At 34.8% G+C, this 144,179-nt stretch overlaps 5 protein-coding genes across 5 annotated transcripts in view; all 5 read right to left on the bottom strand.

Moving 5' to 3' along the window:
• The window catches only part of LOC142340699 (prolyl 3-hydroxylase OGFOD1-like), a 12,466-nt gene extending 8,476 nt beyond the window's left edge, over nucleotides 1-3,990 (bottom strand). Inside the window, exons 1-2 of the mRNA XM_075391395.1 lie at nucleotides 2,853-3,990; nucleotides 1,073-1,391 (exon numbers count right to left, since the gene is read on the bottom strand). Coding sequence (XP_075247510.1) covers nucleotides 1,073-1,391; nucleotides 2,853-3,480 — 947 coding nt within the window. The 5' untranslated portion in view covers nucleotides 3,481-3,990. The remainder of the gene's footprint in view (nucleotides 1-1,072; nucleotides 1,392-2,852) is intronic.
• Nucleotides 3,991-28,147: 24,157 nt separating this feature from the next.
• LOC142340700 (IQ domain-containing protein K-like) lies at nucleotides 28,148-41,065 on the bottom strand. Its single transcript, XM_075391396.1, has 4 exons — nucleotides 40,824-41,065; nucleotides 38,715-38,949; nucleotides 33,942-34,095; nucleotides 28,148-28,600 (listed from the first exon to the last, which is right to left on the bottom strand). Exons 1-4 carry the CDS (start codon nucleotides 41,059-41,061, stop codon nucleotides 28,430-28,432), a joined length of 798 nt encoding a protein of 265 aa, XP_075247511.1. The 5' UTR covers nucleotides 41,062-41,065; the 3' UTR covers nucleotides 28,148-28,429.
• Nucleotides 41,066-48,492: 7,427 nt separating this feature from the next.
• Nucleotides 48,493-101,674, bottom strand: LOC142341436 (kelch-like protein 12). The gene is made up of 10 exons (XM_075392374.1): nucleotides 101,513-101,674; nucleotides 101,168-101,452; nucleotides 90,919-91,115; nucleotides 86,514-86,639; nucleotides 86,216-86,311; nucleotides 85,363-85,772; nucleotides 80,358-80,540; nucleotides 55,712-55,924; nucleotides 50,254-50,428; nucleotides 48,493-48,655 (listed from the first exon to the last, which is right to left on the bottom strand). Exons 1-10 carry the CDS (start codon nucleotides 101,616-101,618, stop codon nucleotides 48,596-48,598), a joined length of 1,851 nt encoding a protein of 616 aa, XP_075248489.1. The 5' UTR covers nucleotides 101,619-101,674; the 3' UTR covers nucleotides 48,493-48,595.
• Nucleotides 101,675-104,160: 2,486 nt separating this feature from the next.
• Nucleotides 104,161-104,677, bottom strand: LOC142340651 (kelch-like protein 38). Its single transcript, XM_075391342.1, has 2 exons — nucleotides 104,511-104,677; nucleotides 104,161-104,450 (listed from the first exon to the last, which is right to left on the bottom strand). Exons 1-2 carry the CDS (start codon nucleotides 104,614-104,616, stop codon nucleotides 104,161-104,163), a joined length of 396 nt encoding a protein of 131 aa, XP_075247457.1. The 5' UTR covers nucleotides 104,617-104,677.
• A 2,276-nt stretch (nucleotides 104,678-106,953) lies between these two features.
• LOC142340701 (kelch-like protein 38) lies at nucleotides 106,954-107,679 on the bottom strand. The gene is made up of 2 exons (XM_075391397.1): nucleotides 107,513-107,679; nucleotides 106,954-107,452 (listed from the first exon to the last, which is right to left on the bottom strand). Exons 1-2 carry the CDS (start codon nucleotides 107,616-107,618, stop codon nucleotides 107,163-107,165), a joined length of 396 nt encoding a protein of 131 aa, XP_075247512.1. The 5' UTR covers nucleotides 107,619-107,679; the 3' UTR covers nucleotides 106,954-107,162.
• Nucleotides 107,680-144,179: the final 36,500 nt, after the last annotated feature.

Genomic DNA, 144,179 nt, shown 5'->3' on the forward strand with positions numbered 1-144,179 from the left:
TTCAATTTGTACAAGGACGTTTCAAATTTGTACAAGTACAAATACAAACAAAATATTTATTCAAGCAATCGAGAAGGACAAGCCAAAATAAGCACACAAACAACTCATTTTTTTGGTCAAATTTGTCAAAATTCAACGAAAAAATTTAATTGGTACCCAAAGTCCCTTATTTAATTTTTAATAGAAACTGTCTGCGAGCATTACACTTAAACTCAGTTACAAGTAAAAGCAACAGAACACTAAAATGGGCCAAAAACTGCCTGAAAACCGGGAAAAAAATGGGGAACATTCAAATTAGCGTAAAACTCTTTTTACTTACCAAAAACCTTTAAAACAACCTGAAAATTAAACTTGTGTAAAATAATCTTTAAGACAACATTTTAGACAAAGAGAAAACAGCTTGAAAAGCAGAGAAAACAGCTTAAAAAACAAAAAAATTTGCTTACTTAAAGAAAAATTATTTTGCACCTCTCGTTCCGTTTGAAAAGCAATGCATGATCAAGATAACCTGTATCTTTCTTTTCCGCTCAAATTTGTTTACCGGAACAAGTTTTCCAAACTTTATTCACTTCCTGGACGTATCCTTATAGCCCCCCCCCCACGGATTTTTGCACGCCCCACTTGTAGTGATACTTAATCAAGTTACTTTGCATGTCAATATACAAGCAATGCATGGATGAACGCTTAACTTTAACGCTTAACAAATTCTTGAAGTTTTTGACTACTAGAATTGCACTGAACGGTTGTAAAAGTGCTTTCATTTCTCTCAGTCATTAGGGTAGTACTGAAAAATAAGCAGGGCGTTGGAATTGAGGAAAAACTTTAAACTTAGGGGTGCAAAAATACCAGCTACATAGGGCTAGGGGAAACAGAAAAGATCCCCCTGAGCTTAACAGAAAAATAGGAAAACATAACGCCTCTTCGAGAGCTCCAATAAAATTCAAATTCAAAATTGCACAATTCAAAATTGTAAAATTTCTTTGAATTGTAAAAACAGAAGAGAAGGCCAATAATAGCCCCAGCTATAGCTTTGCAGCTATTACAATAAAATTTGACAAAACAGATAACTCACCTGAACCACTTTTCTTTAGTATTAAAAACAGCTTCAATCCATTCGGACGTGAAAAAATCATTGAGCTCCAAAATACTCTCATCTTCGAATGCTTGTCTAATCCGCAGAATTCGATCAATATCAGTCTGATCAACGTAAGAATCGTTCACCCACGGTACAAACTGATCTAAATCGAGATCTCTGCACATTTTGTGAGCAGACGGAACAGGATCTGTGATTTCATCACTTCGTTTGAAACTGTTTGCTGTATGGAACCATCCGGACAATGCCAGTCGAGGAGATCTATTGGTCAGAACTTCACTAACATCGTGATAGGAGCCTGAAAAATACGATCTCTACTTATCTTGACTTTTCCCAATGATAAAAAAATTGTTTTCATAAGTCAATGTGAATAAATGTTCATTTTGCTTATCGGTATGGGCTTTTATAAGTGAGAACTAGCTGTTGCATTTAAAACCCAACAAAAAAGAATATCAAACTGCTAAAGAAAATTTATAGAATCAAATAAAACCAGAAGTGTTTGTCACCCATGGAGCAGGTTTCTCTGACGCGCTTATTGGGGTTGAGGGGTAGGGGGTTGTACTTTGACATAAATTCAGATGTTTTGATATTTGCACAATTACAGTCTACTCATCCTTTTTATCCTTTTGGGTCTAATTTGGAGATGATTAAGTCAAACTGTATATAATTTGGTACCAAATCGGACAACTTTTAGCGATATATCAAATTTTCTGCGATGAACTACTCTCAAAAACCGCTGCCAAGATAATTCTTAAGCAAAACGGCGGCACCAAATTGGTCACTTTGTGCATTCTGTCATAACCTAAGCCTGTTGTGATTGGGTAAAAATAGCCCAAAATAATTATCAGTTCGTTGATTATGATATGCACGACGTTGAGTAGTTTTCTTTAGAGATTATCAGACTTTCAACTTTCAACAGTAAGTGTTACACCAGCCAAATTTCAGCTTAATTTAGCATGTTTTAGTCATATTCATCAGCTGTCGCCTAAAGTACACCTAATGAAGATCACAAATAAATGAACGCGCTATATGGTTCAATTGAGCTTTCATTTTTGAGCAGAATTATTCAGGTTTATACATTTTCCAAGTTTATTTCCTTTTTGTTTCCAAAAGCTTGGCGTAGGCTCATCTTTTCGGAATATGTTGCGCCACTGTATTAAACATAACCGACTGACGTCGGGCGAATTGCTCTCAAACGACCGGCGAGCGGTTAGCTTTGTCAGTAGTTAGCTGCATGGGGCCCTTACGGCCTGAAAGATGTGCAGGGGTGTTGATTAGGGGAGGGGGTGAGAAAGGGGGTGATGTGAAGGGGGGTGGGGTGTTGCGGGGGGGGGGGGCGAGGTGTGGGGGGCAACCTCTAAGAACTGCCCTTCACACCATAAGTTTAAGTCTCCAAATCAGTTTCTGTGAATCGCATACTCGCAGACTAGTGAGCTGAAGGGCTCTAAGAGAACTTATTGCCCGCTGGGCGCTACCTCTTCATCCCGTTTTTGAGGACGAAAAGTTAAATGGTCCAGACGAAAAATCGGTCAAGCGAAAAATCGCAGAAAGACCGACAGGCCTAAATTAATTGCTACAAACTTTGTTTGAGAGCAATTAATAATAAAAGCCAGGTGTAAATTTTGGATCACAAACTTATTTTTGGGGGTGCAAAAATATAGTGTACACAATGGCGGGGGGGGGGGTTACCAGAGAAAAATTGCAGAACTGAAAGAGCAATGACTAAAAAAGGCCAGTTTAAGAGAAAATGTCTGCCTACCTGGTACGACTTCGAACATGACAAAAGTATTGGAAGAGGGTGAAATAATTTTACAGGGCTCTTGTCGCGGTGTGAAATTTTCCCCAAAACAGCTGAACAATCTCAAATTGCCCCCGTCTTTCCAACCATTCCAGTCTTCATCAACCAAATAGTAAATAAACGCAATTTTCCTTCCTTCCAGTTTATCGTCGTGGCATAACAAATAATCAGTCTGGTTATAAATGGAGCCAGACACGTTAACTTCATCAGTAAGCTGGATGTCAAAAACTGAACAGATCCAAGACTTCAAATCAATTTTTAGAAATTGAACAAATAATTTCAAACTTTCAAGATCATCATCGTCATCATCATCATCATCATCATCAGCATCGTCGTCAATTAATCCGATATTTCCAAGATCGCAAGATTGTCTCAACTTGAAAAGGTCACACTCCTTAGGGTAAAATTTAAGCTGCAACAACTCATTTTTCAAGTTCATGTAAAACTGTTCATCAAGAAGTTTATGAAGCATGACATGACGAAACGGTTCATTCTGCAAAGTTACTGTACAGTCTGTATAATCAACGTTTCCAGAGACGCAGTGCTTGATTGCAGTGAGCCTTGAAAATAATTGATTGGTATCAGTCATCGTGTCACAATCGATCGTTTGGCCTCGGATCGATAAGTTCACAATTCTAGAACATTAAATTTGATTGTAACACAATTTCTAGGCCAATCTCAGACCTGATGCTATATTCAAAATAATTAACACATTCTCCTAATTTTCCATCAGTCAAATTTTCTAAAATAAACTATAATTACAAGATGTGAATTTTTTTGTAAGCGTAGAGCAGATGGCGCAGTGCGCGATACGCTTCCGCCTCCCACACTGCAGATTGAAAGAACGATTCCAGTCAGGACCCAAAATAGAGAATGCGAGCACGTTTTCAAGTTGAGTTTTCAATTGTTGGGTACTTTATTAATTAACTTAAATTGTTAAAATTGAGGGTAATGCATTGTTCATTTGAACAATGCGACCGTAACAATTTTGATACTTTATGACACATTTTGAACTCACTGCAGAGGCAGAAAGTCTTCGAAAATGTCAAGTATGCAAAAGCACTAATCAAGAATAATCCGAAACGAAATTATCTGAACCAAAAGAATGGGGTGAACTTCAGATAAAAGCCACAAAAGGCAAAATGCCTACGTACGGTTGAATCTACTTCCAATCTTCTGCATCGGTTTGTGTCACCTCCCCCAGTCAGCTTAGTGGGGGCACATTATTTGCAACCTCATCAGCATGAGCTATCTTTACATAATGAACAAACGGAAAAGATGAAATTTTATTTTTTTTTTTCATTAAATTCAGAAACTTACAAAATTTTAGAAAAAAGATAAAAAAAAGTACTTTATAAAACTATTTGAGACCAGTTGTGGACCGAAGTAGGAAAACCCTGAGAAAAATCAGTTATCACCATTAACAATAATTGAAATATAGTTCCTGCACAGACGATAGCATATCGTAAAGGAGCTGCAACAAATTGAACAATTTGAAAAACTAAAAAAAGTAGCTGAAAAACGGAGAAGAATAAACAAAAAACAGGCTCAAGCGTTTCCCGGAGATTTAAGCGGCGGTAGCATCTTTATGCTAAACTGTTATTTTGACTTAACCGATAAATTTTTCGGGAAGCAGGCGCGTCAAAAATATAACCGACACAATGTGGTGGCCTATCATCTGTGTCATCAAAGTGAAACAGTAACTATATTTTTGCCTCAAGTATGTGATAGAAAGCAAAAAAGAAACTAGTACTTTTGTTATTTGACGTCAGGAGTTGATATGACCAATTTTGGAATGTTAATAAAAACTGAGAAACAAGTTTGGCTTTTATCGGCGAGTATTTCAAGTTGCTGATAGTTAACTGCAAAATATTGACTTGAGAGGCACAGTTGACAAGGAGCAGGTCAGAATGCTTTCACAGCGAGGCAGGAGTTCCACGCGGTTCAATTTTGCGGCCACATTTTTTAGCATTTCATTTCAGCACCAACATCATCTTTTCATGTGTAGATAGTGCAAATTCACATTTATGCCGATGGGTAGTCAATTTATCAATAAATTAGAGATCTATCTTACTTCCTTTTGTTTTTATTGAGAAACAAACCATGGATGTTATGCGCAGGTTGAAATTAAATCAGCAGCAATGTTAAAACATCCAATTTTTTACAATCCTAATTCTAATGTTCGGGTCATTGACACTTATTGACACCATCGAAATTTTAAAAAACCTATTGGGAACTCTTTTAGATAACAAGCCGACTTTTGCTAAACAGGAGAACTAAGTTTGCAGAGTGTGATCCGCAACTACAAAATTTTCATTCTATTCAAAAGTTCTTATGTGAAAAACAACAAACATAACCGGCAGATTGCCGGAAAATAGCCGCCGTTGATTCCAATAAGCATGATTGGGATTGAAAGAATAGAAGATATTGAAGAAAAATTTTCTACAAAAACATTTTTTAAGTCCGATTTATTTTGATGGCATTTCGTGGTTGAACTTACTTCTGTTTCTTAGAGAGAGGCCACAGGTGCTACTATCAATACCAATAAGCATAAGAGATGGCAACTAAGACTTATAGGACCGACGTTCAAATAGCGGGCATCTAAAATTGGGCTTTATGGGTTTATCCCGTTTCTATTTCTGACTTCAATTTTTTATACTGACTCCGTTCATTTTGAATTGCTTTGCTGAGCAACTGATGTTCAAATTCACTTCTAGCAGAATGAGAGAAAAGAGAAACTAGCCCAGAGAAGTCAAAAAGATTTCATGCAAAAGTTCGAAAAAGCGCCAAAATGGTAAAGCGAAAAAAAATTTGACGAAGTAAAAAAACATAGCAGGACAAGTCCTGACGCACAATTCAAAGAATTTTCATTGACTAAACAGAAAACTAGACCTTGAACGGACTATGAATGGATTGAGAAAACCATTTAGAAAAAAATCCGATCCAAAAATCGAAAAAAACAGTAAAAATCAAAGTGAAATTGCCCCATGTGAACAAAAAAACACTAGCGAGAAAGCGAACTAACCGTTTTCTCACTCTACTTTAAAATTAGAGCAAAAAAATTTCACGCCGCAAAAGCACTCGCTTTTTTGCTCCACTTCCTGTTTCGGCGTGACCAAAATCACTACTCCAATTTGACTTCAAAAATCATGAAAATGTGTGAACAGATCTTAAAAAAAAAGACAGCGCCCCAATACAATTCAAATTCTTTGAATTGTAAAAAACAGGAGCGCTATAATAGCCAGTTGAGAAGATGAGGGCGGCTATTGAAAAGAACTTGTAACGTCTTCTTCCTAGCCTGGATTATTGCAATTCTATATACCATCAGTTGAATGAGAAAAAAATCGGAAAACTCAATTATTTCGCCAAATTTGCGCTGGGATTTAAAAGTATTTAATCAGCAAAATGTTAAATCGAAATAATCAAAAACTACACTGGTTACCTATAGAGCAACGGATTCTTCTCAGAACAAATTGAAGACGTCCAGGTTTATGGTTGATCAATCATATCTATATAGAGCATTTTTGCGAACGAATAAAACTTCTGCTCGACAATCTCATCAGAAATTATTTCCAGTCCTGTAAATCCCGAATTCTCAGATGCTATCAGAAAAAGTTAGACACCAAATGATACTTGGAGTTACCGGTCTACATTTGAAAAGCGAACACTTACGAAGGGGACATTTGTCCTTTCGTGCCTTTTGATATTAGACAACCACTTTGAGATTGGAAAGTGGTAAACCCTCAGCATCAATTTAAACAGTTTTCAGTTCGAAAATTCTCCGCCTGAAAAGGGAACAAGTTCTTATCAGTCTCATGTGCTTCTTTGTTTAATAATAACAGTCCCTAATCCAGAATCGTTTTCGATATTTTCTGTACCCTTTCGTACTTAATAGCTAGATGGCATTCAAAATTATCCAGGATACGTTGAATGGAAATTCACAGGCGCGAACGCAAATAGCATCCCTGTCAAATTCTCATCTCACTCATTCATTTTGGTTACTTTACTGCAGCGTCACAGAACTCCGGGATCTATTCTGTGTCGGCCCCCAATTGTTTTTTATGACCCCAGTTACAAATCATATGTTGTTATATAGCACGCTACTATGTGAGAAAATAGAACGTGCGCCTGGGGGTCATAAAAAATTTATGCTCACTAAGCTAGGGGGGGGGGGGGAACAGAATAGATCCGAACTCCGAACTCCGTTAACAAAAGACTGGAATTCAGCAGTTGTGCTAGCAGAGTTTAACCACAGCCTACAACTCAGAAGTAGTGGATAAAACAAGGATTCCAACCACCAGTAAAATTTGTCCCTTTCTCCTAACGCTAATCGCGCATGTCGAATCGGGCCAAATTTTACTGTTTGTTGGAATCCTTGTTTTATCCACTACTATATTCACCACTATAAATACATACTACACGCACAATTTTGTGTACAAAAATGTACATAGCTAGTATAATTTATGCAAATCATACACTAATATCCAAAAGTTCTCAAAGCTAGATTGAAGCCTAATTTCATATCTTATATGCCAAACTATACTGGAATAAATCAGGTTAATCATCTCACAAAGTTTTTTTTTCAATAGAATCGGATGGACTGAAAATAACTCAAAATTGCTTAGAACTGGATAATAAGAAACAAGTTTCTTTAAAATTTTGACTTTAACCAGGAGACGATTGATCTATGATGTTTAACTGAGTGATTCTATGTACCTGGTTACATTTTTGAGCCGAGTCTTGGGAGGTCTTGTTAAAAGGTTGACTCGCCTTTACCACGCTACGGCAGTACTGCTCGACCTTTCTTAATGGCAACTGTGGGGGAGGGTGCAACTACAGAATGCTTGAACACTTTTAATTTTAATTATTAGGCTGGCTGAAGTCTAATATTAAGCTGACTGAACAATATTAATGTATCATTTTACAGGTTTTTGTAGTGAAGTGAAACTCATGATGAATAGCCAAAAAGTGCCGTTGAGAATAAAGGTCCCCACGTGGAGAATTATTCTAGAACATTCTTTTTTCTTGAATATTCTGACATGATTTTTAACTTAAAATTAGTTATCATTTCCCAAGTAATTACATGTTTTAAAGTAAAATAATAATTAAATCCTTCTATTAAATTGAATGATTTGTATAATCTATTAAAAATTAAATAAAGATTTTAATAAATACTCACTTTACTAGCAAATTTTTAAGGTATCTTATATTCGAAATTTTCACTTGTTTTCATTCTGTTAGTGGTGGTGGCTTTCTTTGTCAATGGCGGCGGCCATTTTAGCATGACATGAACTTTTCATTCGATCTGCTAAGCAGTGTAATGCGATGTTAAACCAAGCTTGTTGACTTCTTATACTATTAGCGGTTGCTAAATATGAAAGAAAGCGAACAATAATAGCACAGTCAAAAACATTGATATCGGTGGAAACACAGTGATTAGTGTTTTTCTGTGTCTTCTTGAATATTATACTTATAAACATGCTCTCTGAATTGATTTCTAGTATGACCATATCCATATCTATGAAGATAAATACATAGTCTACATTTCCTATTTCTAAATCTATATAATGATATATGTTTATAAACATTACACATACTACATGTTAGATATTGATCAGGATCAGAATAATGATATCCCAAATGTTCTATCTAATCTTTCACTTTGACCATATTTTTACATACATAACAAGAATATTCTAATTCTTTACAATTATTACATTCTTTCCAAGGTTTATTTATGCATTTATTGCATTTTTTTCATTTTTCGAAAAATTATTTTTTGATTATTTGCCTAAAAAAATACATCATGTCTCAATCAACTAATACTAGTGTCATAAACTTCTGCGATGTCTGTAATCTATCCTTTGAATCAAAGAAGGCTTTATACAGGCATCAATCATACGATCTCAAACATAAGGAACTATTGGAGAAAATGTTTGAGTCTGAAGAAGAGGAAATCTCGGAGAGGGTGTATAATCCGGATGAAGATGATTATATTATTAAAACTAGGGCTAAAACTAAAACAGAAACTAAATCAGAAACTGAAAACAATATCTATTCTAAGATTAGGTTTATATGTAAAGAATGTCATGAAGAATTTAGAAGTAAAGTAGCTCTAACTACTCATTCATATAGTCACAATCGCATGTATCTAGAAAACACAGAAGACTTCGATATAAACTCAAGTCAGAACATGAGAGAATTTTATATTACTGATAAAGGTGGGAATTACATTGAAGATATAGATGAAGCAACTAATTACTCTTTAGAAGAAATTAAAAACTGTTACCAGTTTCGTAAAGTTAAGAGTTTTAAATATGAGATCACGGCTGAATGTGATTATAAGAAGAGAACCAAAGAAGAAGTTAAAACTACTAAAATTTTCTTCAATACTGATTATATTAATAATAATGCAATATATGAATATGGTGACTTCAATCGGTGGCTAGATTTCGAAAAGGAAATATATGAAGGTTATGGTTATGATTTTGAGTTTCTTGGCATAAGAAGTATTCAGTTAAACATTGAACCAACTAAAGCATCTATTGGTAGTTATATAGATTTACCTCCTGATCTCAAAAACTCTAAATCGATATTAAATATACGTAGTTATAAATACAATTGCTTACAACTAACTATAACTGCTTGGCTACATCCCGCCCCACACCATGCAACTCGAGAAAGTAAATATGTAGATAAACTAATTGAACCAAGACAACAACATGAAGATGATTTTGCTTATAAAATAGGAATACAGAAATTGTATAATATTAATATTTGGATATACACACCTTGTGGTAATGGTAAAATAGAATTGTTTAAACAAGTGGATGATTTTAAAAAAGATAGAAAAGATGTAAGAATACTAGTTCGGAGTAATGGTCAAATAGAACACTGTGCCCTAATGAAAAATATAGAAACCTTGTTAGAACGGCCAAATAAAAACAACATTAAATATTATTACTGTGATAGATGTACCTATTGGTTTAACTCACAAATATGATAAACACGAATGCAACAACTCATTCAAACCAGAGATTGTTTGTCCCAAGAAAAAACATATTCCTTTTATAAATGAACACAAACGTCAGAATATAAAAAATATTATAACTGCCGATATAGAATGTTGCATTGTTGAAGTCACAACTAATGATTGTAAATATGTAATAGCTGAACATATTCCAATAGCTGTGGGTTACACCTGGCAAGGTAACTTCAAGCACTACTTCGGTCTAGGCTGCATCAAAAGATTTGCTAGAGATCTATTAGAAATAGAAACTGAGAATAACTTCAAGCGCAACAAACAAATGATATTCACAGAAGAAGATAAATTATATCATGAAACTAATAACACTTGTCATATCTGCAGTAAAACATGTATTAATAAAGAAAGAGATCATTGTCATGAAACTGGTAAATATAGAGGACCAGCATGTAAAATATGTAATCTAAGATACAAACAACAAAACTTCATTCCAGTAATATTCCATAATGGCTCTGGCTATGACTTCAACCTATTATACAGTGAACTCTTTAAACAGAATAATGATAAAAAAAAGTAGATAACATACCACTAGCTGCTGGTAAATCTAAGATGGCTGAAGTCTAATATTAAGCTGACTGAACAATATTAATGTATCATTTTACAGGTTTTTGTAGTGAAGTGAAACTCATGATGATTTGCCAAAAAGTGCCGTTGAGAATAAAGGTCCCCACGTGGAGAATTATTCTAGAACATTCTTTTTTCTTGAATATTCTGAACTACTCATTCATATAGTCACAATCGCATGTATCTAGAAAACACAGAAGACTTCGATATAAACTCAAGTCAGAACATGAGAGAATTTTATATTACTGATAAAGGTGGGAATTACATTGAAGATATAGATGAAGCAACTAATTACTCTTTAGAAGAAATTAAAAACTGTTACCAGTTTCGTAAAGTTAAGAGTTTTAAATATAAGATCACGGCTGAATGTGATTATAAGAAGAGAACCAAAGAAGAAGTTAAAACTACTAAAATTTTCTTCAATACTGATTATATTAATAATAATGCAATATATGAATATGGTGACTTCAATCGGTGGCTAGATTTCGAAAAGGAAATATATGAAGGTTATGGTTATGATTTTGAGTTTCTTGGCATAAGAAGTATTCAGTTAAACATTGAACCAACTAAAGCATCTATTGGTAGTTATATAGATTTACCTCCTGATCTCAAAAACTCTAAATCGATATTAAATATACGTAGTTATAAATACAATTGCTTACAACTAACTATAACTGCTTGGCTACATCCCGCCCCACACCATGCAACTCGAGAAAGTAAATATGTAGATAAACTAATTGAACCAAGACAACATGAAGATGATTTTGCTTATAAAATAGGAATACAGAAATTGTATAATATTAATATTTGGATATACACACCTTGTGGTAATGGTAAAATAGAATTGTTTAAACAAGTGGATGATTTTAAAAAAGATAGAAAAGATGTAAGAATACTAGTTTGGAGTAATGGTCAAATAGAACACTGTGCCCTAATCAAAAATATAGAAACCTTGTTAGAACGGCCAAATAAAAACAACATTAAATATTATTATTGTGATAGATGTACCTATTGGTTTAACTCACAAATGTGATAAACACGAATGCAACAACTCATTCAAACCAGAGATTGTTTGTCCCAAGAAAAAACATATTACTTTTATAAATGAACACAAACGTCAGAATATAAAAAATATTATAACTGCCGATATAGAATGTTGCATTGTTGAAGTCACAACTAATGATTGTAAATATGTAATAGCTGAACATATTCCAATAGCTGTGGGTTACACCTGGCAAGGTAACTTCAAGCACTACTTCGGTCTAGGCTGCATCAAAAGATTTGCTAGAGATCTATTAGAAATAGAAACTGAGAATAACTTCAAGCGCAACAAACAAATGATATTCACAGAAGATAAATTATATCATGAAACTAATAACACTTGTCATATCTGCAGTAAAACATGTATTAATAAAGGAAGAGATCATTGTCATGAAACTGGTAAATATAGAGGACCAGCATGTAAAATATGTAATCTAAGATACAAACAACAAAACTTCATTCCAGTAATATTCCATAATGGCTCTGGCTATGACTTCAACCTATTATACAGTGAACTCTTTAAACAGAATAATGATAAAAAAAAGTAGATAACATACCACTAGCTGCTGGTAAATCTAAGATGGCTGAAGTCTAATATTAAGCTGACTGAACAATATTAATGTATCATTTTACAGGTTTTTAAAGTGAAGTGAAACTCATGATGAATAGCCAAAAAGTGCCGTTGAGAATAAAGGTCCCCACGTGGAGAATTATTCTAGAACATTCTTTTTTCTTGAATATTCTGACATGATTTTTAACTTAAAATTAGTTATCATTTCCCAAGTAATTACATGTTTTAAAGTAAAATAATAATTAAATCCTTCTATTAAATTGAATGATTTGTATAATCTATTAAAAATTAAATAAAGATTTTAATAAATACTCACTTTACTAGCAAATTTTTAAGGTATCTTATATTCGAAATTTTCACTTGTTTTCATTCTGTTAGTGGTGGTGGCTTTCTTTGTCAATGGCGGCGGCCATTTTAGCATGACATGAACTTTTCATTCGATCTGCTAAGCAGTGTAATGCGATGTTAAACCAAGCTTGTTGACTTCTTATACTATTAGCGGTTGCTAAATATGAAAGAAAGCGAACAATAATAGCACAGTCAAAAACATTGATATCGGTGGAAACACAGTGATTAGTGTTTTTCTGTGTCTTCTTGAATATTATACTTATAAACATGCTCTCTGAATTGATTTCTAGTATGACCATATCCATATCTATGAAGATAAATACATAGTCTACATTTCCTATTTCTAAATCTATATAATGATATATGTTTATAAACATTACACATACTACATGTTAGATATTGATCAGGATCAGAATAATGATATCCCAAATGTTCTATCTAATCTTTCACTTTGACCATATTTTTACATACATAACAAGAATATTCTAATTCTTTACAATTATTACATTCTTTCCAAGGTTTATTTATGCCTTTATTGCATTTTTTCATTTTCCGAAAAATTATTTTTTGATTATTTGCCTAAAAAAATACATCATGTCTCAATCAACTAATACTAGTGTCATAAACTTCTGCGATGTCTGTAATCTATCCTTTGAATCAAAGAAGGCTTTATACAGGCATCAATCATACGATCTCAAACATAAGGAACTATTGGAGAAAATGTTTGAGTCTGAAGAAGAGGAAATCTCGGAGAGGGTGTATAATCCGGATGAAGATGATTATATTATTAAAACTAGGGCTAAAACTAAAACAGAAACTAAATCAGAAACTGAAAACAATATCTATTCTCAGATTAGGTTTATATGTAAAGAACGTCATGAAGAATTTAGAAGTAAAGTAGCTCTAACTACTCATTCATATAGTCACAATCGCATGTATCTAGAAAACACAGAAGACTTCGATATAAACTCAAGTCAGAACATGAGAGAATTTTATATTACTGATAAAGGTGGGAATTACATTGAATATATAGATGAAGCAACTAATTACTCTTTAGAAGAAATTAAAAACTGTTACCAGTTTCGTAAAGTTAAGAGTTTTAAATATAAGATCACGGCTGAATGTGATTATAAGAAGAGAACCAAAGAAGAAGTTAAAACTACTAAAATTTTCTTCAATACTGATTATATTAATAATAATGCAATATATGAATATGGTGACTTCAATCGGTGGCTAGATTTCGAAAAGGAAATATATGAAGGTTATGGTTATGATTTTGAGTTTCTTGGCATAAGAAGTATTCAGTTAAACATTGATCCAACTAAAGCATCTATTGGTAGTTATATAGATTTACCTCCTGATCTCAAAAACTCTAAATCGATATTAAATATACGTAGTTATAAATACAATTGCTTACAACTAACTATAACTGCTTGGCTACATTCCGCCCCACACCATGCAACTCGAGAAAGTAAATATGTAGATAAACTAATTGAACCAAGACAACAACATGAAGACGATTTTGCTTATAAAATAGGAATACAGAAATTGTATAATATTAATATTAGGATATACACACCTTGTGGTAATGGTAAAATAGAATTGTTTAAACAAGTGGATGATTTTAAAGAAGATAGAAAAGATGTAAGAATACTAGTTTGGAGTAATGGTCAAATAGAACACCGTGCCCTAATGAAAAATATAGAAACCTTGTTAGAACGGCCAAATAAAAACAACATTAAATATTATTGTGATAGATGTACCTATTGGTTTAACTCTCAAATGCAAACACAAATGCAACAACTCATTCAAACCAGAGATTGTTTGTCCCAAGAAAAAACATATTACTTTTATAAATGAACACAAACGTCAGAATATAAAAAATATTATAACTGCCGATATAGAATGTTGCATTGTTGAAGTCACAACTAATGATTGTAAATATGTAATAGCTGAACATATTCCAATAGCTGTGGGTTACACCTGGCAAGGTAACTTCAAGCACTACTTCGGTCTAGGCTGCATCAAAAGATTTGCTAGAGATCTATTAGAAATAGAAACTGAGAATAACTTCAAGCGCAACAAACAAAAATGATATTCACAGAAGAAGATAAATTATATCATGAAACTAATAACACTTGTCATATCTGCAGTAAAACATGTATTAATAAAGGAAGAGATCATTGTCATGAAACTGGTAAATATAGAGGACCAGCATGTAAAATATGTAATCTAAGATACAAACAACAAAGTTCATTCCAGTAATATTCCATAATGGCTCTGGCTATGACTTCAACCTACTATACAGTGAACTCTTTAAACAGAATAATGATAAAAAAGTAGATAACATACCACTAGCTGCTGGTAAATCTAAGATGTTTAGCATTGGTTGTCTCAAATTCTTAGACAGTTATAACTTCTTAGCTATGCCTCTAGATCAAATGACAAAGATATACGGATGTAAAACTAAAACATTATATCCATATGAATACTTTGGTTTAGAGTCGTATAGTACCAAAGCTACCTACCAAGAGGCTATAGGTAATCTAAAAATAGAAGACTTCAAATCCTCACTACATAATAAATTACCAACACAAGAAGAAGTAGATAACTTTAATAATGACAACAGTCATAAAACTGGTAAAGATCTAACTATAGAGTATTTACAGAATGATGTGGAAATATTAGACTATTGCATGAATGAATATGTTAAACTAAGCATGAAAGAATTCAAGCTCAATCCCCTACACTGTAAGTCTCCCAGGTTATAGTTTTGATTGTTGGTTAATGTCAAGCGGTGTAACATTAGATACATTACAAGATAAACAAATGCTAGATGATTTTGTTGGAGCAAAGAGAGGTGGTATATGTGGAATAATGGGTGATAGATATATAGATAACAGTGATGGTAAGACCATATGGTACATAGACGCAAACAACCTATATGGTTATGTAATGATGCAAAAGTTACCTTATAAGGACTTCCAGTTTACTACTTCTACTCTAGATCAACGAACGGACTTCGTCCGTGGCAAGCCAAGCGGGTTCCTCGATACAATATTGAATACTCCAGATGATAGTGATCATGGTTACTATATAGTTTGTGATATTGATTATACTAATGAATGTAAAGAGAGAACAGAACAGTAAGCACTAATGCCTAATAAGAGAAAGATAAAAGATAATGAATTGGGATACCGACAAAGAGAGAAAAGTAAAGCAAGATCCGAGAAATTAATCTTAGACCAAAACAACAAAACAGAATATATGGTTCATTATAGGATGTTAAAGTTCTATGTTAAGATGGGAGTAAAAGTAACAAAAATACATAGAGTAATTAAATTTGAACAAGATTATATATGTAGAGATTATATACAAAACAATACAAATAAAAGAGCAACAGCTAAAACTGAAGCAGAAAAGGATGTAAGGAAATTAATGAATAACTCATTATATGGAAGAATGTGCATGAATCCTCTACACTTCTTTAAAAGCAAGTTCTTGCATGATGAAGAAAAGATAATGAAAAGTGTAAGTAAGCCAACATTTAAGAATATAACTAGATATAGAGATTATAGCCAAATAGAACATATAAAGAAAAAAATAGAATATGATTCTCCAGTATATGTAGGTGTTACTATCTTAGAATTAAGTAAATTACACATGTATGATGTATTCTATAATATTCTACAACCATCCCTCAAAGATCTAACACTTCACTATATGGATACGGACAGTTTCGTATTAAGTTATAGTGAAGGTAAAGTTAGTGATGAGCATATGGACTTAAGTAATCTAGACATACCTATAAAAACTAATAATAAAGTCCCGGTAAGTTTAAGCACGAGCTGGGAAGTAGGATTATTGAGGAATTTATAGCATTGTCCCCCAAAACATATAGCTTCAAAAATTATCCTAAAAACACTAAAGAAAAAGGAATAAAGAAGCATAATAATGCTAGGCACATAGATTATTATGATGCATTAATGAATAATATACAGAGAACAGTAGATGAATGTAGAATACAAAAAGTTGGCGATAACATGACAACAACAAAAATAAGTAAGATAAGTCTAAACACATTTGATGATAAAAGATTTTATGTAAATAATATTAAAAGCTATCCTCATGATGAGAATCTATATCTATTCAAAAGAGATTTAATAAAAATGATCCACCAAGCATCATTAGATGGAGACAAAGACCTACTGGTTAATAATATTCTAGAACTAACCATTAATGATGATAGAAAGTTAATTGAAGTTGCTATTATATTATATAACGAGCTTTGCTAATTTTTATAACAAATAATTATAGACCTAATTCATTCATTACATCCATATGGTTGGTAGTTAGTATATTATAAATCATTATCTGAGCCATATATTTTTCCATAGTGTCTCCCATGATTGTATTCTTATGTAGTGTAGCTCCAGTTATTATATTTTTATTATATTCTAGAAATTTTATTATCTTCCCAGCCCCATCTACATATTTAGAATAAGTTGAAATTATTAAATCATCATGATTTGGTTCCTTAATATGATCAATAAACTCATCTATAGTATTACAACGTCTCTTACAAGCTAAACATCTTTTTAGATTAAGAGAGAAGCTGTTTTCATTATCCATTTTTTACTCTTATTATAATTTTTCAATACATATAAAATGACTGAACTAGATAAACTTATAGAATTAAACAATCTACAAAAACAAAACAGAAGAAATAGATTAGAAGATAAATTAAAACAACAAGAATATTATGGTGAAATAGAAGAGTTATTTGATCCTCTAACCAAAATTATCAGTGAAACTGCTTCGCAGATAAACGCAAACAATGAACAGAATCTAGCATTAAGTGAACAAACATTAAGAGCAATAGATTGGCAAAATCAAGAGTTAGATAAACAAACTAAGATGATCGAGCAATCTGGTTCCCAGTTTAATGAAACTGCTTCCAAGATTGGTGAAACGTTAAAGGGGACCATAAAGGAAACTCAAGATATAGCACCACTTTCTGTTGATACAAAAACAGCCAAACTTTTTCATGACATGGGGGCTCAAACTAATCCTCAATTGAAATTAGAACTCGTAGATTTACCTAGTAGGAGATATAAAATGAATGCTGTTGATATAACTCTAGAGCAGGGTGCACTTTTAGTTAGGGATAATGTATATGAGTTTTCAGAAGGATTTACTGATTTTCTTACTAAAACAAATGTAACATAAGATGATAAGGTTGAGGAAGATGAAAACAAAATTAAAAGGTTTTTAAATGATATTAGATATGATTTAGGAAAAGGGGATAAGAAAAGCGCTAGATATAGAACAATAAAACGTATAATGAAGGTAAGAGATGATATATTTGGCAGGGGATTAAATGGCAACCCAAATAATTTAGTAGAAAGACTAGAATTATTAATACTAGAAACAAAAGCTGGTCATGATTTATTACATGATGAAATGCTAGATATATCTAAGCAACTATTATCTATGAATATTATTAATCAAGAACAATTAGATAATTTAATTTTCAACTATGGTAAATGAGCGAAGCTATCAGGGAACCTGCTTCGCAGATGACTATGTCCATAAATAAAACGTTAGAAAAACAACAAAGTTTAAAAGACAAAGAATAATACCACTATATAAAGATGAAACATGGTCAGCTGATTTAATTGATAAGTCATCTCTAAGTAAATACAATAATAATTATAAGTTTATATTAACAGTTATAGATATATTCACAAAATATGCATGGGCTATTCCATTAAAGAATAAATCTGGTTTATCTATAACTAATGGTTTTAAAATAGTATTAAGTGAACATCCACAAGGTGGCTCTGAACCTAGAAAACCAGAAAAGTTATGGGTAGATAGAGGTAGTGAGTTTTACAATAAAACATTTAAATCTTTACTTAAAGAATATGGAACCGGCAAAGCCGCTTCAGGGATAGAGCTATATTCTACTTATAGTGATTTAAAGGCTGTATTCATAGAGAGATTCAATAGAACATTATTACACATAATAAATAAACCTATGTTCATCAATGGCGATGGTAATTGGGTAAATATATTAAATGATGCTGTTGTAACATATAACAATAACATTCACTCAACAATTAATATGACACTAAGTGATGCTTCTAAAAATACTGATAAAGTTAAATACTATGTTAATTCTACCAAAGCAACACCTAAACTGAAAGTTGGTGATTATATTAGAAATGTAGATAAACGTAAAATCTTCTCTAAAGGTTACACTTCTAATTGGAACAGAGAATTGTTTAAAGTGAATGAAGTTCTAAAAACACATCCACCAACATATAAAATAGAAGATATTAATGGAGAGATAATAGAAGGCAAATATTATGAACAGGAACTATTGAAATCCGAGTTTGATTTTGAATCTAATAATAAGGTTTTGGAATCATTAAATATATTTCTTAAAATAAATAATGACAAGAAATAGATTCAATCAAGCTAAACATAAATCAACATCAACATCAACAAACAACTTAACACTAAGTAAGGCTCGTGGGTTATTCCTAGAGGATAATGATGATATTGATATGAAGGATACCTATAAAATTACAAATGTTCATCCTCCTAGAGATGAAAAAGATGTTGTTAATAAAGAGTATTGTGACAATAACTTATTATCCTCTTCTAATAAAATTGACATTTTAAGTAGAAACATAACTGAACTAAGAAAGGGCGACTTTGATAAAGTTACAACTAAAACATTACAACTAAAAGAAACACAAGTTAATGAAGAACTAATTAATGAGTTTATTGAATCAACAAATGAAGTCAGAAATACTGTTAAGTTTTGTAATAAAGTTGCTGCAGATACTATCTCTAAATATAATTAATTAAAGCAAGAATTTGATAATAATAAGTTTAATCAGAATATAACTAACATACACTTAGATGAAATGTTTACTAACGTTCTGAGAGAAATGAAAGAATACAATAAATCTCTTAGAGGTGTTATAGTACAATATATAATTGGTATACATTTACAAAGTAAGTTACTTGATAATAAAAAGAAAGACAGACTTGAGATGCATTATAGTTTTAATCAAGAAGATGTAATGAAAGAAATAGAAAGAATTTTTACTAATGAAAATAAGCAAAGCAATGACCAATTCAACAGCACCGAGTGAGAGATTACTATATCCAGATTTATCATCAGTATCAGAACAATTGATAAACGAAAAGATTCAAGCTAATAAAAAATTTAACAACAATATTAACATTATAAAAGATATTAGAAATGGTTATGAAACTGAAACTAATAACTATAATAAGAAGTTAAGTAGATATAAGAATTATATTAACATAGCTGAGATAACAGAAATAGTATTATCATCAATAGCAACAACTGCAACAACAACATCAGTTTCATTAACAGGTATAGGATTAGCTTATTCTATACCAACAGCTTTTGCTACAGCAACTCTTTGTGGTTCATTATCAAAAACAAATAATACTAAAATTAGAAATAAAATTATTAAGTATTCACAAATGTATATTTTAAGTAAACAGTTTAGTGATAAGTTTAATAAACTATATAGTAAATCAATGAATGATAATAAAATAGATAATGATGAGTATAATGAATTTGTTAAGTTATATGAGGACTATAAGAAGAATAAGAAAAACAAGCTGAGTATTTTTTTAGATTAAAGATATTAGTGCTTAGTAATACCAATGTTTTTAGTAATAATAATATTAGTATTAATATTTATCCGCGAAGCGGTTACACCGATCGATAAATATATAATCATAATCTTAGTTATAATCATCATCATAAACATAATATAATCATAATATAATCATAATCATAGTCATAAACATAATATAATCATAATTATAATCAAATAATTATCTTTTTGTACCTAAGTATAACCCTCTTCCTTTTTGTACTACTTCTATACCTTCACCTGTAGTTGCAAATTTAATTAAATCAGGTGTGGCTGATAAAGCAGCTCTAGGGTTTCTAGATGCAGCTGCACTTCCTATTTTACTTGCTATTTCTAATGCTCTTACTGGATTATTAGCTACTTTCTTTCCAAAGTTAACTGTAGCCCTACCAACACTTTAAGAAATCTTTAAGACCTTCTGCTTCTATTGTTGCATCAGATACTGTCATTGATTTATTCCTTCTACATAAAACACAATTACCTTTTAACATCTTAGTTCCTTTTGAAGTAATAGCTCCTCTTATATTAACAGTACCACTATAATGTCTACCTCCAACACAATATGAATTAGTTTTGAACTTATTTAAAAGACTCATTTCTATATATAAAAAATAATGGAAGTTAAAAAGTATAATCCCTTTGTTGTTATTAAGCCTAAGCCTACGGGTTCCACCCGCGAGCGAAGCTCGAAGACTGAGCCTAAGCCTAAGGTTAAGCACAAGCCCAAGGTTAAGCTTGAAGCTAGAGGCTTGGCTCTAGAGAATAAAAAGAAATTAGACATTATTTATGCTAAAGGTTTTGTTAATACTAATAAGAAATAGTTAGGTATTAACAATAGTAACAATTAGAGCTGACTAGCTATAAATATAAGTATATGGTTATGTACAAGTGTAAGTATAAAATTATAACAATAACTATATTATACTATAATTATAAATTATCGCTAGAGTTATATCTAAAATTATAATTATCGCTAGAGTTATATCTAAAATTATAATTATAGCTAGAGTTATATCTATGACTTAAATTATATCTATGACTTAAATTATATCTATGACTTAAATTATATCTATGATATTATGTCTACCATCTTATTACCATCACTATTCACACTAATAACCTTTCTAGTTAATACTAATGCATGACATATAACATCTGCAACTGCCGCACTAAATTTAAAATTAAGTTGTATTGGTTGTGGACCTATATGATCCCTTTGATATCTAGTATCGAATACATATATTCTATAATTACTTTTGAATGTTCTATGATTTATATATGGTTTTATATTATGTGGTAGCCCATTATAATCTTTATTAAAGCTAACAATCTCTTTAAAAGCCTCATTATAATTATTGGTTCCATAATTAATATTCATTCTATCCTCAGGATAAAACTCACTACCAATCTTACAAAAACATTCAGTAACATTCATTACATCAAATGTACTTGCATCATGAGTTTGTTCATTAACATTATTATTTTCAAAACCAACTATTATATATTGCGGTCTTTCCATACCACTTTCCATACCTAGATCAAACAAGAAGTTAGTAGCATTGGGTACATTCTTATAAAATGTCTTTCTTTCATAATAGCTAAAGTCTACATTATTCTTTACTTCAACCCTTTTGCACAATAATTCTATTATCATTACTAGGATCAATACTAGGTACACACCATGATATATCTCTAATTTCTATATTACCATCATTAGCAACTGCACCAGGATTAGCATTAACTCTATATAGAGCTCTATCATTATTATTTCTTTTTAATAATAGTTTAAATCCTAAACCATATATAATCTTTTCTAAATCATTTACGAAACCAAATAGATCACTCATCTTAATCATCATATACATATGACCTCGTTGTGCAGCAATATGGTCACCTTTAAAATGACTATCTCTATTGCCCTGATTTCTAACACAACCACTCTCATATCGTCAGTACTAGTTAATAACTTATACATCAATAGATTAGGATGACAATGATCTATATATTCAATAGTCCTACCACCACTAGTTTCAAGCTTAATTGAACTAAACAATGCCATCATACCATAATTAACTAATCTAATATTAGCATCATTAGCAAATACACCACCAGCATCATCTGATACAAAAAACTCTATCTCTAGATATGAATCATGTATATTTAAGTGATTCTCTTCTCTATTGAGTAGGATATTAATATTGGTATTAACCGTATTCATTGTTGCTAGATTATTAGGTTTATATTTTATAATCTTACTTTTATGTATATCATTATTATAACCATAAGTTGTATCCAAATTAAAAGCCATTTTTATTAGATAAAAAATGACAGACAACTTGATTTTATATGAACTACAAAATATACACGAAGCTTTAACTAAAACTAAAGAAGAGTATACACTTAACTTTAGAATGATAAAACCAACAGAAAAGTTTAACTTTAGTGAACCTATACTTAATACAACAAAATTAGGTTTAATTAGATTATCTGTTTATAATTCGGTGTTTAATGTGAATAGGAGAAATAATCCATTCTTATATGCTAGTACTGTTATAGAAGATGATGAAGCTTTACCTCGGGCTCATAGCTCTGACCCTAACCTTAACCCTATCTCTACCTCAAGCCCAAACATTACATCTATACCTAATTATAATTATAAAGGAATCCCGTTGCTATATTCTACTATTACACCGGGAGCATATGAGTTAACTGACATAGCAGAATTAATAAAAGAAGAAACTGAAGGTAATGTTATAATAGAACCTGATAAGAATACGATGAAATAATTAATGGAAATAAAACAAGGAGCACTCAGCTTTGATATAGAAAACTCACTAGCCTCATTACTAGGATTAAGAAAAATAATTTATAAAAAATGTAGATATAAATCTCAGAAAATTATTGATATTATGGGTTTTAGTACTATTAACATTCATTGTAATGTGATATCTGGAGCTAAAGATAATGGTAAAGATACAGACATACTATATACTTTTAATCTAACTGAACCACCAGGTTACTTGATAAATATTATACCAACTAATATCTTGTATCAAAATGTAACTAAAGATAGAATAGAATATATTGAATTTCATATTAAAGATGAGCAGGGAAGACCTATAGACTTTAATGGTGATGTATTGAGTTTTACTTTACATTTGATTTAGACTTATACTTGAACTTAGACTTAGACTTATCTGTGAAGCAGGTTCCCTGATACTTATACTTATCTGTGAAGCAAGTTCCCGATACTTATACTTATACTTAGAGTTGTACTTAGACTTACACTTATCTGCGAAGCAGGTTCCCTGATACTTAAACTTAAACTAAACTACAAAACTCTCCGATCCCAATTAATTCTTAGTTTACCATTAATATTTTTATTTTTAGTTATATCAATGACAATATAATTATAAGGCTCTTTCCATACCTTATTATATATATTTAGCAAAATCATTATCACTAAGCTCAACATTATTAAAGAAATCTTGATATATAGATATGCGGACTTTATCTCTCTTTTCAAATAAAATAAATAGATTACAGCTCTCTCTAACACTCTGCCTATCCAGAGAGAACAGGTTTTGATTAAGATATATCATATTACACTTATTATATCTACCTCTACAAAAGTATTCATTAATAACTGGTTCTTTGGCTCTAACATCATCAAATATCATTAGTTTCTTTAAGTCTTTGGGTAGTTTATCAGGAGATGGTAAATCTTTTATATCTTTAATAAATTCAACATCTGCTTTTGGGTTTATTCTTTCTATACCATGGTACTGATCACCAGTAGGTCCAATGATGTATAGCTTATCAAAGTATATACTAGCTAGAATTAGTTTTTTCAATAAGAATGTCTTACCACATTCACTAGGACCAGATATAATACATCTAAAGTTATCTGGGAATGCGGCTTCAGTAATTATATCATCATCATTTAGCCATGATTGTAGATCATCATTTATGTTTACAGATATCGGTGAAACCGCTTCACGGATATTATTAGGACTATTACTAATGCTATTACTATTGCTATTCCTATTAGATTTACCCCTTTGATATTTTTCATCAAATAGCTATATAAAATTATCATTATCATTATCATTATCAATGACATTATCCTTATCATTAACATTATCATTAACATTATCATTATCATTATTAGCAAAGCTACTTCGTAGATCATTAACATTATCATTAACATTATCCTTATCTTTATCACCACCTCTACTACAACTTAAACAAAAACACTCATTATATATTCCTGGATATTTACATTGATTAACTAGAATATTCAAAGCACTTTTAATTCTAAATCCTCTATCAATAAGATAGATCACATATAAACAATAAGCCCCACAATAAGAATCATCAACTTGTTGTATTCTCTCATTGGAGCCTAGATCAACATATTCTTCTAGGAATAATGGTGGGGTTTCTACACCAAAACTATCAAAGTAATATGTTGCACCACCTTCTCTTCTTTTAACTAAAACCCAATGTGTACCTTCAGTTGGATGTAGATTTACAATAATGTTAGAGTTAGATTCACTTACCATTTCTGGTTTATCATCTCTCATTACAATCTCAATTGGTGTTAGACTTATATCTTTACCTATATCTTTTATTCTGATATCACTCATAGCATTATTATCAATATTAAATTTATTATTGAATTCCTCAAAAGTTAGGATGAGCATTTTTATATAATAAGTTTATTAAATCTAAGTCTAATTATAAGTCTAAGTCTAAATCTAAATCAAATCTATATTTATATAAAAATGGAAACAGGTAGTGCAATTTTTATTTTTATTATTATTATTGGAATTTCTTATATAATATATGATTCAAGACCAAGTAAATATACAAAACTAGAAGAAAACTTTGGTGGATTTATGAATAGGAGTCTAGTTAGATTTGAATATGAAAAGTCGCCACTACATACTATTGTTTATGGTGGAACTGGAACGGGTAAAACATATTTTATTAGACAAAACTTAAAGTTATACTTAGACCATGATCAAGTTCAAGATTAAGTTCAAGATCAAGTTCAACATCAAGTTCAAGATCAAGATCAAGTTCAAGAGCAAGTTGAAGATGAAGTTCAAGATCAAGTTCAACATCAAGTTAAAGATCAAGATCAAGTTCAAGATCAAGAACAAAGGTCCATAGTTATAGTTTGTAACGATGACAGAGACTGGATAGATCCTGAGTCTAATGAGTTTTATAATGGGTTTAATAAATGTGATATAAATATGATCACAAAAAATAATATGCATAAATTTCAAAATTGTGTAATAGTACTTGATGATATGGGTGATAGGTTAAATAAGGATATAGGTTACTATTTTACTGGAGGTAGACATTATAATATTCAAATGATTGTAATGTGTCATAAACCAGCTCAAATAATTAATACAGCAAGAATGAGTTGTGATACTATTTATTTAACAACTTATAATGGACCTGACCTATTTAAAAACTTTAATGAGATTTATAAATGTGAACATGACTTCAATAAAATAATTAGTGAATTAAATAGTAACTATTATAATTGTACAGATGGAATGTCAGATGAACTTCGTTATGGTGTAATTAAATATAATAAAAAGGAAAATACTTTTATTATTATTAGTAGTAATAGAACAATGATATATGATTCAAGAGTTGGTTTCCTTGATTTAAAAGCTCTTAGTTTAAAAGATGATTTAGAAAGAGAAGATATAAATAAACTTATAGCATATATGAATCCACTAATGATTAATGCAACAGATAGAAATGTTATTAATCATGATAATTATCAGTTTTATTTTAATAAACTTCTTACTTTAAATAACATTAAAATTCAGAATGATGTTTTAACAAAAGAGATGATTAAAGGAAAGGGTATGAAAATTTTATCAAATATTGGTGGAATTATAGGCACAGGTTTATTTATATTTAATTGTTTTTATCCTGATTCAATATCAAGAAATGCTGGAACTGTAGCAATGGGAGCAAGCACAATGTTGAGTAGAGTAAATACATTAGTTAATGTTGGATATGGAGAAGAGTTGGAAGGTGAAACACGGACAAAGTCCGATTCCTCGATCTGCGAAGCAGGTTCCGTGATCCAAGAGGAATATATAGATCTGCGAAGCAGTTTGGTAAACCACGAACAAAGTTCGTATACTGATCAGTGTAACTGTGACTTCGTCAATGAAGAGATGGGAATTTTGAATAGAAAGGGAGGAAAGTTTTTGAAAAAACTATATGTAAATAGTGAAGAATTTAGAGAAGAGATTATAAATTTTGTTAGAGATAAAAAAGAATTAGACCATGAATTAATTCTAGATAAGAGGTGTAAAACTAATACACTCAATACTTTAGGAAATAAATATTTAGCAGAGTGTATCACATCTAAAGATAATACTAATGATTTAATTGAAATCATGGCTAAATATTATCCACAAAGTTTGTACACCGATTCTACAGCATAGCCAATATTATCTGCGAATTTGCAAAACAACTCCGTTGAGCAGTTTGGTAAACCACGAACAAAGTTCGTTGGAGAACCACGAGCAAAGCTCGTTCACTGATAATTTTATCTATTAAAAATGCTTTTACAATGTTTAGAGTGTAACTATAAATGTGGAAACATTGCTGTTTTAAAATATCATTATGAATCATTTCATAAAGATAAAACTGATGATTGTATGTGTGGTAATATAATATTAAGTGGTATTTGTGCTAATGATTTCTCCCCATGGGGTTGTTCTTTAAAAAATGAATCTAGTTCTAGTTCTAATTCTAGTTACCCTAGTTCTCATTCTAATTCTAATTCTAGTTCTAACCCTAGTTCTAGTTCTAACCCTAATTCTAACTCTAGTTCTAACCCTAGTTCTAGTTCTGGTTCTGGTTCTAACCCCAGTTCTAGCTCTAGTTCTGGTTCTGGTTCTATCTATGACTATAACTCTAACTCAGATCCTAACCCCAACCCTAACCCTAACCTTATCCCTAACCCTAACCCTAACCTTATCCCTAACCCTAACCTTAACCCCAGCTCAGAGTATTAACTAGACGTTGTAATAAGTGTAATTATAAAAAACCACTAAATAATTTTGATGAGGGTAAGTATACATTTAGAAGTTGTACTTCAGCTAAAGTTAATTGTCCATATTGTACTTCTGTTGTGATATGATGGGATACGGGCTCATGTAAAGAAACAACTTCCAGATATAGCATTGACTAGAGGATTTAGTAGAAATATAACTGATCGGTGTAACCGCTTCGCGGATAAAACAATTAATCCTAGTTGGCAAAGTCCTAGAGCTGTAAGTCCTTTAGTTATTAACCAAACAGAGGATCTGCGAATTTGCTAAACAACTCCGTTGAGCAGTTTCACTGATAGTTGTTCATGTAAATACTATAATTTTGTATCATTTCTTATTAATAATGGAATAAATATAGAAAAAATAAAAGAAAATATAAATTTATTGAAAAGTATAGATAATTTGAAATAAAAAGTATAAAAAAATAAAAATATATCAAAAAAGAGGGATTCACTCTTTAAGAGCGATAAAGAGCGATCTTTTCTACTGGGGATCACTCCGAATAAGAGTGAATCACTCTTACAGAGTGAAATGTAAATTTTGCTTTGATTTTTTGTTTTTATTTTTGATTTTAATTGATTTTTTTATTGAATTTAGAGCTAACATATAGTAGTGGATAAAACAAGGATTCCAATAAACAGTAAAATTTGGCCCGATTCGACATGCGCGATTAGCGTTAGGAGAAAGGGACAAATTTTACTGGTGGTTGGAATCCTTGTTTTATCCACTACTCTCAGAGCCCTAAACTATTGGCAATGTTAAATGGAAAAGCAGGGGTATAAATTCTGAAGGCATAGCCATCCTTCAATCGAGCTGCTCATACTGAGATACCAATATCAGTAAGACGCATGCTATAACATTAAGAATGTAGCAACAGAAAATGAGGTTGAAAACCTAAATTTGATCATATATATACAATTTACAACTTACAGCGGATTCAAACAATATATACAATCAGCTTTTCAATGCTCGAAATTCAGTTCTATATTCTATGAGAGATGAACTTCAATATAGAGACCCTCTCACAGTTAGCTAGAGACGGCTGTTTATAGAAATGTCAGGCCCCCCGCTATATCAATAAAAAGTGAGTCGAAGAATTACTTCACTAACGCCAATCCAATTCAAATTAGCATCACTTTAATCTGTTTATCTAATGATGTCATCTATTTTTCTTTTGGTGACTGTCGCTGCTGACTTCTAGCAGATGCTCTGCTCTCGCTCCTAGCCTCGTGTCTGGACCAGAAGTCGGAAACTTTGCTCCCAATATCCTCGCCCTCTTCACGCATCTGGCGCTGGTACTCTCTCAACTCCTGAATATGAGGCTGCTTTCTAACCTGTAAAATACACGGATCCAATACATCTTCGGAAAAAATTGGATAAGAAGAGTAGGTTTGATTTCTCAAACGATGTGCAAATTGCACGATACAATAGTACATACAGCGCTTGAGACATTCAATGGAACCGGAACCTCTGTCAGATGGGTGATGTCTCTTGATAAGAATATGAAAAAATAGAAAACAACCCACTCATTTAATAGTTTCGGTGAATCGCATATTTAGAGAAACCTGAAGTATTAGGCTCTCGGATATCAGTCCTTTGTGATTTAATTTCTGAATGAGATTAATTTAGTTTAAGTCACGCAAAAATCAAGTTAAGCGTAAAAAGTAACTGGAGAGAAGAAATCGAAGGAATGTTCTAGAACAAAGCGGCAAGCAAAAAATTTTGCGCAAAAAGGACCAGCAGGTCTAATATATACTGAACGTCAAAAGTTAGTTAGCACCCCCTATTTTCACGAAGTAGAATTCAAATTACGAGACAATATTACTCCAACTTAAAATCATCATTTTCAATACAGTTTTTGCACCATTGATTCCCTACACTAGTCCTTTCGCCTACCTATCAAATTCAGATAAAACGCAGCGTTCACTACCAGAAATCCCAATGTAAAGTTGATGAACTTCATTCAATTTTCACTGTAAAAAGAAAGTTGTCACAATATCACAATTTATTCACATCTTTTCTCTCAATTTTGACACCAGTGCAAACTTAGCCATAGTTGAACAAACATAAAAACATATCACATCTTGTGATAACTTTCTTTTTACAGTGAAAATTGAAAGAAGTTCATCAACTGTACATTGGGATTTCTGGTAGTGAACGTTGCGTTTTATCTGAATTTGATAGGTAGGCGAAACATCAAACAATATTATTGCAAACGCTCAATACAATCGCAGTTTCAACCAATCGTTTAATAGAAATAAATTTCATTCTTTTCAACGCAAACCTTTCAATCAAACCTATTACTACACCAGGGGAAATAATCATTTTTAATAATTCGTATAGTAACGCGAGATGTATTGCTTGTTTTATTTTTCAAACTCGATATCGATGTTTAGGGAAGGCACTTCATGGAAATGGAGAATCAGTCTCATTATTCTACTTATTTTATCTTCACGAACTCTATCTTCAAGTGAATTGGTGTACGACAATTTTCATGAGGTGCCACTTTTCGTGTTAAACAATAGAACACCGGGAACGGCTTTTAATTTAATTACAATTTCTTTTTCCCGTGTATTAAATATTTGTTTTGTCATAATAGTTAAGGCTTCTATCATGATTCAATGTGGAGATGTAGAACAAAACCCAGGGCCAGTTCTGAAATATGCTGAGTGTGTTAAAACAGTAGGCGCGTCTTTTAAGAATAATGTAAAGATTTTCTCCCTCAATTGTAGAAGTATTGTTGGTCAGAACTCTACCTTGAAGCAATTAATGGATGATTTGGGAAAAAACACAATTTTTGGCTTTACAGAAACATGGCTCAAAATGAAGGACGATATCCGTTTTCGGGATGTACGCAGTGAAAATTTTCAATGTTTCAGAAAAGATAGGAATCTTTCATTACATGACAAAACAAGTGGAGGTGGTCTGCTGCTCTATATACCTAGATCATTTAAACCTAAAGAACGTTCAGATCTTACCACCGTCTCGGAATCCCGTTTCGAAAGCATCTGGGTAGAATGTCAGTTCAATAAAAAAAAGTATTTGATAAATATTTCGTACTGCCCGACCAAACACCTTTCTGAAATGTTTCTGTCAGAACTGGCTCTGGGAATTGACTGTGCTGCAGCTGAGAACAAACGAATAATTTTAATGGGCGATTACAATATTGATTTTTTTCAAAAGAACGAAAAACGAACATTAGAAACGCTATTTATTCCGTATGGGTTGGTGTCATGTAACACAAATATAGGGACAAGACAGAGTGTCAATAAGACTGCACTGATTGATTATATCATCACGGAAAACTTCAAAAAATGTTTTGTTACAGAGAGCATCTTGAATAGTGATCATTACGGAACAGTTGCTATATTAGACGAAAAAATGATGATGAAACAAATGCCAATCAAAAAAACTTTTTTCGACAAAAAGAACTATTCCAAAGAAAATTTCCAGGAATATATTCGGAGTTCAGATTGGAGTCTTTTCTGGATATCACAAAATGCTAACGAAATGATGTTGCAATTTTGTATCATAGTCGAGCAAGCAATAAATGTGCATGCACCATTGAAATCCTGTTTTGTGGGGAATGACAAACCGAAAATTTTCCTGAATAGAAATAAGTTCCTATCTGGAAAAAATTTCAAATCAGAAAATGAAGCTTCCTTGTTAAAAGACTTTATTTCTTTGAACACAGAAAAAAGTCGCTGGAAATTTATACAAGAAGTTAGGAACAATGAAAAACAACGAATTGTAATAGACACTCTGCGTAACAGCTTCGTTGAGCTTATTACGAACGGAAAAGACATCGCAAACCTTTTGAACTTCAAGTTTTCAGTTTTGGGGGAATACTTTGGCGAAAGAAAAAAATTTGATAAAACATTGTTCTCAGCTGATACGGGAAATACAAATAGATTCTTCTTCAAATATGTTACTTTTAAAGAAGTCCATGATTTAATAAAATGTTTGAATGTGAACAAACCTTTGGGTCCTTCAAAAATTCCCGCACGGGCGTTGAAAGATGCCCAATCGGTCCTTGCGGAGCATCTCTGTTTTCTGATAAATGAGTTTATTTCTGAGTCTTCTTTTCCGACTGACCTCAAAAAAGCTTTGGTCTCACCTCTTTATAAAAAAGGAAACACAGAAGATCCCACTAACTATCGTCCAATATCAGTAACCGGCGCCTTGGCCAAAATTTTTGAGCAAGTTATAAGGAACCAAATAAATGACTATTTGATCTCAAATAAATTGCTGTCACCTAAACAATTTGGATATAGAAAAAAGTGTCCACAACAGATGCCATACTACAATGTACGGAATATGTAAGAACTGAAATGGATAAAAAAATACAGTTTGTGGAGCATTCCTCGATCTCTCAAAAGCATTTGACTCAATCTCACACGAAATACTAATAGAAAAATTGAAATGTTTAGGATTCGACGGAACATCTACACAATTGATTAGATCATATTTGAAAGACAGAACTCAAAAAGTAGTTTTCTCGGGAAATGAGTCCGACTGGATTTTACTTAACAGAGGAGTGCCACAAGGGACAGTATTAGGACCAATATTGTTCAACATTTATGTGAATGATCTTCATAGAGTTATTGATAGTGACAATTGTCAAGTAATCCAGTACGCCGATGACACTTTCCTCTATTCTTCTCATACTATATATAGCTAGAAGTTATTTGGAAAAAAATATTGAAAAACTATGTTATTACTTCCAATCACATCAATTAATGATGAACAATAAGAAGACTGAATATATCGTGTTTGCTCCATCAAAAAAAGCACGAACTCCGTCTCATCTCAAGGTTAACGATGTGAACATAGGAGAATCGTCGTCGGTAAGATATCTAGGAAAAATACTAGACAACAAATTAAACTTTAAAGAAGAGATCAAAAGAATATTCTCCAGAATGGCGTGCAGCATCAAAATCTTGAAAGATATAAGGAACTGTTTTCCTATAAAAACTAGAGTAACACTATTGAACGCGCTTGTTTTAAGTCATATTCAATACTCATCTTTTATGCTTGTTGGTATCAGAAAAAATCTCATGATAACATTAGAAAAACAATTTAATTGGGGAATAAAAGTGTGTTTCAAAAGAAAAAAGTTTGATCGCTCGACTGATTTAAAAATAAAAAACAGAATCATGCCTGTTGAATTCCTTCTCAAATATCGATGTATGGTATTTTTCATGAAATATGTTAGGAAACAATTACCAGCTTTTAGTAACAACAATGAATTGCAAACTTCCAATTGTAAGCAAAATGCGAGAACGGGAAAAATTTATCCGGCTATGAAAAGTAATTCGGAATTCCTCGATAAATCATTGATGCTGCAAGCCATGAAATTGTACAATGAAGTTCCATATGAACAAAGACAAAAACTTGATAAGGTTAAAAACATCAAAGGTTTTTTGAAAGAATTCTATTTCAAGGAATATCTGAAGGACCCAAAGGCAATACAGAGATTTGTTGAGGGACCTTTTTTAAGCTTTCATTGTTTTTAATTTCCTAATTATCCAATATATTTTTTTAAATGTTTTTAGTATTCCAAACGTTGTAAATAAAATATATTCTTATTGTTTTATGTATTTTAGAATTTGTACATTGCCATTTTGTTGACACTTTTAAGGTGTGTAACATTTTGGAATTCAATGTTTTCTTTTTTAGGACTAGTGTAGTGGATCAATGGTGAAAAAATTGTTTGAAAATGTGATTTTAAGTTGGAGTAATATTGTCTCGTAATTTGAATTCTACTTCGTGAAAAGAGGGGTTGATAACTTACTTTTGCTGTTCAGAATAATTGCTATAAATTTTGTACAAACATAAAAAAAGGTAAAAAGTTGAATCATTTATCTTTTTCTCATTCACTTTCAGTACATAAATAGAGGGAAATCAAATAGAGGGACCACTGGGCTACCAGGCCTTTCCTTTAGATTTGCTAGAACGATTTAATATTAATAAACATAACCGACTAACGTCGGGCGAATTGCTCTCAAACGACCGGCGAGCGGTTGGCTTGGTCAGTAGCTAGCCACGGGGGGGGGGGTTGCACCGGGGGCTGATGGGGGCAGCACTGGGTGGGGGGCAAAAGCGCGGTGGGGGGGTGGAGCCAATAGTGGGGGTCAACAAAGGGGGGGGGGTGTCAACCTCTAAGAACCGCCCCTCACACCATAAGTATAAGTATAAGTCTCCAAGACAGTTTGAGCTGAAACAGACCTGAAAGGCTCTAAGAGCAGATAATGCCCGCTGGGCGCTACCTGTTTATCCCGTTTTTGAGGACGAAAAGTCAAAAGCGTCAGACGAAAAATTGGTCAAGCGAAAAATCGCATAAAAAAAAGACCGACAGGACTAATATAATTGCTACAAACTTTGTTTGAGAGCAATTAACAAGCTTTACTTCGGAATGAGAGCAATCTAGATCACTCAAAAATGAAGAACGAAAGCGTGAAAAAGTCACTTGAGATGTGAAAGAATGTTCTAGAACAAAAGCGTAAAATGTCAAGCGAAAAATTTGCATAAAAAAGTCCAACACGTTTACAATAATTGCTATGAACTTCGTTCAAGAGCAATTAAAAAGTCAAGTTTTCCTCTTCCACAGACAAATAAAGTATGCAATAAAAGCGAGAGTAACAAACCCAACTTTGAGTTAAAATTAAAACGTACCTGAAACCCGCGGAAGAAAGACTGTATTCTGAGGGCTGCCTCTTGTTCTGTCCATAGAAGAGACCAGGGAAGGGGTTTCCTGGGGTGGGATTCGTTCATCTCTCTCACGAAGGAGATCTCGTCTAACGGGGTGTATTCGCGAGTGTCACTGTGACTACACAATGCAAAGGAAACTATCAATTGACTTTTGACAATTTGCCACTTTTCAAATACGACTTAATCAAGACTTGAGACGCGCCATGTCTAAAAATTGTTAAAACCCAAAACAAGATCACAGCTGATACATAACATAACTGAGCGAGGAGAGCTGAAGACGTGACACGGCCATCAATCAACCCAATGAAAGAAAGTCTCATCACAAAAGAGACTGCTCGATCTAAGAGGCAAACAACTTCAGCTTCCATAATTAATTTCTGAGTGGCGTGTTTTAAATAAATGGCAAAAGGGCAATAGACTTCTATGTCTTCATCCCCCCCCCCCCCCCCCCCCCGCTTAGTGAGCATAAATCTTTTATGACCCCCAGGCGCACATGCTATTTTCTTACATAGTAACGTGCTATATAACAACATATAATTTGCAACTGGGGGTAATAAAAAACACTGCGGGGGACAGAATAGATCCGCAGTTTCGCCAAAAGTTTAGATTTTCTATCATTTACAAGTTATGTCATAACTGAATAATGTAAGCCGTTATCCGCAACGAGAATTGCGAATATTGAATGTCTATATTGAATTGCGAATATTGAAATATTGAATTGCGAATTAGAATATTGATATTCAAGCGAATAACTTTCAAATAATACAGTTGACCTTTCTTCTATGGAAACATTGATCGATTTTGCACTTATGCAGACACAGCAAAAATAAACTTGACCTTTTTCATTCAAAAATACAGAAATTGCAATGTCTATGACAAACTCTAATAATATTCAACTAGAAAGCCAGGAGAATTTCAATCTAAATGAACAAACTGATACTTCATTAGTATCCCTAACTGAATGGGTTCAACTTAAAAAGGAAACTTCCTACAAATTATATCTTGACTTACATCAAAGATTACAAAAAAGGAAAAATTTATTGAAAATGTGCTCGTTACACTTATCAGCGACAACTGCAGGACAAAACATTGGAACAGTCATCTAATGAAGGGGAGGGCACACCCAACCATGAATCAAAATCTCGAAAAAACCTGGTTTTTTCTGAGAAGGTCAGCGATTTTGATTTAATCCCCCTCAAACAAGAACAATCAAATTTGGTTCTGGGTAGCAGCATCATTGGTAAGCTAGAAAGTGATGCAACAATTCCACTGGACACAGCTATCCATGCCTACCTACCGTGGGTCAACCACCAAGAGAAAATAAAAGTTGTAGAAAAATATGAATCCAAAAAACATAATTCTTCAAGACGGAACAAATACTGTTTAAAATTACAAAAAAGCTACAAAGAAATTTTAGATGACATGTTCAGCCATATTGAAGCCTGTAAAAATATGTTCAAGCCTGATGTGTTTGTAGTCATGGAGGTAATACCGTTCAAAGAAACTGACTACAATCGATCAAAAAACAAATTAATTGATGAAGTTAATGCTGCACTTAAAGAAAGATTGGTATCTCTTGGTAAAAATTTTGTTTTGCTCAAGATAAATGAATTATCACGCTCAATCCCCTCCTTCAACCCAAAGGTCAACCATTACAAATTCCTTGTATCATGACAATGTACATTTGAATTACAACCATGGCATTCCTTTCCTTAAAAATCATCTTCTAATGTTTCTACTTCAAACATCTACTGGCATTTGTGATACTGATAAATTCACCAACGGGAGCTATAAAATGAATAATAGATTTCCAAAATTCCAAGAGCAGTACTGGCCTAATACAATGGCAAACACTAATTCAAACTTGAATAATTATTACCGTTACCAAACATATTAGTAATGATAAATTTATAAAAAGCCGAATCAATTGTAATTTTCTGTTGTACTGAAAGAATTGGGTCTCAACTGTTTGACAAGCATAATGTTTTCTAACAAGATATGTTTAATAATTTTAGGATAAATGTTGTTGAGTTCTCAAGTTACTTCCTCTTTTCCCACATCACTTAACTCAATAGCAGTTCCTACTCGAATTTGGTCGGAGACCAATTCCAGGAGCAAGAACCAAGCTTTAATATGACTAAAATCTTCTCTTGTCTTAAGTAACTTATTTTTTTGCTTATACATTAAAAGTATCTGGCTATTACTTTTGAGGTCCGGAGATATTGAAACCAACCCTGGGCCAATTAAATCGATGACAGACATATTCCTTGATTGCGAAACTTATTCAGACAATTTAAAATTTCTTCAATTAAATGTACGGAGCATAACTAGAAAACAACTTCAGTTAAAAAGCCTAATGAATGATGTTGGGGCTAACTGCATCTATGGTCTATCTGAAAAATGGCTAGATACAAAGATTGACACTGATTTGGTAAACCCGAACAAAACAAACTGTCTTGTTTTTCGCAATGATCGGGTGAGTTCAAAAGGGGGAGGTGTATTGTTAATTGTTCCTAGGAAACTTAACCCAAAATTACGCGTTGATCTAGCTTTCAAAAGTACTCTTTTTGATACTCTGTGGGTCGAAATAACTTTAAAAAATTTTAAAAAATTACCTAATAAACATTTCTTATAACCCAAAAAAGCTTCTTTACGAAGAAATTCTCGAGCAGTCTGCTAGATCAATTGATAGAGAAATTAATGAGAACAAAACAATAATTATGATGGGAGACTATAATATCAATAGGAAAACAAAGAAAAGCAGAATTTGGAAACAATCATTCAACCGTATGATCTAAATGTAACTAATAAGCATCAAGCAATTAGAATTAAGGATGAATCGAACTCACTTATAGATTACAGTATTATTGATGGAAACGAACCCCTTCTTTATAGTGAAATTTTTGACTCACCAATACAAATAGATCATTTTGTTCAATTGATTATTCTTGCCACAAAACTTAGCAAGAACAAAGTAATTAAAAAACAAATTTATGATAAAACGAATCACAGCCCAAAAGATTTTAAACATTCGATCAAGCAAACAACCTGGGAAAATTTTTACTGCTCTACAGTTCGAAGTGAAATGCTACGCACATTTGAGCGAAATCTTGAACAGCAAATACTCCTTCATGCGCCAATCAAAACAATTTTTATAAGAAACAACTAATCACAGTTTTCCCTTGCCAAACGGTTCATTTCAAAAACACACTAAACAAAAATCTGCTGAGAGAGAAAAACCTCAATTCAGAATCTTTCCACGAGTTTTTCAAAATGAAAGCCGAAGTCTGCGCCGGCTATGAAAATGATTTTGAGAAATTTCATAATCAGTTAGTTGAAAGCTCAACTTCAGAGCGCAAGAAATGGAATTTGATTAATGAAGTAAGAAACTCCGTGAAAACTACAACTACGGTATACTCTATAAAAAACTCTTTCAATAAAATTATCACAGAAAAAACTAAAATAGCCAACTTACTTAATTTAAAATTCAGTAAATTAGGCGAAATTTTTGAAAGTAGAAACTATACTGTAGACCTGCCTATGGTGAGGCAAAAAACACCTTTTCTTTTAGATTTGTTACTAAGTTTGAATGTCTTAAAACGCTTCTTGCTCTTGGAAAATTCAAACCAATGGGTCTTTTTACCATTCCCTCATGGGCATTGCGAGACGCAGTTAGTGAACTAGCTGAGCCTATTTGTTTTCTATTGAATGAATTTATAAAAACAGAAACATTCCCTGCTGATCTCAAAAGAGCTGACATCACTCCACTTTTTTAAAAAAAGGAGACCTCGATGATCCTCTAAACTATCGACCAATTTCGTTAACACCAGCATTAGCAAAAGTTTTTGAATCTCTTATTAAACAACAAATTGATGAATATGTTCATAAGAATGCACTGCTCTTTTGTTCTCAGTCATGATCAATATTCTTCTGTATTACTTGCAACCATCAATCAAAATCTCATAACAACACTAGAAAAGCAGTTGAATTGTGCCATCAAAGCTTGTTTTCACGCACAAAAGTTTGACTCATCCTCAGATCTTAAAATGAACCTTGGTATACTACCTATTTCGCTGCTTTTTGATTACAGGGCTGCCACTTACTGTCATAGCATCATGAATAGAAAGAAGCCTGCCTTCTCAAGCTCAGCTTTCAAATTACCAACCGCAAGTTTTTATATACACGAGCGAACTCAAAAATTTTTACCCAGACAATTTTAAAATGCAATTTGCATGAAAAATGTATTATTAAAAAAGGTATTCTGCAGCACAATTCTTTCCCAAGAAATGATTTGTCAATGTCATACAGTCTTGCAAAGAAGAAATATAAGCAGTTTTTTTCTCAATGAATACAAGAAGGACCCGAAGAAAACCCAACATGGTTCAATTACTTGGAAACATTTTAAGCTCAATTAAATTTCTTTCTGTTTTGTATTAAATTTATGTCACTGTCGTCCCTCCCGCCAATACAAGTGACTTCTCTATTCGGTCGATATTTTAGTTATTATAAATTATTCGTTTCTCTGTTGTAATTATCAATATTCTACGCTGCCTATCTCTGTAAATTTTACTATGACTGAAACATTTACAGATATTAGGAGAAATACAGTGTTCCTTTTTTTATTGAACACTTTGAATGGTATGAAACCTGCGGCTTATCCAATAAATTTGCTCAGCTATTGATATAAGCAGCTGCAATAAAATTTAATTTATACTATAATGCGTGCGTTTTTCTAACTTTGGGTTGTTGTTGTAGAGATATTCCGTTAAGAAATCGCATCCATTGAACTTGAAATGCTTCCTTTCAAAACACTTCTGAGTGCCAGCTGTCTTCAGAAGTTCCAGCAGACCAGGAAGAAGAACTGGGAACACATAACTCTCCAGGTACTCTCTGGGAGAACAAGATTTGGCTGGTGGCAGTGGTCCACTTTCATCTGGCTCCGGAGAATCCGATGGTGGCAACTCGACCAGACCTAGGAATTCGATCAAATTATCGTTTAGTCCAGTACAGATATACCAATTATGCAACTACCGTTTGTATAAACAGATCATGCAAATTCGCTTGACAAGGGCAGCAAAAGAGCTTAATCAACTCATCAAGTCACTTCCCAGAGCTAGGAACTCGTAAATAATTCAGTATACGTTTGCAATGCTAAATCTGTTTCAACAGTATTTTGAGTCAACAGCCTGAAAACTGAAAACGTTCCGAGAACGGTGGTTGTAGGATACAGATACAGTTGGCGTAACAAAGCTAAAAGTTTCAACTTCAATTCAACATAATTGACTCACCTGCAGAGTTTCAAACGAAGGCCACAAAATTATTCAAATAATACTAAGAAAATTAGGATCGAAGACAGTGCACAAAAAGACTTTCTAGTAATTAAATCCAAAAAACGAACAGATAACTGAGAAAAATTGGACAAACAACTGCCATAATCGGGCAAGCATGTGTACACTTCTATAAAAAATAAAAATACCTCACGTTATAAAGAGGCAGTCAATGTATAAAATGTTAAAGATAAATTGCCATATGGACTGATTATTGAAAAACAAAATATCCGCTTAAGATCCAAAAATGAAGAAATTAAACTAAAAAACCAAATATGAACTTAAAAAATTGGGAAATATGTGCTCATTTAGAATTTAAAACGCGTTATTAGATTCTCAAAAAACACTGTGGTATCAATTTCAGAGATTCAAATATTAATACAGCTTCTAATAAAAACTATTTTTACAAAAAAAAACAATTATACGAAAAAATTGGGCCAATTGGACAAAAAACCGGCTAAAAATGGTTATCTTTATGCAGCATTCTGTCAAAAAACACTTTTCAAAACCGAAAAGTCATCCACTGATCGAAGCGCATGATCAAAAAACTTCTCTCGCTCAAAAAGTTAGTTCACACGGCAACTTTACTTTCATTATTAGGTCAAAACGCCGCCTGAACAAATAGTACTTCCGGTAAAAAAAATCTTAAGAAAACCAATACTCCTCTTCGAGTCATAAAAAGATAAGGCCAATAATAGTCCAGCTATTGCTAAGCGGCTATTAATAAAGGGTGTCAGGACAATTTACCCAATGCCATTATACCCAAAGCCATTATACCCAATGTACTTTGATATTTTCGTTCAATAATCCGACAGCAAATTAGCAGTCACTATTGCCCGTATGTTTGGCCGTATACTTAATGGCCGTGGCCATGCCTCAGCGGCCCGTGGGACTTGATATGAAACTATCACAACCGAACATGGGATTAAATTATCCACTTGTTAAATCATACGTTTAAGAGCTATTTTCTGATAATTAGTTTCGGATTATGGAACGAATATCAATGTGAATTGGGTATAATGGCATTGGGTAAATTGTCATGTTACCTTCATAAAGTACTCTCAATTAGCTCAATTAGGTAAATTGTTCTCACACCATTCAAACATAACCGACTAACGTCAAGCTAATTGCTCTCAAACGACAGTGAGCGTTGAGCGGTTGGCTTTGCCAGTAGTCAGCTGTCACTCAGGAATGCTAGCATTAGGAGGGGGGGGGGGGGGGGGGGGGAGGGGAGTGGGGGATAGGAACAATGAGGGGGTCAAACTTCAAATTGTCTCCTTAAAACAGTTTAGGTGAACCCGATACTTAAGACTAGTAAGGCTCTAAGAGAGCTGCTCTGCCCCTTAATACCCTCGGATTTCATCTGTTTATCCCGGTTTTGAAAATGGAAAGCTATATAGATCAGACGAAATATTGGAGAGACGAAAAGTCACACAAAAAAGAGCACAGGGCTAATATAATTGCTATGAAGTTCGTTTGAGAGCAATCAAAGCTATTAACATAACGAAGCAAAACGAACCTGCGAAAGCAGGATGACAACTGTTGGCATTGAAGTCGGTCAAGGCATTGCCATCAATCTCGTTGTGGGTGAATCTTCTACCATGAACAGCTGGGTGAACAAACTTGCTAGAAAACTGAATCACAGTGGGGTCCTCTTTAGATTTAGTCTTGTGCTCAATTGTAGGGTCCAACTTCTGAAATTCTTTGCAAACTACCTCCCATATATTTGGAGGCTCTTCTGTTACAATTATGGACATGACCAAACTGAAATCGGTTAAGGATGGTGTATAAACGGTTACGTGACCTTTTATTTAATGAGCCAAAATACGGTGCCAGGAAAAAATACCCAATGCCAAAATACCCAATGGGAAAAAATACCCAATATTTTATCCTAACGTTGAAACTACACGAACGATTATTTCGCATAATATCTAGCGAGTGCATTTGGCCATGCCTTGCGGGCCATGTCCATGCCTCAGCGACCCGTGGGACTTGATATGAAACAATCACTACTGAACATGGGATTAAACTATCTGCTTAATTGTGATAAAACATGCTGCTAGAACCGAGTGCTAATTTGTAATCGGATTATTGAACGAAAAGATCAACGGGAATAAATTGGGTATAACGGCATTGGCTATTTTGTCATTGCAACCCAAAAAACTTACATCGGGTTACGTGATCATTTATTCAATTCCATAATACCCAATTAATGCTCTCTGATCTATTCGTTCATTGTGCGATTTAAAATTAGAAGCCGAAATTAGAAACATGTTTTATACATTAAAGCTCAGTTTTATCATAAATTGATTAAATGTTGGGTTGTAATAATTTCGATGTCAGGACAAAATACCAAATGCTACAATGACCAATGTCACAACATGCCCAAAATCTTGTCATGTAACCAATAATTTCATGTCAAGTCCTCCGGACCTCTGAGGCATGGCCAAATGAACAAGTCTTATATTAAACATAACCGACTAACGTGGGGCGAATTGCTCTCAAACGAACGGCGAGCGGTTGGCTTCTTCAGTAGCTAGCCACGTTTAGTGAGGCTAGCTTTAGCTTGATTCGGCTCTGCAACTTTTAGTTTCTAGCCTTGTTAGTACATAAATCAAATAAAGAACTGATATTTTAAAAATTTGCAAAAAATTGCAAAATTAAAAAGAAAAGCTTCCATATTTCGCAGTGAAAATGTTCAAAACCATTTTTGTCTCTGGAGTTATGCGAAGTAATCCATATGCAGGACTTCAAAAACTTCGTTGGCCAGTAATGATCGTTAAACTCAGAAAAGGACAAAAAATATTCAAAAATTTTGAAAACACTCGCAAATTTTAACAAAATCTTGCTCAAAATTTAAGATATTAGAATCTTCAAAAAACCAGTTCATTGTCTCAAGAGACTATCCAGTATCACTATTTCAAGCTTTAAATAGTTTCACTGGCTCATAAAGATCCATAAACTTGGAACATGATAATTTTCCGAAAATTTGAAAAAACATTTATGAAAAAATTGCTAAAGCCGGAGTCATTAAAATATTGATAACCATTCCATTAACTCTATAAACTATGCAACAGCTTATCATCAAACCGTGGAGGAGGTTCCTAGGACCCTGTTGCCGGAAAAAATGATGAAAAACTCAAAAAGATTAAAAAAAGCTTTAAAAAAGATTTTAAAAATTGCTGAAATTAATATCTTGAAAAACATTCCATTACATAAGAAGCTATGCAGTAGTCTATTATCAAACAGTAGAGGAAGTTCTTGGCTCTTCAGGCTGGAACAAATTAAAAAATGACAAAAATCGAAAAACTAGAAAATTTCAAGTTTTACCAAAAAATTGCAAAAACTTGTGACAGTAAAATGTTTAAAAGTAATCCATGACCAAAAAAACTTTCCTGTAACTTATTATCAAACACTTGAGCAGGTTTTCTGAACCCTGCGGCCGAAAAAATTCAAATAATGACAGTAAATTTCAAAAATGAAAAAAATTGAAACTTTTGTCAAAAAAAATGCTTAAACTCGGGATGTTAAAATCTTGAAAAACAATGCATTACACTTAGAAATTATACAGTAACCTACTGTCAAACCGTAGGTGAGGTTCCTCGGCTCTTGAGGCTGGAAAAACCTAAAAACGGACAAAAACCTTTAGAAAAAATTTGAAAAATGCAAGTTTAATAAAAAAGTGTTTATATTTGTCATATTAAAAAATCGAAAGCTATTCCATGGCAAAAAAAAATTTATCAGTAACAAACTATCAAACCCTCAAAGACGTTTTCTGGCCCCTACGTCTGGAAAGACGCCAATAATGAAAAATAAATGTCAAAAATTGAGAAAATTTGCACATTTTATCAAAAAAGCTAAAATTCTTGATGCTAAATGTTGAAACCATTCCACTACCACTAGAAACTATGCAGTACCCTATTATAAAGCCCTCGAGGAGTTTGCTTGACACCTAGGGCTGAAAGAACTCAAAAAATGACAAAAACTGTCAAAAAGTTAGAAAAAATTGAAAATTAGTATAAAATTGCGGTTTTTATCGATCGGTTGTTCGTCAGTAGCCACGGTGGTGTGAGGGTGGGGGGTGCACTCTGGGCTGATGGAGAGTGAGGGGCGTGGGAAACAGTGGGCGGGGGGCAAAAGCGCGGTGGGAGGGGGGTGGGGGCAATAGTGGGGGTGTCTTCAATTTCTAAGAACCGCCCTTCATACCATTAGTATAAGTCTCCAAAACAGTTTGAGCTGAAATAGAGCTAATAAGCTCGTTTGAGAACAATTAAAAACACGGTTAATATACTTCGTAGGCTGCAAGTCTAACTGATCTTTCTAAAAATTTTAACTAATGCAAAACATTGCATATTTGGTGTCATACTTACATACTTAATCGTTTGATTTTTTATAACATTAATTAGTTTATTGCTGACATGGTTCTAATTTAAATCAACAGTCTACTAATTGAGTTTACCGTGTTTACTTCTGTTCTTTAAATTCATCAATTGCTTTCTTCTATTTTCGTTTACTCAGGCAATTTTGTTCAACTACCCTCGCATTGGGCGAGTCGAGAAGAATCAATTAATATATAAAGTCTCCTTTTCCATAGGGTGACATAACAGTTCAGCTTCAAAATTGAAGCAATCAAGGTGCGAGATTATTGCTCAATAGACAGGCTTCTCGGCTTCTATAGACAGTTTCAAAACAGCTGGCAAATTGCCAGAAAATAGCCGCAATAGATTCGTAGATCTGCAGTCTAAAAAAGAACAGTAAAAAAGACAGACCAATAAAATCGTCTTTTCATTGAAGGCTGATTTGATATATTTTGATTAAAAATCTGTATAAGTTATTGCTGCCTCTATTAGCTGATCCCAAATAATCTTCATTTAGAGTGACACACACCCATTTGACCTTCTATCTTTGAATTAAAGTAAATAAAAGTCAAATTCAAAGTGAGGAAGTCATTTTTGAGTGAGGTAAGTCAAGTGTGACCAAAAATTTAATCACGCGAATAAACAGGAAACTCGCTAAGAGCAAAAACTGACGTCACGCACGCACTTCAGTTGAAATTGCATGAACGAGTGAACAAAAAGCAGATTTGAAGTGGTTGTGACGTCATATGGTCGTAATAAAAGTAAGGACGACGAAAAAAAAAAACCAAGAGAAGGCAAATAATAGCCCCAGCTATCGCTGTGCTGCTATTAATAAAAAGTTTTTTTGTTTTGTTGCTTTTTACAGGGAGTTATCGAGGTTAAAAGTTTTGTGAATAGATGACATTCCGTTGTTTTATTCACATTTTCCGTAATTTTGACCAAATTTTCGAAAATTGTTAACGGTAATGATAGGGGAGGGGTTGCTGAATTGTTCGGTCCCAGTATTTGGCCAGAATTTAGGCTGGATTTTAAAAAAAAATTGAGAATTCGTCAAAAATGGAACCAAATATGCTTCTTTAGGCCACTTTCTTTAAATTTGCTGGAAGAAGAAACCTTAAAACCGCGGTCATATTCTTCATAAGCTCAAAGCTGGCCAGTTGTAAGCTGGGCAGTAGATGCTAAGAGAGCTAGTTGCACTCCCGCTGGCTTTAACAGTCTTTTTGGAATTAAAATTTTGCAGTTTTTGGCAAATTTAAACCAGATAATCATACAAAACGCATTTATTTTTTGATAAACTGTTAAATTTTGATTAAAATTGATCTAATTCGTAACCATTCTAACAGTTGAGTGTTTTTGTAGCCACGCAGCTATATGAGGGCTGATCTTGATCTCACCATCGATCCTTACAATAAAAAATAGATTTTACTGGGGGCGGCATTTTCAAAACTAATTCCGCACTTATAGTTTTTTATGTAAATAACTCACAAGAATTTCAAATCAGGGCTCACTGATTGACTGATACTATTTAAAAAATGTATTTACAGAAAAATACTATTTACAAAATACCATCGACCATTTATTATGCTTTGTAAAATTTCTTTGAATTGTAAAAACAGAGAGAAGGCCAATAATAGCCCCAGCTATCGCTGTGCGGCTATTAATAAAGTACCACGGGCAGGTCCACTGAGGCACAGCCATCGTGATTATAGATATATTGTTCACGCAAAATTCATGGCTATTTTCAATATACCTCAAATATAACCCTATCAGTTACCCGAGTCAATTACATCAGGAAAACGTCCTCGTCCATTATTTTTTTCTGATTCTTGAGGGCCGCGAAACAAAACTGAGCTCACTCCTTATTAGCGATGTAATGGCGCTGCTTTGTCACAAACATTCCGACGTCTACAAATTTAAATTTCGATAACCAAACCTTTTCTGGGCCAGCAATAAAAAGCGAATAGAAAGCAAAATGCTGTTTATCGAAGTCCAGCAAATTTTGCCCTCAATTTGGTTTTCCAATAAAATCTCAAGAGCCAGGGGCCTGTGATCAATTCTCTGAACATAAACAGGTAGTCGAAAAAAATAGGGAATCAACGTTTCGTTCAATTATAGGTCAATTTGGTAGCAAATTTTGCTGCTTGGTAGCAAATTTTGCTAAAATGGACACAAAAACAATAATTGCTTCAACAATTACGCAACAAAAACAGCTAGCAGATTGCCGGGTGACAGCTGCAAAAAGAATGTTGCAATCCTCTAGTTGAAAAAGACCATCAAGAGCACACAAAACAAGAAGTTATGTTAAAAATTATGTAACTACAATTCTACCTTATTTTTAGATCAAATTGAATGTCAAAAAATGTCTCTCAAGCAAAATAAATCTCGAAATTATCAAACGCCAAACGAACTGCTTTCAAACGACTGAAAGGTGCTCGAATTTAGTATTGAAGTCTGCTCCAGGTTCCGAGGAGGGAGCAGACTTAAGGGCTTCAAATGGCGTTATCATACAACACTAAGACTTAATCTACGGACAAGAAACCTTTTTCGGTATACTTTGGACTTGACTTTTAGTAATATTTATTTTTAGTAATAAAATGGCGCCGTTCATTAATTTCAGCAGCTTCATTGTATTGTGATTGTGAGAACATTTTAGATGACAAAAAAACCTCAAAAAGTCAACTCCAAACTTCGTTCGAGAGAGCCATGTATTCCCCTAAAATTTCTGACTTTGACAAGAGAACATATACATAATGTAATAACAAATCAGGTCTTGCACGCAAATTCATCGTCTCAGTGGTTGAAGCAGGAAAAACGATCTTGAACTGTTGTTGAGCGATCAAATGCTCCTAAAAAATCGAGAATACGACAATTAAAAAAAAACAACCGGAAGACCACGGAATCATTTCGAAGTCAAATTTGACTGTAGCAAAAAACTAAATAAGCATTTTAAATCACAAAAAGTTTCCATATGAAACCCGAAAAAGGGGAAAATAAGATCAGAAGCCCATTATTTGACAATATCTCGACAAGATCTTCATAAATCGACTCCAAAACATGTATTCTAAATTGTGTGTGATACAGTTTGATTCAGTTCAATAAATGTCTCACTATATGACAGCCAAAATTTTTTATCAAAATAAAAGACAGAAAGCCTGAACATAGCTGCAAATACTTCGTAAATCTTCAGTCTCAAAATTGCAATAAAAGAATTAGACTTAAATAAATTCCAAAAAGAAAAACACCAGAGATGAAGTTCCTGCTAGTATAGTTCATTGCCCATTGTAATAGTATAGCCCATTGAAGTGTCAACTCTGGGTAAGAAGCCCATAAAATAGTTCCAGATGAAAAAATTGTACAAAAACTAATTTGAAAAGTGCAAAAAACGGGAAAACTTCCAAGATAGATCAACAAGAGACCGCAAATTTGCTCAATTTAAAACCTAAACGGCGAGCGGTCCTAAACGACTTATTCTTCATTAGCTAGCTAAGGCTAAGGGAGGCTAGCTTTAGCTTACTTGAAGGTGCGTGCGGTGAGCGCTGGGGCGAGGGGGTTCACGGTCTCGGGGGGTGGGTCAAGCTCATTGGGTTACGGGTGGAACGATATGCAGGGGTGGAGATTGGGTGGTGGTGGTGGAGGGGGGGGGGGGGGGGGGGGGGGGGGACCGCCCATCATAGGAACCGCCCATCACACCATGAATTCATGTCTCCAAAACAGTTTCGTCGAAGTGCAAACTTAGAATTTAGTTAAGACGAAAGGCTTCGACTGTAGGAGCCCTTAATGCCCTCCTAAAATGATTGAGAATGCTCTCAAACGCATAACTGCTTATTTAAATGTGCAAAAACCATTTTGGTCAAAGTAGTTCAAAACATTAAAAAAACGCTCGCAAACACAAAGGCCTGCTTATAACAGAATTTTACCACAGCCAGAAATCGCTATATTAAAACAGAACTAAAAATTTGAAATACATATGTACAAATTTACATTACAAATTTATTCACAATTAACTATTTTGTAAGAGTTCAGATTTTCAATTTGTATTCACCTTCACAGCCATACTACATCTTTTTAGAATGAACAACTTGCAGGTTTTCCAGCACCGAAACCGCAGCTCCGATCAGAAGAAAAATCAGCAGCCCAACAATGAGAGCCAATCTTGGCCAGAAAATCCCGTCATATATTGTGATGTCTTTCTCCGCTATCTCTATCTTCTCTGGGTAGAAATATCAGAACTAGCGACACTGCTGCTACGACTAGACAAACTGCAACTGCAATAATAGCTTTGCCGGCTCTGATTAGGAACAAAGCTGCGAGAATTGACACAACCCAGAAAAATATTAGAAGAATGCACCAGTACCGAATCCACCGACACTGCCCGACTCTGTTGTCAAAAGTTCTTGTGACATGACTAATCTGAAATTCACGTTTGCTTATATTTTTTAAAATCGCAGTCACTCTATTTTCAAAACCAAATCCGGAAATTTTCCTTTCCCTCGTGAACAAAACATTAGTTTCCATTAACATCTTTGCACAAAACATTTCTGGTTTTTGCAGTGATGTGGGTTTGCATATACTAATAACGGGTGCGGGGGGGACTATTGCAAATTAAACATCGTTATACAAGTGTGCAAATATCAATATTGAGAGTTTAAAATTATTTCTTTTGAGCAAAAAAACAACTCAGATTCCGTTGTTGATTGACTATGTGCTAGGACAGTAGATCTACAGCCAGAAAACAGAAAGCAAAATTCGATTTGACTGTCCGGCGCGCTTCAATAACAAAACGTTGACCTCATCGAAAACGTTCTCCGGAAACTCAGTATTGAAAACGAATAAGAAAATAAATCTCTTAGAATATGTAATCTACTTCAATCTTACCTCAAGTTATAATGGCTACAAATACAAAAAATAGACACTAATATTAAGAACGTAGCTATCAGTCCTTCTTGAGAACTACAGAGCGTGCTCCAACTCGGTAGGATGTCAAATCGGAAACCTAAACCAACATTTAATTACCGAATCTATTGGTTTGGACCCCCAGCTTAGTGGCATAACAATTTTACGTCCCCTAACCAATCGCACGCGCTAATAGTCTCTCCATCCCCCAGTTACAAATCACGTGCCATTATATTACATAGTAAATCATCATGTAACAATATGACACGAGCGTCTGGGGGTTGCAAAATAAAATGCATCCACTGAGCTCGGGGGGGGGGGGGCACAAACGGATTTTTAACTACTGGGGGGGGGGGGGGAGGCAGAAAAAAAATCTGAACTATCAACACAACCCTTCTGTATAGGTTATGTGACTCTGATGATGTCACTGAGAAAGTCTGGTATTAATCGAGAATTGCGAAGCGGTTCGAGATTTTTTTCCAGAGTTTCGAAGTGACTTTAGCAGAGTCACGTAACCTTTTTGGAACACGCGTTGTGCAAGTTAACTCAAAAACAATTTACTTGCAAAAGTGATTACAATTTTTCCTTGAGAAATGAAAAAAACTTTGAGGATCTACATCCCCCCATCCAATTAGTGCTTATAGTTACACCCACACACTATATTTGCACTCTCATGCCAGCAAGCTAAACGCCATATCGGAGGTTAGGTTGTAGGTGATTTGGAAGCGGATAGATGCTGGGGGTGCAAATAATACGCATTTACTAATCTTGGGGGGGGGGGGGGGGTTGGTACAAACGGAAAAGATCCCAATTGACATGTGCTCATTTAGTGGGGCTCTATGTAACAACTGTACATTCAATTTCAAATGAAAAGAACGTTTTTACTTGTTTGAGTACTTTAAGATCTGGCACTGTATAATGGAATATATGGCAGCCTAAAGCCTGGCTCTGTTAAACTCTGGCATTCTAAAACTTAAAGGTGCGTGCTTCAAGTAATGGTTAAGTGACTCTGCTTGAAGTCACTGGGAACTTGTGGCGTTTATCATGAACCGCGAAGCGGTTCGAGATAAAAAGTCAGAATTTCGAAGTGACTTCTGCAGAGTCACTTAACCATGCTTAGAACACGAAATGTGCACGTTTTACAATGACGAAAGTCAACTTCCGGCTAAGTAGCAACTTCTGGCATTTTGACTACTGGCACTGCAGACTTTCGGCGTTTTAAAATGTGCACGTGAGTGTTTTAAGGTATATTGAAATTATTCCATTTAGAACTGCCAATACACTCTGTAATATGCATGAATGGAAGCAACCGAACCACTAGTTCTTTCAATTTTTTTCAACACAACAATTGCATAAATTTAGTTTCGAGTCATTAACAGTTGAAAGATCCTCATAACACATTAAGGATGTGAGAATTTCGAAACAAAGAAAAGCCGGGTCTCTCCAATTATAGCCCACCCGCTTAGTGGTCTGATAACCTATAGACCCCCCCCCCCCCCCCCCAAGAAAAAAACATGGTAATTATACCATAATGGGGGGTTATAATTTCATGGGTGCTATAATGGGAAAGACCCGAAAAGCCTTGCAGAATTTCTCTCCAAGTTTTGGAATAAACTTTTCCGTCAACGATCAAGAGTTGCAGCATTTTCAACAAAAAAAAAACGTTATGGAATTTTTCACTACAATTTAAATTCCCACCTGTTTCCATTGGTTGAGACTGGGATTGTACTTGTACACAGAGGAGGCGGTCTCTGATTGGTCAGAGTATCCTCCAATGACGTACACTTCGTTCCCTAACACACAACAGGCCATGCTGCGTCTGGGAGACGGAAGATTCGCGATCCAAGTCCAACTGTCTTCAACTGGGTTGTACCTGAAGAAGAGCAACATTATAGTGGTCTAAGACTAAACATTGCATTGCTCTCGAGTGGTCCATTAATTGGTTGCTCTTAAGCGGCCGGCGTGTGTGTGTGTGTGGGGGGGGGGCTGATTTTGTTCATAGCCAGCATGAGCAGAATAGGGATAGCTATACCAAAAATTCGTGCCCGTTGTTACATTGACTGCCTAAGGGGACTTTGGGAGATTGATTTGATTGTAGAATTAACTAGGAGGCTCGGTGATGTGCGTACGCACATAATGTTCCGACCCTGCTCATCCACATTCTTGACTTAATTAGCAACCAAATGACGAACAGATAAAAAACTTTCAAAAACATAATCGTTCACTAAACCACTAATGGAAAAAATGAGTGTTAGAGGGCCGATAAACCTTGTTGTTAATAGGACAATTAGAAAAGACAATAAAAAAATCAAATTAACATTAACATAATAAACATAATTAGGACCAACACTCGATGTCTGCATTAAAAAGTCAAGCTATCAAAATCAGACTCGCATCAAATAAAACCTAAACGAAACAAATTAACCAATTCTTCATAAGAAAATATATGGGACCTGTCCTAAAGCGACTGGATAACAGGTCGACATAAAGAACGAAAAAGAATACGTTTCTATTTTTGAAGACAATTAATTTCAACGTGATTATTATCATTAGATATTGACTGAAATCACTAAAATGTTCATTTATATCTTCATAGGAAGCAATTGAGACCTGTCAATATCCAGTGTAATTGATAGTCTAAATCAACTTTGCGCGAAAATGAATGTGAAGCCGTAAAAACCATAAAGTTGTCTAGGAGCAACAAAAATGTTCAATTGCGCAATATTTCAAAGCCATTGGGACCTACCATTAATGTTATAATTTGAAAAGAAAACAAAAACCTTTAAATTGTACAAATATAAAAATCTCAACACTTTATGAAATCTCGTAGTAACAACGCCGAGAAACAAATGGCTGAAATCAAAACATGTATAAAGACTATTACAGCTCACTGGAAACAGGTTATGACCTCTTTACAGAGACTATGCTATAAATCGACTAAGAAATGGCGGAGCTCAAAAAATTAAATGTTTATGAAAACAATTGTTATCAAAAGCCATAACAGAGAAAAGATTTCAGCAAAAAGCGATGGATTAAGTTGCAACACCTCAGGAAGTCAATTGGGCCTGTTAAAAATTAGACTAAGACATGAGACTACAAAATAACAGAGAAACACAAACAATTTTTGAACACCACGGTGTTCAAGGCAAAATAAGATGTTCTCTGCAAGAACTGTAAATCATCACTTGCTTCTCATCTGGACATCAAAAAGTCTTCTTGATAAAAGTACTACGGAGAAATGACAACAAAAAAAACCAAACACTATACACTAAACAGATTTTTTTAATGAAATTAACTGGTCGCAGCCAACAGTCAAAAAATATAACTAACAGAGAAAAAGTGTCTGAATAAACAAAAGTATTTGAGATTTCTTATTGGTGAGATTGAGTCACATGGGGACAAAAATGAGGTCAAAAAGACAAAAGTTGAAAAACTTTTATAAAAGGTTATTTGAAAGTCATTAAAAACAGCAATAAACTGAAATCTTTAAATAGGTAGTTATACGTCCTGGGGAATCAATTGAGACATATCAATAGCAGTTATGTCGTATAACAACAAAAAAAGACAAACATAGGGAAAAAATCACTTAATTTTCCATAAGCATACACTATGCAACAAAAACAATAAACCTATTCAGATTCGCCTTTTTCAACGCTGAGCATTTTCCGAACCAATGTGCAACTACGCTGAAAAAAAAAAGAACTTGAAAACTCGAAGTATCAAAACGAAGAAACCATTAGTTAAAAAACCGTTACAGGCAATATATTTCAACTCGCAGGAAATGGATTTCTGCCTGTTTTTGAAGAGACTACGCCAGAACTTGAGAGAAGTAAGATAAAATAGTGGCAAAGTTCAAAAATTCAGCGACATTTAAAAAATATATTCAAAGTCATAAGGGACATTATATAACAACCGAGAGCATTGTCTATGTTCAAGTATACCTTTCAAAAAAGCCCGTTGGATCTTTGATTGGGGAAACTAAGTCATTGGGCTAAAAAAATATTACAAATGAAAAATAAACAAGTCGATAAGATCTTACAAAAACAATTGGTCAAAGCCATAAAAACCCTGAGCTTAACTCTGAAACCATGATATATGTTTGTTGGGCCTCATTTTTTGTAAATAATATCTGTTAATAATTGAGACCTGATTTGAAATTCTTGTCAGTAACTTACACAAAATCTATAAATGCGGAAATATTTTAAAAGGTACCGCCCCATTAAAATCTCAATTTTTTTAACCGTAAGGATCCATGGTGAGATCAAGATCAACCCTGATATTGCTGCGCGTCTATGAAAACACTCAATTGTCCAAATGGTTGCGAAACAGAAATTTTCAGTATATCAAAAATGAACAAAAAACATTTTGTATATTTATCGAGTTTAAATTTTCTAAGACTGACAAAATTATAATTCCAGAAGACTCTTAAGCTATTGGGAGTAGAACAATCTCTCTTTTCGAGCTTACGAAGAATATGACGGCAGTTTTAAGGTATCTACCTCCAGCAAATTTAAATAAAGTGGGCTAAAAAACCTATTTGGTCCCATTTTTGAAAAAAAGTCTGAATTTTGAGAAATTTATTTACAAAACTTTAAACCTCGATAAATCCAAGTAAAAACCGAAACTCCACGTAAAAACCAAAAAATCTGTCTATTTTAATGCACTGGACGGGCTTTCTAACGATACCACTCACAACTCTACAATGATTATATCGATCGGCCAAAATTGACTGAACAAAAAACCCATTTGAGTATATAGTTCCTCTCCCCACTAGAGTGGGTCGGAAAAGTAATGGAGTAAATGGTTTATTATAAATTAATCAGTTTCGAGTTTTCAGTTTTCAATGTTGATCACACCTTTTTAGAAGTTTTGATACATCGAAGACTTCAAGAGTAATAAACCTCTCACAAAAGAGTGGAGGGGCATTAGTGGGGAGAGCCCAAACCACCTGAAATTGGCCTTTCTACAGTTAACTTACGCCTACACACCTGAATTGGACGTGTGGGCAGTGAAGACGGGTATGGGGGTCCAAAATTCGAAGAACTAAATTATTAGAGATCTTATCAAAGACTTAATGCCCTCGGGCTTTACCAGTTTCACCCGTAACAATCAGACGAAAAATCGGTAGTACGGAAACTGCCTAAAAAACTAACAGGTGCCCCGAATAGTTGCTAAAAACTTCCGTTTGAGAGAAATTATTGAAAAACAAAAATCTGCGCAAGCAAAAAGTACAAAAAACATAGCCGGCAGATTGCCGTTGACGCGCTTGGTGCACATCGGGATTGAAAGAGAAAAAGAAAAAAAAAACAGATAAATTGACCAATTTTTTGCCTTTTTTCAGTGTCAAAAAGTGATCTAATTCGGCGTGCAGTTTCGGTTGGATTCTAAAATTATACTTAATTCAGCTTCCAAACTGAAAGCTAATAAGCTTAATACCAACGTCAGCTAGCAAACACTAATGAACTTTGCCAACCTAATTCTCAATGATTTAATCACCGGGCTTTATCGGTTTACCCCTTCTCTTTTGATTGTGCTCTTTTGACCTAGACTGTATTCACTATCATGCGTATTTCATTGAGTGAATGGATTTAAAAAACGTTCAGTTGAAACAGTCAGTGAGGTAAGTCAGACGTCAAACGTGAAAGTCGTGACTTATGTAAAACGAAAAAAGTGATCAAAAGGTAAAGCGAATTAAAAAAACATAGCAGTACAAGTCCTGACGTACAATTCCAAGAACATTCATTGACTAAACAAAAACTAGACCTCGAACTGACTATGAGTGAATTGGGAAAACCATTTCAAAAAATTCAGATCAAAAAAATTTTTTAAATGAAAATCTATGTCAAAATGCCGCAAGTGAACAAAAAAAGACAAGTGAGAAAAGGAAATTTGGTTCAAACAAAAAACTAGGCCTAGAATGAACTATGTATGCATTGGGAACACCATTTAGAAAAAAAATCCGATCCAAAAAAATCGAAAAAACAATAAAAATCAAAGTGAAATTGCCGCATGTGAAAAAACCACCAGTGAATAAGCGAATTTTTTTCAAACACCGTTTTCTCACTCTGCAAAACGCCGCAATTTTACGTCGCAAAAGCACTCGCTTTTTCCCTCCACTTCCTGTTTCGGCGTGATCAAAATCACTACTCCAATTTGACTTCATAAATGAAAATGTGTGAACAGATCTTAAAAAACATAGCAGGACAAGTCCTGACAAACAATTCAAAGAATTTTCATTGACTAAACAAAAGACCAGACCTAGAACGGACTGAGTGAATTTGGAAAATCATTTCTAAAAAAAATGAGAAAGAATTCTAAAATTAAAAAATTAGAAAACTCCTGCTTCGGCGTGACCAAAATCACTACTCCAATTTGACTTCAAAAATCATGAAAATGTGGGAACAGATCTTAAAAAAAGACAGCGCCCCAATACAATTCAAATTCTTTGAATTGTAAAAAGACAGCGCCCCAATACAATTCAAATTATTTGAATGGTAAAAGGAGAGCGCCTAAATAATAGCCGTTTGAGCGGCTGACGGCGGCTATTAATATTACATAAAAAGACCTACAAGGCTGCAAAAATAGGTTAAGTTCTTTGAAAGCAACTAAACAAAAAATAGCTGAGACCCCATGTGACTGAAACACGGTTAAACCAAAAAATCTGCCGTCAGATTATAACTTCGAAACAGAATAGCAGCCCCTCTGCTAAATGAAATCTTTGATTCAAAGAGAAGTCACAGATTTTAAAATATGAGTAAAGCAAATGACCGAGTTTTAAAAAAATATATTAGCTTGAAACATTTCAATCACGCAGCTCAAGATATGACCGATAGAAAACTACCGGGTAATTGGCATAACAATTAATTCATTTTTCGGCTAGTCAACACATCAGCTACGAAACCCAATTTTTCTATTAGAAATCAATCCGTCAAGTAACTTTTCGCATGTAGTAGGATTTTCTTTTAACTGAGGCTATTATTGTAGGGTAGGGCAAATTTTAAGCTATTCAATTTCATTCACTGTTTATCATTTTATGTTGGAACAATGTGTGAATGCACTTTTCCAATTCTCCTTGTTCATTTTGCTGTTAGTCAACACAGTTTCACAATGAAACCCAATTTGCTTATTAAAACAAAATTACTATCAGGTAAAGAACCTTTCGCATGAATCGAAGGCAGAGTTGTTGAAGGCACTTGATTGGCTGTCAGTTCCTCCAATCACATAAATGTATCCTGCAAGGGCAGAAGCAGAAGCATGGGCTCTCCTCTTGTGCATTGAGGCACAGTAACTCCACCTGTTGACTTTAGAATCAAACATCTCCACTGAAGAGAGGCAAGAGCTGCCATCTCGACCTCCCAACACATAGATCCTATCAACAATTACACATCAGAAATCCAACAGTCATAATCAAAAAATAAGAATTGTCGTTCCAAAGAGAGCCTTTATTTTGTGTCAACCAAACAACTCACAAAAAGGCAAAAAAATATTTAAACGGCTGAATGCTGTTGATGCCACAGTTGCACAATATGAGTTGGCATACAGCACTCGCTACTATGTGCCCAAATAGTGTTACGTATCTGTCTAAGAAGCTAACATAGCTGACATATTGCCAGAAAATAGCCGCAATAGCTTCAAAGATCTGCAATCTCAAAAAGATAGCAAAAGAAAGAGACAATAAAAGACACTTTTCATTAAATGCTGAGATGTCATATTTTGATTATGAATCTGCATAAGTAGTATAAAAAAATTACTAGAACCTCACCGGGGGGGGGGGGGGGGACGGACACTTTTGGAAGCCTGATTTTCTCGGCCCAACAACACCGGGGGGGGGGGGGGGGGACGTCTAATTTTTTTTGAAATTGGAATAAAATGTCCCCCCTTATTTTTAGGTTCTAGTCAGTTTTTTTAAGATTTTACGGTGCTATATTATTATTTCATTCGTCTAAAATTTTCTTAGGCTATTTGAAACCAGTTCTAATTCTTTGCAACTTTTGCAAATTTCCCGCCAAAAACAAAGCAGAGCTAGACAAAGGCGCGTTAATATGTCCCACTTTTAAACCGCTTATCTCGCCATTTCTACGCACTATTGTTCGCCGCTGCTAACTTTTGCAAATTTTAAGCGTGCATTTATCCGATTTTAACAAAACCTAACCCAATTTTTAGCCAAAAATGTTCAAAATTTTCGGTTTTTTGTCCCCCCACTAGGTTTTTGGCGGCAAGATCTTAGAAAAATTCGCCGACAGATCAAAAATTCAATATTCTGGGAACAATATAAAGGGTTTCAGGGGAACTGAGGCGAATTGTTTTTCTTACATTTTTGGCTAAAAAAAACATTTGTCTGTATATTTATTAGCAATATATTTTTCAGATTCCAACCATTCTATAGATTATTTCTTTGGTATTAAAATAAGTTTAATTTCCGGTCCACTATTTTCTTGCGGAGCTTGCGATTCAATACTTCGATTCAATACTTCCACAAATACTTCAAAAGCTGGCGAATTCTGCAGAGCATTGTATCTTAAAAAAGTAGAAGTCAATATTAATCTAAATGGTTCCTTTAGTACAAAAAATCGACAAACCCGGGGGGGGGGGGGGGCTGGGATAGTAAAGTCATTTAAAATCAGATACATTAAAATAATTACCCTGGTGAACTAATCAGATAAAGTTACAAAATCATTAATTTTTTTTTCTGTTGAGCAAAAAAAATAATTCGCCAGCTTTTACCACGAAGTAAATATTTGCAAATCCTACAACTCAATAAGGATTCTCACCTATCACTACAACTCAAGAAGTATTCTCACCTATCATCGGATCTAATGAACGAGAAAGCCACAATTGAGTAAGTTTTTTTAAAAATGGGACTGGGTTAAGGGTGGGAACTGTATGCTATATCCGGTTCAGATTTTTTTTTCTGTTTCAATCAACCTATCGGGTATATGAACCGGATCAAGGCTAGGAATTCTTAAGAAACTGGCTGTGAAAATTCATTAGAAAATTTTTGAATTACTCTTTCTTGATTGTATCTGTCTATGTGTTTTGTGCTAAACACTTACTTTTAGAACTTTTAGCAACAGCGTCAATTACCATAACTCCACTGAGCTATTATATATATATATATATATATATATATATATATATAAGTATAAATTAGACATCACCAGGCCTAAAGTACACCAGGGACTGAAGGGGGAAGAACCACGTTTGATCAACCTAGGCACTCGGGGTTGTGATGACCGATTTAGTACCCCGGAAACCAACTTGATTCACAAGCACCACCATCACAAAAATTTACGAGTGCCACAGTTTATATTAAAAAAATTAAAGGTATTAGATAAGCGAGGAGGGAAAAAGGTTTTGTTTAGCTTCACCGGGGGTGAAGTGAACTACCTTTTTCTTTGTTCCATAGCCAAGATGAAGAGAATCAACAAAGTCTACTACATCACTGTGGTATGTATTAGTTTATTCATCTTCGCTACTTGAGTCCATTATCACAGCTCGACGTTTTTTCGCCTTCGAAATTCTAGCTTTTCTCATGTTTTGTCTTTTATTTTTGTTTTGCCTGTGATCTGGTAGAGCCATTTGCTCCACTTGTTGACTCTCTGTGTCTGATTCTACCGCTTGACTTAGTATAAAACCATCACAAGCTGGGTCTGTAGAGGATCCACTGTCCGATAACTCTGACAAATTGTCAAAATCTACCAAATTTTGATTCAATTCGTCCTCGCTATAATTTCGCTGGTGAAAACCTGGGTCGGGAATTGAGTTTAAACTTGTGTTGAGAATACTGTTTGAATGTGGAATGTTTGTTGTTTGTTGTGTTTGCTGCTTGTTTTTGTACTGTTGTTGCTGGTGCTGCCTGCTTTCCAGCTCCTGCTGCTGGCTTTCCTGTCGCTGCTGCTCGCTTTCCAGCGCCTGCTGCCCAGCTACCGAAGCCTGCTGCCTGGTTTCCTGCTCCTGCTGCCCGCTTTCCTGCGCATGCTGCCCGATTTCCTGCTCGCTTTCGCCCGAGTCATCCGCTCCCCAATCGGGCTCATTCATTATTGACTTGAAGAACATATCCTCTCGTATCGAACGATGACCATAGGGCAGCATGGAAACTTGGTCACTCATAATAAACCGCTTGTCATCGTAGCCTGACAAAGACTTCTTGTTTACAGCAATTGTGTGGAGCCTGTGGTTGCTTGAAGCTATTCGAGTGTTCAGCAAACGCACCACCTCGCCGCCCAAAAGAGTTCGTTTGTACAGCTCGTGGGTCATACTGCGGCGGGCATCTTTTGTCACTCCTTTTGCTGACTGCTTAGCAGGACCTGAAAAAAAAACTTGATCATTTGCAATTCATCCGAGCTTTCCTGCCTGCAGAAAAAACTTGAACTATCTGAATGCCTAATGCGTGCTTGTTTTTATTGAATGATTGCGTTTGGATGGCAATACAGTGGTACTGAAAAAGGACTTATACTTGCCTTCAGCGAGCTTGATTGAGTACAGCTTCGGCTTCAGACCACAAAACTCGGCAATTGGCTTGCTTGCCATTTCGTCTTTGAACTTTAACGTGACTCGGGCATTGTCCCTGCTGTACAAGGGGTGTTCTGGTGGAAAGTTTGAGAAATCGAACTGCTCAGCGACCGACTTTTTCCGCTGTAGTTCTGCAAAGAAGTCTCGTGAACGCACCTCATATACGAAAGAATCTGTGTCTGAATAAAGCAAATTGCAGTCAAAGTTTTTCTTCATGACTTTGTAGTGAAACTCGAACATGAACTTCTTTGCCAAGTCCAATATACAGGCACCCACTATGGTTGGCTTGTCCCAAAGTATTTCCGATTGCTGAAGGCATACAGTGACAAGATCTTCACTAATAATTTTTGACGATTGGTACTCGGGCTTGTCTGTCCACTTTAGCGTTTCCTCTTCAGTGCGGGTTAATTTGACTTTCATTCGGTTTCGCTTTCCTTCACAAGTTTTTCCACGAATTAACCATCAATTTAAAAAAATCTTCCTCAAATTTATTCTTTGCTTGCTTTCGCTTTTCCGTATTCAGTTTCACGTATGGGGCGAGCCACTTTTGCTGTTTGAATGAAAGCACTCTATGGAGCTTGGTCACTACCAATCCTAGTTCGACATAGAGTTTGAGAGTTTGGTAGTGCAGTGTGTAATTTTGTTTATCAAACAGCGTCTGAATGAGCTTTTTCACCTGCGGGGGTTTTTTAATTTGCATATCGGCCAACAAGCTGCTTTGGTACTCGCTGAGCCAGCATTCATCTATCGCTTCTTTTGTGGGTGCCAAAGGAAAATCAGAATATAGATCGTGCAGGCTGTCGGGGTAACTTAAATCGACCTCAACTATGTATCCAACTTCATCGTCATCAGGCGTATTCAATATTCGGCGCAAAATTTCCTGGGCCTGCTCATTGGTCCATTCACTTTTGTCAAACATTTCGAACTCATGAAGAGGTAGAGAGAATTTTTCCATGATTCCTCCGTACAGATAATTGGCGTCGATCATTATTATAAACGAAGAAATGTTCTTTGGTTTGTAGTCCGAAAGAAACTTGTTGTTTGCGCGACAAAGCCGTTTGCTGTAAACCGAGCTCACGCCTCCTCTTATGAGACTTTCAACCATGTCAAGGTGTTCTCTCTCTGTTAGAAGATGTAGTTTGGGATTGCATATATTGAGCATTGCATCCCCTGACAAGTTGGAAGCGGTGTAGTACTGACAGCAGTCCAGTCCATATGTGTCATAACAAACTTTTCGAAAACACAGTACTACTGCAGCAAGGAGAAACACATCTGTTGTCAAATACAAATTGTAGTAGTCACCAATGTTCCGGCACTCGAATAAATTGAACACTTCGATGGCTCGCTTGTATTCATCTTCACTCACTGTTACCTCGTACTGCTGCAAACTGTTTGTCCATTTATTGAGAGGGGGAAGCTGAGCCTCTTGTAATTTTTCAAAGCTATCGACGAAGCAATAAGGGAAGGAGCCTTTTTGTTTTAACAAATTTACCGACTTCGTTGGCCAAGATAAGAAATGTTGTTCCAATAAGGTGAACTGATCAGCTGGCAGGTTCTGCACCAACTTGTCGAGCGACGCATTCATGAATTTGAATGAGTCCAATAGTCTGATATACTCATACTGACTGGTCCAAACACCTTTCTTGTTTTGTGTTGTTTTCATATGCACTCCAATTTGCAATGAGATGAATTTCTCACTTGTGCTTGGCACCACCGAAATTGTATTTTTCTCATTTAGGTTTTGCAGTGCCAATACTACGTGATGAAGGTCATAGTTTGCCAAGTTGTGAGCGAATAGTGGTGTGAAGTTTAAAGTTTTGCGTTTCAAGTTGCACTGCGCATGTGCCCATCCCAGAAATTTTCCTGTGAAGTGACAGTGGTCTAGAACAGTGGGATCTTTTGAAGATGTATTTAGTTCAGTTTTACAAATCCAGCACATGGTAGCCTCATCTTTAGTAATTGTTGGTTCGCCGGAAAAATTTTTGTGTTGTTGTTTCACATCGTATATATCCCTAGCAATCTGCTCCAGTGACTTAACAAATTCAACCATGACATTCGGACCACATTTGAGGTCGAAGTAAGATGGCTTTGTTTCATTCAAAGCAACGAAGAGAAGAGCATAGCTGCATGGTTTATTTTCCTCCAATGCCCTAGTAACTGAGTTTTGTTGTGTGTTGTAATTGTGGACAACTGGTTCAATTATTGACTCCAGATCGAAAAATCCGACTATCGGCGCAAACCATCGGGCTTGAACATTTTTGAATTCAAAGTTTTGCTGTTCCACTTTGGGCATTTTTATTATTGCTTGCGTGTTTTGATGACAAATTTCTTCATGTCTCCCATGTCTATCCAATGAAGTGCTGATATGGAAACAGTTACGACACAAATGATTGTCAATGCGCTGGTTTTTTCCAAGATACTTATGGATAAGCCCCCTGATGTTGGTGATCAGGACATAGTGATGCATTGAACCATCACTTAGCAAGAGCAGATCCAGGTTGAAACTAAAGTTTCGATTATTTGATATGCGGAAAGGAATCAGTTTCTTATTCGAGTGTCGGAAAAAATTAACGCGTACCTGGTTCAGCTCTTCAAATTTTTCCATTTGGTGAAAAGCCATAGGCATCATGAATTCACCAACCGGTTGTTTTGCTCTTGGATTTTCCGAACTGTACATGATTGGATTTGTTTTTTGCCTCCATGGAGCATTAGGCGGTATCAATTGTGGCCCAAATGTCTTATGAAATTGAGCTGTATAGCAGTAGAGAAAACATTTCTCGTCTTGTCGGTTGCGAATATTCAACAGGTACTGGCTTTTTGCTAGTTCAGTAGGCAAGGCCAAATACGACGATGCTGCGATCGGCTTTGACCTGGCGAGTCTCAGTTCAATGTTTTCAATTCTATCTACTGTCCAACCGCTACCATGGGATGCAAAGTTGTTCAGTGCGAGCAGCATTTGTTCAACCATTCCAGCGAAACAGGGTTTGCTCAAGCCTGTGAAGTCGACCCGCTGCATTTTTGAGTTGATGTATATTTTGATGCGATCTGGCTGACTGCTAACGTTTTCATCATTCGATGGTTTTGTGAGTTGTACCAGTGCGCTAAACTGAAGTTTTTGTGCTTGATTTTGGGTGTTTAGTTGAACAACGTTTTCAATCTCATCACGTTTGCTACGCATGAAACTTAGCAAGTCTATTTCATGCTCTCCCACTGGTATGTCATATGTTTTCAACACACCGCCGAATGCTTGCTCGGAATGAAGAATTCCTAAGTTTTGATTGTTTTCAGCATCAGCATCCCATACAGGCAGTCCATGATTTTTATTCATGTGCTCCATGTATTTGAGGTTGTCTGTGAAAAACTTGTTGCAGTATAGGCAATAGCGTGGGTGGGTTGAGTTGTGTTGTTGTCTCATATGCGTCTCGAGCTCGACAACTTTTTCATTAGCAAATGCGCACTCATCGCACACGAATACGTTTGTTTGTGCATAATGTTTATGCACATCTTTCATGTGCCGACGTAAGCTTCGTTTGTCCGAAAGTGTCTTTTTGCAAACTCTACACTTCTCTGAATTCATTACAGGTGTAAGAACTTGAGACAAATAAGAAACTGGGGTGAAAGTTTTCAAGAGGAAAGAATGAAAGTTTTTTGCTGTTGCTGATTAGTTTTGATCAGATTGTTGAAAATTATTTCAGTAACTTGAGTTGAAAGTTAAGGCAAAAAGCAAATGAGAAAAATTTATAGTTGGAGTGGACACATTTTTACAACACTCAACCAATCAGAGTGCGCGTCTTTTTTGTTTACTTTTGGGACTGAAAGCTACTGCTCCACAAATAGTGGTTGGGGGCAGCAAGTCTACCAGACTGTTGTGTCAATATCACAGATGCACTTGTTTACCTGCTTTCCTAGTTTTTGTTGGTTCATCACAGGTGATTCTGAGCTCACAGTTTTACTTCTTATTTACATAGCCTAGTTTTGTTTCACTTTCTCTACTGAATAATAGCAAATGGTGAAATATGTTTATTGACTGTTTGTCATGATATGAAAAATCCAAGCTTTAACTGGTTTATTTCAACCCGGTCTGTTTTTGCTTATTTGTTTACGGCAATGTCTCACATACTTGTCTGTTCAATGTCTGAATTTCGCCGCATCGCCTAAATCCTTCTCTCAAAAAATCATGCAAAGTCTAGCGCTAAGATTGATTGCTTATCTATCTATCTATCTATCTATCTATCTATCTATCTATCTATCTCTCTTAATTAAATTAAATTAAATTAAATTAAAAACTAGTTTAAAGAAGGAAACACAAAGTTCATACGTTGGAACACAATGAACAGCAACAAATGAAATGTTCAATATGTACAATGAGTTTGGAGTGGGTTTGTTTTGTTTAGAGTCGAGATAACTTGATGACCTTCTTCACGGGGGCATAACATTGGCTCAATGGAGGTGTTTCATCGATGTTGACATCATCAGAAAAATTGTTGACAAGCAACGGGAGACTTTCCGGGGTTTTTGTTTCTTCACTTGGCGACTGATCAAAATTCCAAAAACCAGATATTTGCTCAACTTCTTCTAGCTGCCCCAATTGATTCTCCCAAATTTCAATGCACTCATGATCGTAGTCTGCAAAAAGTTTTCTTGTTCGCTTCGCCAATTTTTTCACATCCTGCTTTTTTGTTTGAATGGGAGTAATACATCCATAATATCGATGAGCATATGGAGACTCTTCTTGTCTTGGTAATTTTTCTGGCGTTTTTGTAAGATGAAATAAATCGTTTTGTTTTGTGTATTCAAGTATTGGTTCAATGTAATTAGTTGGAACAAAAAAGCTGTTTTTTGTATGCCATAATTCTGTCTGATCATCAAAGCTTTCCTTTACAAGGACAATATTTTTGAAGTTGTGACACATTCGCACAAGGGTTCGAGTGCCTCGCTCACTTGTTTTCGCAATTTCGAAATATTCAGCAGCCATATTGCAGGTGATGGATAACAATTGAGATGTTTTTTGTTCTGAGTTTACGGATTTAAACGGTAACAAAGCACAGAGTTTCCTTTGTAAGGAAAGTTTTATAATGACTTAACAGCACCGAGTCTAGAATCAATTCTGAGAACAAGAGAAATGAAAACTTGTTTTCATATGATATGGAACTGAATGGAGAAGCAGGATGAAAGCAAATTCTAGGAGAAGGTTAAGTAACAAAAGACTTGCAGTAATGTAATAAGGAGCCAAAGAACTAAAGAATTTTCACAAAACTTATATTGAACAACAAGAAAGAACAATGGCGGATAGATTGAAAAATTGTTGCAGACGTTTTTGTTTGTTTGACTTAGCCATTTCATCATTATTCCGTCATGTCTATAAATAGAATTATGTCATATTGAACTAAGTTGACTTGGGGTTCTCTCTGGAAATATAAATAGACTCGAGGAGGCGAGCTAATTTATCCATTGCTAATGAAAATTTGTCAGTTTTTAGATTTAAAGGTCGGGACTTGTAAAACTGTTTTCTGCTATGGCCTTTATAATGCTTGGCCCGGCGATGTTGCATTATTGAATGGAAATTCTTAAATTGCCTTGGACAATTGTGACATTGAATGGGTCTTGATTCAGCAGGGTATATTTTTTCCGATCTTTTGAATTTCATATTTCGTATAAACATCTAACTAATATAAATGAGTATAAATTTGTTTACACGCGTAGGGAGGGGGATTTGTTTGTTCAGCTGTTATCTTGTCTAGACATGTTGGCGTGGGGTTTGAAATTGTTTACATTCCGACAAACAGTAATGTATTAGTCATTTATCTTTTCAGATTACTTTGATACAGTTTGTCTCAATATATGCAACATTATGGGTAATGTTTTGTCTAAGGATGCTGAGTACAGCGACTTTCATTTGGATCTCTCGCTCAATGAAAAACGGCTTGTTAGGGCTGCTGTTAAGACTTATCATACCACTGGCACCTATTTATCCTTGAAATTGTTCAAACCTGATAGTGAACAGGTCGATTGGGATTTCAATCAAAAAAATACACTTTCGGCGCGAGAGTTTCGGTTGCTATGTCAGAACATAGAAAAACTAGAACAAATGCTTGATCAACCAGTTGGGTTGATCGACTCTCTTCTAAAACCGGATTCAACTGATGACTCGAAGCGTCCAGCAAAACGGGCTGGCAAAACGCCAACTCAGCGCCAGAAGAAGATACCAAAAACATCTGTAACAGTCAACGAGGAATCGGAATAATTTCTATTATACCTTTTGCTTCCTGTCATTGTTTATGCTTTCATAGTTAGTTCATTAGCTTTTTCTTTTTTGTTCGTTATGGTTGAGGCAATGTATGAGAACAGTCCTGAATATTTCAAGAAATTTCAAAAACGTTTCAAGTACAATATTTGTGAGACGGAACCAAAACTTGAAAACACAACAATTGAAAATTATGCATATGGTTATCATTCATCTGCAACAGTTATCGAAGGTTGCACATTTGGCTCCAATCATTATCATGTTATGTATGAATTTGGTTCTCAGGATGATAATACATTCGATTCTCTATGTACCTGCGGTGATACCGTGTCTCGTTAACTGTTTCAAATTACTTATTCAGCCTACGCAAAAAGACTTTGTTAAACGTGGTGCAATAATTTCACGACTACATGTTGCTGTTGAATACCTTTCAAAATCAACTTCTTCTGCGGTTACCAAGAACCAGAAACAACTTCCAGCACCCTTGAGTAAGGCAACAGCAAAATCTATTAGTACTTTTACGACCAACAAACGTTCTTCTACAGTCCCTGATGTAACTATGAAACGATTTTGCCAGCTTATGCTAGGTGAACACTCCTCAACTCTTTATCAGATAATGGATATTCTGCTTAGTGGCCACGGGAGTTTTGTGCGAGAAACCTCAAACTCTTTCATAACCTTTCAATTTTGTAAAAATTGATATTCAAAAAGTGTTGTTTGAAAATTAAATTAACTTTTACTTCATATGTTTTACAAAAGCTAGCAACTCTAATTCATTTACATCAGGTATAAATGGAAATTTCTCACTATAAAAATAATGAACAATATATATGAAAAATAAACCACAAAGCTGGGAGTCTGAGGATTGCAATGGAGACTGAATGTCTCTTCTATGTTCCATGATATCCATCATTATCTCCAAGTCTTTACACTGTTGTAAACGGTTGAAAATATCCTTGTAGGTAGTCAAGGGTAGAGCCAATGGATCCGCAAAATATATTATCGGGTATGCATATCGTTTAGCTAGCACTACCCAGTGGGTTCCAATAGAGTTGGATCGTGATGCATTAACAATAATAAATGTGTTGGTTTGCAAGTTCAGAGGATAATTATCAGCGGCATAAACCCCTCTGAATTTGAATTTGAGGTGTTTACACTTTTTCATTTGAAGATGAATTTGATCTTCGTCCATTAGTATGTGATCATGGGAAGAGCGTTTTTAGATGCGTTTCTTGCGGAGTCAATGTAGATCGTAGATGCTTTTTCCCCAAGAAAAAATATTTCAACGTTATGAGCTAACGCTGCATCGAACTTGAGTTCGACAGACAATGATGAATTTGTGAGCTCTGGATGAATAAAGTCATGGGTTGCCTCTTGAGTGCTGGTCAGATCAAATACCATTATATAATGGTTAGCGAACTCACTCAGAGGTATTCCATGGCCATTTTCTACATAAGCTAATGCACTCATTGAATTGTAGTACAACCTCTTGTTGTCAGTTGTTGACATTGGAGTTCCAGCCGTTGCAAAACCATTTCGATAAATGGTTATCTCTCTTAAACCAAATTTTTGATAATGGAATGGATTAGCGGTGTTGGTACCGATGAATGCCGTACCAACGCATAATGCAACAATGACTCTTCTGATTGGCTCTTTAGTGAAAATATCCTCATGTTTCCAGCTTTGTTGGCCTGTTGTAGCCAAGAATGTTTTGGTAATTACTTCATTGTATCGGTAAATTGCCGGAGTTTTCAATAATGTCTTCTCAATTGCACCTACAACATTATCTGACACCGTCATCTTCCTGACAAATAAATTAGCCTCATCTATTTTAACCTTGTAGTGTTTCGCTGCGTCTTCGCTGATGACGGCAAAGTCATCTTGGGATCTTCTCATTGAAATGCGTAAGGTAACTCCACTAACCAAATGTTTCTCACATGAAAAGAAATCAACCGCCAACTTTCCATATAATGTTATGCGTGCGGATTGTCGCACTGTTCTTTTTCTTATATCTGATATTGCTGCTGGAATAGTGCCCGGGTTTTCCTCATACTCGTAACCCTGACATTTTAGCCAGGTTTTTTTTTGCGTCTGTACCGTGAGAGAATTCAGTTTCTATGAAACTTTTGTGTGCATAGTGTCCATTAGCTGTTGAAATTTTGATACCATTTGCAGAAACAGTACAGTCGGCGAAAAGTGAATGAAGGATATTATTAGCAAAATACGGAAGATCACTGGCATTAGCGTCACCAGTTGTGTAGCGCAAATCCGTTCCATCTGTTTGAAGTATTCGACACTTGATCTCCAGGTAAATTTTTTGCAAGTCAATAAAATTGTTGCGATCACCAACAACTTCAAATTCCAATGAAGATCCTGAAGGCGAATAAAGCGGTCCTGTTTTTTGCTCGAATGATTGATCAAATGTTATCAGCAAAGGCGGTTTTTCAAATAAGTCTAAAGAACTGTGAGTTGCTTCAGATGGTATTACAATATTAGTTCGCATTTTTCACTCGCGAGAAAAAATCCAAACGACTCCTTTTTGGACGCGGTTTTCGAGAAATGATTCTTCTGGTTGAGATTTTTCGTTTTTGGTTTGAACGAGATCTCGTGTATTGTCTTTTTCGTCTAATTATTTTACGACCTGATGCAATACGGGATTGAAGAGATCCACCTATTTGTTTGCGAGCTGTTTTGGCTACTGTACTTTTCAGTGCTTGTTTTGCTGACTTTCTTTTGGTTTCAACTTCTACTAACTCTGGTGCTCCCTGAACCAATAAGTCACGCCCAATCTTTTTTGCTGCGGGCCAGAGAAATTTGCGTGCTATTGGCAGAGCAACTCTTCCAATACCTGCAGCAAGCGCTCCAAAACCGCTGCCTCTTTGTCTGTAGTGTCCGGAAAAATGCGGCATTGATTGAGATGCTTGATTGCTGTAGTATGCCTCCATATCAAATAATTTTTTGAAATTTTAAACTGACTATAACTTTTCCGGTTCCAGTAAAAGGAATTAGTTTTCCAGTTTCGTTTCTCAACTCTACCTGGATGTTCTGAATGTTGTTTGATAATATTGGCTTGTAATCCAAATTTGTGTAGGACTTGTGGTGTATGGGTGTCACTGTGTTTATGCTACCGTTTCTCAAACGTCTTTCAGACTCAATGATTTTTATTACCGGAGCTCTCACACCACCAACGTTCTGATGTTCAATTATATCAATGTATACAAATATTAGCTGTGATCCACAAGTAATATCAACTGGAAAATCTCCAACATGTCGGTTCAAAGAGTTGCCTGCATTTTCTGACTTGTAACCAATATGAATAAAACCATGATTCGAAATATCTCTTATTCCTTTAAAACCAAGAATACTGGGTACTTCTTCATCTTCGAATGACAAACCTTCGTTAGGTCCAAATTTCAAAACTAACTTTTGCGTTACAGTGTCAAAATCATAGTCAAAGTGTTTCAATTGAGCGATTCGAAAAATTTCTTCCAGAAGCTCCTCTGAACTGTTGTATATACCTTTGCGAATTCTTCGAAGTTGTCCGGTGCGGTTATGTGAAGCATCAAGTTCAGCGCCAGAACTGACATACGCAACTATTTCGGCTGAGTTTACATTATTGACGTTTGATGGAAATGATATTGAAGCAAGGGCAACTTGCCAATCTCCATCTAACTGTAATGGTTGGACAAGTTGATTTCGAAACTTGGCCATAGTATTATTGGTAAAAATTCCCATTGATGCATTCGATATCAAATCAATAGTAAATTCTTTATTAATACTCATGTTTAGTCTTTGACAGGAATGACGTTCACTTGGACTAATTCTGGTTCATAAAATTTACCTTAAATTATAACGTTGTTTGCGTCTATAAGGTTGTATGTTGGTGGACTGAGGGTGGCAACCTTGAATACTGTGAAGACTTCGTCTGTGTAATTTTGTTTATAACCTTTCCTAAATATTTCGTCTGGCTTTGCAATCCGAACCAGGTCTCCTTCTCCGTATTTCGGCTTGTACTTTTTTGTGCTAATTGCTAGGGATATTAGAAACGGTTCATGTTTTTTAAAAGTTTTATTAGGTGCAAGTTGGGTAACACGATTAACACGACTGTTTATAGTATTTACAAACTGGGGCAATTCTTTAATATAAGTCCAAGTCCAATTTTCCTCCAGGTATTTGTGAATAATGTTTTTGAGCGATCGAATATTCCTCTCAGCAAATGCCGACTTGGTTTCGTTTTCTGTTGTATATAAATGAATCTCCTTCTTTTCACAAAATGTTTTGAATTCACCTTTAAACTCGGATCCCTTGTCTGTCCAAACCCTTTCTGGTTTTTTCTGTTTGATCATTTGTTTGAACGCTTCAACAGCATCTTTTGCATATAAAGCTTTCATTGGTTGCACCCGTAGGTATCGCGATAAAACATCAACAGCCACCAGTAAATATTTGACTCCATTGTTGTGTTGGGCAATTTTATCCATATACGCCACATCGACAGACCAGATTTCGTTTATTCTGTATGCAACAGCTTTTAGTCTCGGAAAAGTTTTTCTGAATTGTTTGTATTTTGTGTATGGGGCTTTCGACTGAAGGTATTGAACCACTTTGGATCTTGGTAAACCACTGGCTTTCTTCAAGTTAGCAATGCTACCAAAAGCTGCACTACCTTTTGTGTATAATTTGTTCAATTGTTTAACGTGAGAGGAAGTAATTTGTCCACGAGCTAGACGGTTGGATTTCGTCTTTTGCATCTTCAAAGCTTCCTTCATCGTCGCCAGAAGCTTTTGATTCTTCTGTTCTCGAGACTCCTGATTCTTCGTTTTCTGGTTCATCCTCAAACAACTGTAACTTTTCGTTTAGTGATAAGGCAAGAAATTTTTTTGCGTATGTATTACAAGTTAATTGTGAACTGATATCTAGAAAGGTCAGGACTTTGTAATGTTCAAGTGAAAGCTTAGATGTTGTTTGTTGTAGATCGTAAAGAAAATCTGCGACAAGAATTCCCGTGCTTGACTTATTAACCATTAGTCTTGATGTCTGATCCAGCGATAGAGATTCTGACTCTTCTATTTTTTCCAATATTATTCTCGCTTTTTCAAACTTTTTTCTATCAAGGTGTTTAATATCTCTCAAAACTCGCTCCCTGATTTCAGTTGAAATTTTTGTATCAATTTTGCCATCTCTAGTCTCATTCAACTCATCTTTGATATTCTCCAAAATATTATCGGTCTGCTGTTGCGTGTCTTGTTGCGTGGTAGAAGGTGCTGGTGGAGACTTGCTTCTTTGCAACAGTGATATTTGTTTTGCTTTCTCTCGGACATTTTTATTGTTGAGAAGTTGGGCAATTTGAGGTTGTTCATTCGCATACATTTGACGAGGAATTAGCACAAACTCTTCAGTGTGCATTTTGCTCCAGAAAAGCAATACAAGGTAACGCAATCAGTTTAATTAGACGAACTCCAGAATCTGATCGAAAAATTTTGATTCTCTCACTTTTTTCAACTCGCCTGTCTGCAAGTTTACGTAGTGGTTTCTCGAATTTTTTTAATTCAACTTTATTGATTGGTACAACTCCAGAGAGCACGTTCATCACACAGTCACTCAAGAACCAAATGACATCGCCCTGATGTAATATTTCTATTTGAGCTGTGTTCTCATTCCTCTTATTTGCCCATTGCTTGAGCATAAGCAAATGTTTCTTTTTCATTTGTAATTGTTGTAATGACTGCTTCAGGGGACGAAATGTAAAAAATAGAAGGATCCGGTCCAATTAGTTGCGATGAAAAACGTAAACCCTGACTGGTTTTTGGGTCGAGATCAATCATCAAATGTCCAAAGGGCTCCGCAGTTGCTAGTTTGTATGCTTCTTTTATCAGTTGGAGACAATTCAACTGTTTTCCAAGATATTCAATTTGTTGAATGTCACGAAGCGACTTGAATAATATTATGTGTGTTGTATTCAGATCAATGGTTCTGGACCATTTGCTTTGATGGAACAAATTATGCTTGACGTATATAACATGTAATTTGCGATGGCGTCCTGAGGTAGCTATTTTTACAAATTCTTTATCGTTGAAGATTTCTTCACATGAATCGTCATAGATAAGCAGACAATGTGATAGATTTTTTGTTATATCAAAGCCTGAGTATTTTAGAAACTCAATCCCTGGTATAACTCGTTGCATATCTTTGAAAAGTGGTTGGAACTCTTTGTAAAAATAATAAATTTTTTCAAAGCGTGGATAAAAGGTCGAACCTTTTAGCATTCGAAATAAGAGTTCTGTTTTACCACAACCACTTGGTCCTACAATTGACATGAATATCCTGTCATGTGTAAGAATAACTTTGTTCATAGTTTGGGATTAGGTAAAATGTAACCAACTAAACTCGATAAGAGAGCAATCCAAATTGATTTCTCTTCACAGCTTTCTGATAATAGAAAGAGCATAGAGAAGCAAAGAATGATCATTAAGACAATGATACTAACTTGAACAAAAAATATTACTTCGGACCTTGGCACTGTTGAATTTGAACAACAACGCCATGGTGGCCTCTCTTTGTTGTTCACATCAAAGACTAAATTACTGATACCTGCGTCAGCCTCGTCTCTTTGACTCATTGGAGAAAATTTATTAATTGAAAAGTGAATTGAAACAAGGATGATATAAAATGTTAAATTTTTGAATTATTTACTGGGCAACTGTTTCATGTACCAGAACTCAAACAAATTGAAACCTTTAATATGACTTTTTATCTCTAGTTTATAACAAACGGTTGATGAGTCATTTTCCTCGAACGATGGTTGATTGAAGACTTTTTCAACTTCGGGGTGCTCCAAGACATATAACCGCAACTCATTCGGCATCTCATTAAGTGATATCTCACATTCTGGTGGTGTTTTTTTCAATCTAAATTGAGGAACTTTTTTGTCCGCCCATTGCTTCCAACGTGGGATTCGCTGCTCTTTGGGGTACTGCATAGGCTTCTGATTTGTTTTGTTCATAGCCATAATTGAACTGATTCCGATGTTCTCGAGCTCTCTGTTTATTTTTTACGTACAGTTGGAAGTGATAGAAATTATCTATCACGGGCAGGAAAGCCCTAAAGCTGTCCAGCTCGTCGGGAGAAAGAGTAATGGTTGCAAAATAACGTTTTGCTGCTGTACTATAAAGCGAGTTGTAACGCGATTGTTGTGCTGTGTTTGGCTTATTGTTGAGATAGTTCGCTCGGTTCTGTTGATCACTTGAAAAATTATTCTGTATTGGTGGAGAGGGATCCTGAACTCTGTTGAATATTATAATCGGCTGATCGTCAAGTGGAGTCAAGCAAGTGAATATCTTCAAGTTGTCTGACAGATAAGTTGTTAAGGTGGCCGTGTCTTCTCTGTGCATCACTTTGTGTCCACTGTGAAAATATTATTGCTTTACGTTCCGCGCAGTGATTTGATAATTGATCGTTTGTTGAACGAAAGTTTGAATGATGATAACAGGAAGGAACTTGTTCTTCTGATATTATCTCTGTGATTCGGGGACAATTTAGATGCTCCAGATTATAAACAGTTTTTTGTAAAAGCTTACTGAGGAGCTCACACTTCTCAATGCCTTTGGCAAAAAAATTTTTTCGTGTGAATCGGAAACTGAAACTCAGACAGATTGTTTTCAAATCACAGTAAGGTATATCACCTTCGTCCCAATCAAGACCGTGTAGGTTATTGGTCAGCCAAATAACAGTTTGTCTATCGTGTGCGGGTAAATCAGCGAATTTAAGCGGCGGTTTGAAAAATATTGTATCGTTGTAACTGGAACACAAACTGAGTTCTTTTATAATGAATCCAAGTGACTTGAGTTTGAAACCTTTGAGATCGAGGACAATATTATTTGTGGTTTTGCTGCCAAAATTTTCTAGCATTCCAATTCACGAAACAATTGTGAATGAAAAATTTTCACTGATAGAATGAATAATATTCCTGTCAGGTGTCCAAAAAGACAATTGTTTACTGGTGAGTAACGGAAAGCGTAAACATATCCAGGGCCTTTGCTTCGGCAATCTTTTATAAATCCAGCGGCATCATGCAATGCAGCATGAAGTCGTAGCACTTTGCTCCGTTTCAATAAGGGATCTAGTCTTGAATTATCAATTCCAATGAAACCACCATAGGGTCTAAATTTAAGTGCTATTTCTCCGTCAACTTCTGGATCTAACAAAGAACAAGCAGCTACGAAATATAATTGTCGATAAGATATGTGTGTATAATTTATGTTACCTCTCAGTGATAAAACTTTCTCATGAATGAGCTTGATGTCTTTTGTTCCTATTGTGTTCATTATTTACTGTTTACTGAACGTGAGCGTTTAGAGTTTTTGTTTATAAATCTTTCAATTCTGATTGGTTGTCAACTTGAATAATAAATCAAGCACTCCGATTGGTCAATTTATTTTGGAAAGTTTTGTGACCCTGAACATGTTTGGGCATGATCTGATGACTCTCCAATTAATATATCATTAATGATTTTATACATCTACTAACAGGTTAGTTGTTTTACTGTTGTTTTCACCAATTTATGTATGCATTTATGGACATAGGTGATTATGACCATAATTGTGTACATACTTAGGTAAAAACTTGTGTATGTATAAAAAAATGTGACCCTGGATCCAGGGTCACATATGTATGTATGTATGTATGTATGTATGTATGTATGTATGTATGTATGTATTTATGTATGTATGAAAGTGTGTGTGTGTGTGTGTGTGTGTGTGTATGTATACATACATCCATACACACATATATAGATACTCACATACACATACAAACATACATTTACATACATAAATACATTCATACATGCATACAACAATACACACAAACATATATACATACATGAATACATACACATATATACATATACACGTTACATATATACATGTATATACATATATATATTTACATAATACATACATACATGCATACATACATACATACATACATACATACATATACATATACATATACACAATACATATATACATGCATATACATATACATAATACATACATATACATACACATATATACATATACACAATACATATATACATGCATATACATATACATAATACATACATATACATACACATATATACATATACACAATACATATATACATGTATATACATATACATAATACATACATATACATACTCATATATACATATACACAATACATATATACATGCATATACATATACATAATACATACATATACATACACATATATACATATACACAATACGTATATACATGCATATACATATATATATGTATGTAAATATGCAAAATAGGGGGGACATTTTATTCAGATTTTCAAAATTTTCAAGTGTCCCACCCCGGTGTTGTTGGGCCGAGAAAATCAGGCTTCCAAAAGTGTCCGTCCCCCCCCCCCCGGTGAGGTTCTAGTCATTTTTTTATACTACTTGCATAACTTATTAGTGCTACTATTAGCTGCTCTTAAATAAACGTCTATTAGAGTGACATACACTCACTTGTCCTTATCTCTTTGAACTAAATTTAAAAAAGTCAATTTCAGAGTGGGGAAGTCATTTTTGAGAGTGAGGTAAGTCAAGTGTGACCAAAAATTTAATCACGCGAATAAACAAAAAAACTCGCTGCACAAAAAGTGAAAAATGACGTCATACACGCAATTCAGTCGAAACTGCACGAATGAAACAAAGACAAGCAGACTTGAAGTGGTTGTGCTATCATATGGTCGTAACAAAATTCTTGACGACCAAATAAAAACATAGCCGAAAGAAATCCGTTAGCGACTAGAAGTAGAAAAGTGACCATCATCACTTACCTAAAGCGCATTCAACATAATTCTACTAAATATTTTAGAAAAAAATGAGAAGTATCATGAGAAAACTAACTGATAAAAACTGATACACCATCTGAAAAAAAATAATTCCAGATGCCACTCCAAAAACGATTGGTAAAAAACCCTGTAATTACAGGTAGTTTGCAACAAAATATTCGCAATTAGCAGACAAATTCATAAAAATGGGTCAATAAAGAGAAAGCGAAGGATGGTGACGGACAAAACAAAAAGTAAAATTCTCTAAAAAAACTCTCTAGAGAAATGCTAAATAAAATTTCTTAACCAATAAATAGCGAAAATTTCAATTAATTTATCTCTTACATCAGTCAACTACACATTGTTTGACATAGAAGTAATTAACAACAAAATAGAACAAAACAAACCTACAAAAGAAAATTGTTTAATTTAAAAAAGCTGTTTAAATTCTCTGCTAGATCAGTTAGAGAAATATCAAAAGACTATTGGAACCGCCCAAGAACAAAAAACCATGAATAAAATTTGTATAATTTACTTTTTGGTGAAACGTGTCATGTCTAGTCTTGATGATTCAACTCACAGAAACAAAACCTATGAAATATATCCTATTCAAGAGTTAATCAAGAAAAACTACAACGAGAAGCGTAAGATCAGAACAAATAGGCAAAAACCATAGCCTCCAAAAAACAGCATATAAAAAAAACGGCAAAAAGTTGCTTGAGTTTAGCCATTTTTCTTCATAAAACTCTGAAAAAATTATCAATCAAAATGAGAGAAAACCAGAAAAACAAAACTAACTCATATCAACCACACAATTTTGCAAATGCCATAAAAATGAAATAGAAATGGTTGTCAACTTGAATAATAAATCAAGCACTCCGATTGGTCAATTTATTTTGGAAAGTTTTGTGACCCTGAACATGTTTGGGCATGATCTGATGACTCTCCAATTAATATATCATTAATGATTTTATACATCTACTAACAGGTTAGTTGTTTTACTGTTGTTTTCACCAATTTATGTATGCATTTATGGACATAGGTGATTATGACCATAATTGTGTACATACTTAGGTAAAAACTTGTGTATGTATAAAAAAATGTGACCCTGGATCCAGGGTCACATATGTATGTATGTATGTATGTATGTATGTATGTATGTATGTATGTATTTATGTATGTATGAAAGTGTGTGTGTGTGTGTGTGTGTGTGTGTATGTATACATACATCCATACACACATATATAGATACTCACATACACATACAAACATACATTTACATACATAAATACATTCATACATGCATACAACAATACACACAAACATATATACATACATGAATACATACACATATATACATATACACGTTACATATATACATGTATATACATATATATATTTACATAATACATACATACATGCATACATACATACATACATACATACATACATATACATATACATATACACAATACATATATACATGCATATACATATACATAATACATACATATACATACACATATATACATATACACAATACATATATACATGCATATACATATACATAATACATACATATACATACACATATATACATATACACAATACATATATACATGTATATACATATACATAATACATACATATACATACTCATATATACATATACACAATACATATATACATGCATATACATATACATAATACATACATATACATACACATATATACATATACACAATACGTATATACATGCATATACATATATATATGTATGTAAATATGCAAAATAGGGGGGACATTTTATTCAGATTTTCAAAATTTTCAAGTGTCCTACCCCGGTGTTGTTGGGCCGAGAAAATCAGGCTTCCAAAAGTGTCCGTCCCCCCCCCGGTGAGGTTCTAGTCATTTTTTTATACTACTTGCATAACTTATTAGTGCTACTATTAGCTGCTCTTAAATAAACGTCTATTAGAGTGACATACACTCACTTGTCCTTATCTCTTTGAACTAAATTTAAAAAAGTCAATTTCAGAGTGGGGAAGTCATTTTTGAGAGTGAGGTAAGTCAAGTGTGACCAAAAATTTAATCACGCGAATAAACAAAAAAACTCGCTGCACAAAAAGTGAAAAATGACGTCATACACGCAATTCAGTCGAAACTGCACGAATGAAACAAAGACAAGCAGACTTGAAGTGGTTGTGCTATCATATGGTCGTAACAAAATTCTTGACGACCAAATAAAAACATAGCCGAAAGAAATCCGTTAGCGACTAGAAGTAGAAAAGTGACCATCATCACTTACCTAAAGCGCATTCAACATAATTCTACTAAATATTTTAGAAAAAAATGAGAAGTATCATGAGAAAACTAACTGATAAAAACTGATACACCATCTGAAAAAAAATAATTCCAGATGCCACTCCAAAAACGATTGGTAAAAAACCCTGTAATTACAGGTAGTTTGCAACAAAATATTCGCAATTAGCAGACAAATTCATAAAAATGGGTCAATAAAGAGAAAGCGAAGGATGGTGACGGACAAAACAAAAAGTAAAATTCTCTAAAAAAACTCTCTAGAGAAATGCTAAATAAAATTTCTTAACCAATAAATAGCGAAAATTTCAATTAATTTATCTCTTACATCAGTCAACTACACATTGTTTGACATAGAAGTAATTAACAACAAAATAGAACAAAACAAACCTACAAAAGAAAATTGTTTAATTTAAAAAAGCTGTTTAAATTCTCTGCTAGATCAGTTAGAGAAATATCAAAAGACTATTGGAACCGCCCAAGAACAAAAAACCATGAATAAAATTTGTATAATTTACTTTTTGGTGAAACGTGTCATGTCTAGTCTTGATGATTCAACTCACAGAAACAAAACCTATGAAATATATCCTATTCAAGAGTTAATCAAGAAAAACTACAACGAGAAGCGTAAGATCAGAACAAATAGGCAAAAACCATAGCCTCCAAAAAACAGCATATAAAAAAAACGGCAAAAAGTTGCTTGAGTTTAGCCATTTTTCTTCATAAAACTCTGAAAAAATTATCAATCAAAATGAGAGAAAACCAGAAAAACAAAACTAACTCATATCAACCACACAATTTTGCAAATGCCATAAAAATGAAAAAGAACACAAAAGAATACCAGTACAGCTTAGAAACAGGGAAAAATAGTAAAAACAGCTGAAAATTGGGTCTACAGCGTTATATTGGTTTCGGATTTTCCAAAGCGCTTCCAAACAAACTGGCACTTGTTTAAATAATTGAGAAGCTCTGGTGGTTGAAAAATTGTTTGAGTGCTAAAACAAAACTGTATTGAAAAGTTCACACGTGATCAAAAAATTTCGCTCGGTTGCCAAAAATTTTTTCACACTTAATTTTTTACTCTCTCTCTCTCTCTCTCTCAGATAATGATATAAAAACCTCTCGCTCTCTTCTCTCTGCTCTTCGATTCTTTCAGCCGTTTGATCTAAACTTATTTTTTGCGGCGGTGACTTTACTTTTATACCGTGTTTTTAACACTCCAAAAAATAATCGATCGAAGAACAAGTGCATTTATTTATTTAGCAATCATGGCTGAAACACTCATCCTTATTTCTAAAACAATAAAAAGAAAAAATTACAGAGATTCGAGAAACTAAAATTCTTTGAAAAGTATTGTCAAAACATTAAAAACATAATTAACAGATAATAATTAAGAAACAGATTTTCATTGACTTTCAAAGATTGAACGTCAAAAAATAATTGACTGTTTAATAACACAATATTAGACCACTTGTCCACAAAAAGACTTTTCCTACTAATTAAAGCCAAAAACAAACAAACAAAAGATTTGACAAAAATTGCAATAAATGTTTGAGTATGTGCACAATTTTACAAAACAAAAAACTCCGCAGGCTCAAAAATGGTTCAAAGCCCGCATTGCCAAACGAACGTTGCCATATACTTTGATTTCTCAAGAGATCAAAATGAAGAAATTCAAATGAAAAATCCAAAAAAATCAACTATAAAATTGAGAACTATGTGCCAATTTTACACTTGATAAAGATTATTAGGCTCTACAACAATTTCAGAAAGTCACTTAACAGTGCAACATCAATCAAAAACTATTTCTGCATAAACCAAACTACAACTTGAGCCAACGGACGAAAAAATTGAGCCAAACGGACGAAAAAACGTCTTAAAACGGTTATCTATATGCTCCGTTCTATCAAAAACCATTCTCAAAGTCAAAAAGTCATTCACTGACCTCAGCGCATGATTAAAAACTTCTCTCGCTTAGCAAAAACCCGTTCACCGTGACAGCTTTTCTCACTTTCGCTATTAGATCAAAACGCCGCATGAACAAAACCTCTTCCTGTAAAACATAACCGACTAAACGTCGGAGGAATTGCTCTCGAACGACTAGTGGGAGCTCTAATCAATTGCAGCCTGCTTCAGTCGAGGGGACCTAAATTGAACCACTATTAAGATTTAAAGTGAAAAAAGGCACCAGTTTCGGCGCATTTTTCATTTGACTTCTAGTATTAAATTGCCACCAATTGAGTTCAGCTGTTTGAAACTGCGATTGAGAGAGAATTTTAGAGCACGCGAAACGCAAAAAGTCAAGGGCGTAAAAGTCACTCGAAAAGTCAAAACGGTCAAGCAAAAATTTTGCATAAAAAAGACACACACGTTCACAATAATTGCTTCTCTACGAGGGCAATTAAAAAAAAGACCGATAGAAAACTAATACTCCTCTTCGAGTTGTAAAAAAACCGAGAGAAGGCCAATAATAGCCCAGTTATCGCTGTGCGGCTATTAATAAAAGACATGTATGTATACACGACGAAGTTCCAATGAATCATGAGCTAAAGTACACCAAATAGTTGTTTTCTAAAGCAGCAATGCCAGCTAAGTCGTTTCAGATCTATCGATAGACATCAGCTTTTAATAGCATCTAATCATAAGATATAGGTGACTTGAGGTCCAAAAAATCCATGTTGTAATTAAGCGCATGCGGAAGTCGGATCTTTTCCGTTTTTGCCAAACAACTTAGTGGCTGCATATTATTAGTACTACCCCCGTGCCATATTTTTACATAATGGTTTATTATCTAATGGCACGCGCAATGTAACGGGAGGGGGCATAAAATACTGGAAGGGGGCACAAAAGAAAAAGATCCCAGATATGACGTCTGACTGACCCGTCGGCGATGACAGCACATGCACTGTTGGACCTCGTAGTCTTCATACTTTTCGCTATGGTCCATCCTCTTTCAATATTATCCAGATTCAATACTTCCACTGAATTCAAATAATTCCAGCCATCGTGGCCTCCAATCGCATAAATACTCCTCTCGTTTAAGACACATGTTGAAAGGCCTTGCCTAAACCACAAATGAAACCTATTTTTGAGGCCTTCTGGTTTGATCCGGTTTATATTTTTCATTTCCTTTTTCGATATCGACTCATTGAGTTTATTTTAGATTTTTGTTTACTGAGCAAATGTTATTCAAACATAAAAGACTAACATCGGACGAAATACTATCAAACACCTGGCGAGTGCTTGGCCAGTGATCGTTAGTTATAGAGGTTGACTAGAATTTATGTCTGACAATTTTGGTGAAACGCACGCATACTTTGTTTGCCTCAAAGCTCAGTTAACAATACTCTCTATAACAATACAATAGCAAAATTTGGTAGTACAAAAAACTTCTTTTGAGAGCAATTAATACAAACGCTTTCAGCAGAAAGAGCCAACAATTAAACTAGCCTAGAGAACACGAAAAGCTTTCACGCAAAATGTAGGAAAAAGGGAAAAATTAGGTAAAGCTAATTTTTGAATTGAAAAATAGGAGAAACAAAAGCCGGCTGATGATATGACGGCAGCTATTAAAAACCTTTTAAAATAATATATCAAATTACTGAAATATATTGTGTATTACCAGGTCGCGCTCATTGATTTGTTCAGAGCTAGCTAAAAATTAGTCATCTAGCAGCCAATAATCCCATATATGACGAACCGTGTCAGCAAAAAAATGGTGTCCCGCTTTTCCACCCCTATTCATTTAATCCCCTCTCATTTAACCCCGATTTATTCACCCCTGTATCATTTAACCCCTCTATCTTTTAACCCCTCTCTCATTTCACCCCGATTTTAATCTTTCTATAAAATCAAGATTATTAAATTAGCAATATAATGATTTGGCCATGCCCCGCGGGCCATGGCCATGCCTGAGGCCCGTGGGACTTGATATGAAACTATCACAACCAAACGTGGGATTAATTTATCCACTTAATTATGACAAAACATGCCTTTAATGTCAACTGCTAATTGGCGGGATGAAATGATAGAGGGGTGAATAAATCGGGGTTAAATAATAGGGGGTTAAATAAATAGGGGTGAAAAGAAGTAGAACCAAAAAAATACCCAATTTCAAAATATCCTACGTGACAAAATATCTAGTATGCCCAAGATTTTATCAACGTTTAAACTACCAGAATGATCATTTAGAATAAAATTTAACCAGTGCATTATTGGCAAGGCCTCAGCGGCCCGTGGGACTTGATACGAAACTATCAAAACCGAACATGAGATTAACTTATCAGCTTAATTATAAGAAAACATAACCGACTAAACGTCGGAAGAATTGCTCTCGAACGACTAGTGGGAGCTCCAATCAATTGCAACCTGCTTCAGTCGCGGAGGGAGGGGGAGCCTAAATGGGACTAAGAAGTTCAATAGTGGGCTTCAAATAACCACATTAGAGGCTAAGATATACCACAATTAAGATTTAAAGTGAAAAATGGCACCAGTTTCGGCGAACTATTCAGTTGACTTTTAGCATTAAATTGCCGCCGATTGAGTTCAACTGCTTGAAATTGTGATTGAGAGAGAACTATAGATCACGCGAAACGCAAAAAGTCAAGGGCGTAAAAGTCACTCGAAAACTCAACGGTCAAAGGAAAATTTTGCATAAAAAAGACACACACGTTTACAATAACTGCCATGAACTCCGTTCAAGAGCAATTAAGCATGCTTCTAATAGTGCGTGGGAATTTGTAATCGGATTATTGAACGAAAATGTCAAAGAAATAAATTGGGTACTATGGCACTGGTCACATTTGCACCTTGGGTATTTTGTAATTAGGTATTTTGGAATTGTAACTATGCCACACTCAAGATAACACAATTCCAAATGGTTTTACATTTGGTGAATAGTCTCGTACAAAAAAAGAATAGCATCAGCATTTTATAGGTAAGTTAAGGTCACCTAAGGGAAATCATCTCCAAAACTTTTTATTTCTCTTCGTGAGAATAACTTTTATAGCGAGCGAAACTAGTTGTGCGGAAGCACATGAGCGCGAGCTTGCATGTCCATTAGATAAGTTTTCTGTTCTGGTGAAACAGGTGAATTCTGAAGATGGATGGTAAAGCGTATCTGTCTCTGGAAGAACTAAGGAAGTCAATTGTATGTTTTACCAGCTTCAATTGTTATCCTCTTAAAAACATAACCGACTAAACGTCAGAAGACTTGCTCTCGAACGATTAGTGGGTGCTCTAATCAATTGCAACCTGCTTCAGTCGCGGGGGAGGGGAAGCCTAAATGGGACTAAGAAGTTCAATAGTGGGCTTCAAATAACCACATTAGAGGTTAACATATACCCCTATTAAGATTAAAAGTGAAAATGGCACCAGTTTCGGCGCCTTTTCATTTGACTTCTAGTATTACATTTTCGCCAATTGAGTTGAGCTGCTTGAAACTCTGATTTAGATTGAAATTTAGATCAAGCGAAACGCAAAAGTCAAGAGCGTAAAAATCTCTCAAAGAGTCAAAACTGTCAAGCGAAAATTTTGCATAAAAAAGACACACGTTTACAAACATAGCCGGCAGATTGCCGGAAAATAGCAGCGATAGACGCATGGGGCCTTCCATGAAAAGAAAAAACTCAAGAGATCAGATAGACAGATCGACCACCAGTCTTTTGATAGACCACTAGACTTTTTGGGTTAGCTTTGGACTGTCATTAAGGAGACACATAAGCTCTATAAGGAGAAAGCACTAAAAGGGCTTTTCAAAATTAGGATCTTTTCCATTTGTGCCCCCTCAGCTTATTGGGATATATTATTTGCACCCCTCAGATGCACGTGCAATATTTTCTACATAATGACTTACTATGTAATGGCACGTGCTCTGTAACTGTGGGGCGCATAACGTACTGGAGGCACAAATGGGATTAGGGGCATATATATTTGGCACTACTTAGATGCACACTATTGACATTTAACAACTAAATGTTCATAAAATTTAGAGTTCCATAAGTGAGTTCAGAAGTCATTTTTTTGAGTGAGGTAAGTCATTGAAAAAGTCAATTCCAAGAAGTCAGGGTAAGACAAAACAAAAATCTGTTAGACGAAGTAAAAAAAAATAGCAGGACAAGTCCTGAAATACAATTCAAAGAAATGAATGAAAAACTTAGAAGTACTCTACCTCTCCAGCAGATCAATTGAACAATGCCAGCCACAGCACAAACAAAATCATCTAAAAAAATTGAGAAACAAACAAACTAAACAAATATATAATTATTGCTAAAACTTTGAACCTTTCACCCCTAAGGCAAAATTTGATCCCTTTAAATATACCTATTTCAGAAATATGTTCAAAACTAATTTTTGTTTCAGTATTACATGCTGCAGTATTACATCTGCAAGGCCTGAAAAATTTCAATGGCCCTTGAAGATCGATTAACTCGAAAATGGCCTAAAATTTTTTTTTGAAATCAATTGCAAATTTTAATGAAATGTTGCAGAAAACTGATATTAATATCTTAAAAGTCATTTCTGTGTCTCTTGAGGCTATCCAGTAGCCCAATTCCAAGCCTTTAAAAATTAATTGGTTCAAAGATCGAAAGGCAATGATTTTTATAAAAATTTTGAAAAAACAGAAACTCGTTCTTTTAAAATGTTGAAACCACTCAATTGCACCCTAGCAACTATTTAATAACATACTACCAAACCCTGTTTTAGGCTAGATGCCAGGTAGGCAAGAAAAACTGAATAAAAGAAAAATGTTTCGAAAAAACTTGCAAATTTTATCAGAAAATTATTAAAATTCGAAAGGTTAAATTGTTGAAAACAAATCCATTGAAACTACCAACCATGCAGTAAGTTTTTCAGGCCGTAAGACAGGTTTCCTGGCACTTGAGAATGGACAAATATCAAAAATTTGACAAAAACCTTAGGAAACCTTAAAAAAAATTGCAGATTTTATCCAAAAAATGCTAAAATTCGAGACATTAAAATGTTGAAAACCAATCCATTATTACTAGAACTATACAGTGCCCTATTATCAAACTATCATTCTAAAAAACTGAAAAGAATGACAAAACATGAAAAATTGCACCATTTTGAGCCCAAAAACACCTAAAAATGACCTTTTAACCTTAAATTAGGGCCATCCCAGCAGCTGCGCCACTCTAAGCACTTGAAGGACTACTGAAAACCACCGTGGGCCTCTAATGAAACTTAATGCCCGCTGGGCATTAAGTTTCATTGTTACCTGTTGATCCCGTTTTGAAAGATCAAAGTCATTGAAAAATGTGTGAACACATCTTAAAAAAACAGCGCCCCAATACAATTCAAATTCTTTGAATTGTAAAAAATTTAGGAGCGCTATAATAGCCACCTAGAATTGAGGATGCGGCTATTAATAATTGCTATGAACTTCGTTCCAGCGCAATTAAAAAATCTTTTTCCTGCGTAGCAACTACTGTTTTGTATAGAAACATGGAGGTATTTTCTTATTTACATTTTTTTCAAGTTACAGTTTGGATATTTTTTTAAATTGTCGAATCAGCTCATTTTTCTTGTTAAATATTGTCTCTACTTCGTCATGCCTCAAAGATTCAATGTTCATATTATTTGGTTATTACAGGCAAGTTCATTTTTCTGGATTCAGAGAATACTGAATAGAATTTTACGTTTACAGAACAATAAATTATTTCTCATAGTACCAAAATCTCTATGGTCAGAATACACACCGGGCATGTTGAAACCTGGCATGTCAATTCCTATTATTGAGCTTCTTTCTCATTAAAAAATACGCTTACAAACTATAGCTTGAAAACGGACAATTTTTAAACGGTAGTAACACCATTTAGACTAGAATACTTGACTTCGGAAGTGCTCAAATCATAATCTAGAATTACCTGCATGTCTGCATTCTTGGAAGCTGATCATCAATCTCTTTTCCTTCACTGTCATAGCAATCAACATTTCCCAAAGTTTTAAGCGCGTTCCTTCCACCAATCACAAAAATCCTCCCTTCAATCTCAACACAGTTAAACATAACTTGCGCTCTTGCCATTTCCATATCGGTTCTAGCCCACACATTCTCTCTTGGACTGTAACGCTCCATATAATTTGGCCCAGTCGAATTTGGTTCGAGACCGCCGATTACAATCAGGTTGTCTAACGTGGACGGTCTAGGATTCTGAGAAGGCAAGATTTGGGTAGATTGTGCATTTTCGTCCAGACTGTCGATTACGTTGGTTAGCAAAGAAACTGCTTCACTGCTAGATTGCAGCAACCAATTGTGAGATCTTTGTTCTCGTAGAACCTAAAATGAAGATTTCATCATTTAGAAACTTGAACCTGTTTTTATAAACATAGAACCTATAAAAATTATTATTATCATTGTGCAATGGTTGAGTTCTTTACATTCGCGTTCTCAGTTAAATTAGAGCAAATCTAGATCCACTGATTAAATCTTAATAAGAATTTTTGCTCGTTGAAAAACAATTTCATTATTGGAATAGCTTCAAATTAACATCACTTGAGTTCTACGCATTTTGATTAGCCCTTACATAGACATAGTATGTGCGCACGAAGACGAAGTTCGGCACAGCAAAATATAATCAAAAAATTTATTGAACTAAAACTTTTTCTCGAATTGGTTGATAGAAACACAAACTTGACTGTGCTTAATTGCAACTTAAGAAATAACAACCCCCCCCCCCCCCCCCCGCACCAAAAAGCATCCATATTTTGTGTGTGGCTTACCTGTGATGAAATGAAGTGAAGTCTGACGTGTTTTAACATCCTCAGTAACAAATAATGTCTCTTCTCATGATCACTCTTCACCCAATTGACCACAACCTGTAAAACTTTGATTCAAATTAGAGCACTTCGGAATTCGAAAATTACTGTAACTGGTTTGCAAGGGATTTAGTAAATTAAAACAACTTATTTGAAATTCATGCGTTGTTGAATCCTTATCTCCGATATTTTAGAAATTTCGGTTCAAAATCTGCCGTTGATAGTTGACTAAATAACTGCTATCTAACGCTAGAAAACTTACTTGAAAGACAGTGTCTTCATCGGGCACATTGAGCATTTCTGACTTGATTATATCTTCGAACGCATCCGCAGTTAAACATTGGTTGATATCGTCCTCAACACAGCCGAGAATTGTCACGAAATTATCCTAAACATCATCCATAATCTTTCACGTGACTCATTGACTCGATCAGAAGCAAAAAATCATATGAAACTATACGAAGTAAACGAGAGTTGGAATAGTAATTGAGATTGGTCTCCTGTAAATGAAAACTTTCTTTCTTCTAGCGAGGAAAAAAAATCAATTTTAACCAACTGCAAAAGAAAACACAACCGACTAACGTCGGGCGAATTGTTCTCAAACGACCCGCGAGCGGTACGCTTTGTCAGCAGCTAGCCACGGTTTTGTGAGGCCAGCTTTGGCTTAAATGAAGGGGCGTGAGATGAGCGCCGCGGGGAGGGGGGTTGATGGGGGGGGGGGGGGGGGGGCAACGGTGGGAGGGGTCTTTGGCTGCACTGGGCCCTCACGGCCTGAACGCTGTTCAGGGGTGGGGATTTGGGTATGTGAAGTGATTTGGGGTGAAGTGTGTGTGTGTGTGCGTGTGTGGGGTGGGGGGGGGGGGGTCAACCCCTAAAAACCGCCCATCACAACATACGTATAAGTCTCTATAACAGTTTCAGTGAATCGCATACTTGGAGACTAGTGAGCTGAAACGCCCTGAGCCAATTTAATACCCGCTGGGCGGTACCTGATTATCCCGTTTTTCAGGACGAAAAGTCAAATGGGTCAGACGATAAATCGGTCAAGCGAAAAATTGCATTAAAAAACCACCAGGAAAAATATAACTGCTACAAACTTTGTATGATAGCAATTTAAAAAAGTTCCTAGACACTATTTTAGTACCCTTTAACGCAGCGTCTATTAACAAACATAGCGTCTGTTAACAAACTATGAACATACTCAACTTATAGACATTTAGAACATAAGCAAAAACGTCATAAGAAATTCTCTCGAACCAGTGGGAGCTCTAATCTAGCTCAGTCTGCTTCAGTGGGTTGAGGGGGGCTCAAACCACCCAGGGGGCTTCAAATGACCTCATTAGAGGTTAATGATATACCATTATATCCACTAATAAAATTTAAAGTGCACCAATTTCGGCTGGACTTTTAGTAGTGAACTGCAGCCACTTGATTTTGGCTGCTGACATTTGTGAATAAGAAAGAAATTTACATCACGCAAAACGAAAGAGGTCAAACGCTAAACAAAAGGGTCAAGCAAAACATTCGCATAAAAAACCATCACGTTTACAGAGGCTCAAGTTTGAATCCTGCCATGTTTTTGAATCCTGTCTTAAAATCGATTAATCTACAACCCTGCTGAATCCTAAGGCAATTAATTACTCACAGTTTTTCCAATTGTGCAACTAAAACTATTCATAAAAAAACGGATTCTATGTCCACAAATTTGCTGCAACTACTAAAAAAACACGAAAAATTGCAACATTTTGGTCTCAAAAACTCCTAAAAATGACCTTTTAACCTTAAATTATGGCCTTACCGGTAGTTTCATTACACTAAGCACTTGAAAGACTACTAAACGCGGCAAAGGTCCTCTAATGTGCTCCTCAGAAAACGGATGACAAAAAACATGATCCTCGTGGCAGAAAAGATAAAATATAAAATGCAAATAACTTTCAAAAGTGAAAAATTAACACAACTAAAAAGAGAAAAGGCCCTAGGCCCTAGTTTAAAAAGTCATTTGATCATTTCATAAAACTAAAAGAAAAACGATTCGCATTAATAATTGGTTCTTCAAGCTTTACTGTAGTACTAAGAAAAAGACTCAGGTGTTACAGTGATGGTGGAGGAGAGTTTTCAATCAGTGTCTTTCAGACAGCAGGAACAAACTTTTTATACATTATCTGCTTCAAACAAACCTTTTAGGCCTGCAAAAAAGGCCATTGAAACAGGTGGAAAATTTTTGGTCCACATTTTACTGACGACGCTTTTAGACAGTTGCATTGACCGTAGTAGCTTCCGATAGCAGCTCAAAAATAACTGTTTTTCTCGGGGAGGGGGTCTGATGGGGGGCAGCAATGGGAGGGGTCTTTGGCAGCACTGGGCCTCACGGCCAGAACGCTGTGCAGGGGTGGAGATTTGGATTTGGGTATAAGAAGTGATTTGGGGTGAAGTGTGTGTGCGTGTGTGTGGGGGGGAGGGGTCAACCCCTAAAAACCGCCCATAACAACATACGTATAAGTCTCTAAAACAGTTTCAGTGAATCGCATAATTTGAGACTAGTGAGTTGAAATGCCCTCAGTCAATTTAATGCCCGCTGGGCGGTACCTGATTATCCCGTTTCTCAGGACGAAAAGTCAAATGGGTCAGACAATAAATCGGTCAAGCGAAAAATCGCATTAAAAAACCACCAGGAATAATATAACTGCTACAAACTTTGTATGATAGCAATTTAAAAAAGTTCCTAGATACTATTTTAGTACCCTTTAACGCAGCGTCTATTAACAAACAAAGCGTCTGTTAAAAAACTATGAACATACCCAACTTATAGGACATTTAGCAGAACATAAGCAAAAACGTCATAAGAAATTCTCTCGAACTAGTGGGAGCTCTAATCTAACTCAGTCTGCTTCAGTGGGTTGAGGGGGGCTCAAACCACTCAGGGGGATTCAAATGACGTCATTAGAGGTTAATCATATACCATTATATCCACTAATAAAATTTTAAGTGCACCAATTTCGGCTGGACTTTTAGTAGTGAACTGCAGCCACTTGATTTTGGCTGCTGACATTTGTGAATAAGAAAGAAATTTAGATCACGCAAAACGAAAGAGGTCAAACGCTAAACAAAAGGGTCAAGCAAAACATTTGCATAAAAAACTATCACGTTTACAGAGGCTCAAGTTTGAATCCTGCCATGTTTTTGAATCCTGTCTTAAAATCGATTAATCTACAACCCTGCTGAATCTTAAAGCAATTAATTACTCACAGTTTTTCCAATTGTGCAGCTAAAACTATTCATAAAAAAAGAAACATTTTGGTCTCAAAAACTCCTAAAAATGACCTTTTAACCTTAAACTATGGCCTTACCGGTAGCTTCATTACACTAAGCACTTGAAAGACTACTAAACGCGGCTAAGGTCCTCTAATGTGCTCCTCAGAAAACGGATGACAAAAAACATGGTCCTCGTGGCAGAAAAGATAAAAAATAAAATGCAAATAACTTTCAAAAGTGAAAAATTAACACAATTAAAAAGAGAAAAGGCCCTAGTTCAAAAAGTCATTTGATCATTTCATAAAACTAAAAGAAAAACGATTCGCATTAATAATTGGTTCTTCAAGCTTTACTGTAGTACTAAGAAAAAGACTCAGGTGTTACAGTGATGGTGGAGGAGAGTTTTCAATCAGTGTCTTTCAGACAGCAGGAACAAACTTTTTATACATTATCTGCTTCAAACAAACCTTTTAGGCCTGCAAAAAAGGCCATTGAAACAGGTGGAAAATTTTTGGTCCACATTTTACTGACGACGCTTTTAGACAGTTGCATTGACCGTAGTAGCTTCCAATAGCAGCTCAAAAATAACTGTTTTTCTCGTCTCCGGAAAAAACAAATATTCCCCAAAATCAATAGGATGATTTCTCTTATAAGAGCATTGACACTTATTTGAGAAAATCAGGCTTGGCTTGAATCAAATATCATTTCGAGCAAAACAACACTGTCTGAAACTATTTGATTTCAGAAGCTCTTATTTAAAGCAATACGCTATTATTTGGTTAACTCAATCAGTGAAACAGTTAGCTCAGAGTAAAAAAGGACAAAATGTCAACTGCATTTTTAGATCTCTCAAAGGCCTTCCAACTGAAAAGTCATAATTTTGAATTATGACCTGAAATGCAAAGTCTAACTGGAAACTGCTTTGTTTTAGGTTTACATAAGAAACTTTGATCAACTCCCAAATTTATAATATTCTAACTAATAACTTCAACGCTTCAAAATTATTTGCCATTGAATTGTACATTGACTTTTCACTCTCTTTGACACGGGAACTGATATCTGTCGTCTTTTACTTATGAAAACGGACAAGTATATCTATCAACAAATTTTGATGACATTAAGTGTATTTAACTTTTTGGTAGAAGATTGAAGAATTTTTGCGAACCAAGGAACCTCAATAAACGCACAATTCGCGGAAAACTGCGTTTGAATTCAGCTATGATTATTAAGAATTTACGCCGAGGCGCATGAAAATTACAAGGCTCTTTCTCTTAAGACTTCCAACGACATTGCATACCATTATGGATTCATTACAGAAACAAGGACATCTATAATTTCAGGATTCCAGTACCACTAAATTGGGTGCTCTTTATCATGCAATGGCCAATTACAGCTACAGTGTGATAACGACTTACCAGAATGAAGGTTAACGCGGCACTAGTCAATGTGGTAAGATTGTTTTCTCTCGCCCACTGGAAGGTTAGGATAGAGTTCGACATTGTGAGAGATTGAACCAGGAAGGACGAGCACAGTTCCACCAGTTCCGATACTTGAAGAAAATTGGCCACTAGAGCAGTGTTCATAGCATTGTCCGCAGATAGATTAATTTCACCTAAAGAAACAGAACCCACTAATGTCGGGCGATCTGTTTTCAAACGACTGACGAGCTGTTGGCTTAGTCAGTAGCTAGGTGCAGCTTAGAGATGCTAGCTTTAGCTTAATTGAGGCAGGTGGTATGAGCGGGGGGCTAACTGCTCAGCGCGGGTGGGGGCGGGGGTGTGGTGAAATGAGGTGGAGTGGGGATAAGTACGGGAGAGGGCAACTCTAAGAACCCCCCATCACATCAGGAACTTATGTCTCTTAAAAAAGTTTCGGCGAATAGCTTCGTTAGAGACTAGCAAATCGCTAAGCTTTAAGAGATCTTATTACTCTCCTACCTGTTTTTGAGGATAAAAGTCAAATTGTCCGACGGAAAAAACGATCGGACGAAAAGTACGTGTCGTGGTCTCGAGCACGAGAAATTGAGTTTTATTGTACCGACCCCACTTGTGGGGGGAGGAACTATATACTCAAATGGGTTTTTTGTTCAAACAATTTTGACCGATTGCTATATTCATCGTAGAGAAATGTGAGTGGTATCATTAAAAATCTCGTCCAGCGTGGAATTCGAAGATTTTTTGAATTTCGTTTTTTTTTCGAGAGTTATCGAGATTTCTTCTATAAAAATATTAAGTCAAAATTACATTTCACTCCACCAAAATGAAACAATTTTGTGTTCCTAATCGACGAAAGGCGACGGACGAATAAGACTGGTTCTGGTCTCAGAGTTAAGTTTACTATTAAAAAAATCGAATTCCATTTGAGAGCTTTTTTAGAAAAATTTTCATATTTTTTGTTTTTAGCCACCTAGAAACTCGTCAATTTACATATCAATGTTCCAATAATTACAAACCTCAATTACAGTCAAATGATTCCCATTGAATATGAAATTCGTTTTAAAGGAATCGCTCAAATTTTTTTCTTAGCTTCGACTCTTGAGTTTTCGTAATTTTTAATTAAGTTTTGATTTTCGTTTTGAGATTTTTCTTTGTAGTCCTATGGCATAGATATGCACACTAAGAGTGCAATGAGGTTCCTAGTGATCGTCAAGTGAACCTATCTAATGCTTTGAGAGGACAGCTAATGGCTGTTAAGACTTTTAAAAAATTTTTTTCGAATTTTTTTAACATCAACCGATGATAAACTCATTTTTGTGAGCTCTAAGTCAGTCTCAGTAATGACAGAACCTCCTTCAATTAAAATTAATCAGGTTAGCGGTTTTATCTTCTAACTATAGGTTAAATGACTTCCATGCCACAAGATTTCAAAAAAAAACTTAAACAAATTTTGGATAATTTCGTATTAATGGTTTCTTTTGAAATCTTATCACATTTTATCCTAATATTAAGAGTTCCCATTGGCTCAGAGAAGACGTTCAATGGATCATAGATAACGTCTTCAGAGACGGTTTCAACACTTTCTTTTCGCAATTTTCTTATGAATTTTTAAATTTGCCTGTATTTGTTATTGTTTTCATAGTCAATGACTTAGTGTAATATCTTACTGATGAATTATGAAAGACGAACATCTTTGCGGCGTAAAACTTAGCGTATATATTGGCTTCCAATGAAAGCTATTGAATTTAATGGCGTTGATGCTACGGGTTTTCTAGAAATTTTCGTGGTTTTAATGTAAATGTTCTTAGTTGTTAATTTTTTGAAGTCATACTGTTAAAAAAGAAGAATCCCAATGCTGCCAAAAAATAAATTGAAATTGGAAAGGTTTTTACTGAAAATTTCATTTTTTATGGCTCACTTTTCTCGCTCAATTTTTTTGACTTTGCTGCTTTTGCCTGTTTTTTATTTCTTTAGGAGGCCGTAAAATGCTGAACGGTCTCATAATCTTATAATTGAGGATTGAATTATTGACGTTACCCGAAGCAATCAGTTTATAGCGAAAAGTCTTAAAGTTGATTATATTATACATTTTCAAAGATTTTTCAAACTTTTCAGTTTTTCTTGTTCTTTTCGTCAACTTGTAACTTAATCTCATCATTGAGAGGTCCCATCCATTTCTTCTATTCGAAAAACTAACATATCTACTGAAATGATGTTGTAAGCTAAGTTTTGGAAGTTGTGTTTGTTGGACAATATACGTTCTCATAAAAGAATTGTAAGTGCTGTTTTTGTGTTTCTTTTTCTCTTCTTTTAGCACATCCGCGTAATAACAGATCCCAATGATATTCAAATGTGGCCCAAACGAATTTAGTTATTCTTTTAGTATATTTGAGCTGAATTAGCATAAATATAAACACTGTAATAAATATATAAAATTGAGATTATAGCTTATGATTTTAATGGCTTCATTAATTTGTGTGTTCGCAAATTGTATTTTTTTAGTTTTTCTGCATCTTAGACCATTACTATGGCTTAGTCTAACCAAAGACAGTACCTATTAGTTTCACAATGACTTTTTAGTAAAATTATCAATAAATATTCTGATAAAAGCTAATGATTTTTAAGAGTTCTGAAATAATTTGTGTGTAAAAATTGATTGTTTTTTGAATTTAGCCTCATTATTTCTTCTTTTTGTGCACTTTTTACCTCGTCTCATTAAGGAATTTTTTTAAAAAAAATCCGTCTGCGGTATAATTAGGAAAATTAAATTTGTGTAGTTAAGGTTTCATCTGATTGCATTTTGACGTTGTTACTAGGTGCTTTTAAATTTAGATATTGAGTTTTTGCAGTGAAATTTTTGTTTTTGCTTGTTTTGTTTGTTTTTTTTTCTTGCAGTATTTTAATGGCAGATCTTGTTAGCGCTGTCATGAGGCATGGCATTATGTAAATCAATTAGTAGTTAGGTTAAGTAACGATTTTTTAAACTCAAACATCCATTTTTGTTGTCTCTTCATTTGGTTGACAATTAAGTCAAAAATTTAGATGAGCTCGGGTCGGAACATCATGTGCAAACGCACATTAACGAGCCTCCTTGTTATTTTAATAATTGAATTTAAAAGGACCTAAAAGTACAAAATTTCACTGATATTTATAGTCGCTATTTCAAAATTTCACAATTGTCCCTTATCGTATCAAAATTCACTCTAAACCTATCAAACGAGCGGTTGTGAACAAAACCGACTAACGTCGGTCGAATAGCTCTCAAAGGACAGCAGAGCAGGTGACTTCATCGGTAGGCAGCTGCAGCTTAGGGAAGCTAACTTAAGCTTAATTGAAGAATGGTGGTGGTGGTGGGTTGCTGTGAAAGTGGGGAGTTACGGTTGGAATACTGTGGCAAAGGGTCAATGAAGGGGTAGACATTGTACTTTCTGCGTCTGCGGAAATTAGGACTCTATGAGCGAACTGAGAGAATACGATAGTTGGAATTAGGTGCATACGCATGTGCAATCAAATTTGGGCCATTCACATTTTGACCAGAATTGACTTCATCGCTTTCTATTCTACAGATCTCGTTCCAAAGAGCTTCAAGTCTACATCTCATTGGAGTTTCATGAGTAGTTCAAAACTCCAAGTTTTGTTCACGAGGAATGCCAAAACTTAGCGATTGTCGCCCAAACACAGCTCATTGGACTAGTTTGCTACTTGCACTAGCATTGGCAGCTTTGTCAACAATTGAGCTTCGAAAAGTCAACAATTGAGGTAACTCAGTGTGATAAAGTTTGAGCGTGACGGGCCAGAAGATAGTAAAAAGAGACAATAAAGTGGAGTCCGAAAGTATAAATGAAAGAGAATGTCAAGGCATTCACCTGTCTCTTTTTGACTAACTCTCTGGTGAGTATAACTTCTATTGCAGATTTAAGAAAGAAAGAATAAATTTTTCCAAATATTAGAGAGCAAATTAAATCAATTTAATTTAAAAATTTATTTAATCATATAACATAACAACAAAACGTATATCGGAGAGGACAGATAGACGGGGTTATTAAACCCACCTAGTATCTGCCCTGGCTAAAGTTAAATAGTTACAGTTAAATATTTAACATTCCATGACCAGGTCACCGGTGCCAACGCCTAGGCCAAACCTCAGAACGCGGTCGTAGAGATTTGAACAAGGAACAATGCTTAATCGCGGAAGAACGACTAACACTGTGTCTTTGCTAACAAGAGAGCCGTTAATTCCAGCTACTACGTATTAATTTAATTTTTTTTCTTTTCTGCAGTTCGATTTTCTTCGTCGATTTTTATATAGGATACTAGCTCCTCATTATTCAGGAAGTAACTTTCTTTGAATTTATGATAAAATTGCGATATTTTTTGCCAATTTTCGTCTTCAATATTTTGTGCTAGAACTTCATTCTTTCTCAGTATGTTAAATAACCTTGCAAAACGATATGAAATAGAGGAGCGCTCAAACTGCTTCTTAAAGGAGGGAATTTTCAAGTAATTTCTGGTAGACCTTCTAGTGTTTCTGGTACCATGCTCATATTCAAAGAGTTCATTTAGATAAGTTTCGCTATGCATCTTTTTCAATGATTTCAGGACAAATTTCAGCAGCTCATATAAATGAAACTCGAATACTGTTAGCAATTTATTAGAAATAAAAATGTCCCTGGAACCACCTGACAATTTCCTGAAATAAATTTAAAAATTTTTTTCTGCAGATTGTAGATAGGTAAAAGCGACGAATAAGTGCAACAGCCATATACCAAAATACCGTATTGAATTATTGGGTTAACATTGCTTCGGTAGTAATCAATTAACTGTTTTCTGGGTACACAGTAACGCAGCTTACATATAATACCACACTGTTTTGAGAGTGTTTTCTTAATATAATCTATATGTGATTGAAAACTTAACTTACTATCTACATAGATTCCGAGATACTTACAAAGATTTCCAACTTCAATAAAAACATCATCAAACTTAAACACTGATTTGGAAGCACTATTTTTGTTCCCTATATTCATTTGTACGGTTTTTTCCATATTTAGTATTAACTTATTAGCAATCAACCAATTATTGATGTTCTGCAGATCTTCTTGCACTGAATTATTGTCTTTATTGATTGCGGTGAGATTTGTATCATCCGCAAATAAAATAACATCAAGAGATTTGCGAACTGTAGGCAGATCATTGATATAAATGAGGAACAATAACGTACCCAAAATTGAGCCTTGTGGAACCCCACAAACTATGGAATTCCACGATGAACAGGTCCCATTAACAATAAGCCGCTGATGTCTCCCATTTAAGTATTATGTTATCCAAGTTAAAGCTGGGCCCCTTATACCAGTGTTTTCGATCTTTTTGATAAGATATCATGCTCAATGGTATCAAAAGCTTTTTTAAGATCAAGAAAGAAACTGATAGCTTTTACATTTTTGGCAATTCAACCTTATTTTCTCAACTAATTCAACAAGAGCGTCAATTGTACTGTGTTTGGCACAAAACCCAAATTGCCTATTGAAAAGAAAATTATGATATTCCATGTAGGCATATATGCGAATGAACAAAGCACGTTCAATAATTTTACTCCAAACAATTAGAAGAGAAATTGGTCTGTAGTTATTTTCATCTAGTTTTGATCCATCCTTGTGAAGGGGAATTACTTTAGCCTTTTTCAGATCATCGGGAAACATTCCTTCTTCAAAAGATTTATTGATTACCTGAGTTAGGTATGGAATCGTGATATTTGATGATAACTTTACTATGACATTAGAGATATCATCATCACCAGATGAGAATTTATTGTCTAGATTTTCAATGATTTCTCTTACCTCGTCAATGGTTATTGGTTTTAGATACACGGAGTGGTTAACTTCGTTCATTTCAGGTAGGTGAACATGTTTAATCTTTTCTTTCAACTTCGGACCAACATTGGTGAAGACTGTGTTAAACTGCTCAGCAATGTCAGCGCTGCTGGAATCAGTGCAACGTTCACTACATGAGTTTAGTGCCAGTACTTGCGAACTTTTGAGATTAGTTCCTTTTATATCATTGATTAACTTATATGTTTGCCTTGAGTCTCCCATACATGATTCAAATTTTTGTCTATAAAAATCTTTTTTAGCTTTTATGACACATGTTTCAAACTTCGTAATTCTTTCAAAACTGCGTAATAGTTTGAATTTTGTCGCTGCCTCAATATTTTGCGGATTTTGTTTCATGCTTCGATGTGCTTTATTTTTTTGAAGCGCAAGTTTTTAAGTGAGTTGGTAAACCACTTCGGTACCTTAGACTTTTTATTGGTCAAGCATTTCAGAGGAGCATACTTGTGAGTGGTTTCCAGGAAAACGTTGTTGAATTTAGTAAACAACTCATCGGTACTATCAGAAACTAAAAAGCGACATCGATTCCTTAGGCTCCAGTCTAAGTCAATAAAGTAGTTCGACAGTTGCTCTTGATTTTTTATAAAGCTTATGTCTCTAAACGGCAGATAGTTTTGTTCAGTATCAACATTAATTGGCCACTTCATTAGGATAGGATAATGATCCGAGAAGTTTTCATTGAGTTGGTACACTAAAATCAGGGCTGGCGAAATTTTGATATATAAAGTGGTCTAGACAAGTTGCGGAGTTAGAAGTTTCCCTGGTAGTTTCAAGATTGGCAAGCTCAAAATCATTAGAAGATATCGTACCTAAATAATTAGATTGTAATTGGTTCTTTACATGAATGTCAATGTTAAAATCACCAGTTATAACGGTACGGCAATTTAAGAACGTTAACTCATTCAAAAAATTATCCAATTTTTCGACGAATTTTAGTTTATTTGTTCTTGGTGGATTGTAGACAGTAGCCGATTTAAAGCTGTACTTTTTATACTCCAATGAGACAAGAAGGGTCTCTTCCATATCTGTTGAGTGTGTTTCTAACAAGGACATGGAATCCTGAATTTGTATCATCACACCTCCGCCAAGTGTGTTTCTATTCTTAATTGCATAATTCTTATAGCCTGGAACCAATAAGGAATCGATGTCATAGTTAACCAAGTTTCAGTGAGACATATTACATTTGGTGGAGACTCAAGACTATGAACAAGTGCTTCCAAATCATTAAGATGTTTTTTTAAAGACCGAACATTCACAGTTAATATAGACATAGTAGTTGGTATAATAGCACCCGGAGACAGAAACAGATTAGGATCCAGATTCTTGACTTTTTCTGATAAAAACTCGAGTATCTTTAAAGCAGCTCTGTACAGTATAAAAGTCGTATCCCAACACTTGACCACCATCATATAGGGAATTGTTTTTATACACTCTATTGTCACCTTCAGCTTTGACGTAGTGTAATGTTCCTTCTCTTGACCAAACTTTCTCGATGTTGTTGTCACTCTTCATTAAATTAAAAAACTTCAGTCTAGACGCAGTCATGTCTTCAAAAATGCGAACGTTCTTCAGTTAGTCGAAATTTTCCAAATTCTTCTTGTTTCTTAATAAATTTACCTTCGCAACTCTCTGGGAGAAACGAAAAATCAGAGGACTTGGACCTGGCTTCTTAGTCGGCACTGGATGAGCAATAGAGATATCGTTTGCACTAACGTAAGCAAGTAAACTAGCAAGATCAACAACTCTGTCCATAACATCTGCAGAACTTTCAGGCATACCAATTATTCACACATTCTCTCGTCTGTTGTACGATTCCAGCATTTCACTGTCACATTTAGCTTTCAGGTCACTTCTTTCTTCGGCGTAAAAAACTGTTTCTTTAACTTCCCTCGTGATGTCTTCTCTCAAACTTTTAAGGCTCTCATCAACGGCGGCTTTGATTTTCGTAGTCAGTTGATCTTGAATCGTTTTTATAATATCGGGCATTGACGATGCTACTCCTGCTTGAATTGCTTCTTGAACCGTTTTAGTAAGGTCACTTTCATTGTCTTCCGGGCTCAATGCACTACATAGACGCTTGTTATCTGCTTTTGCGAGAGGTGTTTGATCGTGGTATCTTAGATCTGGCATCTTTACTCGGTGAAGTAGTCATGTGTTGTACGTCTTCACTCTGAGAAGTAGTCATGTTCGTTCTCTGAAACTATTTAATAAGTTTATCACAACAATTCGGCTAATTTATTGAACAGAAAAAAACGAATTAGCTCAACAATGAATTAAATTCAGAGAATTTAAATTTGGTGTAATTGTAGTTGATAAAAATGTTCAAATTAACAGCGCTTTAGATGCAACACTTTGGTACTTTCTCCATCGAAATAAAATTTGATGCTATATCATCTCTTTGGGTGAAATAAAAAGCTGCACCCCCTCTCTCATTGAGCGGTAAGATTTTGATGAAAACACTCATTGTCAAACTCCCGACCCATTGGGCGAGATATTGGGGTTATTTGTCCCCTCTGGTTGTGTCAAAAGAACTATTAAGATCACATCTGGGTAAGCAATTATCACGCAAAATTAGTTTTATGCACGTCTCTAGCCTCACTCAGTGCACAGCTTGAGCCAGTCTGCTATATGTAAAAAAGTTCAATTTAGTAATTTACATTTTTCAAAAAAAAAATGCGTTCCCTAAAAAACTTAGTCAATATGCATGAGTTCTGTTCCGTTGTTTTTTTAATTCATGATCCTGCTCCATTTGCCTCAACTGAGCATCAAAAAGCTACCTGACCTACAGCTGAGCTATAATCAGTAGCAGAAAGCCGGCAAAAATTGATTTATGTTAACAAAAGCAAGCATTACCAATTTTGTCTGTACTCGATAGGTTATTTTCATGCCCAAATCGCTTGATCTCAGCAGTTTCATTTTCCGAAAATGTACACGCACTGTAGCTCCAATACACGTTATTAGTTGTCTGTCGCCTCATACCTTTTGCATTGTTGCCAGCTATGTGTTGTTTGGGTTAGCTGCCCTCATAAAACCTTCAAGTGCACATCCCCTCTGGCCGAAGCCGCAGGTATTTAGTCTACTGACCTTAAGAGGAATAAATTCCAAGCCAGAGTAAACTAGAGAATCGGTTTAAAGATCATCTGGGGACCTGCTCTTTGAGGTGTTGCGCCCCAAGAACCTTAAGTCTCCCTCAACCATCTTTCGGGAGAAGCAGTGCAAGTGTTGTCTGGAGCAAACGTAGTGTAGCCACTCTATCATTTAAGCTCTGCCATCACAGTTGCAACACTACGCTGTAATTTTAATTTCTGTGAATATCACTACTTCTATCTTGTCTGCACCTTACACAGTATTTCTTACAAGATGGTCTTCCCTTCAGTTACTAACAGTGCGCAGGGATCACACAAAGTTTTCACATCAATTACCAACCATCTTTCAGTCATACAGTGTAGCAATCATTTGGAGTCTAGCCAAATCATTTTAAACCGTCATCATCATCAAGTCTCGATTTCACTTTCGTTACTTTTTTGACTTTCGAATCAGTTAGACTATCTTTCGCTCATTGGAGACATTTCCACAGTGAGAGGTCAGGACAGCGGCTGTTAGATAATTTAAATGTTGAAAAAAAGAAGTTCTGCATTGAAATCACTGAAACAAGCACTTTTTGAAAAGTGAAATGAAGAGTCTTTAAGAAAACAGGTGAAAACAACAGAAACAACAATCATTTCAAAATCTCCACGAACTAGCAGAGACTCTGAATGCAAAGTTTTGAAATCGGACAAAATTGTCTCATTGGAAAGATGTGATCTTGTAAGGTTGAAAAACTAGCCAACATTTTTAAGATAGACGCATTATTGGGCCTTCAAAAACACTGTAGCATCTGTAGAGGCTCATATAATCCTGCAGTTACAATCGAAAGAAACGTAACTACACGAAAAACAAATGAGTCCGTCAAATGCACAAAAAACGGCTATCTAGATGCACTACTGACAAAAAAGTCATAAGTCATTCACTCAACGCAACGCATGGAAGAGAATCCCTCGCTCAGCAAAAATTAGTTCAAACAGCAATTTTACACTGCATGTTTTCAATCTTATGTCAAAACGCCGCCTGAAAACATAGTACTTCCGGTATAAAAAAAGAGAAAAACCTCAAGAGAACCAATACTCTTATACCAAGAGAAGGCCAATAAAATCGAGCTATCTGAGCTATAAATAGGATTCATCTCATAGACGCCTGGTAGAAAATATGTTACAGAGCTCGAAATTTGATTTTATGAAGTACGTTTTAGTAATTATGACCTACCACTAAAAATTGATAGTTTAACAAAATTTCACACTAACCGTAGTATGCGAAATTGACAATCGACCTCATAATGCCATAAGGGATACTGTCGAGTCTCACTCTTGACTCACTCGCTTCTCTCATATTCAAGCTGAACATTGCCGCAAAATAATCACTGGCAGCGCACAACACTATTTTATGGCATCTTATTTCGCATAATTTGGCTACTCGAGTCGAGTCAGATCCAGACAAAACACGAGATTCATCCGTCGATCCAAATGGTGATCCACAATCAAGAGTCTCGTCATGTTCCAATCCACTTGAACGGGTTTTGCAGTCACAGCCTGAAAAATCTTAGATCATGTATCAGCTTGAGTGACACTAAAATAATTTTGTCTCCAAACCTCGCTCTTCGTCAGCTCCACAAATTAGAGTAACATCACAAAACTTTTCCTCTTCATAGAAACGATCAATGGAGTTAAGTAACTTTTTTCGATGAGCATTCATCATAGCGCCGTTTGTTGATAATCAGCGTCCATATCCTAAATGAGAAGGAAGATGAAATCAAAACCAATCTGAAATAAACTTAAATTAAAACGTCTGTTTGTCTTCTCCAAGATATCTTTTGTTATTATGATGTAATATTGTTGCTAATAATGTAAGTAATTAAATTGTTGATTTGAATTGATTTATTTTATCATAAAAAAAGGAGAAATTTATTCTTTCTTTCTTAAAAAGATAACCAACCAGCAACAGAATACTTGCTCTCAAACGACTGGCCAGGGGTTGGCTATTGTCTATATCATAAGTTGAATTCGCCCAACTTCAATGGGTGAGGGCCATAAAAGGTGAGAATCGAAAGAGTTAATATGCAAAACTGCATGACTAGCATTTTACGCCTTTCCCCCTAAATTTAATCTTTTGCAGTCATTTCCAATTCATTTGAAGCCAGCATTGTGAAACAGTATTCTGATTCCTCCAATGCTTCCAAAGATTTTTTCAAAGCTTGGCTTTAATCACAGCAATTGAGGCCCCCTGGCTAAGCTATCCAACCGCGTGTAATTATCTTTAAAAATTAATTATGATTTCTAAAACAAACGTTTTTAAACGCTACGTTCCTTGTGAGCTTAAAACTGTTTCGCAAATTTACCAGAGATAAAATGAAAAGGTATTTACAGTTGTCTGAAACCACATTTTAAAAGAATTCTAGAGAATACATAAATTATCGAAAAATTTTTACATATATTTAGCTTAGTGTTTTTTCACCAAACTAAAAAGTACCCTCAAAGCCTATCCGAAAAATTCCAGGGTACCATCACTCCGCCTATATACATGCGGAAAACTTTGTAAGATAGGCGGTAAATGCGTTGAAATTACATATATCACGCGGTGAATGCCGTGAAAAAAGTTATCGCTTTGTAAAGGTTAAATTATATAAATGCCTCGCTCAAAAAAGTGTTCAAATTATGTGAGATAAGCTTTGAGCGCTGTGAAAATGTACAAATTCACCGTTTAACTTAGTGGTGAAATTACATAAATTCACCGCATAGAAGTGTCATAATTGTGTGAAGTCAGCAGTGAATGCGATGAAATTACATAAATTCAGCGCTTAATTTTGTTGTGAAGTAACATGATTTTACCGCTTTGAAAAAAGTGTCAAAAATATGTGAGATTAGCAACTGGGTCAAATGTTCTAGCAAAAATCTTTACAATTTGTAAGAGTCGGGGGGGGGGGTTAATTTCTCTGTTGGGGCAAAATCAATGTAAGAGTCAATTCAATGTATGATGTGAATTTAATTTTTGGATCCTTTCTGTTTGCCCCCCAACAGTTTTTGCATGCATCCCCAGTTACAGAGCACGTGTCATTGATTCTTTATGTAAAAAATTTGCACGTGCGTCTGCTGGTTCAAGTATTGAATCTTTTTTGTTCTCCCCAGATTAAGGGGAATATTTGTTTTATGACCCCCAGGTGCACGTGCATTATTTTTACATAGTAACGTGCTATTTAACAATACATAATTTGTAACTGGGGGTCATAACAAACCGAATAGATCCCATGGAGTTAAGTAACTTTTTTCGATGAGCACTCATCATAGCACCGTTTGTTGATAATCAGCGTCCATATCCTAAATGAGAAGGAAGATGAAATCAAAACCAATCTGAAATAAACTTAAATTAAAACGTCTGTTTGTCTTCTCCAAGATATCTTTTGTTATTATGATGTAATATTGTTGCTAATAATGTAAGTAATTAAATTGTTGATTTAAATTGATTTATTTTATCATAAAAAGGAGAAATTTATTCTTAAAAAGATAACCAACCAGCAACAGAATACTTGCTCTCAAACGACTGGCCAGGGGTTGGCTATTGTCTATATCATAAGTTGAATATGGTTTTATCCCGTTTCTATTTCTGACTTCAATTTTTTATACCGACTCTGTTCATATTGAATTGCTTTGCTTAGCAACTGCTGTTCAAATTCACTTTTAGCAGAATGAGAGAAGAGAGAAACTAGCCTAGAGAAGTCAAAAAGATTTCACGCAGAATGTCGAAAAAGCGGCAAAATGGTAAAGCGAAAAAAAGTTTGACGAATTAAAAAAAAATACGAGCGCAATAATAGCCGGCTGAGAAGATGAGGGCGGCTATTAACAAATGAGTCAGTCAAATGCACAAAAAACGGCTATCTAGATGCACTACTGACAAAAAAGTCATAAGTCATTCACTCAACGCAACGCATGGAAGAAAATTCTCCCTCGCTCAGCAAAAATTAGTTCAAACAGCAATTTTACACTGCATGTTTTCAATCTTATGTCAAAACGCCGCCTGAAAACATAGTACTTCCGGTATAAAAAAAAGAGAAAAACCTCAAGAGAACCAATACTCTTATACCAAGAGAAGGCCAATAAAATCGAGCTATCTGAGCTATAAATAGGATTCATCTCATAGACGCCTGGTAGAAAATATGTTACAGAGCTCGAAATTTGATTTTATGAAGTACGTTTTAGTAATTATGACCTACCACTAAAAATTGATAGTTTAACAAAATTTCACACTAACCGTAGTATGCGAAATTGACAATCGACCTCATAATGCCATAAGGGATACTGTCGAGTCTCACTCTTGACTCACTCGCTTCTCTCATATTCAAGCTGAACATTGCCGCAAAATAATCACTGGCAGCGCACAACACTATTTTATGGCATCTTATTTTGCATAATTTGGCTACTCGAGTCGAGTCAGATCCAGACAAGACACGAGATTCATCCGTCGATCCAAATGGTGATCCACAATCAAGAGTCTCGTCATGTTCCAATCCACTTGAACGGGTTTTGCAGTCACAGCCTGAAAAATCTTAGATCAAGTATCAGCTTGAGTGACACTAAAATAATTTTGTCTCCAAACCTCGCTCTTCGTCAGCTCCACAAATTAGAGTAACATCACAAAACTTTTCCTCTTCATAGAAACGATCAATGGAGTTAAGTAACTTTTTTCGATGAGCACTCATCATAGCGCCGTTTGTTGATAATCAGCGTCCATATCCTAAATGAGAAGGAAGATGAAATCAAAACCAATCTGAAATAAACTTAAATTAAAACGTCTGTTTGTCTTCTCCAAGATATCTTTTGTTATTATGATGTAATATTGTTGCTAATAATGTAAGTAATTAAATTGTTGATTTAAATTGATTTATTTTATCATAAAAAAGGAGAAATTTATTCTTTCTTTCTTAAAAAGATAACCAACCAGCAACAGAACACTTGCTCTCAAACGACTGGCCAGGGGTTGGCTATTGTCTATATCATAAGTTGAATTCGCCCAACTTCAATGGGTGAGGGCCATAAAAGGTGAGAATCGAAAGAGTTAATATGCAAAACTGCATGACTAGCATTTTACGCCTTTCCCCCCTAAATTTAATCTTTTGCAGTCATTTCCAATTCATTTGAAGCCAGCATTGTGAAACAGTATTCTGATTCCTCCAATGCTTCTAAAGATTTTTTCAAAGCTTGGCTTTAATCACAGCAATTGAGGCCCCCTGGCTAAGCTATCCAACCGCGTGTAATTATCTTTAAAAATTAATTATGATTTCTAAAACAAACGTTTTTAAACGCTACGTTCATTGTGAGCTTAAAACTGTTTCGCAAATTTACCAGAGATAAAAAGAAAAGGTATTTACAGTTGTCTGAAACCACATTTTAAAAGAATTCTAGAGAATACTTAAATTATCGAAAATTTTTTACATATATTTAGCTTAGTGTTTTTTTTACCAAACTAATAAGTACCCTCAAAGCCTATCCAAAAAATTCCAGGGTACCATCACTCCGCCTACATACATGCGGAAAACTTTGTAAGATAGGCGGTAAATGCGTTGAAATACATATATCACGCGGTGAATGCCGTGAAAAAAGTTATCGCTTTGTAAAGGTTAAATTATATAAATGCCTCGCTCAAAAAAGTGTTCAAATTATGTGAGATAAGCTGTGAGCGCTGTGAAAATGTACAAATTCACCGTTTAACTTAGTGGTGAAATTACATAAATTCACCGCATAGAAGTGTCATAATTGTGTGAAGTCAGCAGTGAATGCGATGAAATTACATAAATTCAGCGCTTAATTTTGTTGTGAAGTAACATGATTTTACCGCTTTGAAAAAAGTGTCAAAATTATGTGAGATTAGCAACTGGGTCAAATGTTCTAGCAAAAATCTTTACAATTTGTAAGAGTCGGGGGGGGGGGGGTTAATTTCTCTGTGGGGGCAAAATCAATGTAAGAGTCAATTCAATGTATGATATGAATTTAATTTTTGGATCCTTTCTGTTTGCCCCCGAACAGTTTTTGCATGCATCCCCAGTTACAGAGCACGTGTCATTATTGATTCTTTATGTAAAAAATTTGCACGTGCGTCTGCTGGTTCAAGTACTGAATCTTTTTTGTTCTCCCCAGATTAAGGGGAATATTTGTTTTATGACCCCCAGGTGCACGTGCATTATTTTTACATAGTAACGTGCTATTTAACAATACATAATTTGTAACTGGGGGTCATAACAAACCGAATAGATCCCATGGAGTTAAGTAACTTTTTTCGATGAGCACTCATCATAGCACCGTTTGTTGATAATCAGCGTCCATATCCTAAATGAGAAGGAAGATGAAATCAGAACCAATCTGAAATAAACTTAAATTAAAACGTCTGTTTGTCTTCTCCAAGATATCTTTTGTTATTATGATGTAATATTGTTGCTAATAATGTAAGTAATTAAATTGTTGATTTAAATTGATTTATTTTATCATAAAAAGGAGAAATTTATTCTTAAAAAGATAACCAACCAGCAACAGAATACTTGCTCTCAAACGACTGGCCAGGGGTTGGCTATTGTCTATATCATAAGTTGAATATGGTTTTATCCCGTTTCTATTTCTGACTTCAATTTTTTATACCGACTCTGTTCATTTTGAATTGCTTTGCTTAGCAACTGCTGTTCAAATTCACTTTTAGCAGAATGAGAGAAGAGAGAAACTAGCCTAGAGAAGTCAAAAAGATTTCACGCAGAATGTCGAAAAAGCGGCAAAATGGTAAAGCGAAAAAAAGTTTGACGAAGTAAAAAAAATACGAGCGCAATAATAGCCGGCTGAGAAGATGAGGGCGGCTATTAACAAATGAGTCAGTCAAATGCACAAAAAACGGCTATCTAGATGCACTACTGACAAAAAAGTCATAAGTCATTCACTCAACGCAACGCATGGAAGAAAATTCTCCCTCGCTCAGCAAAAATTAGTTCAAACAGCAATTTTACACTGCATGTTTTCAATCTTATGTCAAAACGCCGCCTGAAAACATAGTACTTCCGGTATAAAAAAAAGAGAAAAACCTCAAGAGAACCAATACTCTTATACCAAGAGAAGGCCAATAAAATCGAGCTATCTGAGCTATAAATAGGATTCATCTCATAGACGCCTGGTAGAAAATATGTTACAGAGCTCGAAATTTGATTTTATGAAGTACGTTTTAGTAATTATGACATACCACTAAAAATTGATAGTTTAACAAAATTTCACACTAACCGTAGTATGCGAAATTGACAATCGACCTCATAATGCCATAAGGGATACTGTCGAGTCTCACTCTTGACTCACTCGCTTCTCTCATATTCAAGCTGAACATTGCCGCAAAATAATCACTGGCAGCGCACAACACTATTTTATGGCATCTTATTTCGCATAATTTGGCTACTCGAGTCGAGTCAGATCCAGACAAGACACGAGATTCATCCGTCGATCCAAATGGTGATCCACAATCAAGAGTCTCGTCATGTTCCAATCCACTTGAACGGGTTTTGCAGTCACAGCCTGAAAAATCTTAGATCATGTATCAGCTTGAGTGACACTAAAATAATTTTGTCTCCAAACCTCGCTCTTCGTCAGCTCCACAAATTAGAGTAACATCACAAAACTTTTCCTCTTCATAGAAACGATCAATGGAGTTAAGTAACTTTTTTCGATGAGCACTCATCATAGCGCCGTTTGTTGATAATCAGCGTCCATATCCTAAATGAGAAGGAAGATGAAATCAAAACCAATCTGAAATAAACTTAAATTAAAACGTCTGTTTGTCTTCTCCAAGATATCTTTTGTTATTATGATGTAATATTGTTGCTAATAATGTAAGTAATTAAATTGTTGATTTAAATTGATTTATTTTATCATAAAAAAGGAGAAATTTATTCTTTCTTTCTTAAAAAGATAACCAACCAGCAACAGAATACTTGCTCTCAAACGACTGGCCAGGGGTTGGCTATTGTCTATATCATAAGTTGAATTCGCCCAACTTCAATGGGTGAGGGCCATAAAAGGTGAGAATCGAAAGAGTTAATATGCAAAACTGCATGACTAGCATTTTACGCCTTTCCCCCCTAAATTTAATCTTTTGCAGTCATTTCCAATTCATTTGAAGCCAGCATTGTGAAACAGTATTCTGATTCCTCCAATGCTTCCAAAGATTTTTTCAAAGCTTGGCTTTAATCACAGCAATTGAGGCCCCCTGGCTAAGCTATCCAACCGCGTGTAATTATCTTTAAAAATTAATTATGATTTCTAAAACAAACGTTTTTAAACGCTACGTTCATTGTGAGCTTAAAACTGTTTCGCAAATTTACCAGAGATAAAATGAAAAGGTATTTACAGTTGTCTGAAACCACATTTTAAAAGAATTCTAGATAATACTTAAATTATCGAAAATTTTTAAATATATTTAGCTTAGTGTTTTTTTTTACCAAACTAATAAGTACCCTCAAAGCCTATCCGAAAAATTCCAGGGTACCATCACTCCGCCTACATACATGCGGAAAACTTTGTAAGATAGGCGGTAAATGCGTTGAAATTACATATATCACGCGGTGAATGCCGTGAAAAAAGTTATCGCTTTGTAAAGGTTAAATTATATAAATGCCTCGCTCAAAAAAGTGTTCAAATTATGTGAGATAAGCTGTGAGCGCTGTGAAAATGTACAAATTCACCGTTTAACTTAGTGGTGAAATTACATAAATTCACCGCATAGAAGTGTCATAATTGTGTGAAGTCAGCAGTGAATGCGATGAAATTACATAAATTCACCGCTTAACTTTGTTGTGAAATAACATGATTTTACCGCTTTGAAAAGTGTCAAAATTATGTGAGATTAGCAACTGGGTCAAATGTTCTAGCAAAAATCTTCACATTTTGTAAGAGTCGGGGGGGGGGGGGGGTAATTTCTCTGTGGGGGCAAAATCAATGTAAGACTGAATTCAATGTATGATGTGAATTTAATTTTTGGATCCTTTCTGTTTGCCCCCCCCCCACAGTTTTTTCATGCATCCCCAGTTACAGAGCACGTGTCGTTATTGATTCTTTATGTAAAAAATTTGCACGTGCGTCTGCTGGTTCAAGTACTGAATCTTGTTTGTTCTCCCCAGATTAAGGGGAATATTTGTTTTATGACCCCCCGGTGCACGTGCATTATTTTTACATAGTAACGTGCTATTTAACAATACATAATTTGTACCTGGGGGTCATAACGAACCGAATAGATCCCATGGAGTTAAGTAACTTTTTTCGATGAGCACTCATAGCACCGTTTGTTGATAATCAGCGTCCATATCCTAAATGAGAAGGAAGATGAAATCAAAACCAATCTGAAATAAACTTAAATTAAAACGTCTGTTTGTCTTCTCCAAGATATCTTTTGTTATTATGATGTAATATTGTTGCTAATAATGTAAGTAATTAAATTGTTGATTTAAATTGATTTATTTTATCATAAAAAAGGAGAAATTTATTCTTTCTTTCTTAAAAAGATAACCAACCAGCAACAGAACACTTGCTCTCAAACGACTGGCCAGGGGTTGGCTATTGTCTATATCATAAGTTGAATTCGCCCAACTTCAATGGGTGAGGGCCATAAAAGGTGAGAATCGAAAGAGTTAATATGCAAAACTGCATGACTAGCATTTTACGCCTTTCCCCCCTAAATTTAATCTTTTGCAGTCATTTCCAATTCATTTGAAGCCAGCATTGTGAAACAGTATTCTGATTCCTCCAATGCTTCCAAAGATTTTTTCAAAGCTTGGCTTTAATCACAGCAATTGAGGCCCCCTGGCTAAGCTATCCAACCGCGTGTAATTATCTTCAAAAATTAATTATGATTTCTAAAACAAACGTTTTTAAACGCTACGTTCATTGTGAGCTTAAAACTGTTTCGCAAATTTACCAGAGATAAAATGAAAAGGTATTTACAGTTGTCTGAAACCACATTTTAAAAGAATTCTAGAGAATACTTAAATTATCGAAAATTTTTTAAATATATTTAGCTTAGTGTTTTTTTACCAAACTAATAAGTACCCTCAAAGCCTATCCGAAAAATTCCAGGGTACCATCACTCCGCCTACATACATGCGGAAAACTTTGTAAGATAGGCGGTAAATGCGTTGAAATAACATATATCACGCGGTGAATGCCGTGAAAAAAGTTATCGCTTTGTAAAGGTGAAATTATATAAATGCCTCGCTCAAAAAAGTGTTCAAATTATGTGAGATAAGCTGTGAGCGCTGTGAAAATGTACAAATTCACCGTTTAACTTAGTGGTTAAATTACATAAATTCACCGCATAGAAGTGTCATAATTATGTGAAGTCAGCAGTGAATGCGATGAAATTACATAAATTCACCGCTTAACTTTGTTGTGAAATAACATGATTTTACCGCTTTGAAAAAAGTGTCAAAATTATGTGAGATTAGCAACTGGGTCAAATGTTCTAGCAAAAATCTTCACATTTTGTAAGAGTCGGGGGGGGGGTAATTTCTCTGTGGGGGCAAAATCAATGTAAGACTGAATTCAATGTATGATGTGAATTTAATTTTTGGATCCTTTCTGTTTGCCCCCCACAGTTTTTTCATGCATCCCCAGTTACAGAGCACGTGTCGTTATTGATTCTTTATGTAAAAAATTTGCACGTGCGTCTGCTGGTTCAAGTACTGAATCTTGTTTGTTCTCCCCAGATTAAGGGGAATATTTGTTTTATGACCCCCCGGTGCACGTGCATTATTTTACATAGTAACGTGCTATTTAACAATACATAATTTGTAACTGGGGGTCATAACAAACCGAATAGATCCCATGGAGTTAAGTAACTTTTTTCGATGAGCACTCATAGCACCGTTTGTTGATAATCAGCGTCCATATCCTAAATGAGAAGGAAGATGAAATCAAAACCAATCTGAAATAAACTTAAATTAAAACGTCTGTTTGTCTTCTCCAAGATATCTTTTGTTATTATGATGTAATATTGTTGCTAATAATGTAAGTAATTAAATTGTTGATTTAAATTGATTTATTTTATCATAAAAAAGGAGAAATTTATTCTTTCTTTCTTAAAAAGATAACCAACCAGCAACAGAATACTTGCTCTCAAACGACTGGCCAGGGGTTGGCTATTGTCTATATCATAAGTTGAATTCGCCCAACTTCAATGGGTGAGGGCCATAAAAGGTGAGAATCGAAAGAGTTAATATGCAAAACTGCATGACTAGCATTTTACGCCTTTCCCCCCTAAATTTAATCTTTTGCAGTCATTTCCAATTCATTTGAAGCCAGCATTGTGAAACAGTATTCTGATTCCTCCAATGCTTCCAAAGATTTTTTCAAAGCTTGGCTTTAATCACAGCAATTGAGGCCCCCTGGCTAAGCTATCCAACCGCGTGTAATTATCTTTAAAAATTAATTATGATTTCTAAAACAAACGTTTTTAAACGCTACGTTCATTGTGAGCTTAAAACTGTTTCGCAAATTTACCAGAGATAAAATGAAAAGGTATTTACAGTTGTCTGAAACCACATTTTAAAAGAATTCTAGATAATACTTAAATTATCGAAAATTTTTTAAATATATTTAGCTTAGTGTTTTTTTACCAAACTAATAAGTACCCTCAAAGCCTATCCGAAAAATTCCAGGGTACCATCACTCCGCCTACATACATGCGGAAAACTTTGTAAGATAGGCGGTAAATGCGTTGAAATAACATATATCACGCGGTGAATGCCGTGAAAAAAGTTATCGCTTTGTAAAGGTGAAATTATATAAATGCCTCGCTCAAAAAAGTGTTCAAATTATGTGAGATAAGCTGTGAGCGCTGTGAAAATGTACAAATTCACGGTTTAACTTAGTGGTTAAATTACATAAATTCACCGCATAGAAAAAGTGTCATAATTGTGTGAAGTCAGCAGTGAATGCGATGAAATTACATAAATTCACCGCTTAACTTTGTTGTGAAATAACATGATTTTACCGCTTTGAAAAAAGTGTCAAAATTATGTGAGATTAGCAACTGGGTCAAATGTTCTAGCAAAAATCTTCACATTTTGTAAGAGTCGGGGGGGGGGTAATTTCTCTGTGGGGGCAAAATCAATGTAAGACTGAATTCAATGTATGATGTGAATTTAATTTTTGGATCCTTTCTGTTTGCCCCCCACAGTTTTTTCATGCATCCCCAGTTACAGAGCACGTGTCGTTATTGATTCTTTATGTAAAAAATTTGCACGTGCGTCTGCTGGTTCAAGTACTGAATCTTGTTTGTTCTCCCCAGATTAAGGGGAATATTTGTTTTATGACCCCCCGGTGCACGTGCATTATTTTACATAGTAACGTGCTATTTAACAATACATAATTTGTAACTGGGGGTCATAACAAACCGAATAGATCCCATGGAGTTAAGTAACTTTTTTCGATGAGCACTCATAGCACCGTTTGTTGATAATCAGCGTCCATATCCTAAATGAGAAGGAAGATGAAATCAAAACCAATCTGAAATAAACTTAAATTAAAACGTCTGTTTGTCTTCTCCAAGATATCTTTTGTTATTATAATGTAATATTGTTGCTAATAATGTAAGTAATTAAATTGTTGATTTAAATTGATTTATTTTATCATAAAAAAGGAGAAATTTATTCTTTCTTTCTTAAAAAGATAACCAACCAGCAACAGAATACTTGCTCTCAAACGACTGGCCAGGGGTTGGCTATTGTCTATATCATAAGTTGAATTCGCCCAACTTCAATGGGTGAGGGCCATAAAAGGTGAGAATCGAAAGAGTTAATATGCAAAACTGCATGACTAGCATTTTACGCCTTTCCCCCCTAAATTTAATCTTTTGCAGTCATTTCCAATTCATTTGAAGCCAGCATTGTGAAACAGTATTCTGATTCCTCCAATGCTTCCAAAGATTTTTTCAAAGCTTGGCTTTAATCACAGCAATTGAGGCCCCCTGGCTAAGCTATCCAACCGCGTGTAATTATCTTTAAAAATTAATTATGATTTCTAAAACAAACGTTTTTAAACGCTACGTTCATTGTGAGCTTAAAACTGTTTCGCAAATTTACCAGAGATAAAATGAAAAGGTATTTACAGTTGTCTGAAACCACATTTTAAAAGAATTCTAGATAATACTTAAATTATCGAAAATTTTTTAAATATATTTAGCTTAGTGTTTTTTTACCAAACTAATACGTACCCTCAAAGCCTATCCGAAAAATTCCAGGGTACCATCACTCCGCCTACATACATGCGGAAAACTTTGTAAGATAGGCGGTAAATGCGTTGAAATAACATATATCACGCGGTGAATGCCGTGAAAAAAGTTATCGCTTTGTAAAGGTGAAATTATATAAATGCCTCGCTCAAAAAAGTGTTCAAATTATGTGAGATAAGCTGTGAGCGCTGTGAAAATGTACAAATTCACGGTTTAACTTAGTGGTTAAATTACATAAATTCACCGCATAGAAAAAGTGTCATAATTGTGTGAAGTCAGCAGTGAATGCGATGAAATTACATAAATTCACCGCTTAACTTTGTTGTGAAATAACATGATTTTACCGCTTTGAAAAAAGTGTCAAAATTATGTGAGATTAGCAACTGGGTCAAATGTTCTAGCAAAAATCTTCACATTTTGTAAGAGTTGGGGGGGGGGTAATTTGTTTGTGGGGGCAAAATCAATGTAAGAGTGAATACAATGTATGATGTGAATTTAATTTTTGGATGCTTTCTGTTTGCCCCCCCACAGTTTTTTCATGCATCCCCAGTTACAGAGCACGTGTCATTATTGATTCTTTAGGTACAAAATTTGCACGTGCGTCTGCTGGTTCAAGTACTGAATCTTTTTTGTTCTCCCCAGATTAATGGGAATATTTGTTTTATGACCCCGAGGTGCACGTGCATTATTTTTGCATAGTAACGTGCTATTTAACAATACATAATTTGTAACTGGGGTCATAACAAACCGAATAGATCCCAAATAATATGCGTCCAGTTAGCTGGGGGCAGAAATGGAAAAGATCCAGATTTATTTTCATCTGAATCCCTATCTGATCACAATAATTTAAATGCCTATCTGTTGATCAGAACTGTGTCCTGGTCATACCTATATAAAATTCCCCAATTGTGTCTAAAATGTTAGTGATTTTCAAATAAACTTAAACAGTTCGAGTTATTTAAATGTAAAAACAAAGATTTCAAAATTGGCTGACGGAAACTCTTATAACAGTTGACCCTCCTTCCGATCGATTGGCGTCTTTTTTAAATTAAAACATGTAAATTACTCACACTATAACCCTATGTTAGATATCTGCATGCTCTAAAATGTTAAATAAATTAATCGGCATTGTTATTAATATAATAATCTTCAAATTGTGGCTGTTCGTTTTCATAGGTAAAAATAGGATTTGAAGGCTCCTATTTGTCTATTAACGGGTACTTTCTTGTGTTGATCGAGCAAAAACTCGGTTAAAACATTTTTAAAGCAGGTTTTACTGTTAAAATTCTTTTTGAAGAGGGCAATTTGTTCCATTTTTGAACGCTTTTAAAGATTAAGGATTTGTTACTCCACTTTGTTTTCGTTTTTAAAATAATTTGATTTGTTCTCTTGTTCTGTCTAGCGTTATGGCGACTAGAAAACATTTTAAAATTTTCGGATGTTTCCCATTGTCTTATGTCTGTTTGTAGTTTCATTAGGCTAACTTTTGAGATAAACAATTCGGCTGGCAGGGTACGATCCTTAATGAGAAGATCAATAGAGTGGTCAAATTTTTGACGAAAATAACAAACTTTTATTCCCCAGTTAATTTGCCTGTTTATGCGGTTTAAGTTTTTCACTGTAAGAGTTTGAAGGAATACTCCACTGAAAGAAAGATGAGAGAGTACAACTGACTTGAAAACATTAATTCTCACTTTCAAAGGTATTTGACTTCTTACAAGATACAAAGAACGAATTGCATTAGCCATTTTGTTTAAAACTGAGTTCAGCTGATTTTCAAAGGTTAAATTTGAATCAATTTGTACTCCCAGATAACGAAATGCAGGAGCTGGTTTGATTCTCTTCAACTTCGCCTTTAAAAGAAAACTCTGGATCCGAATTAGTATGATTTGTAAAGAACAACATCTCTGTTTTATCGGCATTTAAAGTGAGTTGATTCTCTGTCAGGTATTTGTCTGTTTGTTCTAATATTTTTTCAATTTTTTTGGGAAAATTTTCATTACGTTCAAATTTGCATATAATACTAGTGTCATCCGCAAATTGAACAACATCATTTTCACCTTCCAACTTTTCAGAAAAATTGTTGACATATAACAAAAATAAGAGGTCCTAACACTGTTCCTTGTGGAACACCATGATTAATAGTTATTTTATCTGATAAGTCAATACCCAGTTTTACGCATTGTGTTCGATTTTCGAGAAAAGATTTGAGAAGTAAAATTGTTGATTGAGAGAGGATGATATTTTCAGCTTTCTTGAGAAAGATTTCGTGTGAAATTGAATTGAAAGCTTTTGCAAGATCTAAGAACACAGCACCTGTGTCGTTGTTTTTTTCCAAAATTCCTATTATTTTTTCAATAAAAAAAAGCACAGCATCAGTAGACGATTTTCGAGATTGGAAACCGAATTGTTTTTTGTTCAAGAGCGCAAATTTTTCAAGATATTCTACTAACTGATTAAGTAAAAGCCTTTCAAAAACTTTTGCGAAAATTGGTGTTACAGAAATTGGACGATAATTAGTTAAAACAGAAACATCTCCTTTCTTGAAAATTGGTGTGATGGGCGCATCCTTAAGAATTGTTGGAAAAACTTTCTCTTGAATACAATCGTTAAATATAATCTGAAGATGTGTCCCAAGAGCATATTTTCCGGACTTCAGTGCCCAAGCATTGATGTATCCCGGCCCTGGTGCTTTGTTGTTGTCTAGATTGTCAATAACTTTATAGATTTCCCTCAAAGTAAAAGGTCTAAAAATAAACTCTTGAAATTTTCGCTCTGTTTTTTCGACGTTCAACGGAACAATCTGCACTCTGTAGATGCCCTCTGTTAAAAGCGTTACATATTGATTTTTTGTCTTTCGTTTTTCTATCATTCTCATCGATTTCTGTCATGTTTGGTATGTTTTTTTTCTTTCCGATTTTTTTCTCATTGAATTTCCATTTCTCTTTTGAGGTTTCAATTTTCGTAAAAAAATTCCTCTGAAAATTGATTTTGTGCTTCTTTTAACTTTCGATATACAAGGTTGCGATACTTTTTAAATGACACAAATGATTCAGCACTTTGTGTCAATTTGTAGTCTTTGAAGTAACGATGTTTCTCGGCAACTAAATGCTTAATTTCTTTTGTCTCCCAAGGTTTTTCTGAAGTAGTCATTTTTATATTAGAAATTAATTTCTTCTCTGTTGGTGCATTTTTCTCGAGCATTGTCAAAAAAATTCTGTTAAACTCTGCAAACATTTCATCGATGTTTTTTGTTGATAAACTGTTCTCCAATCTGCAAGAGCCAGGTCTCTATTAAATTTTTCATCGACAAAGTATTTTGTATCTCGTTCAATAAAATAATTTTGTTTTTTTTTCTATCAAAAAAAGTTTGCTCTGAAAAAAAATTACATTATGATCAATATCGAAAGGAGGTAAGCAGACTTTCCAACTAGTGATTTGCTCATTAGTCGAAAAACAGTGATCTATCAAACTTCTTTTATTGTTGCTTATGCGTGTAGGAATATCAATGTTAGATAACTGTAACCCTGGTCCCGCCGCAAAATTCTGAAGGCTTTTCTTCCCGTTTACACTCAACATATCAATGTTATAATCACCAAATAAGAGAATATTATCTGTAGCTGAGAACGCAATAGAAACCTATGCACTTAATTCGTCTAAAAAGAAGGCACTCAGGCTTTGATGTGGACAATAGGAGATGTTAATGAGACATTTTTCCGTTAATGGGTTGCCTAGTTCCAGTCACAAAGTTTCAAAAAATTTTGGATCCGCTAACTCAAATTCTCTTCTGCGTTTAAAATTTTAATTTTTTTAGGAATCCATATTCCTACACCCCCACCCTTAGCTGCTCCTGTTTGATAATGACCGATTTTTATGCAAAAAATTGTGTTCAGCGCTTAGGTTTATATTCAAGCTTTCTTCTTCGCTCATCCAAGTTTCAGTTACTATAACAATAGTTTCCGAATCCAGCTGCTGGAGCAAGTTTGATATATCTTGATACTTATTTTGTATGCTGCGAGCGTTGAAAAGTAGAAATTTAATGCCTTTTTGAGTGCCAAATATAGCATCATCCAAAGTTGAAAGCTTTGAAGCATCAAAGGGTCCAGGAGCTTTTTCCGTTTTTGCTCGCCCAGCTGACCCGCGTTGAGAAATTCGTCGGATTTAAACGTAAGAAATCGTCGGTTTTCGTCGCTTTTACTTCGCCAAAACCGATCAAAGCCCTTATTTTTTTTTCGTCGTTTTGATCGGTTTTCGTCGGTTTCAAAATGTAAGCGGAAAAGATCCAACTTTTTTACAAATACTAATTGAAGAATGGCGACGAAATTTCGGCGAAGTTTGAGCAAGATAAATAAACTGTCAAGCGAACACAGAAAACAAGAACATCATAGCTTGGAAGGTATATATTTTGAACAGGAATTATGCAGATTTGGTGAGCTGTAGTGAAAACGGAAGTCACATGTTAAAATTGTAGTGTATATAAATTCAAATGAATCTCAGCACAAGAAACTAAAGAAATCAGAACTGAAAGACATCAAACAGATAGAGAAAAGAGAAAAACGCCTTGGTTTAAAAAAGGGTTAAAGACTGCAGACATAAGTTGGCTGGTCATTCTAAAACTTAAGGTCGCAATGTCAATGCAATTTGGAGGCATGGCCTCTGTTGAGCAGATGATATTGGTGTTACAACAAAAGTACGAAAAATAATGGCAAGTTGAGCAATACATTATTATAGTAATTAAGTTGAGCAGTAAGTTGAGCAATACAGTGTAATTCAATAGCAAGGCAGTAAAAACTGAACTCTGTAGAATACGTACTAAGGGCTCATCAAATACATTAAAAAATGTTTGCAAAAAGCATAGAAAAACGGAAGTCCAGCGCCAATGAAGACGTCAACATCTTCTGTTTCGCATTCTGATATGTCATTTTTGAAAGTGAAACTGATAATGTCAAACCAAATCTACTATTAGCACTTTTCGTTAATTAGCATACTTAGAAAAGTAATCAAAAATTGTTGGTAATGACTAGAAAGCAATTGAGAATCTTCTGAGAAACAATTTCTAAAAAATATTTAACCAATGTTAGCAAATACATTGAAACAAGTGTGAACAAAGAATGTACATGAACAAAGTGTGAACATGAAACTTTGAAGCCAATAATTTTTTTAAATATTATGGAGAGAAAAGGTAATGTTTAAAAAAGATTCTCTTCAAATTCAAAAAGCATGTTCAGAAAAATTGAAATTTTAAAACTGAAAATTAGTCCTTGCATAGATTTTTTTCTTGTACTGTTCAGCTTCAAGATAAGCACGAAATTTGTAGTCCCTCTGATCAAAATTTTATCGAGGTTGTCTATATGAGATTTCAAATTAAAGGTTTACGATAAATTCTTTTTTTTCCAGCGTTCCGGATGCACACGAACTGAAAATTTGGTTTCTTGTGCTGGTAATTTTTGAATAGGTAGACTTTTATCGCAGAGATAAGTAAATATGGTTATCGTCAATCACCACTATAAGACGTTAATGAAACTAGTGAATCACTGGTGGAGAGTAATTGACATCTGACCCGGGCAATATTTAGACAAGAAAAGCTAAAAGAATTATATCTCAACATAAAATGTCATTGAGAAAAACACATCTTCTTTAAATTGATTTCATATTTAAAAAGATGAAAAAAATTCAAAATACTTGCTTGCTATTAAGAAAAGTTTTGCTTCCTGATAAATTTTTTTGAGTAAATTATGAGTTCTTTGTTCTTAATAATATGGCGGTTGTTTTGTTGATGAATCATAAAAGATAAGGGATTTTATTTCGTTGTTATGTTTTATCTCTAGTGTATGAGATGAACAATTTATTGATTCAACATATTTTTTTTAGGAATGGTGTTCCTAGAATATTAAATTTTGTGTCCGAGACATGAAAGGTTAACGTGAACACTATGCTTTGGTGCTATCGGTGTTCCGTTACATCTGGGTATAAATCAAGTTTTACCGTTCCATGCGATTGTAGTTTACTATTATTTGTTACAGAGAGAACAAATGTTAACGTTTTTTGTTGAAACTTGTGATGTTGTCTAACCTCATTCCAAGTGTCGTTGTTAAGTACATTTAGTGTAGCCGCAAAATTAATTAGAAAATCTGTTTCAATAGGTGTAGCAACGTTTTTCTAGTATGGTCACTTGACTGTTGTGTATATAACGTAAGGGTTGGAACTCAAATATTGCTTTTACATGACGTCGAAGGAATGTATTCCTCAGTGAGAGTATTACATTCTTCTTGGCAGTTAAAATAATCGTCTTGTGTATTTCTTGGATTCATTCCAAGACTATATCATTGAACTGTTGTTCCTGAAAATGTTCTTCTGAGACACTTTGGTTTTCAGTGTGTTCGGTATGAGACGTAGTGTTGTCTGTTTTTTCTTTGTCTAAGAGTGAGTTATTAAAATTTCGCACATTTCTACCGCAATTTCCTGAGAATGGTCGTCTAGAACGATTTCCATCTCTGTTATAATTAGATGATTGCGCTTTTGAGTTGTTAGTGTAATTACTACCATAATTTGGTTTAAATTTTTGATAACTTTCTGTTTTTACGTACGGCGATCCCGTACTGCTTGGTGGCCTAAATTTATTATTTCCAAAATATAATTTTGAGTTAGAATTGAAACTTTTATTAGAGCATCGATGTCGATAAACGTTTCTATTATCCCTACTCTTACTTCTTAAACGATAGGTGAGTGGTAACGGTCTACCAGTCAATTTTTTTATGTGATTTGTTTATTGGAGAGATTTTGGTTTCCCTTCATAGCGTAGTTAATTGTCTGTTGTTGAAATTTGGGTTTATGAAACGGTTTTTTGGGCCTTTTATCAGGGCAAGTAGATATACTGTGTCCTGATTTTGAGCATTTTTACAGAATTTTAAAATCAATTCTTTTTCTTTAAAAATTGGATCATTTGAGTACTTGTGCCATAGTCCATTGATTGATTAGGCTGTATCTTGTTCTATAGTTTTGATATTCTACTCTGAGTTTATCTTTTTTCATAAATAAATTGTTTATTGATGACAAAAGGCTTAACTTTGTATTTATTTTATGTCGATCAAAATGTGTTCTAGTGATGTCGTCTTAAATTATCTTTTCTAATGAGCGAGCAAATGAAATTTGTGGTTCCAATGCTGACAATTTGTGTTTAACTATTTTTTAAAAAACTATCGGTGCTAATTGGGTCTATTGCTCAAAGTTCTGCATCAGTCATTTGTGCTTTTCTCTTATCTGGAGCATAATTAACTTATGCTTTTCAATTTTTTGTACAATTCGCAGAGTTAGTGTTTTAATTTGTTCTCTTGAAGCACATGTAATGCTTTCTACGGGATAACTTCACCTCTGTCTCCGAATGTTGGTTATCAATTGTTTTCTGAAACTCCCGGTAACAAACTGGCCAGTTCTACTGATTTCAAGCGTTAAGACTGAATATCATTGTTGTTTGGGGGCTATAAATGCTGGTTGCATCTTGGCGATTCGTTTCAGAACCCATGTTTCATGATACGGTAAATCAGTATCTTCTAGTCTGGCCGTTATTTTCATGTCTCATCTGATGCCATTGAAAAAATTTTCTGTAGTGTATGTTGGATCAGTACCATCGAACAGCCGTAAAGATTATCGCATAGGCACCGAGCCTCCTAAGTAAGGATATATCATTTGTGAATGTCTCCTTACAACTGGTGGAGATATTTGTGTTGATGCCGCTTTTAAATAGTATGGCGTTGGAAAATTTGTTGTATGTTGTTTACTTCGTGAATTAAATTGTTCGACAAGATCTACCAATTGTGGTGGCGTCAGTTGAATATTTTGATTATTCCTAGACGAAAATTGGGCAGATGTATTTAAACCGGTTCATTATTAAATTGCACAGTTGAGTTTTGTCTATGTAGACGAGGTAGTGTTGTATTTACGATAGGTAAGATTGGAAGGGTATTGTTTAGTTATTGTGAACTTCGTGTTATTTCTGTTGAACTTAGTGATTGTTGGTTTCGGTAGTTGTTGTAATTATTATTGATGTTATTATTGTTGTTTATGTTGATTTCTAGATCTATTTTTGACAAGGTGTTTATTGTATGGGATGAAGTTATTGTTCCATCATATAATATTGTGGAATTATAATAGGTTTCAGTTGTTTCAATTGAACTCGTCGTGTCCATTGGTTGTGAGTGTAGTACTGTATCTATATTCTGTTCAATTGGTGATGCTTTCAGGGATTTGTCTGTTTCATCTCTCTATTACTTATGAAGGTAATTGGTTGAGTTTCAACCTAATGGTTTCTTAATGTGATTTGTGATTGATCGATTTTCAGTTGTTGTATAGTTTCATACGGTACTTCTTTAATATTTATAAAGCTTTCTGGAAATGATTTTGGATCATGAATACATAGTAGTACGTTCAGTAAATTATTAAATAAATTGGGGTATTTTTTGGTTTTTTTTGTAACTGAAAATATGCCACTTAAAAGACTTTTCTAGAAACTACGTATAAACAATGATTAAAGTATAAGAACATCAAGTATTTCCTCTTCTTGTTAGTCTGAATCTTGTACCGAGCTTAAAGAATGTTTTTGTAGTTAAAAATTTTTTTTCGTGTCTAGCTATTTTATGTACACCTTCTTTTTGTGACTGTACAGAAGCAGTGCTTAGGTCTGATGATAGTCGTGTTATAAATTTGAGTGATGTTTTTCTAAATGCGCGTTTTTGGTCAGTAAGGTGTAGTTCTGTATATAATCTTCTTAGGTATTTAAATAATTTCTGATAACGGGCTATAAAAAATGTGGTAGATAAGTGAGGTGTATCTGTTTGTGATGGGATCACAAAAAAAAATGTGTCTTTTGTTAGCTGTGTGTCCCTAGATCTCTAGGAGGTATGAATAAAAGCTATATGAGAAATTTGTGATGCTTTTCCTCACAGAGGGAAAATAGGATATTACTCAATAGTAACTTGTTGCTTTTTGTGTTCTAACGTTGTGTTATGAGGCGTCTGTTTTGCTGTTTAAGAACGGCTTATTGTAATTCATCGGATGTGCGTCCAACTGAGATGATGTCTGGCCAGTGTGATAATTCATTTTTATTAATACTTTTGTTTTATATTTGAATTAATTTGTATTTGATTATTTGGTAGGATTGTGTTTCTTTTTTTCTAAATTTAAGTGTATAAGGGAGCATAAAAAGCTAGCTCTAAGTTTGTCTCTAACAGGAAAAGTGGTGTTTTTTGTGAGTACTTTTTAAGGTTGGAGTTTGTTAACTCACTGGTCGCACCAGTTAAGGCAGACCCGCAGTGGGCTCCTTTTACAGCCTTAAGGTAAAAAAGAGGTAGGGCTACTTATTTCTACGAGCCAAGTAGGCTTCTCTAGTTGTCTCAGAAAAGCCTACTCAGTAAAACATTGAAGGAGGACTTCAATTATAACGGCGTATAATAGAGTTAACACCGGTGTCAAGGTATTGAGACTACACACAGCGTGCACTACCATTACTACAAGACTGACTGCAGTCAGTAGAGTTATCGCTATATGAAAGAGAATAGTGTCGTCTCAATCTTTGATTAGTTGGAGGTGTATATCCAGTATTTCTATTGCTACAGTTGTCTGGTAATATAAAAATTTTTGGAGGTTTGTCTTATCAAAGCAAAAAATCCAGAGGGCTCTGTGATAAAAGGACAACTTTTTAGGACTATCTGTTGAAATAAGAATATTTGAAGCTGAAGAATACCCTGATCATAGAAGAATGTCTGGTAGATTTTGTGGTCATAATTAATGGCCCAGATGATTTTCTGGTCATAAAAATTTTCGACTAGACGTCTGCTCATAGAAAATTTTTTTGTGGTTGGTCTCTGATCAAGAAATTTTATCTGGTTGATTGTCTTGTCATAGAAGAACTTCTATAGGACTGTCATATGATTGCAAACTGCCTGGATTACAGAAGATTGTCTGATAATGTTATAGATAAGGCCATCGGGCCATAGAAGAATATTTTGTTAGCGTTGTATATTTTTGGTAGAATAGGCTATAGGGTTGCCTGATCGTAGAACAACGCATGGGAGATTGTCCTAACATAGAAGAAGTTTTGAGGATTGTTTGATCAAATAAGATCGGATGGATGATTTAATGGTAATAATACAATGTTTTTGAATGATTGTCTTGTCATAAGAGTATTCTTTGAGGATTGTTTTATCAAACGAGAATGTCTTGAGGGTTTCTGGATGACAAATGAACTTCTGGTCGATCTGGTTGTTCTTCTGATCAATCTTGGATGACATTCTGGTCCCCGATGAGTACTCGGAGAGCCACCCTGTTATAATAGAAGCAGGTCTAGGTGGTTATTTTGTCTTAGAAGGATTTCTGTAAGATTGTCTGATCAAAGAAAAATGTCTGGAGGTTTGTCTGGTCGAAGAACAATGTCATGATGATATTCTGCTCCTAGAAAATTATTTCGAGGGTTGTCTGGTGATCTTAGAAGAATTAATGTCTTTATATCTGCCTGATCTTAGAGAACTGTCTGGAAGATTATTGGGTCGTACAAAATGATACGATGGTCTTCTGGTCGTAGAAGAATCTCTGACGGGTTTTCTCATTATAAAAATCTGGAATTTCTTTGATCGTAGTTCAATATCTGCAGTGTTCTCATTAGAAGCTGGAATATGGCGATTGGTTTGATGAAAAAGGTGTTCAGCCGCACGAAGACGTTTAACTACTGTGATGCAGGCCACTATCTCAAGAGAGCATTTTTTTTCTGATTCAGATTATAGTGTGATCGGAGACTAAAATCTGACTGACAGTCTGATCAGAGACCAAATTTTGAATGATAGTCTAATCAGAGACTAAATTTTTAATGATAGTCTGATCAGAGACCAAATTTTGAAAGATTGTCTGATGAGAGACCAAATTTTGAATGGTACTCTGATCAGACACCAGATTTTGAATGATAATCGGATAAAGAGTTAGGACTTCTTATTTCTACGCTCGAAGTAGGCTTACATAGTTCTCTCAGACAAACCGACTCAGTCAAACTAGAAGAAAGACTTCAATTATAAGGGCGTATAATATAATTAACACCGGAGTCAAGGTGAAGAGACTACACATAGCGTGCACTACTATTACTACAAAACTGACTGCAGTCATTGAAGTTAGGGATACATATAAGAGAATTGTGTCTTCTCTTTCTCTGATTGGTTGGAGGCGCACAACCAGTATTTTGACTGTTACACTTGTCTGTTAATAGAAGCTTTTTTGGATGATTGTCTTTTCATAGCAGAATGTCTAGAGAGCTTTGTGGTCAAACGACAATTTTTTCGAACTGTTTGTTCAAATAAGAATTTTTGAAGAGTACCTTGATCATAGAAGAATGTCTGTTGGATTGTGTGGTAATAACTAAAAACCCGGAGAGTTTTCTGGTCAAAAAAATGTTCGATTGGTTGTCTGCCCATAGAATACTGTTATGAGGATGGTATGTGATCAAATAATAATATCTGGTGGATTGTCTTGTCATAGAAGAATTTCTATAAGACTGTCAGATGATTGCATACTTTCTGGAATTATAGAAGATTTTCTGCTGGGCTATCTTGCCATAGAGGAATGCTGTTAGCGTCGTTCAATATTGGAATAATAGGCTGTATGGTTGCATGATCGCAGAACAAGGTCTGGGAGTTTGTGCTAACATAGAAGAAGTCTTGAGGATTGTTTGATCAAAGAAGATTGTATGGATGATTTAATGGAATTGATATAATGTCTGTGAATGATTGTCTTGTCATAGGAGGATTGTCTGACCAAATGAGAATGTCTTGAGGGTTTTTAAATGATAGAAGAACTCCTGGACGATCTTCTGGTTGATCTGGTCGATCTTCTGGACGATCTTGGATGATCTTCTGGTCAAAGAGAGTCACCCTGTGATGATAGAATGAGTTCTAGAGGGTTATTTTGTCTTCGTAGAAGAATGTCTGTAAGATTGAGAGATCAAATAACCCTGTCTTAGGGCCGGATTGTCTGGTCGTAAACGAATGCTAAGATGATATTCTGGTCCTAAAAAATATCTCGAGGGTTGTCTGGTCATCATAGAAGAATGAATATCTTTAGGTGTGCCTGATCTTAGAGAACTATCTGGAAGATTATTGGGTCGTACAAAATAATACGATGATTTTCTGGTCGTAGAAGAATTTCTGACGGGTTTTCTCATTATAAAAATCTGGAATTTTTTGATCGTAGGGCAATATCTGCAGTGTTCTCATTAGAAGCTGGAATATGGAACTTGTTTGATGAAAAAGGTCTTCCGCCGCACAAAGACGTTCAACTACTGCGTTTGCAGGCCTCTGTCTCATGAGATCATTTTTTATCAGATTCCAGTTTTTAATCATTGTTTGATCGGAGACTAAAATCGAATTGACAGTCTGATCAGAGACCAAATTTTGAATGATAGTCTCATCAGAGACCAAAACTTGAATGATAGTCTGATCAGAGGCAAATTCTGAATGAAAGACTGATCAGAGACCAAATACTGAATGATAGTCTGATCGGAAACCAAAATCTGAATGAAAGTGTGATCAGAGATAAAAATCTGAATAAAACTCTGTTCAGAGACCAAATTCTGAATAATATACTGTGATCAGAGACCAAGTTTTGAATTAAAGTCTAATCAGAGACCAAATTCTGAATGATAGTCAGATCAGAGACCAAACTCTGAACAAAAGTCTGATCAGAGGCCAAACTCTGAATTAGAGTCTGATTAGAGACCAAATTCTGATTGACAATCTGATTGGAGACCAAATTTTGAAAGATAGTCTAATCGAATTTCAAATTCTGAGTGATATTTTGATCAGAGACCAAATTCTGAACGAAAGTCCAATCAGTGACCAAATTCTGATTGAGAGTCTGGTAAGAGACCAAATTTTGAATGATAGTCTGATCAGAGACCAAATTCTGAATGATAGTCTGATCAGAGACTAAAATCAAATTGACAGTCTGATCAGAGACCAAATTTTTGATGATAGTCTGGTCAGAGGCCAAATTTTGAATGATAGGCTGATCAGAGACCAAATTTTGAATTATATTCTAATATGAGACCAAATTTTGAGTGATTGTCAGATCAGAGACTAACTTTTGAATGAAAGACCGATGAGAGGCCAAACTCTGAATTTTAGTCTGATTAGAGACCAAATTTTGATTGATAATCTGATCGGAGACCAAATTTTGAATGATAGTCTAATCGAATAACCAATTTTGAGTGATATTCTGATCAGAGACCAAATTCTGAACAAAAGTCAGATCAGAGTCCAAATTCTGATTGAGAGTTTGGTCAGAGACCAAAAATTGAATGATAATCTGATCAGTGACAAAATTTTGAATGACAGTTTGATCAGGTATAAAATCGGATTGACAGTCTGATCACAGACCAAAGATAGCCTGATCTTTCAGAGAGATAGTCCGATCAGATACCAAATTTTGAATGATAGTCTAATCAGAGATCAAATTTTGAATGATACTCTGATCAGAGAGCAAATTTTGAATGACAGTCTGATCAGAGACTAAACTCTGATTGACTGTCTGATCACCGACCAAATTCTGATTGATAGTCTGTTCAGAGACCAAATTCTGAATGATAGCCTAATCAGAGACCAAATTCTGAATAATATTCTGATCAGACACCAAATTTTGAATGACAGTTTGATCACACACCAAAGATAGCCTGATCTTTCAGAGAGATAGTCCGATCAGATACCAAATTTTGAATGATAGTCTGATCAGAGATCAGTTTTTGAATGATAGTCTGACCAAAGACAAAAATCTGATTGGCATTTTGATCGGAGAAAAAATTCTGATTGAAAGTCTGATCAGAGACCAAATTTTGAATGATAGTCTGTCCCAGACCAAATTCTGAATCAAAGTCTGATCAGAGACCGAATTCTGAAAGATAGTCTGACCAGAGACCAAATTTTGAATGATAGTCTGTCTGAGACCTAATTCTGAATCAAAGTCTGATTAGAGACCAAATTCTGAAAGATAGTCTGGTCAGAGAAAAACTTCTGAATGAAAGTCTGATCAGAGACCGAATTCTGAATGATAGTCTGATCAGACTCTCATTCAAAAACTGATCTCTGATCAGATAACAAATTTTGAATGATAGTCTAATCAGAGACCAAATTCTGAATAATATTCTGATCAGAGACCAAATTTTGAATTAAAGTCTAATCAGAGACCAAATTCTGAATGATAGTCAGATCAGAGACCAAACTCTGAACAAAAGTCTGATCAGAGGGCAAACTCTGAATTACAGTCTGATTATAGACAAAATTCTGATTGACAATCTGATAGGAGACCAAATTTTGAAATATAGTCTAATCGAATTTCAAATTCTGAGTGATATTTTGATCAGAGACCAAATTCTGAACGAAAGTCCAATCAGTGACCAAATTCTGATTGACAGTCTGGTAGGAGACCAAATTTTGAATTTTGAATGATAGTCTGATCAGTGACCAAATTTTGATTGATAGTTTGATCAAAGGCAAATTCTGAAGGAAAGACTGATCAGAGACCAATTACTGAATGATAGTCTGATCGGAAACCAAAATCTGAATGAAAGCGTGATCAGAGATCAAAATCTGAATAAAACTCTGTTCAGAGACCAAATTCTGAATGATAGCCTAATCAGAAACCAAATTCCGAATAATATTCTGATCAGAGACCAAATTTTGAATTAAAGTCTAACCTGAGACCAAATTCTGAATGATAGTCAAATCAGAGACCAAACTATGAACAAAAGTCTGATCAGAGGCCAAACTCTGAATTAGAGTCTGATTAGAGACCAAATTCTGATTGACAATCTGATTGGAGACCAAATTTTGAAATATAGTCTAATCGAATTTCAAATTCTGAGTGATATTTTGATCAGAGACCAAATTCTGAACGAAAGTCCAATCAGTGACCAAATTCTGATTGAGAGTCTGTTCAGAGACCAAATTCTGAATGATAGCCTAATCAGAGACCAAATTTTGAATAATATTCTGATCAGAGACCAAATTTTGAATAATATTCTGATCAGAGACCAAATTTCGAATTAAAGTCTTATCAGAGACCAAATTCTGAATGATAGTCAGATCAGAGACCAAACTCTAAACAAAAGTCTGATCAGAGGGCAAACTATGAATTACAGTCTGATTATAGACCAAATTCTGATTGACAATCTGATAGGAGACCAAATTTTGAAATATAGTCTAATCGAATTTCAAATTCTGAGTGATATTTTGATCAGAGACCAAATTCTGAACGAAAGTCCAATCAGTGACCAAATTCTGATTGAGAGTCTGGTAAGAGACCAAATTTTGATTGATAGTCTGTTCAGAGACCAAATTCTGAATGATAGCCTAATCAGAGACCAAATTCTGAATAATATTCTGATCAGAGACCAAATTTTGAATTAAAGTCTAATCAGAGACGAAATTCTGAATGATAGTCAGATAAGAGACCAAACTCTGAACAAAAGTCTGATCAGAGGCCAAACTCTGAATTAGAGTCTGATTAGAGACCAAATTCTGATTGACAATCTGATTGGAGACCAAATTTTGAAATATAGTCTAATCGAATTTCAAATTCTGAGTGATATTTTGATCAGAGACCAAATTCTGAACGAAAGTCCAATCAGTGACCAAATTCTGATTGAGAGTCTGTTCAGAGACCAAATTCTGAATGATAGCCTAATCAGAGACCAAATTTTGAATAATATTCTGATCAGAGACCAAATTTTGAATAATATTCTGATCAGAGACCAAATTTCGAATTAAAGTCTTATCAGAGACCAAATTCTGAATGATAGTCAGATCAGAGACCAAACTCTAAACAAAAGTCTGATCAGAGGGCAAACTATGAATTACAGTCTGATTATAGACCAAATTCTGATTGACAATCTGATAGGAGACCAAATTTTGAATTATAGTCTAATCGAATTTCAAATTCTGAGTGATATTTTGATCAGAGACCAAATTCTGAACGAAAGTCCAATCAGTGACCAAATTCTGATTGAGAGTCTGGTAAGAGACCAAATTTTGAATGATAGTCTGATCAGTGACCAAATTTTGATTGATAGTCTGATCAGAGGCAAATTCTGAAGGAAAGACTGATCAGAGACCAAAAACTGAATGATAGTCTGATCGGAAACCAAAATTTGAATGAAAGTGTGATCAGAGATCAAAATCTGAATAAAGCTCTGTTCAGAGACCAAATTCTGAATGATAGCCTAATCAGAGACCAAATTTTAAATAATATTCTGATCAGAGACCAAATTTTGAATTAAAGTATAATCAGAGACGAAATTCTGAATGATAGTCAGATAAGAGACCAAACACTGAACAAAAGTCTGATCAGAGGCCAAACTCTGAATTATAGTCTGATCACCGACCAAATTTTGATTGATAGTCTGTTCAGAGACCAAATTCTGAATGATAGCCTAATCAGAGACCAAATTCTGAATAATATTCTGATCAGAGACCAAATTTTGAATTAAAGTCTAATCAGAGACGAAATTCTGAATGATAGTCAGATAAGAGACCAAACTCTGAACAAAAGTCTGATCAGAGGCCAAACTCTGAATTAGAGTCTGATTATAGACCAAATTCTGATTGACAATCTGATTGGAGACCAAATTTTGAAATATAGTCTAATCGAATTTCAAATTCTGAGTGATATTTTGATCAGAGACCAAATTCTGAACGAAAGTCCAATCAGTGACCACGTTCTGATTGAGAGTCAGGTAAGAGACCAAATTTTGAATGATAGTCTGATCAGTGACCAAATTTTGATTGATAGCCTGATCAGAGACCAAATTTTGAAGGATAGACTGATCAGAGACCAAATCCCGGAAGATAGTCTGATCCGAGACCAAATTGTGAATGATAGTCTGATCAGAGACTAAAATCAAATTGACAGTCTGATCAGAGACCAAATTTTCGATGATAGTCTGGTCAGAGGCCAAATTTTGAATGATAGGCTGATCAGAGACCAAATTTTGAATTATAGTCTAATATGAGACCAAATTGTGAATGATTGTCAGATCAGAGACTAACTTTTGAATGAAAGACCGATGAGAGGCCAAACTCTGAATTATAGTCTGATTAGAGACCAAATACTGATTGACAATCTGATTGGAGACCAAATTTTGAAAGATAGTCTAATCGAATTTCAAATTCTGAGTGATATTTTGATCAGAGACCAAATTCTGAACGAAAGTCCAATCAGTGACCAAATTCTGATTGAGAGTCTGGTAAGAGACCAAATTTTGAATGATAGTCTGATCAGAGACCAAATTCTGAATGATAGTCTGATCAGAGACTAAAATCAAATTGACAGTCTGATCAGAGACCAAATTTTTGATGATAGTCTGGTCAGAGGTCAAATTTTGAATGATAGGCTGATCAGAGACCAAATTTTGAATTATAGTCTAATATGAGACCAAATTTTGAATGATTGTCAGATCAGAGACTAACTTTTGAATGAAAGACCGATGAGAGGCCAAACTCTGAATTATAGTCTGATTAGAGACCAAATATTGATTGATAATCTGATCAGAGACCAATTTTTAAATAATATTCTGATCAGAGACCAAATTTTGAATTAAAGTCTAATCAGAGACGAAATTCTGAATGATAGTCAGATAAGAGACCAAACACTGAACAAAAGTCTGATCAGAGGCCAAACTCTGAATTATAGTCTGATCACCGACCAAATTCTGATTGATAGTCTGTTCAGAGACCAAATTCTGAATGATAGCCTAATCAGAGACCAAATTCTGAATAATATTCTGATCAGAGACCAAATTTTGAATTAAAGCCTAATCAGAGACGAAATTCTGAATGATAGTCAGATAAGAGACCAAACTCTGAACAAAAGTCTGATCAGAGGCCAAACTCTGAATTAGAGTCTGATTATAGACCAAATTCTGATTGACAATCTGATTGGAGACCAAATTTTGAAATATAGTCTAATCGAATTTCAAATTCTGAGTGATATTTTGATCAGAGACCAAATTCTGAACGAAAGTCCAATCAGTGACCACGTTCTGATTGAGAGTCAGGTAAGAGACCAAATTTTGAATGATAGTCTGATCAGTGACCAAATTTTGATTGATAGCCTGATCAGAGACCAAATTTTGAAGGATAGACTGATCAGAGACCAAATCCCGGAAGATAGTCTGATCCGAGACCAAATTGTGAATGATAGTCTGATCAGAGACTAAAATCAAATTGACAGTCTGATCAGAGACCAAATTTTCGATGATAGTCTGGTCAGAGGCCAAATTTTGAATGATAGGCTGATCAGAGACCAAATTTTGAATTATAGTCTAATATGAGACCAAATTGTGAATGATTGTCAGATCAGAGACTAACTTTTGAATGAAAGACCGATGAGAGGCCAAACTCTGAATTATAGTCTGATTAGAGACCAAATATTGATTGATAATCTGATCGGAGACCAAATTTTGAATGATAGTCTAATCGAATACCCAATTCTGAGTGATATTCTGATCAGAGACCAAATTCTGAAGAAAAGTCTGATCAGAGTGCAAATTCGGATTGAGAGTCTGGTCAGAGACCAAAATTTTAATGATAATCTGATCAGTGACAAAATTTTGAATCATAGTTTGATCAGGTATAAAATCGGATTGACAGTCTGATCACAGACCAAAGATAGCCTGATCTTTCAGAGAGATAGCCCGATCAGATACCAAATTTTGAACGATAGTCTTATCAGAGATCAAATTTTGAATGATAGTCTGATCAGAGTCTAAACTCTGATTGAAAGTTTGATCAGACACCAAATTTTGAATGACAGTTTGATCACACACCAAAGATAGCCTGATCTTTCAGACAAATAGTCCGATCAGATACCAAATTTTGAATGATAGTCTAATCAGAGATCAAATTTTGAATGATAGTCTGATCAGAGAGCAGATTTTGAATGATAGTCTGATCAGAGACTAAAATCGCATTGACAGTCTGATCACAGACCAAATTCTGATTGATAGTCTTTTCAGAGACCAAATTCTGAATGATAGCCTAATCAGAGACCAAATTTTGAATAATATTCTGATCAGAGACCAAATTTTGATTGATAGTCTGATCAGAGGCAAATTCTGAAGGAAAGACTGATCAGAGACCAAAAACTGAATGATAGTCTGATCGGAAACCAAAATCTGAATGAAAGTGTGATCAGAGATCAAAATCTGAATAAAACTCTGTTCAGAGACCAAATTCTGAATGATAGCCTAATCAGAGACCAAATTCTGAATAATATTCTGATCAGAGACCAAATTTTGAATTAAAGTCTAATCAGAGACGAAATTCTGAATGATAGTCAGATAAGAGACCAAACTCTGAACAAAAGTCTGATCAGAGGCCAAACTCTGAATTAGAGTCTGATTATAGACCAAATTCTGATTGACAATCTGATTGGAGACCAAATTTTGAAATATAGTCTAATCGAATTTCAAATTCTGAGTGATATTTTGATCAGAGACCAAATTCTGAACGAAAGTCCAATCAGTGACCACGTTCTGATTGAGAGTCAGGTAAGAGACCAAATTTTGAATGATAGTCTGATCAGTGACCAAATTTTGATTGATAGCCTGATCAGAGACCAAATTTTGAAGGATAGACTGATCAGACACCAAATCCCGGAAGATAGTCTGATCCGAGACCAAATTGTGAATGATAGTCTGATCAGAGACTAAAATCAAATTGACAGTCTGATCAGAGACCAAATTTTCGATGATAGTCTGGTCAGAGGCCAAATTTTGAATGATAGGCTGATCAGAGACCAAATTTTGAATTATAGTCTAATATGAGACCAAATTTTGAATGATTGTCAGATCAGAGACTAACTTTTGAATGAAAGACCGATGAGAGGCCAAACTCTGAATTATAGTCTGATTAGAGACCAAATATTGATTGATAATCTGATAGGAGACCAAATTTTGAATGATAGTCTAATCGAATACCCAATTCTGAGTGATATTCTGATCAGAGACCAAATTCTGAAGAAAAGTCTGATCAGAGTGCAAATTCGGATTGAGAGTCTGGTCAGAGACCAAAATTTTAATGATAATCTGGTCAGTGACAAAATTTTGAATCATAGTTTGATCAGGTATAAAATCGGATTGACAGTCTGATCACAGACCAAAGATAGCCTGATCTTTCAGAGAGATAGCCCGATCAGATACCAAATTTTGAATGATAGTCTTATCAGAGATCAAATTTTGAATGATAGTCTGATCAGAGAGCACGATTTGAATGATATTCTGACCAGAGTCTAAACTCTGATTGAAAGTTTGATCAGACACCAAATTTTGAATGACAGTTTGATCACACACCAAAGATAGCCTGATCTTTCAGACAAATAGTCCGATCAGATACCAAATTTTGAATGATAGTCTAATCAGAGATCAAATTTTGAATGATAGTCTGATCAGAGAGCAGATTTTGAATGATAGTCTGATCAGAGACTAAAATCGAATTGACAGTCTGATCACAGACCAAATTCTGATTGATAGTCTGTTCAGAGACCAAATTCTGAATGATAGCCTAATCAGAGACCAAATTTTGAATAATATTCTGATCAGAGACCAAATTTTGAATTAAAGTCTAATCAGAGACCAAATTTTGAATGATAGTCTGATCAGTGACCAAATTTTGATTGATAGTCTGATCAGAGACCAAATTTTGAAGGATAGACTGATCAGAGACCAAATTCCGGAAGATAGTCTGATCCGAGAACAAATTGTGAGTGATAGTCTGATCAGAGACTAAAATCAAACTGACAGTCTGATCAGAGACCAAATTTTCGATGATAGTCTGATCAGAAGCCAAACTCTGAATTAGAGTCTGATTATATACCAAATTCTGATTGACAATCTGATTGAAGACCAAATTTTGAAATATAGTCTTATCGAATTTCAAATTCTGAGTGATATTTTGATCAGAGACCAAATTCTGAACGAAAGTCCAATCAGTGACCAAACTCTGATTGAGAGTCTGGTAAGAGACCAAATTGTGAATGATAGTCTGATCAGAGACTAAAATCAAACTGACAGTCTGATCAGAGAACAAATTTTCGATGATAGTCTGGTCAGAGGCCAAATTTTGAATGATAGGCTGATCAGAGACCAAATTTTGAATTATAGTCTAATATGAGACCAAATTTTGAAGGATTGTCAGATCAGAGACTAACTTTCGAATGAAAGACCGATGAGAGGCCAAACTCTGAATTATAGTCTGATTAGAGACCAAATTTTGATTGATAATCTGATTGGAGACCAAATTTTGAATGATAGTCTAATCGAATACCCAATTCTGAGTGATATTCTGATCAGAGACCCAATTCTGAACAAAAATCTGATCAGAGTCCAAATTCTGATTGAGAGTCTGGTCAGAGACCAAAATTTTAAAAATAATCTGATCAGTGACAAAATTTTGAATCATAGTTTGAACAGGTATAAAATCGGATTGACAGTCTGATCACAGACCAAAGCCTGATCTCTCAGAGAGATAGCCCAATCAGATACCAAATTTTGAATGATAGTCTTATCAGAGATCAAATTTTGAATGATAGTCTGATCAGAGAGCACGATTTAAATGATATTCTGACCAGAGTCTAAACTCTGATAGAAAGTTTGATCAGACACCAAATATTGAATGACAGTTTGATCACACACCAAAGATAGCCTGATCTTTCAAAGAGATATGCCGATCAGATACCAAATTTTGAATGATAGTCTAATCAGAGATCAAATTTTGAATGATAGTCTGTTCAGAGAGCAAATTTTGAATGATAGTCTGATCAGAGACTAAAATCTGATTGACAGTCTGATCACAGACCAAATTCTGATTGATAGTCTGTTCAGAGACCAAATTCTGAATGATAGCCTAATCAGAGACCAAATTTTGAATAATATTCTGATCAGAGACCAAATTTTGAATTAAAGTCTTATCAGAGACCAAATTTTGAATCATAGTGTGATCAGTGACCAAATGTTGATTGATAGTCTGATCAGAGACCAAATTTTGAAGGGTAGACTGATCAGAGACCAAATTCCGGAAGATAGTCTGATCCGAGACCAAATTGTGAATGATATTCTGATCAGAGACTAAAATCAAATTGACAGTCTGATCAGAGACCAAATTTTCGATGATAGTCTGGTCAGAGGCCAAATTTTGAATGATAGGCTGATCAGAGATCAAATTTTGAATTATAGTCTAATATGAGACCAAAATTTGAATGATTGTCAGATCAGGGACTAACTTTTGAATGAAAGACCGATGAGAGGCCAAACTCTGATTTATAGTCTGATTAGAGACCAAATTTTGATTGATAATCTGATCGGAGACCAAATTTTGAATGATAGTCTAATCGAATACCCAATTCTGAGTGATATTTTGATCAGAGACCAAATTCTGAACGAAAGTCCAATCAGTGACCACGTTCTGATTGAGAGTCAGGTAAGAGACCAAATTTTGAATGATAGTCTGATCAGTGACCAAATTTTGATTGATAGCCTGATCAGAGACCAAATTTTGAAGGATAGACTGATCAGACACCAAATCCCGGAAGATAGTCTGATCCGAGACCAAATTGTGAATGATAGTCTGATCAGAGACTAAAATCAAATTGACAGTCTGATCAGAGACCAAATTTTCGATGATAGTCTGGTCAGAGGCCAAATTTTGAATGATAGGCTGATCAGAGACCAAATTTTGAATTATAGTCTAATATGAGACCAAATTTTGAATGATTGTCAGATCAGAGACTAACTTTTGAATGAAAGACCGATGAGAGGCCAAACTCTGAATTATAGTCTGATTAGAGACCAAATTTTGATTGATAATCTGATCGGAGACCAAATTTTGAATGATAGTCTAATCGAATACCCAATTCTGAGTGATATTCTGATCAGAGACCAAATTTTGAACAAAAGTCTGATCAGAGTCCAAATTCTGATTGAGAGTCTGGTCAGAGACCAAAATTTGAATGATAATCTGAACAGTGACAAAATTTTGAATGATAGTTTGATCAGGTATAAAATCAGATTGACAGTCTGATCACAGACCAAAGATAGCCTGATCTTGCAGAGATAGCCCGATCAGATACCAGATTTTGAATGATAGTCTTATCAGAGATCAAATTTTGAATGATAGTCTGATCAGAGAGCACGATTTAAATGATATTCTGACCAGAGTCTAAACTCTGATAGAAAGTTTGATCAGACACCAAATATTGAATGACAGTTTGATCACACACCAAAGATAGCCTGATCTTTCAAAGAGATATGCCGATCAGATACCAAATTTTGAATGATAGTCTAATCAGAGATCAAATTTTGAATGATAGTCTGTTCAGAGAGCAAATTTTGAATGATAGTCTGATCAGAGACTAAAATCTGATTGACAGTCTGATCACAGACCAAATTCTGATTGATAGTCTGTTCAGAGACCAAATTCTGAATGATAGCCTAATCAGAGACCAAATTTTGAATAATATTCTGATCAGAGACCAAATTTTGAATTAAAGTCTAATCAGAGACCAAATTTTGAATCATAGTCTGATCAGTGACCAAATTTTGATTGATAGTCTGATCAGAGACCAAATTTTGAAGGATAGACTGATCAGAGACCAAATTCCGGAAGATAGTCTGATCCGAGACCAAATTTTGAATGATAGTCTAATCGAATACCCAATTCTGAGTGATATTCTGATCAGAGACCAAATTTTGAACAAAAGTCTGATCAGAGTCCAAATTCTGATTGAGAGTCTGGTCAGAGACCAAAATTTGAATGATAATCTGAACAGTGACAAAATTTTGAATGATAGTTTGATCAGGTATAAAATCAGATTGACAGTCTGATCACAGACCAAAGATAGCCTGATCTTGCAGAGATAGCCCGATCAGATACCAGATTTTGAATGATAGTCTTATCAGAGATCAAATTTTGAATGATAGTCTGATCAGAGAGCACGATTTAAATGATATTCTGACCAGAGTCTAAACTCTGATAGAAAGTTTGATCAGACACCAAATATTGAATGACAGTTTGATCACACACCAAAGATAGCCTGATCTTTCAAAGAGATATGCCGATCAGATACCAAATTTTGAATGATAGTCTAATCAGAGATCAAATTTTGAATGATAGTCTGTTCAGAGAGCAAATTTTGAATGATAGTCTGATCAGAGACTAAAATCTGATTGACAGTCTGATCACAGACCAAATTCTGATTGATAGTCTGTTCAGAGACCAAATTCTGAATGATAGCCTAATCAGAGACCAAATTTTGAATAATATTCTGATCAGAGACCAAATTTTGAATTAAAGTCTAATCAGAGACCAAATTTTGAATCATAGTCTGATCAGTAACCAAATTTTGATTGATAGTCTGATCAGAGACCAAATTTTGAAGGATAGACTGATCAGAGACCAAATTCCGGAAGATAGTCTGATCCGAGACCAAATTGTGAATGATATTCTGATCAGAGACTAAAATCAAATTGACAGTCTGATCAGAGACCAAATTTTCGATGATAGTCTGGTCAGAGGCCAAATTTTGAATGATAGGCTGATCAGAGATCAAATTTTGAATTATAGTCTAATATGAGACAAAATTTTGAATGATTGTCAGATCAGGGACTAACTTTTGAATGAAAGACCGATGAGGGGCCAAACTCTGATTTATAGTCTGATTAGAGACCAAATTTTGATTGATAATCTGATCGGAGACCAATTTTTGAATGATAGTCTAATCGAATACCCAATTCTGAGTGATATTCTGATCAGAGACCAAATTTTGAACAAAAGTCTGATCAGAGTCCAAATTCTGATTGAGAGTCTGGTCAGAGACCAAAATTTGAATGATAATCTGAACAGTGACAAAATTTTGAATGATAGTTTGATCAGGTATAAAATCAGATTGACAGTCTGATCACAGACCAAAGATAGCCTGATCTTGCAGAGATAGCCCGATCAGATACCAAATTTTGAATGATAGTCTTATCACAGATCAGATTTTGAATGATAGTCTGATCAGAGAGCAAAAATTGAATGATATTCTGACCAGAGTCTAAACTCTGATGGAAAGTTTGATCAGACACCAAATTTTGAATGACAGTTTGATCACACACCAAAGATAGCCTGATCTTTCAGAGAGATAGTCCGATCAGATACCAAATTTTGAATGATTGTCTAATCAGAGATCAAATTTTGAATGATAGTCTGATCAGAGAGCAAATTTTGAATGATAGTCTGATCAGAGACTAAAATCCGATTGACAGTCTGATCACCGACCGAATTCTGATTGATAGTCTGATCAGAGACCAAAATCTGAATGAAATTCTTATCAGACACCAAATTCTGAATGAAAGTCTGATCAGAGATCAGTTTTTTGAATGATAGTCTGACCAAAGACAAAAATCAGATTGGCAGTTTGATCGGAGACCAAATTCTGAGTGAAAGTCTGATCAGAGGACAAATTCTGAAAGGTAGTCTGATCAGACACCAAATTCTGATTGAAAGTCTGATCAGAGACCAAATTCTGAATGATAGTTTGATCAGAGACCAAATTTTGAATGATTGTTTAATCAGAGGCCAATATCTGAATGAAAATCTGATCAGAGACCAAATTCTGAAAGATAATCTGATCAGAGACCAAATTCTGAATGATAGTCTGATCAGAGGCCAAATTTTGAATGATAGGCTGATCAGAGACCAAATTTTGAATTATAGTCTAATCAGAGACCAAATTTCGAATGATAGTCAGATCAGAGACAAACTTCTGAATGAAAGTCCGATCAGAGGCCAAACTCTGAATTATAATGGGATTAGAGACCAAATTTTGATTGCTAATCTGATCAGAGACCAAATTCTGAACAAAAGTCTGATCAGATTCCAAAGATAGCCCAATCAGATACCAAATTTTGAATGATAGTCTTATCAGAGATCAAATTTTGAATGATAGTCTGATCAGAGAGCAAGATTTGAATGATATTCTGACCAGAGAATAAACTCTGATTGAAAACTTGATCAGACACCAAAATTTTGGTCCGATCGATGATAGTCTGGTCAGAGGCCAAATTTTGAATGATAGGCTGATCAGAGATCAAATTTTGAATTATAGTCTAATATGAGACCAAATTTTGAATGATTGTCAGATCAGGGACTAACTTTTGAATGAAAGACCGATGAGAGGCCAAACTCTGAATTATAGTCTGATTAGAGACCAAATTTTGATTGATAATCTGATCGGAGACCAAATTTTGAACAAAAGTCTGATCAGAGTCCAAATTCTGATTGAGAGTCTGGTCAGAGACCAAAATTTGAATGATAATCTGATCAGTGACAAAATTTTGAATGATAGTTTGATCAGGTATAAAATCAGATTGACCGTCTGATCACAGACCAAAGATAGCCTGATCTTGCAGAGAGATACCCGATCAGATACCAAATTTTGAATGATAGTCTTATCACAGATCAAATTTTGAAGAATAGTCTGATCAGAGAGCAAAATTTGAATGATATTCTGACCAGAGTCTAAACTCTGATGGAAAGTTTGATCAGACACCAAATTTTGAATGACAGTTTGATCACACACCAAAGATAGCCTGATCTTTCAGAGAGATAGTCCGATCAGATACCAAATTTTGAATGATAGTCTAATCAGAGATCAAATTTTGAATGATAGTCTGATCAGAGAGCAAATTTTGAATGATAGTCTGATCAGAGACTAAAATCCGATTGACAGTCTGATCACCGACCAAATTTTGATTGATAGTCTGATCAGAGACCAAAATCTGAATGAAATTCTTATCAGACACCAAATTCTGAATGAAAGTCTGATCAGAGATCAGTTTTTTTAATGATAGTCTGACCAAAGACAAAAATCAGATTGACAGTTTGATCGGAGACCAAATTCTGAATGAAAGTCCGATCAGAGGACAAATTCTGAAAGGTAGTCTGATCAGACACCAAATTCTGATTGAAAGTCTGATCAGAGACCAAATTCTGAATGATAGTCTGATCAGAGGCCAAATTTTGAATGATTGTTTAATCAGAGGCCAATATCTGAATGAAAATCTGATCAGAGACCAAATTCTGAAAGATAATCTGATCAGAGACCAAATTCTGAATGATAGTCTGATCAGAGGCCAAATTTTGAATGATAGGCTGATCAGAGACCAAATTTTGAATTATAGTCTAATCAGAGACCAAATTTCGAATGATAGTCAGATCAGAGACAAACTTCTGATTGAAAGTCCGATCAGAGGCCAAAATCTGGACTATAATGGGATTAGAGACCAAATTTTGATTGCTAATCTGATCAGACACCAAATTCTGAACAAAAGTCTGATCAGATTCCAAAGATAGCCCGATCAGATACCAAATTTTGAATGATAGTCTTATCAGAGATCAAATTTTGAATGATAGTCTGATCAGAGAGCAAGATTTGAATGATATTCTGACCAGAGAACAAACTCTGATTGAAAACTTGATCAGACACAAAAATTTTGGTCCGATCGATGATATTCTGGTCAGAGGCCAAACTTTGAATGATAGGCTGATCAGAGATCAACTTTTGAATTATAGTCTAATATGAGACCAAATTTTGAATGACTGTCAGATCAGGGACTAACTTTTGAATGAAAGACCGATGAGAGGCCAAACTCTGAATTATAGTCTGATTAGAGACCAAATTTTGATTGATAATCTGATCGGAGACCAATTTTTGAATGATAGTCTAATCGAATACCCAATTCTGAGTGATATTCTGATCAGAGACCAAATTTTGAACAAAAGTCTGATCAGAGTCCAAATTCTGATTGAGAGTCTAATCAGAGACCAAAATTTGAATGATAATCTGATCAGCGACAAAATTTTGAATGATAGTTTGATCAGGTATAAAATCAGATTGACAGTCTGATCACAGACCAAAGATAGCCCGATCTTGCAGAGATAGCCCGATCAGATACCAGATTTTGAATGATAGTCTTATCAGAGATCAAATTTTGAATGATAGTCTGATCAGAGAGCACGATTTAAATGATATTCTGACCAGAGTCTAAACTCTGATAGAAAGTTTGATCAGACACCAAATATTGAATGACAGTTTGATCACACACCAAAGATAGCCTGATCTTTCAAAGAGATATGCCGATCAGATACCAAATTTTGAATGATAGTCTAATCAGAGATCAAATTTTGAATGATAGTCTGTTCAGAGAGCAAATTTTGAATGATAGTCTGATCAGAGACTAAAATCTGATTGACAGTCTGATCACAGACCAAATTCTGATTGATAGTCTGATCAGAGACCAAAATCTGAATGAAATTCTTATCAGACACCAAATTCTGAATGAAAGTCTGATCAGAGATCAGTTTTTTTAATGATAGTCTGACCAAAGACAAAAATCAGATTGGCAGTTTGATCGGAGACCAAATTCTGAATGAAAGTCCGATCAGAGGACAAATTCTGAAAGGTAGTCTGATCAGACACCAAATTCTGATTGAAAGTCTGATCAGAGACCAAAATTTGAATGATAATCTGATCAGTGACAAAATTTTGAATGATAGTTTGATCAGGTATAAAATCAGATTGACAGTCTGATCACAGACCAAAGATAGCCCGATCTTGCAGAGATAGCCCGATCAGATACCAGATTTTGAATGATAGTCTTATCAGAGATCAAATTTTGAATGATAGTCTGATCAGAGAGCACGATTTAAATGATATTCTGACCAGAGTCTAAACTCTGATAGAAAGTTTGATCAGACACCAAATATTGAATGACAGTTTGATCACACACCAAAGATAGCCTGATCTTTCAAAGAGATATGCCGATCAGATACCAAATTTTGAATGATAGTCTAATCAGAGATCAAATTTTGAATGATAGTCTGTTCAGAGAGCAAATTTTGAATGATAGTCTGATCAGAGACTAAAATCTGATTGACAGTCTGATCACAGACCAAATTCTGATTGATAGTCTGATCAGAGACCAAAATCTGAATGAAATTCTTATCAGACACCAAATTCTGAATGAAAGTCTGATCAGAGATCAGTTTTTTTAATGATAGTCTGACCAAAGACAAAAATCAGATTGGCAGTTTGATCGGAGACCAAATTCTGAATGAAAGTCCGATCAGAGGACAAATTCTGAAAGGTAGTCTGATCAGACACCAAATTCTGATTGAAAGTCTGATCAGAGACCAAAATTTGAATGATAATCTGATCAGTGACAAAATTTTGAATGATAGTTTGATCAGGTATAAAATCAGATTGACCGTCTGATCACAGACCAAAGATAGCCTGATCTTGCAGAGAGATACCCGATCAGATACCAAATTTTGAATGATAGTCTTATCACAGATCAAATTTTGAAGAATAGTCTGATCAGAGAGCAAAATTTGAATGATATTCTGACCAGAGTCTAAACTCTGATGGAAAGTTTGATCAGACACCAAATTTTGAATGACAGTTTGATCACACACCAAAGATAGCCTGATCTTTCAGAGAGATAGTCCGATCAGATACCAAATTTTGAATGATAGTCTAATCAGAGATCAAATTTTGAATGATAGTCTGATCAGAGAGCAAATTTTGAATGATAGTCTGATCAGAGACTAAAATCCGATTGACAGTCTGATCACCGACCAAATTTTGATTGATAGTCTGATCAGAGACCAAAATCTGAATGAAATTCTTATCAGACACCAAATTCTGAATGAAAGTCTGATCAGAGATCAGTTTTTTTAATGATAGTCTGACCAAAGACAAAAATCAGATTGGCAGTTTGATCGGAGACCAAATTCTGAATGAAAGTCCGATCAGAGGACAAATTCTGAAAGGTAGTCTGATCAGACACCAAATTCTGATTGAAAGTCTGATCAGAGACCAAATTCTGAATGATAGTCTAATCAGAGGCCAAATTTTGAATGATTGTTTAATCAGAGGCCAATATCTGAATGAAAATCTGATCAGAGACCAAATTCTGAAAGATAATCTGATCAGAGACCAAATTCTGAATGATAGTCTGATCAGAGGCCAAATTTTGAATGATAGGCTGATCAGAGACCAAATTTTGAATTATAGTCTAATCAGAGACCAAATTTCGAATGATAGTCAGATCAGAGACAAACTTCTGATTGAAAGTCCGATCAGAGGCCAAACTCTGGACTATAATGGGATTAGAGACCAAATTTTGATTGCTAATCTGATCAGACACCAAATTCTGAACAAAAGTCTGATCAGATTCCAAAGATAGCCCGATCAGATACCAAATTTTGAATGATAGTCTTATCAGAGATCAAATTTTGAATGATAGTCTGATCAGAGAGCAAGATTTGAATGATATTCTGACCAGAGAACAAACTCTGATTGAAAACTTGATCAGACACAAAAATTTTGGTCCGATCGATGATATTCTGGTCAGAGGCCAAACTTTGAATGATAGGCTGATCAGAGATCAACTTTTGAATTATAGTCTAATATGAGACCAAATTTTGAATGATTGTCAGATCAGGGACTAACTTTTGAATGAAAGACCGATGAGAGGCCAAACTCTGAATTATAGTCTGATTAGAGACCAAATTTTGATTGATAATCTGATCGGAGACCAATTTTTGAATGATAGTCTAATCGAATACCCAATTCTGAGTGATATTCTGATCAGAGACCAAATTTTGAACAAAAGTCTGATCAGAGTCCAAATTCTGATTGAGAGTCTAGTCAGAGACCAAAATTTGAATGATAATCTGATCAGTGACAAAATTTTGAATGATAGTTTGATCAGGTATAAAATCAGATTGACAGTCTGATCACAGACCAAAGATAGCCCGATCTTGCAGAGAGATAGCCCGATCAGATACCAAATTTTGAATGATAGTCTTATCACAGATCAAATTTTGAATGATAGTCTGATCAGAGAGCAAAATTTGAATGATATTCTGACCAGAGTCTAAACTCTGATGGAAA

The sequence above is a fragment of the Convolutriloba macropyga genome, chromosome 6 (assembly GCF_964194025.1).
Source record: "Convolutriloba macropyga chromosome 6, txConMacr16.3, whole genome shotgun sequence".
Taxonomy (NCBI): Eukaryota; Metazoa; Xenacoelomorpha; order Acoela; family Convolutidae; genus Convolutriloba; species Convolutriloba macropyga.

Excerpts from the sequence above, each read along its gene's own strand:
- LOC142340700 (XM_075391396.1), bottom strand. The coding sequence starts at position 41,061 with ATGTCCATAATTGTAACAGAAGAGCCTCCAAATATATGGGAGGTAGTT. Across the intron at positions 34,096-38,714 it reads CTCTACAACAACAACCCAAA|TCACAGTGACACTCGCGAAT; the intron begins GTTAGAAAAACG and ends TGCATTGTGTAG. Across the intron at positions 28,601-33,941 it reads CTTTCTTCCGCGGGTTTCAG|GTTAGAAAGCAGCCTCATAT; the intron begins GTACGTTTTAAT and ends TGTATTTTACAG.
- LOC142341436 (XM_075392374.1), bottom strand. The coding sequence starts at position 101,618 with ATGATGAATGCTCATCGAAAAAAGTTACTTAACTCCATTGATCGTTTC. Across the intron at positions 101,453-101,512 it reads TGGAGCTGACGAAGAGCGAG|GCTGTGACTGCAAAACCCGT; the intron begins GTTTGGAGACAA and ends AAGATTTTTCAG. Across the intron at positions 85,773-86,215 it reads TTCACTTCATTTCATCACAG|GTTCTACGAGAACAAAGATC; the intron begins GTAAGCCACACA and ends TCTTCATTTTAG.
- LOC142340651 (XM_075391342.1), bottom strand. The coding sequence starts at position 104,616 with ATGATGAGTGCTCATCGAAAAAAGTTACTTAACTCCATTGATCGTTTC. Across the intron at positions 104,451-104,510 it reads TGGAGCTGACGAAGAGCGAG|GCTGTGACTGCAAAACCCGT; the intron begins GTTTGGAGACAA and ends AAGATTTTTCAG.
- LOC142340701 (XM_075391397.1), bottom strand. The coding sequence starts at position 107,618 with ATGATGAGTGCTCATCGAAAAAAGTTACTTAACTCCATTGATCGTTTC. Across the intron at positions 107,453-107,512 it reads TGGAGCTGACGAAGAGCGAG|GCTGTGACTGCAAAACCCGT; the intron begins GTTTGGAGACAA and ends AAGATTTTTCAG.